A 144,179-nucleotide genomic window follows, 5' to 3' on the forward strand; every position below is an offset into this window, starting at 1 on the left:
ACATTCCTCATACAGAAAACAAAACAAAAAAACCCAAAAAAAAAAAAAACAAAAAAAAAAAAAAAAAAAAAAAAAAAAAAAAAAAAACAAGCCTGAAGGAGAGTATACAGGAAACAAAAAAACGCTCTACATTTAGTTCATTTCAGCATCACATAGAACTTGCCCTAAAGAGCAACACTCCTGTACCTGGTGAAGCTCCACCCCCAGCAGTTGATCCTCAGCCAAAGGCCCTGTGCAGCCCTTGGGTCCAGGGGATTATTTCCAGTTTAGAGCAGCACTGATGTGGGGCAGATTTGCAAGGGCAGCAAGGCTGCACGGCCAGGAGGACACTGGAGCAGACTGGGAGAGCCCCTGGCTTCCCCTGTGAGCCCTTGGCCTTGGGTGCTCTGCCAGGTCCAGACCCTTCACACGCTGAATGCTGAGTGCACTGAACATTGTGTGTGAAGGCTGGGAATTGTTGTGAAAGGGATGCCCCTTTCAGTATCAGTAACAGAAACTTCCTCATAAACTGTCCCACCTGACACCCACGAGCTGGAGATCTCTCCTTAGTTATTTTTCTAGGCAGCTCTCATGACTGGAGAGCCAAGTACATTGCCCATGAAAAAAGAAAAAAAAAGAGGTGGTTCATTAAGGCATTTCAAAGAGAAATATCCAAAGTTCCTGCATATAAAAATTTAATTAGCTGACCAAACATTTGAATGCTGAATAAATAACCTTTCCCTGGCAAAAATAAAGCTGAATGATCTGAAACAAAATAAGGGCACCCATCCAGCAAGGAGAAGGAAAAGATAAGCTGTTTTCCTCTCTCAACTTCCCCAGCTTTCATTAGAGGTCACACAGTTCAAAGAGGATCGAGTTCAAACAGGACTCTGGCATTTGAGCCCAACCTTGATCCCAGTGCAGTATTCCTGGGAAACACAAAGGAGGAAGTCATCAGCCCTATCCCCAGATAAGGTGACATGTTTAAAAGCACAGGCACATCCTGGTGCAGGAGCTTTGAATTCCCTCCCTGTGCAGGGAACTTGTCCTTCCCAGCTACCTCCATCATCTCCTGAATGGCCAGGAAAATACACAGCAATGGGAAATTTCACCCATTCCTTACAAAACAGGCTCTGCACCTCCCAGCAATTTCCCAGTTTCTTGCTCACTCTCGAATAAGTCCCACAAATCTCCAAGGGAAGCAGCTTCCTCCTCCTTCCATAAGGTCCCACTGATCTCTGCTTTAAATAAAGCAAACCAATGTTCTCTGCCCCAGGGATGTTTGCTATCAAGTGGTTTTCCACACAGAGAGGAAACACAATGCCCAGAGGAGATGGAAAGACACATCCTACGCAGAGATTCAGGCATCTGCAAGTCCTGCCTTCGTGCTTGATCAAGTTGCAGCTTTGGAGTTATTTATTCAAATTATTCTTTTAATTTGAATCACAACTGAATGCTTCAAGTAGCTCAACCTGTGCTTTTAAGTGTGAGCATCCACACTGAGTCAGGCCTGTCTATAAAAGCAGTGAATTGAACATTTTTAATAGGTTCCTGCCATGCTTTTTTCTCCTGAGTTCAAACACTGGCAATTTATTATGCAGCAGCTCCTTTCCAGAGCCAAGGGAAGAACCAGCCTTTTGTCAGTGCATGGAACCACCAGCACATTCATTTTCCCCACAAAACTCCCTCATTTCAAAACACCAGCCTGACTCAGAACGGCAGGGTCGGGAACCAGCTCATAGGGGAGCGTAATGAATATACAATGTATGCACAGGAACAAACAGCCCCTGAGTCATCCCAAATCTGTCCTACATTAACTTCACAGCCAGTCCCTGCTGGGGAACACAGAGGTGCTGCTTTAAAAGAGCTGGAGAAAAACTCAGGGGATATGCTGAACTCTCAGCTTGTTCACCAAAACGTGCAATTTGGCAACATCAACAAGGCTCAGAAAACATCAGGGCAATGCATTTACTTTCTCGAGGATTTCTCTGCTGCAGGCAGGAAATACACAGTTCAGCCCAGCCTTGCCAATCAAAGAGTAGCTCAGATACACTTATATAAATGCCTGCAAAATTACCACAAAAATAGAATAATCCTGCAGGAGATGCTTTCTCAGCTTTACTGCTGTGTCTGACAGCAAGAGCACACCGTGTTTTCTTATCCTTTCCTTTAAAAGCAACTCTTCAACATTTTGTTTGGGGATGTTTGTAATCATTGCTGCTTTCCAATAAAGTGATTTTTTTAAGCAGGTAACAGTATTTGGCCCATATTTCCAGAAAGAAAAGTCTTCCCTTGCCCCAACACAGAGAGTTGATAATGGCAATTAGTGCAAAGCAGAGTTAATGTTTTGGGGTTTTTTCTCATGGAAACTCACCCACTGCACCCGGGCCTGATGTTCACCTACAGGTGCACAGGCCACAAGAGTGTTCAAACCCACCAAGCCATCCCAGAGACACTCCTGGGCCTGAGCTCTGCAGGGTCTCTCAGACAAGGCCTGACAAAAACCCCACTCGTGCCTTCAGCCACGGGGTTTCACCTCGTGAGTTGGTGTCACAAAATGTGATACAGACCCTTCTTCTGTTCCCTGTCCTTCCCAGGCTTGGTTTAGTGCCCTGCAGTGAAATCTGCTTTCTAAAGGCTTTTCTTCTGGAATAATTCAAATTAAGATCTCTGTTGGAGCATGCAATTATCCTACGTGTGTCTGAAATCAAGGGGAGCCAGTCAGAGGCGGATCTGTAACTGGGGATTATTTTCACAACATGTAATTTTCAGATCACGCACATCACTGTTATAATTGGGCTGTGGGAGCAGAGGGTATCTTTATTTACACACAGTTCCTTTAACTCAGCAAAGTGCTGTAATTTCCCTTCTCCTTAGTAAATATTTTTCTCTCATCCTGCATCACAGGGATGGCCCGTGGCTGGGAAAGCCCTGCTTGCTCCAGAGGTCATTGCATTTGGTAAATTAATCCTAATTGCAGGCATAGTTCCTGTGAAGCTTGTTGAAGCTTGGTAGACTGAAATGGGTTTGTGATTCTAATCAGGAAACATTCCAAACCTACACATTTGCAATTCTCCAAAATATAATGGCATCACCCACTAAAAAATAAAAATTAAAAAAAAAAAAAAAACATGATGATTGCAAAACAGCAATAGACACCTTTTAGGACCAGGTTGTTTAATGACCCAATAAAATCTATAAAATCTTGTTCATACTGATTTGTATCTTTTGGTACATTGGCAGAGACATCAGTGAGTCTTTTCCCAGACTACATTGATCAAATTTACCAAAATAAAATTTTTCATGTCTAGTAAAAAAATCCTTACTGGAGTCTTGTATGTGGGTTGGACTTGGAGCAGGTTACTTACTTCCATCTGCTTCATTTCATGAAATTTTTAACAACCTGATCATTTGTGAGACTTCTGCTCTTCTTTCTTGCAAACTTTGGTTGGATTTGTGCAATGAGTTTAAAAATTTTAAACCCATGTAAGAGCAGAAAAGACAAAATAGTTTTGCTTAGGGAGCAGGTGAGAGAGATACATATATTATGATTTCTTTGTCCTCCATTTGAGTCATTAGGAAGCACCCAGGTCACTTTATCAATTTATTTTCAACAGGAAGTCTGGGGTTTTTTTCCCCATTTAAAAAAAATTTTAAAAAATATATTAAAAAAAAAAAGCCATTTTAGAGTCAAGAGCTTTTAGAGCACATTTCAAGGAAAACACTTTAAATGCTACAGACTGTTTGAGCTCCTTATTATCTCCAAAATCAGCATCACAGTGGCAGCAGCTGTACACACCTAATGCAGTGGCCACAGGCCTGCCCAGCTAAGAGGAAAGTTTTGTTTCTGATTTGGTTCATGTCCCATGCTGTGGAGCCAGAGCCTGCAGTGTCAGCTGAAATCATGTGCAGTTCTGGTGTCATGAATTGTCATTTATTGGCAACTGATTTAAAGACAAAACCTGCTCAAGAAAGCAAAAGTAACACAAAAAAGGGCAAAAAGGGAAGATGAGCAGAATGTGATTTATCTTTTCCTTGGCAAACCAGCTATACTGAGATTTCTCTGTCATTAACTTTAAATATAGAGGGGTTTATAGGCTTGTCTTCATGTTTTCATTCCAGCACCTATGAAAACCACATGTGCAAAAGAAAATATAATAAATCTGAAGTTGGGGTTTCTTTCACTGAGTCCCAGAATGATGCATTAGTCACAATTCCAGATGAATCTGTTATGGAAGATTTCATAACTGTGGGTTTTGTTTGTTTTCAGCTGTTCTGTGATATTTCATTGAAGTTTGCCCCTGACTTTTCTGCAATCTGTTCCTTGCCTACAGAGCTTTCAGTTCACAGAGTTCTCTGGGCTGACCTTCCTGCTGTCCTTGCCCCAACGTGTCTCCCTCACAGGATCCCACTAAGCAGGGCTCTGGGCTCAGGAAATCTCTCTTGCACTGGGGTAACTCTAGAAACTTTGTTTAAGCAAAGCCCTCAAAATTCAGCCTATGCAGAGCATCAATCCATTCAAAATGAAGTTCTTTCCTTTATAGAAATAATGACTAATAATCATAAAGTGAACCAAACCAGCATATTTTGGCAGGTTGTCTGATTTGTGAAGGATAAAGATACTTCAGGTCGTGCCACAGGACTGTGCCTATAGTTTCAAGTCCAATGTTGAAAATAAAAGCAAAAATCTCTTTTGAGTAGCCTCAAAATCTCCACCAGTGTTCTTAAAGAAAGGCTTTGATTTGTCTTTCAGTTACAAATATCACAGAACAGTTTGGGTGGGGTGGACCTCAAAGTTCATCTCATTCCACCCCCTGAAATGGGCAGGGACACCTCCCACTGTCCCAGGCTGCTCCAAGCCCCATCCAACCTGGCCGTGGACACTTCCAGGGATCCAGGGGCAGCTGCAGCTTCTCTGGACAACCTGTGCCAGGGCCTCTCCACCCTCACAGGGGACAATTCCTAATATTGAATCTAAACCCTAAATCTGTCAGTTTAAAGCCATTCCCCCTTGGCTCTTACAGATGTTTCAGGATTTTCTGCTGGGAGTGTGTGATCATCAGAACGAAATGATCAATTGCTCTAATTTAGCTTTTAAACTGAACTGAATTAAGATTCTCTATGGTGTCCCTGTTCAAGACTGTTCAAAACCAGCTTCTCAGAAGAGAAGGGGAAAGGTAATAAGAGGTGGCTGCAACGGACTAGGCCAATTTCCTGCCACTTAACATCACAATGGTGGAGTTGCTGCTAATAACAAATTCCATTTGTAAATCCATTAAAACAACAAAACAGCCCGATTTGCTGTATAAAAAGTAATGGCTTTGTCCTAGAAGAAAAGATGTTTGTTCCAACAAGACAGGAAAGAGAGCTGGTCTTGTGATTGCTGTCCTTTTTGCCCCCTCTGCTTATGCAACCCATAAGATCTGTAAATGTTCCTACTTCCAGCAGCTTCCTGGGGCCAGTCTCTCCCTTCAGCTGTTCTCATGAGAACCTGCTTAAAGCCAGAACTGACCCAACATCCAAATGAGGACAGAAGCTGACCCAGATGTGTTAAAGGAAAAAGACGCAGGGGCTCAGCAGGAATTCAAGCAAAAATGGGAATAAGGAGCAAAGGAAAGCTCCCACAGCTTCACTGCCCAAACCTGGAGGAGTTTTGCCCTGGGTGAGCTGCCAATGCCCCAGGCTTCATCCAGCTCCAGCAGGAAGTTCTTCTCTGGGTGTTATTGATGATGCCCACCACATGATTCCCCCCAGGCAGGCACACAAATGGCTCTGGAATGCTGGCAGTGCTCCAAGTGCTCGGTGTCCCTTATAGCCACAGCCATTGACTGCAGAGGTTCTGCACTCAGAACATCACCACAAACATTCTGAAGGCAAATATCAGAAACCTGGATCATTTTACACGTCTTTCAGCAGAAATCTTTGAGCCCTGCAAACCCAATTACAGGAATGAATGATGAGACATCTGATAGGATAATTACTCATAATTAGATTTTGACAGTCTTTGTAAGATGGGCATTTGAGTCGTGGGGAGAAATGTTCTCATCTCAACATTCACCAAAATGGTAGTTATTGTGCTGAAAAGTCAAATACAGCAGTTCAGTGCTAAAAGGAATCCACACAAGCAAGAGACACAGAGCCCTGGAGCCACCTCAGCTGTTTCCATGCCTAGGAGGCCTCTCCTGGCTCCAAGGGGTGTGTGCCCAGTGCAGCAGCAGTGCTGTCCTGCAGTCTCCTTCTCCCACTCCCTCTGCTAAACACCCTGTGGACGTGTCAGGCTCACATTCCCATTTTTGTCCCATTCCCATTTCCTGCCATATGCCCCTCCTCACCACAGTGAGGAGTCTGTGTATTTGTGACAGTGAGCAGTCTGCGAATTGCCCCACGTTAAACCCAGCACTTTCCAACACCTGCAGTAAACCAACCCAAGCACTCAATAATAAGGAGAGAAAGAGGGAATGAGCTCCCCAGTTATTCCAGATGGGTGCCTGTCCCACAGACTGTGGAGAGCTGCCTGCAGAGAGGGCCACCTCTGTCTTCATAAACAGTAGAAAAAACACCACTGGCACATCACAAAACTAGCATTGACCTGTCGTTGTTCTTTATGACAGCATTCTCATCTCCAGTTTCTTTCCTTTATGCCCTTTGCCTGACTAAATTGCACAGAGCCATTGGTTTAAATGTTTCCCCTTCTCCATGAGCATTCTTCTCAAGGGGGCACAGCCTCCTCATCTCTTGCTTTTTTGGCTTTGAATAGCTGAGAACCACATTAGCATCCCCTGCCTGGAGCAGGACCAGGGCCTTGCTCTGCCTTTCCTTCCTCAGCTTTCAGTATCCCTTCTATTTGAAACTTCCTTTTCAAGTGGCTGAATTTCCCTTTAGCCCATTTACCCTCTCTGAGGAATATTAGCACTAAGGAATCAGCCACATTCACTCTCCCTCTGGTCCTGTCTCCCTCCCTCACTCCTGAGCCTTAAATACAGAACATTGGTCTTTAACTTCCAAGCATCCCAATGGTGCCCATCATCCCCCTTCCACTTCCTGCACTGAGGAGCTGGCAGGTACATCATAAAACAGGTCCTGTGGTTTTTATTCCAGTAAAAGTACCTTGAGCAGGCCAGAAGCATCCCATTATAACCTGCACTGAGGGCAGCTCTAATTGAAAGGCTCCCTCACGCTGGAGAAAACCTGCAGGCAAAGCTAATGTCCAGAGCTGGGATTCCCCCAGGTCCAAAAGGAATACAGGATGTACATTTGGGAACCACTAAAGTCAGTAATGTGCAATTACTTAGTCCTTCTTCATTTAATGAGAATCTGTGTGTGTGTCCATGTCTGTGTGTTTGTTACCTAATAATTCTCTAGGGAGAGGCAGCAATCACAGAAAAATGGGGAAGAGAAAAGCATGTCCCTTTGCTCTGGCACTTGGCATGTGACAGAGCAAGGAAAGCTGAAATATTTGGAAATCTAGGCCTTCAGCAAGGCAGCCCCCAAGGCCTCCTCTGGCTCCACACTGGACATGGCCCTTTTCCTGAGCAGCAGGTCTAAGTGTTCTGCTTGCAGGAAGCATCTGGAAAATAAGATATGACCTATGCACATGCATTTAACCTGAAAAAAAGGAGCCAGTCATCTTCCCATGTCCTGTAGAGAAATAGGACATATTTTATCTCTGTGATTAAATTAGCGCTTGGCCTGCAAGAAAGTTGTAGCATATGATTTCCCTGGAACACTCCTGTGAGAAGCACTTTCGCTATTTTCTGATTCCTTGTTTGCAGCCAGACTCCCATTTTGGGAGAGGACCATTTACTCCAACACATTTTTCTTTGCAGATTACACCACCTCCAAGAGTTTTCCATTTCTTGCAGCCCTTACTTGTAATTCTGTTTTCTAATGCATTTTGCTGCTGGTGCCCTAACATATGAGGAGCCAAATATCTAAGGCAAGTAGCAGAGGGGAGAGATTCAGGGATGTACATTTACTCAGATTTCTTCATTTCACAGTAGGTCCAGGAGAAATGCACATACATTTTTCAAGAGATCAGCCAATAATCCTATTTTGTTTGCTTGCATCCTCAGTGCAGCATTTCCTTCTTATTCCCAGAGCATACAAAAGGCTCAATTCTTATTTACCTGCCACGGAGCAACAGGTGAATGTTTATGCACAGACTTCAAGGAGGTTTAAATAAGACAAAACAAATGCTTCTGTGACAGCAAACACAAAAATAATAAATTGCCATAAAACAGAACAGTGGTCATGGCCAGTGAAAAATAATGAGCACCCTGTCTGGTTTTGAGGGATTCCCTAGGGATGCAAACATTTTCTTGACTAACCAAGAAAAATCAAAGTGCAGCCCTGTCAGCCTTTTTTGTAAAAGTCCATTCCCTGGATGGCTTTGGAAGCACAAACTACCATAGCTGCTCCTGCACAGAGAACAAAGGATGGTAATCTCAACAGAAGCAGCCTAAACTGCACCTACCCTGCTGCAAATGCTACCTGTCCAGCCTAGGAGTTGGACCTCCATGATCCTTGTGGGTCCCTTCTGATTCTGTGTCCCCCACTCAAACGTGCAGCTGACAATCTGGCCCTTGGCAATAATGGAATTACACACAAGTCTCCCTGCTACTCCCCAGAGTTAGCCAGGAATAACAATGAGTTAAGTGGAGAACTAGAAAAATTCATGTCATTATTGTCTTGTATGTATTGTCAGTATGGTCTTGGAAATACTGAATTTTTCCACCTTTGTCCCCATGAAAAAAGGGCACCTAATTCCAAGTTAATAAATTGATAGAGGACTTCCAAAGGACATGGGATAAGCGACTGCAACTCCTCATATCTGTGTCCCAAACTTAGTGCAATGTCTTCCTGACTGCTGGCACAGCCTGGCCTGGCACTCGATGCCAGCGGCTGCTTTTTGCTGCAGAATTGGCAGTTCAAAGGTGTAAAGCTCTATTTCTGCACTAACCTGATTTGGGGCTGGGATGGATTATGTAAGGCTTGCAGAGAGGTATTCATCAGCACAGGCTGACAACATTTCATCTTGCACAACTGCACAGCAGAAACTAATGAGACATTTAAGAAAGAAGATGAAAAGGAAGAAAGAGGGGAAGATAAAAGAAATGCATTGTTTCTTTTAAAAAAATGAGCCCCAAAACAATAACAAATAATAAGCAGAACAACTAGAAAGGAAAAGAAAGAACATTTTTCTGAAACCTTTGTGGTTTTTGTTCCTGAGATGTGTTGGTGTTTGTCTCCCTTGAGTTTTCTTTTCCTTCTCACTTACTGGGCATGATCAATTCCTGTAACTGCAAAGAGCAAAAACCCAAAGAACAGTAAATGTGATTTCTCCTTTTAGTCCATTTTCCCAGCATAACTTTGCAGGCTGTATGATTTACCATTAAACAATTTTACATTCAACACTTCAGGAGACGACATTTTCTTCAACAGCAGTTCTGTTTGTCACTCTGAGATGAAGCTGCTGACTTTAGAGTGGAGAGGATTTTAACAGCAGCCAGCAGAAATGTCACTGGGTGTAAGTTACTCTTCCATAATAAATACAGAAAAGTCTCTTTAATTGGCACAGCTCTGGTAGAACGGGAGAGGTGGTAGCTAAGGGCTGTCCTTCCCATGCAGTACAGGGACAGGGGGACACGTGGCTGCCCGTGGGAAGAGAAGGGATGCTCTAAAGGAAATATTGAGTTGTTAATCTGTTAGCCCATTGCATCTGTGACAGAGATGGGACATAAAGGGCTGAAGTTATTTTTCTTACATGTTCTTACGCAATTTTTTACGAGGGAAGAGGAGGATGCCATCAAGTTTCTCAGGTACATTTCTTATGATTAAAAGCACAAGTTAATGGTGTCAAGTAATACTTCAGCATCTTCTGCAAACTCATCTCCCATATACTCTTGGACGAACTTGTTTTCCATTCAGAAACCTTATCTCAGGCTGACTCTGACGTGCAAAATGCTGCACAGTTTTGGGTGCCAGAGGATTGAAACAGGAACAGTATCACAGAAAAGAGTGGGAAATTATCTTCCCAGGTCAGTTACTCCTTTCTCTTCCTCAGGGCAGAATCAGCTCTGCTAAATCTCTCCTGACTTTGTCTAAAGTGATCTGAAGAACCCAACAACAGCCCTTAAATGTGCAATGCCAGAGCCTGCTCTGCACTACCCCTCCCAAGAGCTGTCCCACCTGCCCTGTGCAGCCCAGAGCCAGCTGAGCCACAGAGCAGGGAACCCTCACAGCAGGAATTTTCAGGTGTTTGACTCTCCCAAGCAGGACAATGGCAAGATTCCTCTAAATGCACGTTAGAAATGAGGCTGGACATTTAGGACTTAACATTTTCATTGTGTAATTATAATCCCATATACTCAGAATGATTTTATCATTTCTCTGCTAAACAAGGAAATGCATAATGCTCATGGTTATCCTTCTTTTGAAGGGTTTTTTTCTTTTATTCTCATTTATTTGGGTCCCACAGACAACTGTGAATGAAAGCTCTACAGAACAAACTTAATGAAAGAGTAATGAATTTAAAGCAGCCTCCATCCTACAAATGCAACAGAAACCACAGGATTCGTTGCCAACACCACCAGGCACATTCCTACAACAAATGTGCTTCTTACAACATTTTCCTATGACAACACAAGGTGTTCAAAGAGCTGAAGGCAGGGCTGACATGGGGCAGTTGGAGAGGAAGAAAAGCCCCTTTCCCCTCTCTTTCAGTTTTCCTATCACAGCCACTAAATGGGATTGGAGAGAACTGAAAAACTCATCTGTCCATCAGACCAGGGCAACCTGTGCTAGCACACACTGGCTCCTCCCAGGGACTGCACATAGGGAAGGTTTTCTCAGATCCTTAAATCCCAAGACACAGAGTGACAGTAAAAACAAACAGAGAAGGGTTCAAGGAGAGTCATATTTTTCCATTGCTGTGTTACACCAGTAATAGCAGTATGTCTGCAAGGCTGCTAAAGTAACAGCAGTGCTTTCTCTTGAAAAAGAGCAATGTTGAAATTTCATTTAAAAGCGCCCAAAACACACACAGCTAGAGGTGATGAGAAGGTTAAAAAGTTAAAACAGTAAGAAAAAAACTGAGGAAAAATGGAAAAATCAGCTAGCTGTTGATAAAACAAATAATTCATGGCATATCCACAGACCGGAGGGAAATCTTGGGCACTTTTGAGAGAAATCAGTGTTTGGACATTTGTGAACCATCCCAGTGCTTTCCATTGCCCCCTTTCAAAGTGCCTTTGAAGTGGTGCCTGCCACAGGACAGGGTCAAACACATTCCTTGTCTCCAGAGGCAGGAAGAGCCAGCACCAAACAGATTTGTTCTCCCAAGTGCTTACGCACTGAGCTCTTCAGTCACTTGGACATCCATGAATACGTTATCCCGCTCTGCTGCAACAGGATCTGCTAAATTATCCTGCCTGTCCCTGGATGGGGGAGAGCTTGGAGAGAGGCCAGCCACCAGCTGAGAGTTCTCCTTGCCAAGTCTGTCAAGCAAATTGATTTTCCTCCAAGACCTTTGGGCCCCTCTGAGCAAAAAGAAACCATATTTCATCTCCTTTCTGCTCAAAGAGCTCACAGCAAAAATCTCCAATCTGGACTAGAGGACGCAAAGTGCCACCCCGGTCACCTACAAAACTTTTGGATGTGGCCCAGGACAGCAGCGCTGTATCATCAGCAGCAGCAGCTGATGAAGGATCAGCTGTGATGGGTCTCACTTCTCTGCTAGAAATGCATTGGTCTGTCTGTCTGCTTCTTCACTGGAGATATTTTGGAGGTTCTGTGCTTGGGGCGGCGGGGGATTATATCCTTTTCCATCATCCAGCTGTTCCTCAGTTCCTAAACAGTTCTTTCTAGAAATCTGTGAAAATTAGCAGGCTTATAAAAAAGTAAGCTGAGGATATTTGTTGCACCAGGGTAAGCTTTAATGCATCACTCTGGTGCATCATTGCCTCAAGTGAAAATAACCAGGGAAGATTTATTGTGTATCCTCAACAGAAGTGGAGCAAATAAAATCTCAAGCCAAAGGTTTTCCATTCAAAATATCCCCTTTTCTGCCTTTGTCTGGGCAGCTCTTATGATTTCTCCTGAGCTCTGAGGAAGAGAAGCACAACAAAAGCAGTACTTTTCCTAACACTAGAGATAGCACATTTCTGGTTTAGGGACATATTCCATACCAGCATTCCCATACAGGGTGTGGGAGGTAATTAAGGTGTTCCTTTCATGCAATGGCCATCAGCTATTCCTTGCCCTGGCTAGGGAGCAGCTCCATTCCCAGCTCCAGCAAAATCCTCACTGCAGCACAACCCTTTGCTCAGCAGCACCAAGTGGGTAAAGAAGGGTGATGAAGGAGCCTTGCAGCAATCCCGTTTTTCCCATTTCCAAGGGGGGCTGTGTGCCTCGTGCTGACACTGCTTAAACATTGAAATAACCATTTTGTCCTGATATGTCACACACAGCTCTTCTTAGGGATTCACTGCTGTGACAAAACTCTTCCCACAGTCTTAGTGTCTTTTTAATGGAATCAATGCTAAACACATAATGATTTAGCAGAAACACATCTGCAGTGTCAGAAAGGAACAGAACCAACAATGCCAAGCTTTGGACAAATCTAAATGACTCTGTTTCAAACCTAAACAGTTTTGGTTTCGTTACAATTATTGTTGCCAGTTTCATTAGGACAATCCCTCTGTCTTTCCTGTCTTTCATCTAGATTTCCAGGACTTGAATAAATAAATACACATTCCAGTGAACAGCAGCATTTCCATGGAGCTTTCTTCACTGTACACAGATGTCTGCCTGAGAATTTCACTCCACCTCTGCCAGAAAGGAGAATAAACTATGATATAATTTACTTTGAACACTGACATGCTTTGGATCCAAGATTTTGGTTTAGTCTACACTAAGAACACCAGCCGTGAAATCTCAGTTTGCATCTGGGCTTAAATGTAAATCACCTGTAGGGAGAAAGGAGGAGAAGGTCATTTCATCTCGGCATCTTATCTTTGATTTCCTACGCCCTCAGCTGGGACAGCAATGTGCTGGGTGGGATCAAAACCTTGTTTGGAAGCACAGATAAGAACAATCCATCACTGTTTATGTTACAGGCTTAAAAAATGGCAAAGTATATCATACCTCAACTCTCTACTGCTTAATGTAAGCTGTAATATTTCTCTTACTGAGTGCAAATCCAATCTCTCAGATTTTGCCTTGCCAGGGACAGTTCTGAGCGCTCCAGAAGGAATCGACCTCAGTGATGTGGTTGCTCCTGAGCTCCAGCAAGTCCCTCAAAAGTGGCATTGGGCATGGCCAGGAGGGATTAGGGACCCTTGCACAAGTACTGGCCATGCTTTGTTCATGTGAATCTTAGTGCATCAGCTCCCCAGGATGCTCCCACTAAATCCAGTCTCATACAGACACAAGATTTTCAGCTTTTCTGTATATGAGCCAAGCTGATTCCCTATCCCATCAAATGTACATGTTTGCCCATGGCAGGTACTGAGGAGAAGAGTAATTAGGAATAGTGAGGAATGAAGATCTTTCAACCATAGAAGGGAAAGATTTAACTGTTCAGTTGTTAACAAGGTGGTTCCCAATGGTAACAGAGTTGGATACTCTCAATACAGCACATTTCCAATATTTCTCCAAGGAAAAAAGGTTTAAATAAAAGCAGCAGAGTGCCAGAGATTTTACCTGTCAGAGCAAGAGGCATTGAAAATGTAGTGCATTCAAGAGGGAAGAGGAGCTTAAAAAACAAGCACCATTTCCCCAAGCCCACAACACCAACTGGGATATAATCCAGATACAAAATGTACCTTTTTTTTTTTTTTCCTGTTATGTAGTGCCCCAAAGCAATGGCCAGTTCAGATTCTCGCCCAGACTGTGTGTGGAGGGAGTTGGCTCTGCCTTCCCATGGACTAGAAAATTACCCAAATCACCTCTAGTCTTACTTTTCCATTGTATTGGTTGCATTACCTGAGCACACACATTTATTTAAATGCAAGACTCATGGCGTTGGTTTGCTTTAAAAAAAGAAATGCTCTGTAACAAATCTTAAAAAAACAACTAACTGAACTGTGAGACAAAATTGGCAGAGATATGGAAGGCTTGGCAGAGCCTGTTTGCACTCCTCACAGCGGGAGACAGGAGTGCTGCTAACCCCAGCTCCACTGGGAGCGCAGGTCAGAGCTCTGCAGGGATTTCTTTGAGACATCCTCTTTTCACTTGCAAAGGGAGAACGTTTCTGCTGAGAAGTAGGAGTGATACAATCCAGCAGGTCAGGGATAAGCAGCATCCCTCTCCCACCGCCCTTCACAGACACAGATTCCAGCAGACAGCTGGGTTTTATTTTCAGAGATCACTTCCTTGGGAAGAAATTGTGCAAGCAGATAATAACACCCAGGTACAGACTTCCCCTTACACACACTGCCCTCGTACCTGCTGCCTGTTCAACAGGAAATCCATGTTTGATTAGATGCAGTTTATGGTTCATTATTAAATATGAATACAAATAAGTGTTCTTTATTTTCTGCTGGATAATGGCCTCTCTACAGATAATCCTACTAGCTCAGGGTGCAGTTTACCACACCTGACACCTCATCAGGGAATTCCGTGGCTGTCCCAGCTGATGGCTCTGGGTTTGCTGGCAGGAGCTAACCAAACCCAAGCCAACCCATTCCCATCAGCATCCCTGAAAAAGCTCATTATTCAAGATGTTATTCAAGAGACAACACAGAGAGGGGCTGTACCAGAAGGGCAGGGTACAGGTACAGTACAGGTTGGTGGAAATCAAGGCAATTCCTGTGCCTCACAAGTCACGACAAAACTCATACTAAAATTATCTTGCAAAAATAGGAGGGGAAAGAAAATTGCTGACAAAAGTATGTAGCCCAGGCACTGCAGATCTGAGGTTTGTGGGGGAAAAAAAAAATCACTCTACCGTGTTTTTCCATTTTGCCTCTCAAACGTCATGACCTTTCTTTCCCCAAAGTATTCTCCAAGAGTTTTTGTTTCCAAAAAAAGACAAAGATATTTCCGCAGACAATTCTGTAGAAAGCTCATCACTGTCTCACCAGCAGAACTGTTTGCATGTATAATTAGTAATTTTTCCTTTCTTTCTTTCTGACTGCAAACTGACTTGCTTAAAAAGCTCTTGCCCGACTAATTTCTGTCCTGCAGGAAAGGCTTTGCCAAAGCCCAATCAATTGTGAGGTATAAATCCATGAACAATCAAGCTCTGTTACTTCTGGCTCAGGTCATTCAGCTGCCTTTGCAAAGCTGATCCCAGTGTCAGGCTAAGGGGAGATGTCCCTTTGTGTGGTGGGGTGACCCTGGTTGGATGCCATGTCCCCAAGGGCTGCTCCATCACTCCCCCCAGCAAAACAGGGTAGGGAGAAAATCAGATGGGAAAAGCCTCATGGATCAAGAGAAAGGCAGTTTACAGAAGCAAAGGAAAACAAAGTATTTATTCTTTTCTTTACATCAGCAGGCAATGTCCAGCTACTTCCAGGCTGTAGGCCTTCAGGATGCATAGGGATTGCTCCAGAAGACAAACATAATAATGAATGCCTCCCCTTCTCCTACTTTTTCCCAGCTCTTGCTGCTGATGTCATATAGAATGGGAGATCCCTTTGATCAGCTTTGGTCCTGGCTGTGTCCCATGCTCTCTCCAGGCTGCTGGTGAAGGGAAATGCTGGGGAGGCAGCCCCGATGCTGTGCCAGCATTGCTCAGAGCACTGCGATCTGACCAGCCTCTTTTAGCTACCAAGACAAAGCTTAGCACTGTAGGGGAAATTAACTCCATCTCAGGCAGACCCAAAACAGCCAGAAAATCAAAAACTTTTTCAGAGGTATACATTTGGCCCAAAATTATTGTTTTCATAATGTATTTAATTTCACATATCCAAGTGCGTCTAGCACATGCAACCTTTCACTTTGAGCAGTAAGAAAATAAAGTATAATATCCCAAGCTTTGTGAATGCACTTGAAAAAGCTGTCAAAACTCTGCTCTTAGAGAAAGGTTTATTTTCATAGTCTGTCACCATAATCAGATCAGTGTCTTCAGCTCACTGCACTACATTTCTCCCTGACAGCAGCAGCAGTCACGATAGCAACCAGTGGGAGACATCAAAGACAACTCTTGGTGCAGCAGAGTCCATCCCCTGCACTGGGCTGTGCCAACTGCTCCAACTTCCAACAGACTTCCCCAGGAACTCTGCATGGAGGACAGATAGGGCTACTGAGGCACTGATGTGAGTTTTAGAAACCTGAGCTTCATCCCAAAGTCCAAAATCCCTGGCTCTTGTGGGTTGAGACCACTGATGTCATCTTAATGCACTTAATGGCCTGGAAGCCTGTGGGAAGCCTGCACAGAGTGGTGCAATCGGCTGAGTCTCCCTCAGGTGGGATGTGCCTGGTCCCCACCCTTTGGAATCTCCTGGCTTCCAATGGTCTATAATGTGCCAGGCCTAAAGCACCACAATGCAAGAAAATCAGCTCAGACAAAGCCAACATTCTGCTCAGTGATGCCATCCATGGCACCTCAGTGAGGATTGCAGGGAAGGCGATGCCAGGGAAAGGACACTGACACCCACTCAGGCACCAGTGTGTATTGAAACAGGTCCCAAAGTGATCGCTGCAGGCACATTGCAGGGGGTTCTACAACCTCAGAGAATGACAAAATTCAGACAAAGGTGAAAAAAATTCTTTCTTGTCCTAAAATGGTTGAGCTCCAACAAAGATGTTAGAAATAAATACATCAGCATTACTCCCTTCAAAGTTATGAGCTTCAGCTCCTCTTTCCCTCTAAAACCTTCATCAAGGCAATTGGCTCCCCAGGAGCAACACAAAATCATTTTGCTGGAAAAGGCCACACCAAAAGATTATTTTAGATTTCTCCTCAGGAAAACTTTAGGAAACAGGCTCAAGTATGGCAGTCAAGACATGGGCAAAGCTGCAGCAGACTTCCTCTAGTTGCAGATCTGCCAGTAAAGCCTTTGGTCAAAGACTCGAGTGTTCATCAGCTGCAGCAGTGCAAAACAGGCAAGGTCAAGGTCAGATCCCATTTAATAAACAGCAAATATCCTTGGAAAGGGGGAAGAGAAGAGGTCACCTCTTTGTTCAATGTTCAGTTTTACTTAGGGGAATGCTACACAGGGAGGAGCAGATTGGAAACAGAGACAACACACACTCCAAATCTTCATGTGACAGCAGCACGTTTCATTGTCTGGACTCTCCTTAAACAGCAGGTTTTGAATGTCCTGGGCCAGACAGCTCATTGGTGTGACTTTAACACCACCCAGCTCCCTGGCCAGCGAGATGTCTGCAGCTTAGGGTGGAACATGGTTGGGTGAAGTCCCTGTGTGTATTCAAATCCATCCTATCATCGCTCAGCCAGGGACTTGTTCATGGAACCCAGCTGGGTTTCTTATTTATTGCCAAATTAATTGCCTGATACAAGCCAGAGTCATTTCTGTGCCCTTCCCTCATACATGGATTTTCTGCTCCCTTCTGGGACAGCCAGGACACCCAGCTGGGGCAGCTGTAGCACGAGTTAAGAGCTGCCTGTACATCTACTTTCATGTTCCTGTGAGGACTTTCCAAGAGGACAAAACCCCAAAAATCCTCTTGGTTTTCTTATAAACCCTCCCACCACTGCAGTAGCCACTGGCATGCAGCCATGCCCACGGCATGCCTTCTACAGGTGAATTCCCTGTGGACAAGCTTGGAGCCACGATAGAGTCCAGCCCAAAGAAAGAGAGAATCCTCCTGTCCAGGGTTGCCCTTCCCACCAACTGTAGGAGCCTGTCTATTTCAGCAAGTTCTGTCCTTATTTTTCAAAGTGCAGTAGAAGAACCAGGACTATTGCTCACACTTTACCACTTCTCTTTAGCTCTCTGTAAGAGGCTTTCTAGAGGAAGGAGTATCTTCTTTTAAAAAGGCAATTCTTTTGACAGAACATTCATCATTTATCATTTTTATCCCTTGTGTGTTTACAAAAGTCATGCCACCCTTCAAACAATCCTTTTGCCACCAGATCCTGAGAGTCTCGATCAATATTCCACTCAGTCCCTACACAACTATTTTTTTAAAGTGTAAACCTCCAGAAGAGATTTTAGCTTAATGCCAGAATGGCTTGAACTTTACTCCAGCTGATTTCCAGTGGCAACTGGAGGAAGGTGAGAGTGAAATCAGCTATCCCTGCTCTGAAATGAAGCTCACAGAGGTGTAACTCTCACTTAATCCAGCCTCCTTTTCATCACAGGTATTAAGGATTCATCTTCAAGCACTTATGCTCTTCTGTTTAATCTTCCCTTATCTCCCAAGTGGCCACGGAGCAGCCTCTTGGAATTAAGAGAGCTCAGTGCTAATAAGCTCAGGAACAGCTCTGGAGCGCTCTGGTTTGGAAATGCCATGGAAAACTCCTCATCAGCCTCTCCCAAAGCACCTCCTGGAACTGCTTCCCTTTGCAGTGCAGTATCCACAGATCCCCTGCTCCACACCCAGCTCATCAGATGAAGGCAGAGAACAAGCAAACTTCCAGAGGGTGCAAGTCAGCGAATGCTGGTCCCACATTGGCTGCTGCCCTGGATGGCAGCCAGGGCTCACAGAGAGTGAAGGGGCTGAGTGCTCACCCAAAAGCTGCTGCCTTCAGTGGAACAGGGGTGGGAGACACTGACTGATGCTTTTACCCTGCTCCTGCAGGGGGGCTGGGGCTTTGCTGGGCTGCAAAGTTCCTCTGCACTCACATGGGCTCAGGAGATTTCCTGCACACAAATCCTAGTCAAACCAGAAAATCTCTTGTGCTGGTTTTGTGCCTCTGTTATTACAAGCTGCTGTCTGGCAGCTTGAGCAGCAGATCCTTTCAGTATTACTAAAGCAATAAAGAGTTGGAAAGGAAAGGTGAGAAAGGACAATGTGGATTTTTGCAAGGGAAGAGAGCAGGAAGGGCCAGGAGAGTGTCAGGAAAGCTAGACAGGGACGTTTTGGCTATATCCTCACTGTGCAGTTCTCCCAGGCTGAGAGCCAGGTTTTATCCCATTCCCCACATCCATCTGGACACTCTTTACTGGGATTCTGGAAGGGTCAGGTCTGAAACTCAGACCTTTTGCTCAGGGAGGGAGAACTTTTTGCAAATTAACGCAGCTGAGCCAGGAAGGGCCACAGATCCTTCCCCAAGGAGCCAACATCCATCCCTCCGTCAATGTAACTGACCAAAACCAATTGTAGGTCACAAACAAGCACAGTATTTACCCAGAAAAACCCTCAGACCCCAGAAAAAGTGAGGACATGTTAATTTAGGCTGGGTGTCAGTACCTCTGCACTCTCACACAGGCAGTATGAGTTAGATCAGAGCACAACACAGAAAATTGGAACAGAGCCCTACCCATAAGCAGTAAAATATATTTATTCTTGGCTCATGTTTCCACAAACCCTAGCACAAGAGTTGGGTTTCATGGTGACAGCCATTCTGCACTTATTGCAAAAGAAACACCCTAAAATAGATTTAAAACTCTCTGCCTACAAATCAAAGGTATGCCAAATGTGTGCAGAGCTGAGATTCCCAAGCAACACAGCCTTGTGCTCTTAGAACTGCCCTGTTACTCCCCTGGATATAAATGATAAAGACATCATATAACATGGAAAGGAATGAAAAAATCCCTTCACAATGCACAAAAAACCCTTCTAGTGACTTACTGGCAGGCCCAAGAGATAAGAAACAGAAGATAAGTGAAGGCATGCACCCCAAGAGCATTTCAAATACCAGTCCCAGTATAAAAAGAAAATCTATTACTCTTCTCAGAAGGAATCAGACTCTCTATTGTCACCAAGCATGGAAAAAAACCCAGTATCTCAGGACAGGGTTTGTACATCTTGGGAAACAGATGGGAAAGATGTTTTGTCATTTTTTGGTTGAACTTCTCTCAGAAAAAGAACCACTATTTTACCAATAAGTCACATTTTTTGTAGCACTTGTGCTCTTACCTGATATAGAAAAAGAACGTGTATAGAAGATGTGAGAACAGAGAGTTTTTCAGAAGTGATCCCACATCATTTGACTGGGTGTTACATCACTGCAAAGACTGCAGGAATAACAAAAATGAACACACCCAAGACTTTCTTCAGAGCCTTCCAAATGTGCTCCTATACTAATTCACACCACAAAAATTACCCATTTAAGGACAGGAGTTTCAGTTCAGTAGAGTTGGAGATAGTTGAGAAGGTGTCTGAAGCCACTGCTACCCTGAGCCACCCAGAGCAGAATGACAGGGAAAGGACAAATGCACCCACCCAAGTCCTGATTTCTAGACAAGAATAAACAAGTCCTGTGGCAGAAAACCACATGTTACGAGAGAGCAACCTGTGAACATGCACACACAAAAATACAGTTTTTTAATAAATAACCCAACTAAACCTCCAGAATCATGTTATACTCCATGTCAGGTAGGTTTGCTTAAGCAGCAATGGAAATAAACAGGTTTTGTACAGCTTTAGTGAGGCTTCTCAGCCAAATTCCAGGGACCCTGAATCAAATGCCAGAGAAAGCAATGGAAAAAATCCTATTACATTGAAAGGTATTTAGACATCTACAATAATGTCTTGGCAGAGCTATTCCTATGTACACCAGTAAAAACACTGACAATTTGGGAAACCTCCTTTTTTTTCCTGTTAGTTACTTTATCCCAGATACACTCTAGAAACACCCCATGCTGGTTAAAATGTCTATACATTCAATTTGAAGTAAGGAAGTAACCCACTATAAATCAGCCTCATGTTCAGTTAAGGCCATATATGCAGGATCAATTTATTTAGGAACAATGTGATTGTTCAATTTCTAACCCAATATCAGATCTTCTCAGAAGATGTTGTCCTTAATGTTCACCACTGGAATGTATAAAATAGATTTTTTTCCCCCCCTTTTTCCCTAAAGAGATTAAATGCATTTACTACTGGAACCTACCTCTCTACCAAACTGTTACAGGAGACAACATTTTTACTAGGCTTAATTAAAACTCATGTTAATAAGATAAAGTGTAGTAAGCTAAATAAAACTAATATTTTATTGTAAGAAAAAAATGCTATATATTTATTATATTGGATATATGATATGTTCACTGTATGTTTAAAGCATTTAACATAAACCAGAATATCTGATTAATAAATACAAATGTTAAATATACATATAATATGGAGATGCTTAAGTGTAAATTGAGCATCAGTATTTTCTATAGCACACTGCTTTCCCTTGTGCTTCTGACCTTGTGGCAGGTAAGAAATTACTGATTTATCACATGTAAGAGCCCTGAGCTTGTAACAGCTTATTTCTGAGGTCTCTTGTTTCTGATCTCCCAGTGCAACCTGTGCTGAGCTCCCCCCAACCACTGACTTCCTTGCAGCACTGTGAGGGCAATTCAGTCAGATTAGTTTGATTCCCCTGAAATGCAAGGCCATAGGTGCACAGCCAAACTACCAAAAGCACAGCGAGGTACACCTGGTCTGAGCAGGACATGCACAGAATCACCTTCTCATAATTTGGCCCACTTTTCACCACGTGTACAACAAACACACTGGCAGCTGCCAAGCCCTGCCTGGGCTGCAACCATCCCAGCTCTGAAACCTGTACCTCACGCAGAGCCCGTGTGCTCTGCAGCACACAACAAACAGCCCTGGGCTATCCAGGCAAGTCCTCCCCAGTGCCCATCAGCTGTGGCTTGAATTACTCCCAGGAGAAATATTGTCCCTGCCCTGAAACCCCACAGTCAGGAGTCAGGGGTGTCAGAGGAGCAGCCACTCCTCAGTCTGGTTTCTCAGCTCCCCCTCCTCTTCCCTCCCAGGCAGGGAACCACTCATGACCCTTCTTTATTTGCATTTGTCCTCCTTGTGTTCATAAGGCTCAGTCTCTACAACATCAAGATGCAGCTTCCCCCACGGTAAAGGATTAAAATTACAAGACCTTCATTTGCAGCACAGATCTGCTTTCCTGGTCAAGCCCAGCCCACAGGAGGCCAGGCCTGCTGTAGAGCCCACTCCATGCAGGAGAACATGGATTACATGAACTTTTTACCCTTTTGCTGGTTTGGCATCACTATCCTTCAGGTTTTTAAAGCTCATTCTAACTTCTGCTCCTCACAGGGACCAGTAACACAGGCTAAAGCAAGCACAGCCCTGTGGTCCTCTGGCTGGAGGGAATGAATACGTTTCAGGTATGTATGCTATGACAGAGGTGTATGGTCAAGAACATCTACAGTGTTTTATAGGACATAAAGGGGAAAATGGGCTGTAATAAATTGTAAAAGTTATGCCTTTTAGCATCTGGATGGCCACTTTAGAAATTTAAGACCTCACCTTTAAAAGTGAAACAACTGAGCTATAATTCATTTTTATTTCACTTCCCTATCAAAGATTTTCACTCCACATACACCACCTTTTTTTTTCAAAAGCTGTCAAGAACATAAGAAATTTTGCCTTGAAGAAAAACACAGCTATTTCTTCCCATCCTACAACATTATGTGTTTCAATCCAGACAGGGTTGCAGCAGTACCATTTATGCAGATTATATTTCAGGAGAATCCATCAAAGCAGGGAATTATTGTTTTACATGAGAAAGGATTCTGGAAGGTAAATATTCCAGAAAGGACTCAGGGAGCCATCCTACACTGTAGGCTCACCTCCTGCACAAGGCTGAAGCAGCTTCAGCACTGAGCTTATCAACTTCAGCCTTTCCAAAATGTGATTTCATGGTCACAGAGTGTCTCGTTCAACCAATTTCTGAGCACATGGCACTTTGGTTCAATGTTGGGGTTATTTTGCCATTTCTGCCCTTACATTTTCAGCTCTCCAGGCAGAGCAGCACCTGAACCATGGACACCTTGAAGAAGCAAAGGAGTGTCACATCTCTCCTGGACCATCCCCAGTGGTTGCCATTTCTTCAGAAGCCATTTTTACTGCTGCTTGGGTGAAAGATGCTTGTGCAAAACTCTGAAGTGCCTCAATTTCTACACAGAGCTTACACACAGACTTTTACTAAAGCAAAGCCAAAGTACAGGTCCTTCACTCTTCCTTTTTTTGGAGAAGTGGAAAACTTTTGCAGCTCATTCACCCCCCATGATTCAATGAAGGTTTCCCCTGCTTCACCCAGCTTAATGCCTGCAGAGTTTATTGTGGTGTGTATCACAGGTTCCTTCCTATGAGCCTGCAAACTCCCACAAAACACTTAGTGGGACCTATTTCTTCTGGCTTTGGATTAATCCAAGGTCACACACACATCTTTTATAAGGGAATTAATACTTTTTAGGACCCCAGCCCCTTGGGTCCCATTTTGCCTTGGGTAGTGGAAGCTTCCCAAGAGAATGTGAGTTTAGGTAGTATTTTATGCTTCCTTTCCCAATCAATACACCATAAAACACACACTGAGGTCCCGCTCACAGCTCCAAGGAGCCTCCCAGCATCGCAGCCGGGAGTACTTGATCTTCCCTTGTGCCTTTGCCTGCAGAGTGGCCTCCCGTGGTGCCCTCAGCTGGAGGACAAAGCTGTGTCATTGCAGAGGGTTGCAAACGAGCCGCTGATTACAGAGCACAATTAAGAGACATCGTGCCGGTCCCTGCAGGCTGGTGCATCACAACCTTCCATGCTCCAAAGGTCAGACGAAGTGAGCACAGTGGGAAATTGGATCCCTGTCACCGGGAAACTCATTGCAAGCGGGTTCTTGTCTTTTGGGAAAGGCCCGTAGGAACATTTCGATTTAATTGCAAGCAGCAAACCAGAATGCCAACGAGATGACAGCAAGCTGGTCCTCTGCAAGTATGTGAGATTCAGCCACCAGCTCAAGCCAGGAAAAAAAAAAAAAAAATCAACATTAAGAGCTTAGGAAGGTAATAAACTTCTGTCCAAGGATATAAGGATGTTCCTTAGCTGCAAGTGTGGCTTGCATGTATTGGTTGTCTTTCAGACACCTATCTCAAACAGGCTTTACACCACAAGTCTGACGTGGCTTTCACTTACACCACATTTATAGCACTTTTCTGCTAATTTTGACAACATTGGAGTTTGGAAAAGCAAAATTTCACATGAGTTTTCAGATCTCTGCAATTTCAGCATGCCCTTCCATATTTTGGATTCCTATCTGAAACAGAGGCTTACAAGATTACAGCCCCCTGTGAGCAAACCCAAAGGGAATAACAGCGAACACTGAGTGAACGCAGCTCTCCCTAACACCAGCCCAAGTCCTTTCCCATTCTGCCTGCACATCCCTGCTCCGAGCTGTTACCACAGGGATAAAGGCAGGCTGATGCTGCAGACCTCATGGGCTGAGGTTTGTCTCTGTAAATAAAACCGGTGCTATTTTTTCTTTGAACAACCTTTAGCAGCTTGATCCTGCCTCTGGGAATGATATTTCCTTTACAGAAGCACATTTGAAGGATAATTCACACAGCCCCACTAAGAGCTGAGGAAAACCTCCAGAGAGTGCAGACCCAGAACCTGCCCTGGAAGGTGAGTGCCACTCACTTTGATCTGCAAACCCTCACATTTTTGCTCCATTTCTGCCAACTTCAAAATTCAAAGTTTCTGCAAACTTCTTATGCGAGAATGCAACCTTGCTAAATTTGTTGCATGTGGACTATTCAAAGAATAAACTTGTAAATAAATTTCTCTTTTTGCCCCTGTGTCTTCAAGGGATTTGATGGAGTGTCTGTTGATATTTGGGCCGACTGTTGCCAGAGGCTTCCAACTGCAGAGTAACTCCCACACTGGACCAGAAGCGCTGGGTTTGCACAGTCTGATCAGAGAGAGACAGACTGACACTCTTAAAAATATTTCTGCTCAGACTTTCCCGTCTGTCTCAGAGGAATTAAATATTCTCCAATGAGGCTGAATTTCCCTTTTTGTGATGCCTTCACTAGAGAGGCACCATTCTCTCAGGCTCCAGAGATACAGATTTTTTTTAAAAATTCTTTCATGTCTAATTTCAGTTTAACTTCTGTTATGACTCCCTGTCTCTGGCCCTATACCAGGATTTCCTCTGCCTTCTGAAGCAAGAGTAAACTCAAGTATTAAACAAAACCTTCTATTTAAAAAGAAAACAATTGAACTTTTCATGTGTAAATCTACACATTTGTTCTAGAAATCTGAAATTTATCTATCATCTCAAAAAATCCCGTGCTGAATAAAACTGAGGGCTTTTCCCTTTTTGTTGACAATACAACAAAAAAATTTCAAACAAGAGACAACTGTGCACAGACAATATGAGAGTAAGAGCAGATGAAGAGTTAATATGGAAAAGCTGATTTCCTGTTCATTTTCAGTGTCTGAGCTGTCCTCTCCTGTTTCAATATGTATATTGTACTCTGATTTCACAGAGATCAGAAAGCCCTTGCAGACACTGGTCCCTGTGTCACAGGCAGGCGGGTCCTGCACAAGCAGGACCTGCTGAGACACCCCCTGCCCGCAGCAGCACGGAGAGAGTTACAAAGTCAACCCTCACATCTAACGGGGAGAAGAGAGGACACAGAACAAAAATTGAGACAATTCAGACAGAAAAGATGAGCTGAGGACACAGCACAGCCTTGATCTCTAGGTGATCTCATGCCCTCAGCACTGCTGGAAGCTCTGGCTGAAGCACAGCAGACTCACATAGACCAGTCCCAGTTTCATTTAGTCAGGAATGAAAGGCACTGCTGGCAGAGGCTGAACGCACAGCCAAGAGCTCAGCAGCAAGCTGAAGCCAGCTGAGGTACCTCTGGTGGCAGACGTGGCCCCTTACACACACGCAGATGTGGAGGCTGAGCTCCTTCCAGCCATGCTGAGAGCTCTCCATGCCTTGGCAGGGATTTGGGCACAAAAGCAGCAGACCAGGAAGGGACGGATCTGCTGGAGTGGCCAGTGACATCTGCAGCCACCATCAGACACTGTAGCTGCAGTGCTGCTAAATCATACCCAATTACCTCATTCTGAAAGTTGCAAATATCATTGTTTGTGCAAGAATCATCATAATAAACTCCTGCTACAATTTTTTTTTTAACATCTTTTATGTGCCTAGGATCAGAAGTATGCAGAAAGAAGTTTAAAATGCTGGAGCAGAAGACAGGAGAAACTTGTCCTCTTTGTTCTTGCCAGAACGATGCTCCAAATCCCCCAGGAAATACATTGCCTTATAAAGCACAAGCATTATTTCCAAATGAGCTTAAAATCCCACCAGGGCTCACCAGACACATGTATGCTCCCAGGCACAGAGCCCCAGAACACCAGGAGAAATTCCTCAAAGATTTTCAGCATAATCTTTCCTTACAGTGTTGTATGCAAAGCCCACAGGCCATTTCTGACAGCAGCTGTGCAGCCCCATTCTCACACCCTCATCCATAATATGGCAATGCTGGCTTTAACAGGATCCTGCAAATCCACAGAACCCACAGGACAACAGCCCAATGCGTTCTCCTGCAGGGCATAAGACTGGTGTTTTTCCATAGGTCACCTTTTTGGTTTAGGTAACAACAGTCCAGAGCCAAGGCCCCAGCACTGCACAGTCCCAGGAGCAAGGGCATTTCAGGTACTGAATATGGGGATATGGCATCTAAAAAGGAATAACTTCCAGCTGTATAATTACAAACTGAATCATTATGCATGTGCACAACCAAAGGAGAGGACAAACTGAGGTCACCCAGGAAACTTTGATGCTGGCATTTCTTCACCTCCGAGTGTCTGACTTTGCAGCTTTAATAATATTCTTGTCATGAAGAGGTTTTGTTTAATTTATATATAGATTATGGGTTGCTGTCCATTGGCAGACACCCACAGCATCGGCTGGATGCATTTTAAACAGCAAACCTTTCCTCTGTTGGAAACACCTGTTTTAGCCAGAGGAGCATTTCATTGCAGGTGTTACACTCTGAATGAAATAGGAACCTGTTTTGATTCTGTGATCTGCCCAGGGATGACAGCATCATTTAATGTACCCATCAAAAGTTACTAACTTGATCATTATGGAATGGGGAATGGTGCATATGACCTTTCTTTTAAATTACCATTGCAGACTTGTAATAGGTTTCTCAAAAGTTATTGTTATTAACATGAATATTACAGGAATAAAATCAGCCCCTTACAGTCAGTTATCACAGTGCTTAAACAAAGCTGAAATCTGCTGAGGTATCAAGACCTCTGCTGTTCCTAAAGGAAGACTTAGATGGAGACAAATCTATTGCCTGATAGAGGTAATGGTGAAGATATCACCAGAGTTAATCAATTCTTTTAAATGGGACAGAGTTCCACAGCGTGTCCTGTGGTTAAACGGGCACAAGCTGACCTTTGTATCTGCCTCGCCTGGTTGGTGCGTGCTGGATGTCGGCTGCGAGGCGCGGGGCACCGGCCGGTCCCACGCGCTGTGAACCTGCAGCCATCATCCTGTGAGATCCACAGGCACCCAGCAGAGTTAATGCCACATTTACAGCCGAGGCTAGCGAGCAACACAAGGGAACAAATTCCTAAGGCACAATGGACTGCATTTTTTTGAAGATGCCCCATTATAATCTTGATTTCTAAATGAGGAGTGAATAAACTGTTTAGCCATTCAGAATGAAGTACAAAAACTCAGTCACATCCCACTCTGTTAGTTTGCTATTTCTCTTTCTTTGGTGCTCCTCCCCCCCAGGATCAGTGCTCTAGTAGGTCTCAGATCTGCTGTGCATACTTAATTTTTTAGTCACTAGAAGAAAAACTGCAGTAGTGGGTCTGGAAAAGGTCTGGTCTGGAAGAGCTGCAATACACACAGCAGGGATCAGTGGTTCCCTAAGGATGTCCCCTTGCAGCATCTCCCAGTCCCTGGTCAAGGGCCCAGCCCCAGGTTCCAGACAAGTGTTTGTGCTTTGGCCTTTTCTGGGAAGAAAGGGGTGAGTTTTGATGGTGTGCAGAATCTTTATAACAGCCTTCCACTCCTCATGGTCCCAGTGAAGAGTTATCAGAGCCCTGAGTGCCCTCTGAGGGGCCGCTGCTCCTCTTTACTCCATTTAATGTGCTAAATGCCACCTTGTTTACATGTACCATTTACAGAAATCAACGTAGAACTCAGTTACTAAGCATGTGAAATTGGCTACAAATAGCAAAGGCATTCTTCCAGGGAAGAGTCACTTTTTTTCTATCATGCAATAGTTTTCAGCTACTATTGTCATTTCTTAAGTATAATTATATATAGTTGGTGCTAAACTGAGCTTACAACCTGTTGTAATTCCATGCTCTCATCTACTTTTCTGCCCCAGCAAGCCTAACTGCCAATAAGAGGAAAAATCCACCCCATTTACAAAGAGAAAATCATTAAACTTGATTCTACCTATATAGCAACATAAATACCATAAATTTTAATACTGGGCATTTCAAAGGGCACTTGGATATGCACTATACTGCCTCCATTGATTCAGGATATGCAATAACTGTGCAATACAAGTCACTAAAGACTCCAAAAGCTACTGGAAATGGAGCATGTCTGGACCTGTGGAGCGCCATGCCAGTACTGTGCTATCCAGCTTTTTACCTGGCAGCTGGCCAAGCCCAATAAAACTAATTACCGTGAGATGCTTTTTTACAAATGGAAAGCCTGCAGTTAGAGACAATCCAAGTGCTGAGCTCTGTGCAACCGGCAAACACCACGGCCAGCTGTTTTTTTCTTGTGGAGAAAGGGGCAATTTGCTCCTGCTCACTCCAACAGAGAAAGTCACAGCTCTGTTCTCTGGATCTGCTGCTCCTGGGAAACAGCAGCAGAGAGAACCTGACTATCACTGCTGTGATAAAGATGATTCCCTTGGTGCACTGAAACACTTGCAGATCCCTTTTCATTACGTGCAATTTTTAGTTGCTTTTTGCAGATCATGTTTTTTCACACATCCTTCAATCTGCCACTGCTACAGGGTTTCATGCAGTCAGGTCCAACATGCAGACACAATTTCCTGTTACAGAGAATCCCACAGACTCCTTCAACCCAGCACGGATGTAGAAGCTTTCTAAAAATCCTCAACTCCCTGCCAGAGCTTCCGGATTTCACAAGAGATCACATGGCTCAAGGTCTCACAGCCACTTGCTTTTGGCACGTGGCAGCCTTCACAAATGTGACCCAGAACTCCTGACATGGGAGCAGAGACACAAATAAAGCTGTTAAAGCAGTTCTGGTGCCCCCAGCCATCACAGCCAGAACTGGTTGTCACCAGTACCACAGCACATCCCAGTCTCATATCCAGGATTCTGCTGGCACCAAAAAGCACTGTTGATATTTAACCTGTTCCTCTGAAAAATTAGTGGGAAATGAAAAACCAACACAGAACAAGAGTCTTTGCTCAGGATGGCAAAAGGAGGAAGATTATTTGATCAGGAGAGTAAATCTGTCTCCTCCATAGTCATTGATATTTGGGATGGCACTGAGCAGCCATTTTCACAGTTCCAGAAATTATCTTTCTGGTGCATGTCTGCTGACAACACCATCACTGCTGGATACTCCCATCCCATCTCCCAGTTCACACCTAACTCACCTTCACACTGCTGTACAGCCCCAAGACTGCTGTACAGACAACAGCAACGTGGCTCCCTCAACTCCACTGGGCTGCCTTGCCCTGTGCCTGAATCCAGCCACATGCTCCAGAGCCTCCTGGCTTAGGGCTGGGGCTGCCCACTGCTCCCCACACATATCCACAAACTATGGCTCTAGGGGCAGAACACATCATTTGCTGCTGGAAAAGCAGCTGGAAGGCTTGGTGCACTGAGTCTATCAAGTTGTTTAAATTATTTGAGAATATTTAGTGGCAGGTGCCAGCACAACACAGTTTTTCACTCCTTTTCCTTCACTGCTGCTCCCATCCCAGAGCCCTCCTGGGAATCCATCAGAGAGCTTTCCTCTCCTGCCAAGACTAGCCCAAGAAACAGTGGCTGATATAAGGCAAGAGGCATCACACCAAGAAAATGGCTCATTAATGACAATGTTTAGCACAAAACAAACACCAAAGATCCCTCTTGAAACAGAGAATCTGTTTCTGACAACGCGTATCTGACTGCAGGGAGAGCAAAAAATAGCACAGTGTAAGGAAGGACACACAGCGAGGCTCCCAGGGACACTTCTGCCCAAGCAGGAATCTTTCCCTGGGAGTCTACAAAAGCCATTCTTTGTCTCACCTGCTGCCCATTTACTGTGCTCTGTACAGGTCACAAGGAGTCAGCTCAGAACGTTCAGGTACAATGGAACACCACTCTCAATCCCCAGCCTCCAAAGCAAGGCAGGCACCACACTGCCATGGACACCTTCAGAGCAGGGGACTCGGATCAGGCTCTGTCCCTTCTGTTAAGTTTCAAGGGCATTCCCTTCCTCCCAAAGAAGGTTGCCCAAGCAGATGACTGCACCATTTTGGAGCACATTTCCCACTGCTGCGGGCCTCTGCAGGCTGTGAGCACTTAGTCCAGAGCATCCACCAAAGTCATATGCATTTTGAAACACAGTGACTCTGCAGCCTTGGCCAAGGATTCCAGCTGCATTCCCCAAGCATTGTGCTCACTGTGCTAAAAAGCACCTGCAAAGCAGTTCTTTCTGGTATTTACTTTGTAAAATTAAAGTACAGGGAGGGAAAAAAATTAGAAATCAGTATCTTTCTGCTACCCCTTAGTTTGCATAAGCAGTCAATGGTAAATGTCAAATGGCAGCAGTGCATTAGAAAAGGATCACACTGAAAAACTCTGTCTTTAAGGCCAGATCCCAAACCCCTCACCAGCCCCAAAACTGCTCTAGTTTCACACACAACATCCTACATTAGGAGCGTGTACACTATTGCCTAACTTAGCCATCACAACTCCAGGAGTGTGGGAGTTAGAGACTCCAACAGCACATATGCAGAGGGTTCTCTCTATGCTGAATTTTAGGAAGTGCTCTCCTGCTTCAGACAGCTCTGCCCAGGTTCAAAGGAAGGAACATGGAATATTGTGAGATCCGAGCTCATTAGAGGAGCAGGTGGGGATGTCTGCAGCTGAATAAGCAGGTTGCTTTGGGAATAACTTGAAACAGATGTCCTGTCTTTGCACCCCCTGAACATTTGCTGCAAATAAATTGCAAGTTCAGGGTTTAAGGCTGAGTCTGTCATTTATCTCTTTAGCAACTCCTCTTCTGTTTTCTTTCAGAGCAGAAAATCTCTTCTGTAATAAGATGAGTTCAGAAGCTAGAGAGCAAAATCTGCTTTTTGATTGAGCAAGGGAAATTAAAGACTCCGTGCTAGATAAGTTTACTGATATTTCAGGTAGAGAATACTGGGAGATGCTCTGCACATGGTTCAGGACAGACACACATTCAACAACACATTCAAACAACATCAAAGCTCACTGAAGAAAACTATCAACTAAGCTTTATTAAGGGAATTTCCCTTCAAGATAGTTTTCTGAAAACATTCATTGTTCAGGCTGGGGAGGAAGTTGGCTTTTTACATATATTAAGTTTAGCCTGCAAGCTGTTATTTCAGCACAGCAATGCATTTACACATATCAAATGTCTGAAAGAGATGAGGGGCCCTGTTCTGACCCCATACCCAAGTCCTGGAAAATACTCACTCTGGACTAGAACCATATTTTCTAAGAGATGACTTAAAGCACATGTTAAGGAGGCTTGATTCCCCTTCATTCAGGAACGTTTTGCTTTGAAAGACCAAAGCACACAGCGTTTCACACACAGGCAGTGTTCTGGAAGGGCTCTGTTTGGAGACACCCCCAGCCTCTGCCAGAAAGCAGCTGCTGATCATCGCAAACTTCCCATCTAGAAGGTGTCATTGGCATCCTTTCACGTTTGGCAGCCAGACCCATTGGCCAGATAATGTACAAGGGACTAAAACAGGCAACAGCTTCTAACTCTTACTAGCACAGAAAATGGGACTTACGAGTCTACTGCCTTAACCCACAGCCATGTGTCTCTTCTGCCTGTGCTGCTGGGATAAGCTTTCCTGTGTGCAATTCTCTTAGTAACGTGCCTAACTCAAAACTGTGCAAAAGAAATTTTCAAAAATCTGCACAGAGGATTAGCTCAAGTCTCAAGACAAAGAGGCAATAATTCACCCACTCCATCGGCACTACCAGAAGCTAATGTAAAATAAATTCCATGGGAATTTCCAAAAATGTCAGATAACAATAATACCTTAGTGAGGCAAAGCATATTTTATGCATCCTGTTCATTAGCTGAAAAACCTGTCTGCATAACTGTTTTTTTCTCATTTGAATTAATCACACTGTATATTAAGAAGAGACCCGCTGAGCTCTTTAATACATAAAGTATTTAAAAGATGTTATTAAAAAAGTTATTTTGAAAAACTGCAATTATACCTGTATGTGTACACTTGCATTTATTGCTTCTCTTCCTGTCAGCCTGCACCAAGCAAAAGACACATGAGCATTTCCACAGCCAGAGGTTTGGAGCCATGCTAGGGATGTTTCCAGGGAAGTAACAGTATTACAGTATTATCCTGGTGAAAGGCTACACATATTCCAACAAGTATTTCATACTAAGTGTGTACAGTACCTCAGCTTTGATCTACACCTCAGTTCCAAACCCAGGAACCCAGAAAATCCAAGCTCAGCCCAGTCCATTAAGGAGTGCCAACAACCTGTTGTGCATGGAAGCTCCTCTATGTGCAGCATCTCAGTTAGTCTGGAGCCTTAAATATTTTAAAAAGTCCTTTGCAAGGCAACAAACCCATCTGTCCACCAATGTACATCCCCTTATGTGAATTAACTGCCTTACCCAAAAGGAACTTCAACTTTTTGCTTTGGCCTTTACAGGCAGACAATTTTTCTAGCCTGAGATTCTTTTCCAACTGGTACAATAAATGCAGCCACTGCCAGTTTATCTCCATTTACTCCAGGATCAGGCAGCTCTTCTCCCTTCCTGATGTTCACCCCTAAACTGTTTATAGGCAACAGCCTAAAACATCCAGCCAGTCCTTAAAGTGAGACTTGGGCACTGATTTTTGTGTACATGACAAGCATAATTTCTGCATACAGGGCTATCACACTGCTCCTATGATTAAAAGCAGGAGAATAGCAAAGCTTGAATTCCAGAGCCCTAAAAAATCTCCTTAAATTTGTGAATCACAACAGCAAACAGGTCTCACCCAGACCCCCACAGACAGCGTTGGTAAAGGCTGACACACGGGCAGCAGCTCCAAGCGCTAAATGGCTAAAGTGGCATCCTCAGCAGAATTTTTCTTCATTCATTATCAGTGCATTTTTAGAGTCACCACATAACCCTGCCCACCCTTCCCCACAGGGATATGGGTATCAAGTCATTCGTCAGCAGAATATTGTCACATTTTACAATATCACCCTTAAGTACACGAGCGCTCAACAGGACAGCACTGGAGGTTATTGATTCTGAGCCACTGACACAGCAGTCAGCATCCCCTCAGCAGGAGAGATGCCCAAGGTCAAATGCCTTCTTAAAATACACATTTGGCTACAGGAGTTTCATTAAGTCCAATAAACCATCAGGTATTGACTGGTGGCACTATTTATAAATAATCAGCCTGTGCAGTGCTGACCCCTTTTTTATTTAATGAAATTTGCTTCCTCTTGTCAGTGTCAGGTGCTTTGAGTCGGCAAAACGCTGTGACCTCTCCTACACTAAAAATGAAACTGTGTATGAAGACTGTCATAAAAGCCCAACACCAGCTCCCGGAAATGGCATGCATCTATTTAGGCAATATAAACAAGATGTCAAGTCTTTAGGAGCGTGAGCTGTTGAAGCAAGCACCAAACACTCCCTAGACATTTGCACACCACAGACAGGGAGCGAGGGAGCTCTTTCATTCAGCTTTCGTTAAATAAATAATATATTACGTACGAGCGAGATTTGTGTTATTGCAGCAGTGAAAACAACTCATTCTGAATTAAGACATCCAGGAATCCAGGAATTAAAGCGCTCACTCTTTGTGCATTTCCTAAAGGGAAATAATCTTCTAAAGGCAGGATTTCTTGTAGAGAAGCTGAGATGTCCCACAGCACTGTGGGCCCAGCCAGGTCAGGGCTGGGCCTCAGCAAAGCCTTCCTTCTCAGAGGTCCAGTGCAGAAACAACATCCTGCTCTGCTCAAGCTCTCTTAGTTCAGCATTGCTTCCTCCTCCTTAGCCCAGAACTGGCAGGAGCTTTATCTACCACAGGCTGGCAAAATCTCATTTTGAGTTAATGGTCCTTTATTTCCTGATGGAATTTCCTGACTCCTATTCTTCATACCACAGTGGCAGAAGTAGGGATCCCTTTTCCTCTTTCTGAGGTAGTTTGGTCACCTGACCTTTAAATTCTCCTGCAGCATCCATAAGGCAGGTAGGTAGCAGGGGGAATCACACCAAAAAAATCCAGGAAACATAAGCTCATCTCTTCAGGCCGTTCTATATTTAGCAGTTCCCTGGTGTGCTGGTACGTTTCTAATTGCTGTTGTCAGAATGTATGCAGGAGAGGGAGCTGCTGTTTTACAGAAGAACAGCCCTTCCTACCCAGGTGTGAAGTGCGGGATGTCAGCCGACCCGGGGCAGGAGCTGCCAGGGTCAAACACAGCGCCCAGACTGTTCTTTCCCTAAGGCCCAGCCTTGCTGTACTCACCCTGGGAGCTGCCTGGGTTTGTTTCCACGCACACCCCCATTCTCCAGCAAGGGGTGTGTTCCCGGTCTGTGTACACATTTATAGTCACTACACTGCATGGGGACAGTCTGATTTGCAAGTGAGCAGCGTTCAGTGGCACCACGCTGTAACGAATATGGGGCATGGAGGGATAAGGAGTTATTACAAGGCAGGATTAAAACTCTTCAGTTGATCTGTATTGATTTTATTTTTGCCGTACTGCCTGCCTGATCATACATCTTCCCATTCCCATCCCGCCGCTGGGCAGGAGGGGGCACGGCTCAGCCGAGCCTGCAGAGTCTGGCACATATCCATGGAGCAGAGGAAAAGCCGCCGGCATCCTTGAGTGGTTACAAATTACAGACCTCTCACCAGGGGACCGGGCTGGAGCCAGGATCCAGCTTTTAGCGTGCCAAAGCCAAGCACAGCTAAATTACACTCTCAGCTGCTCTGCCAAAGAGCCGCTGTGGCAGACACGGCTCCGTGCCCGGGGCCACCGCGCACATCCACCCGCAGCACCCCAGGCACGGAGGGGCCAAACTGATCCCTGGCTGTCACACCTGGCCCAGGTTTAGCCCTGTCCACTGGAACAGCCAAAATCTCCTCGGGGAAAGGCAGACAAGAGTTGCACAGAGGAGTGCTGAGGGAGAGCTCCCACACCTGCACGCTCAGCAGCCAGAGGGGCTGCAGTGCTGCCTTTGCTGCTGCACCAGCACAGAGCTCCCTTTCCTTCCAGCCCAGATTGACCCAGGAGCAACTGCTATGTGACCAAACAGCTCCCACCCCTCCCTGCTGACCGGAAAGCTGGAATTATTTTCAACCTTGTTAGCATTTGCCAAGCATCATTTCAACCCTAACATTATAGGTGTTTAATAGGGCGATACTGAAAGTCTTTGAACCTTGCAATCAATACAGCTGAGCTGCTGCACAAAATTTACAATTGATCTGTGTTTCACTTCATTAAATGTTAGTTTTACAAGCTTTTAAGATAGGTCTGCTTAAAATTGTTTAACAACCTGTGGCTGCACCATCAGCTTTAAATGGCCACGCAGCACTAGTGAAGGATAACCCCACTAGTCAGTGATCTCTTGCCCTACAACAGTATCAAACTCACTTTTAAAAACCTGTAACATGTTCAGCAACTAAGCTCAAAGCACACTGACACAAACCACTTAGCAAGCAAGAGAGCACAGACAATAAAACTGAAACCCTGGGCCCAGCTTCTTTGAACACCCATCTCAGAAGTGGCTGAGCTGCCCACCCTACAAGCCCCAAGGAGGGACTCTTGAAAATTCTTCAAATACTAATTTTTGGAACAGACCAACTCCCCTGGAGCAAGCAGGCACATGTCATTATCACTTGGAGACCACACGATCCTCAGGTGGACTAAGCCATACAGATTTGCAGCAATAATAATGTGCACACCCAGCAAATTAATCATCAAATCTGCTTTCTGGCTTCTCTTCCTTGATCCACTGAGTTAAGAATGAAACAAAATCTCGATTCCTGCTACACCAGGATGGCTGAGAGGATCTATCAAGCCCTTACTCCACAGGCAATGCTCTGCATGGCATAAATTATGAGGTCTGATAGCAAACCATCACTCTGCTACCACTGCTAACACACAGTGTTAGTTATCTTCTAGACAAGTGTAATATTTTAGTGCAAATGGGTTTATGTACTAGTATTTCCTCATTTCTACGGCCTTGCCTCACCAGCCTCTATATTTTCACTTCCACAGCCAACAGCTAGTAATGGAGAAAAACACTGTACATTCATTAGAGGTGAAAACAAAAAAAAAAATTTCCACATCCATTATTTCTTTATGCTCTCGCTAAAGGTTACGCTTTCCTCTTCTTTCCTGTCTCTGGCAATTTATTAGTCCCTTTGCCAGGGTAATTCTTGGAGTAGGTAAAAATCTATTTACACAAACAAGTGATATATTGTACAATCCACCAGGTAAGAACCAGCATTCTTGAAAATTAAAACATATACATACATATATACATATATGTACACACATACATCTTTAAAGCATGTCAGTAGCTGAGGAACTTTGTCACTTACCATGTGCAGACAGGCTGGGGCCTCCTTGCTTCTCCTGCCATCCGGAGCTGCTTCTGGAAATGCTGCTCGGGTCCTTTGGAAATGGCTGCTCGCGGTTGCTCGTGCCAGTCCTGCCCCACGCCTGGGCACCCTGCTCCCTTCAGAAGGAGCGCTCCTGTTCAGCAACGGGGGCTCAGAGATCAGCCCACATCTACAGCCCCAAAAAAGCAGCTCCCCCATTCACCAGGTAAATAACTGGACACGGCAAAAGCACAGCAAATGTTTTTGCGTTGGTCCTCCACTTGACAGACCAAGATCTCCCAGATGCCACTACTGAGGGGTTACATTTCAGCAATTACTCATTCCCCTGCCAGCAAACGGGAAACCTCTTTTGGTTGCCAGGAGCTCCATGGCCAGGAGGGAGACACACATACAAAGTGATCAAAACCACCCCAGCAACACATCCCAGAATGTTCACAGCACCCACTACAGCAAAGGAATTCAGAGAATTCTCCTTTGTGCATTATTTCTCTCCCTCATCCCGTCTTTGCTTTGGGCCATGCTGGCAGCACAGGCTGGGAAGTGGAATGTTGGACTTGGAGCTAAAGCAATGTTTATTGTCACTGTCTGCAGGAGAAAAGCTGTTTCTCTGACATTCCTACCCAAAACAAACGCACTCCTGCGGGATAAAAGGAGCGGGGAGCTGCTCCAGCCACAGCCCAACATGACTACACAAGGCCCAGCAGCCTCTGCCAACTTGCCTGGCACAGCCACAAAACCAAATCCAGACCCAAGGCAGGAAAGGAGAAGAACTGAAATCAGCTCTCAGCTGCAAAGTTTTATTCCTCTGAGCACTGACAAAACCCAGATGGTCTTTCTCTGAGTGGAGACCATTTTGCACCTGGAAAACTCCAGTTGGGAAGAGAAACCAGAAGGCAAAGGGGAGAAATGTGCTCATGCAAGCACTTTGCTTTGCAAACAGAGCTGTACCCCTCTAATCAGCAGCAAATGTTCCTGTGCACAGCAGGAATACAAGCAAAGCAAACCTGTCTCTCAAAGAGATGAAGGCATTTCTTCACATCAATAAATATCTCACACTGATATAAACAAAACAACCCAAACAGACACCTGTTGGAAGGTTTAAAATTGAGGGAAAATGTGTTAACAAAAATGGTGTTAATGAAGCTGTTTAGGATCTACCTTTCTTTTCTGAAATCATTTGAAGGATTGAAGGGCCGAAGTCAGCAGCAGACTGGGGGGACCTTCCCTCAGGAGCAGAGTTCAAACAGCAGGATTTTGCTGAGCAATGTTCCCAAGCAAAGGACACCAAGCATTCCCAGATGCCTTCCAGTAGTACCACAGCAAATACACCACATATTAACATAAACACTAAGCTAAGACCAAATAAAATAAGCCTGCTTTTCAGGCCCAGGCTCCACACACCCAGAGTAAACCCCATACAGCTTTATCCCTCTCTACCAACTTGCAAGGTGAAATTGATTTTTAATTCCTTTTAATCACTACCTGTGACAATTTCCATGTAATTTACCCACTGCTCAGGAAATTGCAACAGACACACCAAAACAAGAATACAAAATGCATCATTTTGAGGTAATTTTCCTGTGATTTATACCCATGAAATCCCAGTTAACAGGACTGCCTGTGTAAAGCAGCAATAGAAACGTGAAGGGATTTGGGCCTTTTTTTAAAGTGAATACTTGGTAAACCAGCATTAATTTTCTGGTATGTTGGAATATTGTAAGGATCACTCAAGTGATTGAAAATAGAATAAAAACTTGAGGGTGTGTGCAGTTATAGTTCAGCACTGCAGACATTTTTGCTGCCATTTGGACATCTTTATGTGTCTGAAAAGAATGAAAACTCACAGGACACATCTGAGCACTGAGCTACTTTGGTTACACAGCTCTCTTCTAATGCTGTCCCTTAATTGATATAATTTCAGCTCCTCTTGGTCAGGCCACTGGAATTCTGAGGTTAGTAATATGCAAAATAGGAACTAAAAATGTGGTTAACAGGCAGTTTAGCCCAAAAACCTTTTTGGGAGCATATTTAATTACTCCTTGGGAAGAAAAAGAAAAAAGCTCTGCCTAATATTTCCTCCCCAACCAAACAAATAGCATGGGATAATTAGACTCTTGCAATCACTCTGATTTTCATATATGTATTTTCTATGATGACAGAAAACTAAACTGCAGCAAATATTACTTAGAACCCATTTTTTATAACATGGATTCAGAAAGTTTTTCTCAGTCTGTGACATCAACAGCTCCTAAGTTATCCACAGGGATAGGCGGAAGCACAATTTATTTATGTAGATTCCATCCAGCCCGAGAAAAGTTCTCTCCCTCTATGACACAAAGGACTGGAAATCTCCAAATTCCACATATTTTTTTTTCCTTTTTCCCCTCCAGACTCTCCCAGATCAGTATTTTCTGTATTTACAACAAGTACCTGTGCTGGGAATGAAGGCCCGGTCCTGTGAGAGGAGAATGGCGTTGTGAGGGAAGATGGCGGAGACGGGGCTGTGAGGGGAGAGTGGGGCCACGGTGGAAAAGTTCAGCTGTGAGGAGAGAGGAGTTATGAGGGGAGACTGGGGCCATGAGGGGAGGTGGCAGAGATGGAGTTGTGAAGGGAGAATGGGGCTGTAAGGGAAAATGGCAGAGATGGGGCTGTGAGGGGAGAGAGTTGTGAGGGGAGAATGGGGCCATGAGGGGAAAATTGAGCTGTGAGAAGACAGAGAGGAGCTATGAGGGGAGAATGGTACCGTGAGGGAAGGTGTGAGGGAAAATGGCAGAGATGGGACTGTGAGGGGAGTTGTGAGGGGAGAATGGGGCTGTGAGGAGAGAGAGAGGTGAGAATGGGGTTCATGAGGGGAGATGGTGGAGATGGGGCTGTGAGGGGAGAGAGAGGAGTTGTGAGGAGAAAGAGGGGAGTTACAGGGAAAATGAGGCCCTTGAGGGGGAAATGGGGCTGTGAGGAGATGGGGCAGTTATGAGGGAAGAGAGGAGAGTTGTGAGGGGAGACTGCAGAAGATGGGCTCTAAGAGTAATTGTGAGGGAAGATGGTGCCTTGAGCGGGGAGAGGAGAGCTGTGAGGGAAGATGGGAGCTGTGAGGGAAGATGGTGCTGTGAGGAGGGAAAGAAGGGCTGTGAGGGAAGATGGTGCTGTGAGGAGGGAAAGAAGGGCTGTGAGGGAAGATGGTGCTGTGAGGAGGGAAAGAGGAGAGCTGTGAGGGGAGATGAGGCTCTGAGGGGGTGTTGCTCCCACTGTCCGGCTGCATCATGTGAAAAAGCCCACTGTAAACACCAGCTCCGGGGAGCTGAGGGGACAGAAACACCCCCAACACCCTGATCCCAGCAAGTGACTCCTGGGACACGGCAGGACCAAGCCCTCAGTATTTTCCTCAACCAGGCAAGCACATTTCTGACTGCAACCTCAGCATCAATTAATTAATCAAGATCCAAGATAAAACCTTACCAGTGCCAGTCTAGGCACTGATCACTGGCTGCCTCTTCCCTCCATTGCTCCTTTTTCCTGCTAAGGTAGGGATATTAGCAGGGGAAAAGTCAAGCCGGCTGTCACATGGAACTATCCTCTGAGAAAAGAGAAGGCAGCTTCAAAAGAGCCAAGGGAAGCAGCTGGGAAAGCTTCAAGTTGCCTATTTTTCATTTATTTGCATTTTTTTTTAACTAACTGCTCATTTTTACACGTGAAAAAGCCTCTGAAGTGCCTTTAGAGCAGAACATTTATTGCTCTCTGCGGCACATACCTGCCTTCCCATCCAGCTCAGTTTTCCATCAGCGCTTGCAGAAACATTTTCCTGGACACAGTAAAGTTATTACTTAACATAAAGCACATATGGATTATGGATGATCTGCATGGATATTCCTGCACTTTCCATTCTGTCAGGGTACCAACACAACCTCTTCCCTGCCTCTTTGGCTTTGTTTGTCCATGACTACAAATGCAGATAAGCTGCTCCAAGACAACCCAGAGGTGCTGAAACAGTGCAGGAAGAAACTGAAACCTCCAGTTCATGTTTAGCAGCATAAAGTGAGAGTACCCAAGCAATACATCCAACCCCCAAAATACTCAGTGCAAAACTCTGAAATCTCTAGAGAAGCCAAAGAGATGCTGAAAAACGGCCACAGCAGGCTTAAAAATAAAAACCAAAAGCAAGCATGAAAATCATGCCAGAAAGGGAAATAACCAAAAAACCCACAGTTTTAACATCAGAACATACAAGAATGCTCGTAAGGAAGGCTTTAAAATGAGTTTCACAATTTGTTGTGATTGAAGAAAAGGCCTTATTCATGACATCACTCAGCTTGCACCTAATTGTGTGCACATGTTGGGGCTCCAGCCTGAAGCAATGGGTTAATTCTCCAATTATTTCACAGGATTAGAACTACTTCTTTTTTTTTTTTTTTTTTTTTTTTTTTTCCCCTGGAAATGTAGTGTGATTGTGAAGCCCATCAAGACATGCTATTTCATAATTAATTCTAAATAAAAAGTGAATTCTCTCCTTTGTCTAAATAGTTTGCTTTGGCTCAGCTAGGAGCAGCAATTAGCAGGACAGCCTCCCTGAACACATTTGATCTGCTAGAGAGTTTCCTGCTGTGGATCAGAGAACAAACCTGATTTCACACAATCCATGGGGTTTATGTTGGCTGGATGTGCTGTAATTAAAATGATCTTTTTTCCCCAAGGGCTTTGTTTATCTGCTTGTGCTTTCTCACGGAGAGGCATTCACATACCTAATTTAGCACTTCTGTTGATTTACACTTCTGCTCTTTACCAGCTCCCTTTGTAGCATTCACTGCTTGTAGTTTGGTGCAGAAACTGGGACCTGTTGTCACTGGTGTTACAGGTCCGTTTTATTAGCAGGAGTAGAGGAACAGTTCCCATGGAAACATTCCCATGTTTCATGGTGTGTTTTCCTGGGATTCTCAAGGTTGGGTAGGGTGGGCTCTGGGCCTTCCTAAATGGGAGCATGCAGCAGTCTGTGGAGACTTCCCCCTCAGCAGGGGGAGGAAAAACCTGTATTTTTAGATTGTGTATTTCCTCTCTTGTGAAGTCGAATGCCTGTGAAAACAGAGCAGCTCGACAGCCCCACACCATAGATTGATGTTCAGGCCGATCCCTCCGCTCCGACAACAAACCGGATCCTATTTGGAAAGGCCACCTCCAAACCCAAGAGAACATTTTCCTTTTACTCTGACCTTTACACTTAAGCTGTGAGTGAAGCTGTGCTTTAACAGGGCTCAGCACACTGGCCTGAGCCAGGATGGCCCTCCCTGTGTCACACCAGGGACTTCCCAAACCCCTTGGAAAAAGACCCCAAACACACCATCAAACCCCTCCTGCTCTACAGTGGAGGTGTTCAGGCCTGGGAACACCACTGCTCACAAGGCAACCCGAGCCCCTGGCATTTACCAAGAGTGATGAGAAAAAGAAAATGAAGTCACCTGTGAGAGGATTAAACCACCTTCTCTCTCCCCCAGTGTTTGCCACACACAGGTGAGCTCATTGAAAATCAACTGTCCCACCCAAACAGCACGAGAGTCACCTGCAGCAGCCTGGACCCTGGCAGGGCAGGTCCCCATCCCCATCCCCCTTCCCTTTGTACTGTTTCTTTCCAGAAGCTGACAATGAGCTCCCAGAGTTATTTTTTCCTTTGTTTTTTTTATCTGCAGCCTCACAAATATTTTTTTAAATCTACTTCAACCTATACATAGTTGTGAGGGGCAAAAAAATCCAAAGAAACTTCAAACTTCAGGGACACAGCCAGTGCTTTGAAGAGATCATTATAACAAGTTCTTATTCAAGAGGAGAGCAATTATCATGTTCCAACAAACACATTAAATAATTCAGTATTGTTATTTTGGCAGGTCTTTGTGAACCAGGTGTTTAGGAAGAGGTTTCAGACAGAAGCATGTGATGCAGTCTCTGGGGACCTTCCCCAAAAGCCAGTGGCATGAGGAGAGCCTCTGGTGCTTGGACTAGGCTGGAGTTCCCCAGAGCCTGAGTGCAGAAAAGCCCTCATATCAGTATCACAGGACTCTGTGGTTTTACTTATTTCCATCATCCCCATCAAAATTTCACAATTTTAGAATTACTCACATGGAACTGTCTGAGCTTTCACAGTTAAGGAAGACTCAAGTAAGGTTTCTGTCTCTGGTCTATGTTATCTTAAGCTTTTAAAACACAGAGCCATATTTTTATTTATGTAAGAGTATTCAAAAGTTCATTTTCCTTCACACTACCATCTCTGTGTTGCTTGACCCCCACCAATCCCACATAGTCTTGCTAAGCCTTGCCTTCCCCCCCCAACCTTCCACACACTGAAAATCTCAGCCATGCTATGCTATTTCTGGGATTTAAAAAAAAAAAAACAAAAAAAAAAACAAACAAACACAAAAACAACCAAACAGGAGGAGTCTGGAGCCACCAAGCAGGTGGGAAAGGAGATTTTTCTTTAAGAAAAGAGTGATTCCAAGCAAGATGATTCGCTCATTCCTCCTTTGGCAGTTCCCCTTCCCCCTCACTCCCAGTATTGCACACATCAGACCCGAGTTGCCAGCTCTGGCAAACATCCTCTCCTGCACGTGCTAGAAAGTCCCATAACCACAAATCAGCCCAGCAAATCCCTGTTTGCTGCTTGATTAATTATTGCAGAGCCTCTATTTACTCATTCCAGGCCAAGTCTGCCATTCTTACCTTGGGGACCTTGGATGACCAGACTTGCAGTTTGGTGCTGGTTTGGGAACATTCATGGCTGGTTCACCTGAGCCTGGAAAACACAAGTATGGAGACAGACAGAGATTTTGGCATTCCATACCCAGCAGCTACATTTGCTGGCCCATTTGGCTCAAAATAAAAGACAGTCTCATCAAAACCTTTTTTCCACTTAAAAATGGGGAGAAAACATTTTCTTCTGTATCAAAGTTGTGAGATCAGTATAAAGAATTCACACCACCCAGGGACTTACCTCAAAAACTTCTGGGGAATTAAAACCAGTGCCCTGGCATGGCTGGCATTTGTTGGGGAGGCAACGCAGAGAGCCTGGGGGGCATTTGGTGTTTGAGAGGTTTGGGTAGCACAAAGGAGCGCTGGGCCAGGCGCTGTCCCCAGGCCACAGAGGCTGTTTGGGCTAGCTCTGCTCAAAACATTACAAAGGGCACTCTGGCTTCATGCCACGTTCGTAAACATGTCCATCAACTGCAGCCTTTGGGGAACAGGCTCTGCTGAAATCAGTCACTTGCTGAAAACAAAGTGCCATTCTTTACCTTCTAACCCCTCAGCAAAGCAGCTTTCCTGCAGCACAGAAGGTAAAATCAACTCCATACATCCACTACACAAGTGCTATTTAAAATTCACTCGCACAGTGAATTTATAGTTCATTCAGGCTCAGTTCAGATCCTGGGAAAGGCCCCGTAACAACACATGCAAATCTTCAACCAAAGCAGAATTCTGCTAAAAACAATAGCACAAGGAGTCCACGAGGCTTGGCACAGTTGCATTTCACTGAAAAAGGCTTAACCGCAGGGGCAGGGAGCAAGACAGAAGAGCTGAAGGTCCCAAGTACTACAGAAATTTTTATTCATTAGCACAGAGGCCTTTCAGCAGGCTACAGACTCTCCCAAGAGCACTGACCCCCTTCTCTACACACTGCCCACTTTCTCCTCTTAGGAAGGTGCATTTGAAGGAGTTCCCGTGGGATTTACGAACTTAAAGATATTGATTGTACTAAGCATCTCTTTTCTCCAGAAAATTTAGTGAAAGTTCTCCGCTCTGCACTAAGAGCCAGCCCTTTCCTCTGGCCCACACAAGCCCATCCTGGGACAGAGATGTGGTGACACAGCAGGCCACCAACACACTATAGGACACTGCCAGCCCCACCAGCACCCCCTTACCTGAACAAGAAGACTCCAGGAGCTCCACATTCTCCTGTCAGCACCCCAAGACTGCTCTGTGAGGAGGGCAGGAAGAAAGAACCAGCGCAGCTGTCCTGGGGCTGCAAACACAGCACAGCTGAGGACTGAACGAGTTGCACCTGGTCACACCCCTGCACAATTACCTACAGCTATTCCTTGTTTAGCAGAAAACAGAGAAGCTGGGATTTTTTAAAGCTACCTGGCCAGAAAATGAAGAAAAATGCAGTGTGCTGCTAATTTCTTAACCAAGCAGGAAACGTTTTCAATGGCTCCTGCCTGTAAGCCCAAGCAACTCAGAGCTTCAGTCAGTAAAGGAGAGCAAACAAGGGTGGGATTCTATAATTTATTACCGTTGCTAAGATGAACACAATACTTGATACCCCATCGTATGCAGAACTGTAAAAAAATAGTTTTAATACAGTATCAAAATTTACACAAGTGTAGTGTCAAAAGACCAGTGTCCCTCACTTGGCCCCTGCACGTCCAGAGTGCCGGCACAAGTACAGGTGTTACAGCTGTTCATACATACAGAGATAGGAATACAACAATTGAACTCTGCAAACAATATTGGGGAGAAAACAACCTGGGAAGAGAACAGATAGCTGGCTGGGCTGGGGTTGTATCAGAAACCACGCAGGAGGGCAATGGTTCAAAACAGAAGGCTGGATTCTGCACTTCCAACTCAAGGAGAAGCAGTGAACAGGAGTTTTCCCAAGAAAGCAACGCTGGATCAGAGGCCTTACATTGAATGGTACCAAGTGAAAATAACAACAGAAACCAACAGAATTACTGCTGCAAATTAACACACTTTTTCTGAAGACAGATAGCAGATTTACATCATACTCCTATATAACAAAAGATTGTACAGCAACAGAGCTACATTTCACTGCAAATAGCCCACAGATACAGTCCAAGCTCAGAAAAACAGAGGTTCTGACTTTGGCTCAAATCTTAGTAACCAAGAACAAACCAGAAACCCAGGAATTGTTGCATTCCTATTTTTTTAATTAATTTTTATTAGTCTTTTTGATACTCAGCTATGGTAAAAAGTTAAGCAACAGCATTCAGTCACAAGCCTGTTGCACATTCATACATGAAACTATCATTGCTTTAAGATATACACAAAATATCTATCGTTGTAATTCAATACACACAACTAGGATCATACACAGAGATAAAAATAAACTAAGCACATCTAGGGCGCCGTCTGGTCAAATCTCAGGCAATCTGAACAAGAGCTTTCTGCCTCATAATAATGAAAGGCATGCTCTGAGGATAATAAAACCTTTTTCTTTGAAAGAACGCTACAGTGGCAAGAAAAGCTTTTTTTATAATGCAGTGCAATCTTTTAGATCCTTGTAGGCTCTTGTTAAACAAACCAGCATGTCTCTAAATTAAACAGTAGAAATTAGCATCCTGACAATTGGAATATAATTTCCAAAATAAATTCTAATGGAAATCCTGACTTGAGACCTGTAATAATGATGCCTAAGTATTCTGTTCATTAAAGGGCCGTTCATTAAACACCTTACAACTCTTCAGAAGATGTGCATCAAAGTGAATCAAAAAGAAAGCTATCTTGACTTTCATTTAGAAAGAAATTGTGGATCACTACAAGTACTGTAGTTATGCTACACTACCGGCTGGTTAGGACTTTATGGTCTTTTAGCACCTCCAAAGGCAGGTATTCTACCAAAGCAAAAAAATCACCTGGAAATTGCCTAAGCACCATTAACGGATCCTTTACAGACTGAAGTGTGAGTTACTAAGAAGCGACTTTCTCAAGCCTGCCGAGACCAAAGGCACAGTTTTTCAGTGTCTCTCCAGTCTGCTGAAAAACCTCTCTTAAATCCAGTGGAAAACTCGTTCAGACCTATCAGAGATTCACTGTAACTAACCAAAATAAAACTTATTTTGCGTAACGCCTGCAGAATCCCAAACATCTTTTGGTTAGGATGGCAATACCTCAGTGCTTCTAAGGGTGGAGTGTTGCAGTGAGGGCGCAGAGCTTCATTAGCTGGGATATTGGAACAGCAGGATTGGGGGACACTGCCACACAGCTCCCTGCCAGACCCCTGTGCAGAATGTCCCCTGTTTCCAGCAGTCTCTTGCAGTGCAGACCCCCGCTGTCAGCTGGGAATTGCGGCGGACACAGGCGGTGCTTCCCCTCTCCTGGGCAGTTCAGACCGTGCTCTTCAGAGAGAGGATGTGCTCAGGGCTTCTTACATGGGTCCTTTGTACTGATTTCCTGACAAGTGTTGTCTAATTCCAGGGCACGACCCTGCAGCATCTCCAAGTTTCCTCCACACAACCTAGAGGGAGGGATGGAAAGAGAGTTCATTATTCCCAGCTAAGGAGCACTGGTGTTCCTACGGACATGCATCTGGAATGCCACAGCTTGGCACACACACCATGCAGCACAGCTAGGACACAGGGCAGGGACACACAACAGGAGCAGAGACTGTCCCTCAAGGGACACAACATTTCTGAACACAGAAAGCACATGCTGCCAGGTAAAAATGATTAAAAACAGGGACACATGAACTGGCACGTGCATCACTGGGATACTTTACGCTCCACACACGAGACTGAGGGTGTTTGCAGACCTCAACAGAAACTCTGTCCAACTATTTCCCCAACCACATCTCTTGCAGAATGTGATTCAGGAGCACAAAGATCCATCCAGAGGTGTCTAAACATCTCCAGTTTAAAAACCTGTTCTCTCTTTCAAAGGGTTTACTCATTCTCTTAAAATCAAGCAAGGCATTAGAAGTGTTTACTCCACTAGCTCTTCCCTGAAGTCAGAGGAATTGTGCCTGCACTCCCTGTGCTACACTTTGCTTAACACCCATGTTACAATACTGGAACTAAAAAAGCAGAGAAGTGAAACCCCCAACACTCAGGGAAGTATTTTACAATGATTTATAGAAAGGTTGATGGAATAGGAGCACAACAACAGTAGCTTGTGTCATATCCCCAGGCCTCTCAGGGACCACTAGAGACAAGAATGGTGATTCCTATCAATTGTATCAGAATTTCAGATTATTTTTTTGTAACTGCTACTAAATCACCCACTAATCTCCAGGCCAACAGCAATATGACTGTCAAGAAACGTAAAAGCTCTTTTCCACTGTCATCATTCATTATTTGTACTTTACCAGTGCCTAAAGTCCAGCAGTGAACAGACTCTGCATTAGCTGGCACTGAATAAAAACAAAGGAGCTGGATCCTGGGAAGCTGACATCCTGAAAAGGTAATTCCTGTAGCTGATGAGCAAAGGCAGAACATACCCAAGGTCCTACTGTGATTCTGTGCAAGAGAGGGGGAAATAACCCAGTTTCTCTGAGCCTTTGCTGAAGAAACCTGAGTGTAAGCATGAAAATCAGAAATAATTTAGACTGGAAGCAACATGGCTACAGAGCCAAAGCACAGGGCTAAACAAAGTCAGGTCTTTGAAGAGAACTGTCTTTAATTCCAATGGGTGGGCATGACCCAAACCCTGCAAACTTGCCATATGACCAGAATCTTGCAGCCAGGAATCCCAAGTCACCATCATAAAAAACCTGTGTGCTTTAGGCCCGTTTGCTGTGCAGTGAAACACTGAGTGGTGAGAGCACGAATAATGGGGGTTCAGTGACACCTCCCAAACTGGGTGTCTCTGGAACAGCCAGGCTGGATCTGACTATTCTTTCCAACCTCTGGTTCCTGATCTTCCTAACTTAATACTAGCAAAGAGGAAAATCTCCTGGACAGCTTTTGTGAGAAGGCACATTGCACCTACCCATGACATTCAACAATTTTTCTTCTCAATAAATATTAAGATGATATTTACCATGCAGCTAATGCTGACACAGTAATAAACCAGGGGGTGGCTCTTCCCAAAGTCCCTTATCCCACCTGAATGAGTGACCCCTGATTGCTAGGAAGGGACAAACCCATTCAAGAGAGCCCATGTCCTGAGCACAAGTGACAAATTGGGGTCAAAATATCACTCAAAATAATTCCAAATTTCAGCAGAAACGGCAGCTAAAGGACAGCTGTGAGGCTCATGATGCAGCCATGGAGATTCCTTTTTAGCTTACTTCCAACACAGCAGAGTGCCAGGATGCAGGAATGTCCCTGGAAGCCAGGAAGGAACCTGCATCCAACTGCAGGTGAGAGCCATGACTGGCTCGGTGCTGGCTGCAGCAGCATTCCAGCCCTGTGGGACTCCATGAGCAGCAGGAAATACCCCTGGAAATCTCAGCTCCCTGAGCCCTCCTGCCCAGCTACACCCCTAATCCCAGCTGGTGTATCCCACCTTCCCTTGGCCTCCCTTCCCAAGTGAATTGCAAACAAAACTTCCCAGTAACCTGAGAAAAATCATGAATAACACCCCTCCAGACATTCCTGTGCTTTGGAATTACCCCTATGCTCTCTAATATACCATGAACTACCTCTAACCTGCTGCCACATGTGGCTACATTCTCAAAAGGCACTACAAGCTTATAAATGCAAAGCAAAACCATTCCCAAATACATTGTTGATGAGGAGGCACCAATTCCATTTGCACATCCTGAGGAAAGAATTCCCATCTCTGTTATCTTAATAAAATAGCAGCACTATCATATACCACCACAAAGTTCCTACAGCATGAATTACACATGCATATTTGCATTTTGCAATGTTTTGGTACCAGATTGCATTTTGGTACCAGTCAACACCACGCTTCACAATTCTGGAGCTCAAAGTGAAACTTGTCATCATTCCACTGTTTTCACAGGAAAAACGATGCCATGGCAAATGTTTCCTGTGAAACACCCACAGTGCATCAGGCTGCAGCTAAACACTGAGTTACAGCCTGGCAGGAACTGCAAGGAGAATGCAAAAGAAAAGAAACATTATAATTAGTTCATCACAAATCCCCTGTGCTTTTAATGTGGACTGGGTGGGTGTAAGAGAAGACAAAACCAGAAAGGAAATAACCAATTATTTTAAAAGTATATTAATATATCAATAGTCAAATCAGGCACAGATTAGAGGAGTCAGAGGAAAAGGGAGCATTTCAATGCCAGCAGCAGAGCTTTGAATGGCTGGGGAACAAAGGGACAAGGTGGGATACAAGCATATATTTGAGATTTACACAAAGGAAGTGATAATGTCAAATTGAGCATTTTAGAAGTGCCATTACTTACATCACAAGAATTTTTATGGATTGCTATTAAATAACTTACAAACTGAGGTTTTATCAATAAATTGTGAAGGAATATCACAGGCAGAAAAATACAAAAGGGCCATTGTTCAGGTGGGGAAACTGAGGCTGTCAGGCTTCATCACAATTGCCAAGTTTTATTCTTATGAAGGATAAATTCAGGTCGGCTGAGTCACACAGTACTTTATCCCAGATATATTATACACATGGATTTTTCTGATCAATACTAACCCAGATGTTAACACTACAGTGATCCTAATGAAACAGTAATTGCATTACAGAAACAGTAATTGACTTAATTTCCATATAAAATCTTCAAGGGCGTACTGTCAGCATTTAAACAAAGATTACTCTGCATCTTCAGGTGTTTCCAGGCTCAATGTGGAATATAAAATTAAACACCTTAAACTTACCCAGCACATTTTCCCAGCTGTCCCAGTGCAAAGCAAATCTGTGTGGAGCACCACAAGCAGTTTGGTCAGATACAAGTGGCCCAGCATGGGGGCACACATGTGGCAACTTCTTCTTCCAGCCATCCTGGCAGAGCAGGTCAGGGAAGAGCCTTAGCCAACCAATTGCATGCCAAAGCTCTGCTCCTGTTCCCCACTGCCTCCACCAGAACGAGAGTCCAGGCAATTGTTTAAATTTTTTTTTTCATTTTTTTCAAAGCCAGGAAGACAACAGCAGTATTTTAACAACTCCTTCCTCTGTTTTCTAATGGAAATGTCCCTTTAAAACATATTCCTGCTCTTTAGGTTTCTTGCTGTGCACAAGTGGTTGCACTAACAATAAGGTTTTATAACAGAGACTATTTCTTTGTTGCAGGATTTCCAAGTTGCCAAATTAGTACAGAAAAGCAGGCTCCTGGTGCTGGCTGGTTCTTCCTCCTGCACCTGATCCTGCAGAGTGTGCACTCCCCAGAAAGGTGGGACCAAACCCTTGTGTCCACCCTGGGAAACAGCAGGGTCTGCTCCCTGACTGGGGATGGGGAAGTCAGGCAGTCTGTGAGCTGACAGCTCACTCTCCATTTGGATCCAACACTTCATTCATATCAATTGCTGCAGTACCTCCTAGTGAACTTAAAGCTCATCATATTGAACTAAACTCTGTGTATTTCTTATCAATCCATTTCAGCAAGCAAAGCATCAGCTGTTGTTCCAATATTTCACTTACAGAGACCAGCAGTTATTACAGGTTGTCAAAAGCACCTTGTTAAATGCTCTCTTCAGGGAAGAGCCTTTACCAAGGGGGATTTTAAGAGAACTACAAAAGGCTTTTTTCCATAATGACACATGATCTCTTGACAAAATTACCCAGCATAGCTTTATTTTCTCTGCAGCAGCATGTGAAATACATGGAAGATGCAGAGAGGACCTGAAGCACTGTGAAGCAGGCACTCCTCGGGAGCAGGGAATGTTGTAGGAGGTGAGAACGGTGCCCTGCTGGGCAGAGTGCTGCTGGCAGGGCCGTGGCTGGGGAGGCACTGCAGAGGGGACGTGCCAGTGTGGGCACCGGGAGAGGGGCTGGGGCACTCCCCGCTGCCTCTCCCCTCGGGATGCCAGCAAAACAGGAGAGGTGGCTGCGGGGAAGCGCTGCTGTGCCCGGGCTTGTGTTACAGGAAGGGATCTGATTGCTGTAATTTGTGCTCGGTTCACTTGCATGAACCCATTTCTTCAGGCTCCACCAAGGAGAAGCCAATGTCACCCAGCCTGAGGGGCACAATCACCCTGTGCAGGAACTCGGATGTCCAGGTAAGGCAACAGCACTGCTGAGCTCAAAACCAGAGCAAATATTTGCAGAAGTCCCTTCCAGAAAGAGGGCAAACCTCCCCCTCCAAGTATGTCCCTGCAACATCTGCATAGTGGGGAATAACACCCAATTAACCTAAAGCAGGTTAGAAATGAGTGAAGCACAGGAGAGAAGAGGTGCCCAAAGCCCCAGACAACCACAACTGAGCCAGCACTGGGAGAGAGGAATACACAATCCTCACTCTGCTCAGCTCTCCCTCAGTTTTATTCCCCTGCAGAGGAACACGGACACCACTGGTGCCTGTGCTGCAGTGGGACAGTGAAGTCAGCCACTTGTAGTCTCATGAAACTCCATAAACCTTGGACATCTTTAACACTTTCTAAGTTTCTTTAATTGAAACAGTTTTACTGCTGACAGAAGGGAGAACTTGAAACTTTACCCCTCCAATTACTTGTGTCAACTGCTGTGTATCAATGGCACACAGGCCCTTGCATTCCAGCCCTGACTTCAGGGTAAAACACATCTGTTCCCAAGGGAGTTTCAACACTGACCTTGGGATTGTGGTCTTTGCTATTTTTAACACAAATATACTGTGTGCCTTGGCTTTATCTCTGCATTAAAGTCTTTCTCTCTGCACAGGTTACAGGAATCCGTTGTATTCCACTGGAGCACAAACACGAAACAATGGAAGATTTCCTTATTCAGCAAAACACCACTTCCAGCCTCAAAGAAAAACTACAAATGTAACATGGAGAGCAGCTACAGCTGGAATCAACATGGCTGAGAGGGCTGGCCCAGGAAACACACAGTCCACAGATGCAATGAGTGACAAACAGAAACAACCCCACTCATGACAGTAACATCCCGGTGGTGCCCACGGGGATGTTGCCAGGACAATACACACGTGTTGAGGGACAGACAGGACGTTTTGCATGGACTGTACCAGAGGAGCAGCGTTACCTTCAGAGCATTTACCACTGAGTCAGACTGCTGAGAGGCTGAGCCATGTCCACTGACGTTGGCTGGCTCGTTTGCAGAGCAGTGACTCCCCTCCGCCCCTCCTGGCATCCTAATGGCATCCTTCGCAAAAAATTAAACACTATTTAATACACAAAAGGCTTGGTCACTGATTAAAACAGATGTCAGTCATTTATTGCTGAGAAGTGCTGAAGGTGTGTGTTACTCCAAAGCCCCCCTCTTTTCGTGCCACAGTAACCAAGGGCCATTGAGGCAGTGCGGGTGGCACTGCTCAGTGTCACCCAAATGTGGCCCTCAAGGGTGTCTCCCTGGAAAATCAGGACATAGTAACAAAACTTCTTATGTGTGTACATCGCCTCGCAGAAGTGCTAGAAAGTTTAGAGAGATAATTTCAACCTCAGTGCAAGGTTTTTAGAAGGTCTAATTTTATCTCTGTAATTCTGGAGGTTGTTCCTTCAACAGAACTCATATTTTTGAGCGTTGCTGTGAGGTTTGCAACACGAGCTGAGCGGCAGCCGACCCGGGAAGGAGTCAGGAGCTCCAGGCTGCCAGCTCCCTCCTTCCCTGCCTCCAGCTCCTCCAGGCAAGGCCCCCTTGGCCTGAGAGGTGTCAGCTTGTCCCCAGCAGTGACAACTTCAGGGGCTTTGTCCTCCCAGTGGACACCTGGAAGGGCTCTTCAGGACACTGCTAAAAAAATGCAAGCTGCCTAAACTCTTCCAGCCCAGTCACCTCCAACTTTGCAGGATGTAAAGCATCTCCTGGAGTGAGGTAACCTGAGCATGCAGGCAGCTCTGGAGGAGTGCTAAAAATACCCCTGCTGCATCCGTGGGCAGCAACGGGAGCGCTGCAGCCGCGGGGACCGCCCGAGCCCCGCTCCCGAGCTGCTCCCAACCCACCCTGCTCTTCCCTTTCACTCCTCACGCAGAACTTTGAGGGGGGGGGCGGGGGGGAAAGAGAGAAATACAAAGAGGCAAAACGTTTCAAAGACCGAGGGATGGAAATTTCCTCCCTTAAAGAGTAACAAACACCATAGGAAACAGTAAGAAATAATGTAGCAGTAATTCCTGCTGGAATGTGTGGGAAATGCTTTTCTGAAGGAAAAATAATGACAGTGGAAAGAGCCTCTGATGAGGATCGGTGCCCCCTGTGCAGTCATTTGCCCTGCTGAGCAAGCACATAGCACAGGGCAGAGCTTTTGGGGGGTCTCTAATCTAAACAATAGGAAAAGATGAAGGTGGGTGTGGGAGAAAAAGTGCACAGAGCAAAGACACGAGGCTGAACTTCACAGATCCAGTCTGCCTGAAAAGTCATTGGAAAGTAACCCAGTCCAAAGCAGGTTCCTAATGTTCTTGGGATACACTAAGCCCACTGTAAGCAATAGTGCAGGCTCAGAGCAGTGCCAAGGGGCAGAGAGAACCCTCCCAGCCACCCAACACATCAACTCGACCCCCACAGTCATCTGGACTGGACCTCACATAAAAACCCTAAAAAATTAAATATGTTAAGAAAACACCAAACCCCAGAATGCTGCATATGCCAAAGCCATAGAAAAGGTACATTAAGCCTCAATCTGAAACCTCATTTCATAGACAAAGCTGTCCTCCTGCCAAGCACAGGATGCAGGTAAGCCATGAGTGGGCACTAATGGATCTCATGAGCAGGCTGACAGCAGCAGCACACACTGGGGCTGTGCAGGGCAGCATCCTGCAATCCTCCCAGCAGGGACCAGGAGCAGTTTGATGTGAGGTGTGGAGGGGTTTTAGGACTTACTTTGCTGTGGGAAGGATTTATAGATCTGTTAGTGACTGGCCAGACTTAATGCTGTGCTTTGAGAAAGGAAATGAAAGTTGAAGGAAAAGGGGTAATAAAGCAGATTGTAACAAGTCTGGGTTAGGATAAATTCAGTTTGTCAGTTTTGGAGCTTTTACCAGTAAAGGTATTTTGTTTCTTTACTAACTCCAGAGGCAGCAAAGATTTTGGTTAGTTTGGAATAGAAAATAGAAATATTGCCATTAAAATGCAGGGAAAATGAGTACAGACTACACATGTAAAGCCTCCTGAACACAATAAAATCCAAACCTCCTGCAAGTGGTGCTGCTCTCAGAGTTCAAGCCTTCCTCCAGGCAGTTGTGTTCCACAGTCTCTTCCCTGCCATATGTAACACATTTTTGTCTCCTTTCATGAGAACGAGAAACTTGTGAACAATGCTTCAAGCAGCCAGCACACATTGGTAGGAGACTGAAAATTAGTATTTCCCCTGTGGACATCCTTCTCCTTCCTTCCCCTGTCCTTGATAGGAGACATAAGTTTTCTTTAAAAAGTAAGGCAGATTTTGCAGCCCTGAAGGCCTTTCCCCAGCTCAGGGATTTCTCATGTCAGGTGAGGAGACTCCACTGAGGCAGTAAAGCTTCTGCCTCCCTTGGAGGAGGCTTATTCCAGGGGTGATGGGGATGCCCAGCCTGTGAGCTGGAGCACTCCAGCACTGCTGTTAGGAGTTCCTGAGGCAGGGAAGCAAAGCGGGAGGAAAAGGCACTTTGCCAAAGCATGGGGCCTTGGGGGACAAGGAACTGAGTTCTGCAGAGCCTCTGGCACAGCTGCTGCTTCCCAGGGGGAGCATGGACATGCTTCCCCTTCCACCAAAACCTGCCCTTGGTGTGCTTGCACTGAGGCCACTGTCACTGCCCAGCCCTGAGTACAACTGGATCCTGAGCAGGACCTCGAGAATGGGAAGAGAAATCTGCTCCTTTCCTCCTCCTCCCTAGCTCCACACAGCACCTGCATCGAGCCACTGGAAGCATATTCCCTGTGACAGATCTTTCCATTTCTTATCCAGCAACAACTGTGAAAATGGATCCAAATCAGACAGGAGGGATGAAGTCATAGCTCTGTAGTGCTGAAAGCTCTATAAACTTTAAAAATCTGGAGTAATTGTGAACAAACAGTGCTGTATAATATCAGCACCTGAGAAATAATTGACTTTTTTGCTCATCCCACACTACCAGCCTTCCCTACTGGTCCTGGCCAGCCCTTGTGCCCAAGCACAGCAGTGTGCACATGGCCCCTTCTGAGCCTACAGGGATCTGTGTGCAGGTCACCCCACTGCAGAGAGCAGGCAAAGCCCACACTATATCCTGTGTATGGCTTCCCAAAAGCATCAGGATCCCTGAATGCACAGATCCATTTGCTGTTAGAAGTAAATCTATAAAATATCTAATTCCAAAACAGGACTCTAATGAATAGAAAGAACAGGAAATCTGAATCAGCCCTGTAATATTACCTAACAAAAAGCCCAGATGAATGGAAATTCAGCATTTCACTCACACTAACTGCAGAATGTTACTACTCAGGCCATTTTCCCACAAACCCTGCACTGTACCCTGGTCAGGGTCAGAATAAAGACCCCTGTGTAAAACAGGGTATTTTGTGATGGAGAGAATTAATCATGAGCTTTTCTACTTAAGTCAGTAGAAAGCTTCATTTTTTCAATCTATATTGTTGAGAAGGACAGTCATGAATGAAAGCCACTGTAGTGCCCAGCCCAGTGTCCAGCTCAGTCCATGTGCCAGCCCCTCCAGAGGTGCCTGGCATGCAGGGAGAGGCAGGAAGGGAAAAGGAGTCCATGGCTGCCCCAAGGACACTCACAGTCACCTCATCAAAGCTTCCAAAAGAGCAGAATTTTCCTGCCTGCTGGGCATTGCTCTGTTCACTCACCATCCAAGCCCTACCTCATTGTGCAGCAGCCTCTTATCCCAGAGGCAAGTGGTTTACTGGGAAGCAGATCCTTCCTGCTGGGTAGCTGCCACGCCAGTTCAATCACTACCTGACTTTCAAAGCTTTTTTCCCTGATTTCTCCAGCCCTCAATTTCCCTGTACAGCTCCAAGCAAACACAGACTGTGTTTGTCAGCTTGTTTCAAACAGGCAGGAGAAAGGAAATCCAGAAAGCAATAACTGCAGCATGTTGCTCTGCTGGATTAATAACACACTAAAGAAAACAGTGACATTTTTTTAGGGAACATTCCTGTCAATTAAAATACATAATCTTCAAACACTGCAGTTTTTCACCTGTCCTCAAAGACCTCAGCAGAAATTTGCTACCAAAATCCACACACTCTCACAGTGGGTTGGAGGCACACTGAGATTTTTGAGTGGCCAAAATCATTGCTAGCTTCATCCCCTCAGAAACATCCATTTCCAGCAGGCCCTTCAGAAACCTCTTTTGATAAAGAACAGGCAAGAGAAAAACATTCTGGGCTGTGGCAGTTCCAAACCTTGGAGACCACACATGTAAAATCTAGAAGATTCTGTAGAGTCTACTAGAAAATCCTGAGGACAAAGTAATTCCAGACTTTTTGAGTTATAACTGGAAAAAAGCAATATCTCTCTGCAATTCTCTGTACACCAAGTCTTTCTTCAACTCTGTTTTGGTAACTTGGAGCTCATGAGCTCTTGTCTTCCAGCCTTCCCTTGTCAAGCACAATGGACACCTGAGATAAAGGCTCTGCCCAGACCCTCAGCACTGGGAAATGGAGCCCTTTACTAATTAATTTAGGCCTATTAATTTACACTGGGGATGGGAGCAATGGAGGAACTGGGTGGGTGGGTGCTCCTGATTCACTTTCTTTCAGCAAATATTTGATGACATGATTAGGAAACATCAGTTTGTTCAATGGCTTTTAATTACATTTTGGTTGAAGGATTCCCTATTCTACATGCTAAGGGAGGCAGGAGACAAACACTATGGGACTGTGAGTGACACAGATTTTAGGAAAAAATCACTAACCAAACAGTTTTCATCTTCTAATTAGATTTATAATTACAAAATATCATGAAAAGGGAAAATAAAAAACCACAGACCTCAGTGAAAGTTTTTGAAAGATTTGGAAATGGGTTGAAATAAAATGTGATAATCTAATGGAAGGGGGAAGAAAGAAGGAAATGGAAATGTTGGAAGAGCTTAAAAATAAACTAATGTGTGCCTCAGAGTCACGCCTGCCATTTCCTAGTTTAACATGCCAGGACTGGAATGGACTAACAAGGATGCAAACCCCCCAAAAAAGGGCCTGAAGCAACAGTGCAAGCGAAAGAAATGCAGCAAAAAAAGATGGAAAAGGACCAGAAGCCTTGGAAAGGCAAGAATGAGGAAACAGAGGCAGCAGAGCCCAGGTGAGAGGGAGCAGAAGGGCTCCAGTTCAGCCAGGCACCAGAACTGCCTCCTGGTCCTGTGCTGTGGGAGCCAGGAGCTCACTCCCTGCATCCCAACTCCAGCCCCACTGGCACTTTGTCTGCAGCATCCTGGCAATGTTTTCCCTCCCCTTCACTGATAGGGAAAGCTGAATTACAAGGACAAAGAGCTGGAAGGGGAAAAGTCTCCTCCTCCTCCCGTGAAACAAATAAGAACTGAAGCAATTTAAATTGGGTGACTTGCCAAGTTTGTCTTTTGCAAATGCATTCACTGTCATTATATGACAGATGTCCACATTCCCAGAGCATTTCAGCTGAGCTGATCAGCCCTGAAATACCACCCCTATAAAAACTCAGGGATATCTTCAGCTAATTGATGTGTGGATGCCAGATCCTGCTCTGGCTTCCCCCAGCATAAGGCACAGGGAGCAGTCATGCACCACAGCAAGTCTGGGAGGACGCTCCTCTTTCAGGCCTCTGAAGTTACTCACTGACATAACAGGGCTGTCACAGCCCAGGGAGCTGCAGCTGGGATCCAAATCCAGTCTTTGATCCCTATATGTTTTATTAATTATCTCTGAGCAACCTTATTACAGCAGTATAGGTGTTATGTCCTGGTGTAGTGGACTGGTGTGACAAGATTTGAGTGGTAGAGGAAGATTTAGGGTTTTAGTAATGGTGAGGCTTTAGGGATGGCTTCCCAGTTCTCAGGCCTGCAGCTCAGTGCACATGAGAGACATATTTAAGGAGGAAACAATGCCCTGTCCACCCTGCACTGCTGATGGGGAGGAGATAGAGAAAATCAGGAGTAAAGCTGAGCCAGGGAAGAAGGGAGGGGTGAGGGGAAGGTGTTTTAAGATTTAGTTTCTATTTCTCATTATCCTGCTCTGATTAGAGTGGTAACAAATTAAACTAATTTCTCCAGGCCAAGTCTGTTCTGCCCATGACAATAACAGGGGAGTGATCTGTCCCTGTCCTTAACCCAACCCATGAGCCTTCTGCTGTGTTTTCTCCCCCTGACCAGCTGAGGAAGGGAGAGATGGAGCAGCTTTGGTGGGCATCTGGCCTCCAGCCAGGGTCAACACGCTGTAGGTGGTTAGAGCACTGCTGATGCTGCATTTCCCTTTTCAATGTCAGCTGCACAGCCCGATCCCCAGAGGTGCTGAAGCTCCATGTGTGCTTTGAGTCAGCAGAAGGCACTGCCAGAGCCATGTGCTGTCCTGCCTCAGCCCCACGGGGAACTGCTCTGGCCTGAACTGCATCCAGCAAACCAGAAACATTCTTGCTCAAGCCCTGCAGCCCCCAGGCCCTGCTGTCACACAGCCTTGCCCACAGGAGTGTTTGAGGAGCACCAGGGCAAGCTGCTCACCCCTCGGCCCGACCACAGCCAGCACAGTCTGGCATTCCCAACAGAAGACCCAGCTGCCATAAATCTTGGAAAGTATCTGCTTTCTTGCTCAAAAGTCCTGTTTGTGGCCAGAAACTGAAAGGGTCTGGATCATATCTTGTTATTGGAGAGAAAGAAAACAGAACAACAGCAAAAGAACAGCTCTCACCAAACCAGCAACCTACAAGTCTTTGTAACTCTGAAACCTCCTCCTATGCTCTGAACCACCTTCTCAACAACTGTGCAGCACAGCAAGTGACATTAACAGGTTTAAGTGAATATTCCCATTTTTATACCTTTTCTATTACCTGATCAAACTAAAATATTGACTCAGTGGTGGTACTGCAATTCCCCTGACAAAGCAGCCCTTTGGTACAGCAGAGTGAGCTGAAATTCAGATTCCATTTGAACAGCGATGGCAGCACTTAAAACCATTTGCTTTGGAAATGCCCTTGCCACTAAATATTAATAAAACCTTTACATTAGAGGTCTGTGGGGTTTTGAAAAGAAAACTAATACATATGGAGGGAGACAAGCAAAGCAAAAGAAATTGGAAAAAAACCACATCTAAGTGACAGAGGAACAGAATGATTTGTCTGGAGAGGTGTCGACAAATGTGTCAGTGCATTTCCGTGAGTGGCACATAAGCAGAAAAGGGGGAGAAGAAAGGATATTGAAGGCAGAGAGGAAAAAGAAGAAAAGTGTGGCAGGAGGAGAGAAAAAAGCCTGAGACAAGGCCAGGGCTCTTCAGCAGAGACAGCAGAGGTGTCACACTCACGGCTGTGAGTTCTCACCTCTCTCCTAAGTGCAATCTTGTAATTCCCAAACCCTCCCAGTGCTCCAGCACCTCATCAGAGAGGGACTATCCAAAAAGCAAAAGGCATCTCTCATGGAGGCAGTGCTGGAATTTTAAGGCAGGACACTGAAACTGTGTAAGGGCCGTGCCAAAAACCTTCATCAGTTGTGGAGCTTGTTGTAGATTTTCAGTTTATTTGTCAAAAGCACTTGGCTTGGCTTCATGCCCAACAAACTCCCATTCCTCCCATTAAAGGGAATCAAACTAGTGCCAGGAGTTTATGCATTTCCACCCTGCATCCTTGTCTTTGTGACAGGGCCTGATCACCACTCAGGTGAGCACGTTCTAGGTGGGACCCACAGGAATAACAAACCCCCAAAACAAACTCAGGCAAATGCAACACCAAGGTGATGAGAGCAAAGTTAGAATAAGCTCGGTGTCTACACTTCCTTCCTCTCCCCAAAGCCATGACTTCAACCAGGAGGAAGAGTAAAATATGCCAGGAAATGTGAACTCTTGCCACTAATTAAGTCTTAGAATGAAGTACCCAGAGATATGAGGTAATTTTTCAGAACTCTACCACAGATCCTTGTGCCAACAAAACCACACATAAGACAAACTGACCTGGCTATTTGAAAACAAAAAGCAGTTTCCAGGCTTGCTCTCCTCGCTCTTCCCCTTCAAAACCCTACCCTCAGCATATTTTGTTTCAATGGTTTTGCAACAGCTACAGCCTTAGATGCCAGGCTGTTTTTACAGGGACCATTGCCTGGTTTGGCACCCCAGCCAAGGTATTTTCACTGAACCCAATGCACACAGGGTGGGTGTTCCAGGTTTTGGTAAGATTTGGGAATGCTTTTTGTGGGTTCTGCCTCAGCGCCTCAAATCCAGACAAATCAAACATAAAACACACGGACACTTCTAAAGATTTGGCCCATGAAGAATGTTCTGCACAATTTATCTCTCAGTGTTGTTCCAGACCCAAGACAAACCACACAGTATTTTTGGGTGGGTTTGTTAACATTTGCCCTGAAAACCATTCTTGAAAAGAAAAAAATATTCGTTATAACTGAGGATCAACCTTTGTCTTTCCTACTAAAAACTGTTTACATGTTAATGAGCAGACATTTCTTGCTGTCCTTCTTTTCCAGATCCAAAAATAAGGGTAGAGAGAAGCAAAGTGCCCAAGGTCACCAAGCAAAGGGCTGTAGAGGCCCTTCCAACTGTCATATGAAAGGTGAGGGGAAAAGCCACCACACTTTACCTAAAATCTGCCTTAGGAAAAAGGCAATAAATCTGAGCCAGTGGATTTTACTTCTTACTACACCACTGTTACCTTGGATTTTATAGTCAAACAATGGTACTAAGTCCAACAAAAGGCACTTTTCTTCATCAGACCAGAGACCAGTGTTCAAGTTAAACAAAATCCAACTTCTTTTCTTTTCCAGTGGGCAACATCATTTGAAGACCTGATGGATTTTTCTAAGGATTACTTAATGAAATATAATAGAAATACATTCTAGTTAGTATGTGCATATATGAAGATTACAAGTGTCTTTGATTCGTTTGTACCAGACTTAAAAATTTTTCATTCTTAGAAACAAGTTAGGAAAACCTTTAACACCATATTTGCTTATTTATTCAATTGAATTTCAGCCTTGCATTAATGTAGCTAATATAGTCCTTCAAGTATTAAAAATAATATAACCCAATTATTACTTCTAATGTTTGTACTTTCAGAGCAAAATATTTGGTGAATAACTATAAAAAGTAGTTGATATTTTAACAAGAACCTCTTGGAATAAAACCAGAATGCAAAGGGTCAGTTCACTGTGATTCCCAAACCATAAATAAATTAATTAATTAGTTAGAAGTAGCGGTTTCCAGGAATTTTTTCTTAACAAGGTATCAAAGCCTGCAAAGGAAAAAATAATTAATGAAAGCATTGTCACAGCCTTAAATGAATCCCCTAGTCAAACACAGCACGATGAGCAAACAGATGTGAGAGCCTTGGGGTATCTGAGTGTTCCAAGGCAGCGAGGACAGGGGCCGCTGGTCCCTCTGCAGCCCGGGCACTCCCGCGGGGCTGGCACCCACCTGGGGCAGCATGCGATTTTCCTCCTCCAGCTGTCTTACTCTGGCCTCCAGCTGCCTAACATAGGACAAGGTTGATTCTAAAAAATCAAACAGAAAAAAACTCGTATTATCCACAGAGATCTGCTTGTGTTCACCAGTGCCAGAGCCTGTGCCACATTCTCACTTGTACTCACAGCAGACTGCCTCTCTCAAATATCCATGGAACATCCCACTCTGCTCCTCCCAGGGCAGAGCAAACAACACTGATCCTGGAACTGATCAATTCCTTGTTGCTTGTGATTCTGCACCTTAAGCGGTCTTTTCTCAGACCCGATGAATCTCACAGAAAGACAGCACAGGCTTGAGTTTTCCAACCCATCCCCACCTGGAAATGCTCCACATGGATCATGCACTATCCCACCGGCTCAGCACTGTGCAGCCCAGGGGGACAGATGGTGCTGTGCAGGCAGCTGGGGTCAGAGGGACCCCACAGTCACACAGTCCCGGGGCTCTGGGGCACACACAGCCTCCCCGGGCAGCACAGCAGCTCCTGGGCTCCACCCCAGCTCTGCCAGGCCGTGCTGCCACAGCTGGGGCTGGGCTGGGAAGCAGCTGAGTGTCCCCAGGGCCTGGGAGGTCCCCAGCTGGTTGACAGCAGGACCTGCCAGGGCACAGTGCAGCTCCCAGCGTGTCCTCCTGTCCCCCACACGCCAGGGACAGGCTCCCACTGCCCTCAGAAGTGCACAGAGAGCAAACCCTGCTTGCTCTGCCCACCAGTCTCTCACTGACCTCCGCAAGGGCAACCTTTGGTGCGTTGTGAAGGACATCAGTCACTCCCAGTCTGCTCCCAAGAACTTGACATAAGAAGAGGAGATCCCTGATCCGGCACTAAAAGCACCCACGAGCTTTACCATTAGACATTTCTTGGGTCACTTAGAATGCTGCTCTTAAAGTCCTGAATCTAAGAGACATGTCTAGGAATGTAGCACTCAAGTGTAAGAAAAAAGGTGCAGAAAAACTGCTGCACCTCTTTGTGTGTAGGTGGAATTCTGCATGTACACATTCCTTACTCAGTGATCCACTCAACTGCCTCTGAGATGTCAATTCCCATCACACATTTGTACTCACATTGCCAGGTAATTAGCAAAATTGGTGATTGATGGTATGGAATCCATGGGTATCGGGGCACTGCTGATGGCTGATACAGCCCTTCAAAGCTGCATTGACAGCACAGCTGTTCACTGGGTTAAACTGACAGATGAATTTGGGCACGAATTTCCTCTGATAACTCAACACTACTGCAGCCTGCCCGTAAAATAAGGGAAATCAGGTGTTACTTACTGCTCTTACAAGACTGCAATGGGCTAAAATATGCATGGGAATTTACACAACATGAAGACAACAAATAGTAATTTGTCAAAGATGATTAATGCCCAGCCAGGCACTGGATTAAAAATAGCCTTGTGCAATAAAAGAGGAAGAGGTAATCTGAGGTTCTGCAGGCTCTGCTGCGTGAGGATTTTCATAGTTAGTGATGGGTGCATCTCTGGAGAGCTGCAGAGCCTGGCTCAGATGAGCACTTAGGAGATGAACAGCTCATTCAATTAACTCCCAACGACAGGGACCCTCCCACCAAATCAGCTCCTTCCCAGCACAGGCACTCCTGGGAAGAGCTGCAGGAGCTCCCTCACGTCACAGCCAGCACAGGCAACAGCCCCCAGCACATCCCAACCCTTCCCTCTGCTGTTTTCTATGTGAGATGGCTCCTGAGCACTCATTATGTCAGAGGGGCTGGAGCAGGAGCTCCCTCTGGCACTGGCCAGCCCTAAATTCCTTGGTTACAAGTTCACTGCTGTGTCAGTGTGAGTTTGGACCTGATGCTCAAGTCCAACGTCCCAGCTGTGCCCACCAGTGCCCTCCATGTGAGCTCCCCTCTGGATTCTCTTCAGCTCCAGGCCTTCTGTGATTTCCTGGTTGAGCATTCCTTATCTCCTCAGATAACCCACACCTCCTGGCAACATCTGCCTCTTATTACTTTTATTCCTTCACTTGTCTTTTGGGAGTCCAGAGCAGAGATCCCTGCTGCTTCAAATCACCAAACTCTGCCTCAGTTCTCAACTTCCCAATGCCAGCTGAGGATTTGGTCTGCAATCTCTGTGCCTCTTAACCCTTCTAAAGTGTGAAACAGTTACTTAAATCTCTCTTGTAATCTGAGGGATTAAAAGGGAAAATTAGGTCATCTACCAAAGGCTTGAGCAAGCAAATCCTAGTGTATGTGAGTCTTCTTGACACATAGACTAGACACATATATATTTCAGGATCTGTTAATATATTTATGCTGGGATGTTATGAGCTTAGAGGAAAAATGAGCAGAAAAGTCAGTCAAGGACATAGCAGACAGAGAAACTGAAAACACATGAAGTGAAACACTGTCCACAAACTTTAACCAAATACCCAACCAAACAAAAGTTGCACTAAAAGTGTTTATGAGAAGTCCTGTATGATCCATCTCTTCTGCTCTGGGACAATCTGTGCAAACAGGACAGTCACTGGCTCATGTCATTACTGCCAGATTGAACCCCTGTGGGCCCCTTGGTTACAAGATTTCCACTCCTTCCCATCTCCCTTTGTGAGGCATTGTTAAGGGTGTAACAATTAGGAAAAAATCCCATTCCCAGGAATGGGTTACCACCAAATGAGCTTCCCTCCTTGAGCTTCCTGTGCTCTTAACATCACTGAGAACATGATCAATGTGAGGTGCTTCATTCCAGGGCTAAAATCAAACTATTTTCTGAACTATTAGAGACACAGAAATATCTTGCTCTTAGGGAAATTCAGTGACAATTCACCCTGTCTCCACATCTGTCACTCTAACATGTTGTAAGAGAACATCAATATTTACGTAGCTGATCTCTTTTTCTTTTGGCATCCACACTCTTGAAGCAAGGAGATATTTTGGGGTTATGTCAGACTTTATCAGACACATTGCTGCCAAAGGCATATTTGTGCATTGGATTTATCCATTTTTATATGCCTGGTCTCAGTCTAGCAAGGAATTCATAATATTCTTTAAGCCAGATTATCCTCTGCTGTTTTAGAATGGGTGAGGATGTCATGTTAAATTCTGATCTTTTCCTTTTTCTTTCTGGGTTTAGTTTGTTTTGTTGTTTTTTGGAGGCTTATAACTCACAGGCAGCTGTGGGACTGCTCTGGAGAACATCTTAAAGTCTGAGATCCTCTACACACTTGTTAGATCCCTGGAGAAGGGATGAGAACCCCACAGAAGGTAAGAACCTAGAGGTTCAACCTACTTTTCTGCTTGTTCATAGGAGCTGGAGTGACAAGCTCAGTATGGCAGGTGGAAGGGATTTTATCCAACAGAGGAGTATTTGAGGGAAAGACAGAATGGGAGACCCAAGAGCTGGACAGAAGGCTGCTCTGAGGCACTCCTCACATCCTCATGGCCAGAAAACAGAACAACACAATTTGGTGATAATGCAAAATTCACTGCTACCAGCAGCACTTCCTGCTTTGGTATTCATCTTCCTAAAGGAGGTCTCCAGAATCATTGGGAGCCACATCCCAAGGCACATTTTTAAATACTGAGGATATAAATGAGGGAAACTGCCAACAATTCACCTGGGCAAAGGATTCAGCGTGTTGGGAGCAGGAATACTTTGATGTGTGGCAGCAAGGGTTTGGTTGAGGCACATCCAACTTAACAAACTCCATTTGTTATGCTGCTCTTCCAGAATCACAGAGTTAACTAGGTTGGGAAATACCTTTGAGATTCCTGCACCTAGCAGGAATTTAATAATTGCACATCAAATCAGATTTTGGTCATTCAAATCCACACCCAGCACACCGCAGTGACAACTAAATAATCTTTCAATAAATGGGAAATGAAAACCAAGGTTGTGCAAGGGGTACTCTAAACCCTCCTGTGACTGCCTGGCAGCTCCACACATTCAGGAAAGGGTTTCTCTGCTAACTGGGGAGCAGATTCAATGACATGCAAACCATCTCCCTGTCCTAGAATTCCTAGTCATCTGATTTAATTGCCTCAATATTAATATTCATGACTGAGACATGCTATCACTGCAATCCATCCCCTTTCAGCTACCTTGTTTGGATATAAAAAAATAAAATGGCACTGTTGCATTTACACTCTCAGCAATTTACACGCCTTGCACTCAGTGCTGGCAGTGTCCATCTCCCCAGGGCAGGATCAGAACACCTCTCAAGGTCATTTTTAGCCCTGTCTCCTATGATTTTCTATTAGGGCTGCACATCTTACATAACATCCCTCACTGAAGAAGTGCTGGAGAACTCCTTGTTCAAGTGCAGCCGAATTCCCCCGCAACGCAACGCAGCGACGCTGGGATTAGCGCTATCATGTAGAAAGAAAGACATCTGCCCAAGGCAGGATTTTATTAAGCTCACCAGAATGTTTAGGAGCTTTTTACAACAAAGGCACATATTCTCAGGAAGTTTTGGGACAGTGAGCACCATGGCACTAAGACAGGGTTTGCATTTCTCCGTCTTGCTGTTGTCTGAAATTCTCCGACCCCAAGCTCAGATTCCTCGTGATTATGGATCCAGCAATCCTTGACTTCTCCCAGTAATTAAAAATATCATTAACTAAGCTGAGCTAGTTCACCAAGTGTGTCAAAACTGAATCTTAGCAAAGGGAAAAGCTGGCACATGCTGGTTCAAATATCCAGGATGCAGTGGCAGCCCTGACACTTCTCAGGCATCATGTGCCATGTTTCCCCTTTTCAGCACACATTACACACAGGCAGGTGCTAATTACCTTATCTCTGTAATCAGAGAATTTTATTCAGATTTCACACAAAAACAGTGTGTTTTCTCAGGTGCTGCAGCTTTTAATCACAGATTAACTATTTATTAGAATAAAGCATACTCTCCTTATCTTAAGGCAGCCCTTGCCATGCCTTTACCAATTCAGTGATGGGGTCTGACTCAGACTCCAAGGTGTTTGCATTTGCCTGGATTTTGGTGCACTGTGGATCAGGCAGTTTAGTGAGCAGGTCTGGGCTGACTGTGCACACACAACCCTGTGGTGAAAGCTCTCCCAAGGCTTTCCTTCTTCCCCAGGGCATCAAGGAATACCCCAGGTCACCCAAATGCTGCCTGTGACACAATTTGCTAGAAATGTAATGTTGGCTTCCACTTAAGAGTGTTACTGATTTGGGCTGGAGATTTTGTTGCACATATAGCTTTAGGTGCAACACACTTTCCCGTTGAATTTACCTGGAAAAAAAAATAAGCTTAAAAATGGGTTTAAAAACCTTGCATGGAAAATAAAGGTTTCAACTATAGGAGCACCTAAAAATTATCTCAGATGTCAGCTGAGGCAACGCTCTTGCTAACAGCTGGACAGCACTGTCACACTAATGGGCTGCTGAAACGCTAACCTTGCTTTGTTGGGGGTTTTTTGGTGCTAGAGGTGACAACAGCAAGGCTTTCCTTGCTGGTCTGTTTGATACTGTGTTAGCTCCCCTTCAGCCTGTGCTAAATGCATTTGGCACAGTATTGATGCAAACAGAGAAAATCAAACCCATTATGTTGTTGCTGAAGCCTTTCCCACTGGCTGTCAGCTTGTTTTGGTATTGACTGCCTGTGGTTTATGATGGGTAAAATCTTTATTGGTTCCATTTGCTCAAGCACTGGGGTTTGTCCTGTGCCACCACACTCTCCTGGGCTCATCAGGAGTGTCCCCAAGAGCAGGCACAGCCCCTGGCCTGGAAACACAGCAGAAGGAAAGGGGGATGGATGTTCAGCAGGCTCCTGCATGGAATCCAATGGAAGGCTGGAAAAGGCACTGGCTGAGAGCAGCTTTGCTTAGGGAAGGAAGGGAGATGAAGCACTCATTCATCTCTCCAACCCAGTGCCCTCATCTCCTTCCTTCCCCAAGCCAGGCTATTCTCAGACTTGCCTTTTCCAGCTTTCCAGCTGATTTCACACAGGAATCTCGAGCTCACACCGGTGCCTCCTGGTCAAATGGAATGCATCTTTTAAGTGTCCCTTGCTGAAAAGGCCCCGGGTCCCCTGCAAACCTGGGGAATTATTATCAAAATTCCTTTTTTATAATAATCAAACTACTGTATCCACAGAGCCACCTCCAGCTTTTCCCAGTTCTGCTGTGCCTCTGTAAAATGAACATTCACAGGACAAAATGAAAAAAATGCTATCAATGAAAATACAAAGCTTCCCAGCAACAGCAAGATTTGTGCAAAAAACAGAGGGTCAAACTGACTGAGACACCAAATACATGCACTAAAGGTCATTCACAATCCCCACAACTCCCTACAGACACTCAAAGCCACTTTTCTTAGCTCATAAAATTGTATTTCACAAGCTCCAATCATCAGATGTTGAAGAGACATAGTTTAGAAAAGTTAGGTGAGAATTTCACTATTGGTACAGCAATCTCAAGTTAATAATACTCTGGCTTTCCTGGCAAACTGCAGCTTAGGCCAAACCTGAAAACCACATCTCCAAGAATTCTGAATCAGACTAAACCTCTCAATCATTTTTATGTTCATCTAGTGCCTTGTTAGGAGGCAGTTATCCAACCTGTAAACTCCTCTTTTATGGGTAACTGTTTGTGTGACTCAATCCCAAATTCAAACAATGTTCCTGAGAGTACAGAAATAGAAGCTCTCTCATTACTGAAACCATTGAACCATTGGACATTTTCTTGTTACAACTACAAAAGAGATGCCAAAACTCACAACAAAGATCAATAGCCACATGAATATGTGGGGGAACAGCCAGCCCACAACTCTTCCTCCTCCCCATGAGAGTGAAACCAACAGTCCCTGTTCTGGGTGTACATGGGGTAAATTTGGATGGAGAGTCAGGGGCTCCAAGAGATGTTTGGGCAGCAGGCAGTGCCAGGAAAGCAAGAGGGGCAGCAGGGCCACTCTCTCAGGCTGTTTCCAGCTCCTTGCCTCACTTCTGATCCTGCTGATGCTTCATTCCCTGCAATAGGAGCATCCTGCATGAACTGTGGGGTGCACACAGCATCCAAAGCCTCCTGTAAACACAGCAGGAAAAGTTACAAAACCAGTAAGTATCCAAGGGAAAAAGCAGCAAGATGTGCACAATTATCCAGCTCTATGGGGAGCAATGGGGAGCATTCTCATGAGCAAGCATGGGCAGAAGCTGGGGAACTGCCAGGGGAAGACAGGCCAACCTGGGCAAACTCAGTGGAGATTTAAAATTATCAGGACAAAAGGAGGGTTTGGATTAATTTCTCTACACTGAGTGATGAAGATGTAGGACAGGCTATTAAATGCAGTAAAAGATGTTACAAGATTAAATATATCCTGGGGACTGAAACCATCCTCTTGCTTCCAGAGCCCATTAAGAGCCATGGTACAGTAACACCTACCTGTCCCTCCTGAGCTGGACACATTTAAAGCAGGAAAGATGAGCATTTTGTAAAATTACTGCACCAGCAATCTCAGCAGAGAACCTAATTCCAAGGAAAAATTAGCTCTATCCATTTCAGCTGGCAGCTACACAATAGCAGAGGGAAGGGCTGTTGGTGCAGTCTCCATCTCCTCTGTAAGCCTCTTTTGGAATGATTGGGGAAGGGATAATGACAAGAAATAATCAAATGACAATGTATTTAAAATCTATCAGTGCAAGCATGTCGCTCTCTAGGGACTCACATCTCTGGGCTCCTCACTCCACAGCTGGAGCATCCATGTCTCCAGACAAAATCCCTGGGAGGGGAAGCCCCAAGAGGGACCTCAGAGATCAGGAATCAGCCTAAGTGTCCAGCTCTGGCTGAAATCAGCACTCAGCTACTTCAGCACTTGGGAAAACTCTACAGATGTCTCCTGCATGTTCCTGACAGCCCAAACATCCTGACCTTAGGGGCAGAAAGATTCATGTGCCAGAGCAGACCAGACATCACACAACAGAGGATACTGCCCCAGTTTCAGCTCATTATTTCCCTAATTTATAAAGATCTACATCTCTGATCAGTATCTCTGTGCTCCTGATATGATACTGGGATTATGGGACTATTCCAGAGAGACTCCCAGCAACCAGGGCAGAGGGGACTCAGGTGCTGCAAGCCAAACCCTGCCACATTTAGGCTTCCAAGCTCTCCCAGGGATGGGGTTTAGGAACATTTTACATATTTCCCTATCCACATGGTGAGATTCTTTCTGTCCCAAACTCACATTTTTCCCTGCCTTGTTGCCTTTGCTGCCTTCCTGAGACTCCTGTGGCTGCATCCTCCATTGTTGCAGCTGGTCTGGGAACTAATCAGACTGTGCTTTATTTGGTGCACAGATACAAACCCACATCATGGACTGATGCAGAACAACACTTGAGAGAGGGGAACCCGTGTTTTGTCAGGGTTTCAAATGCTCCACAAAAACAACTTCCTGGTTTCTCAGTGCCTTTTCAGTGTTATCTCACTGCAATCAACATACACTGCTGTTATATTAATATGATGCTGATTAAAACCCTCATAATTTAAAAGTAATCTCAACACAGGTAATAAAGCACAGCACGTATTACTGAGAGCTGTACTAGGCACATTTACCTGCTATAAAGCTGTTGAATTAATGATTTACAATTATTTACCCCCTGACATGGCAAATGGAGCCCTTTGTCCTCTCCTTTGCTGCTCGTTGTGAATATGCAATGTCTTTGCAGGAAAGCCAGCTGAGATTTCCCAAGGCAGCACATCCAACAACCAGCTGCCCATTCCCTGGGCTGCTCCTGAGACTTCTCCCACAGATCCCAGCAGAACAGATGTGGCAGCTCCCCCACTGAGGGGACTTCTCCCTAGTGTTAGTGAAGCTGATCCTTGGGCTTTAGATGTTGTGAGCATCTTCCTGACCAAAGAGTAAAAGGAAGTACTTTCACTCTACTACTCTTCCAAGACTCAACTATCTCTCCATGCAGTCCTAACTAAAGGACTTCAATTGCCTTCCATGGAATGGTCTGTCCACCTCTGTGGAGGTGTGTCCATCCAAATCAACCACCCAGCACAGCCATTCCCTAATCCATGTCCCCTCTCAGCTGTCCCTCAAACACAGGAATTGATGCCACTGCTGTTGGCTGCCCTAGCACCTTCTCCTTTTATGTTCTGAGCACCATTTCATCCAACGGGGATGAAACCAGCCAAATGCAGAAAGTTCTCTAGAACCTGAAAATGGCAAATCAGCAGTTGCAATAATTCCTCAAGTTTCTAAATCATCTGCATCCATGTGCAGGGCTACAGTGCTGTGTTCAGCACGAGGGCCTTCGACATCCAGACAAAGCTGGGATGACTCAGGGAGAGCAGTCCAACTTGAGAGCTCTCCCAGCTGCTTATCTTCACCATCAGAACAAAACAAACATTTTAAACAAGGTCTCCCCTGTTTATTTCCTGGTTATTCACTAATGGGAAAGCAATTTACGCATTTCCTCTCCCCAAACACACAAATAATCGTGCAGGGCTTTTGGTTCCAAAGGCTGTTGGAAGCGGTTTGCTGAGGTTTACACGGAGCAGCCCGTGACTAATCTGTGCCCCTGGCACCAGGAGCTCCTCAGGGCCCTTTCCTGCCCCTCCTGGGCCACTCAACACACACTGAAAGATGAGTCAGACTCAAAAATCAAGTGCATGTGTTTGTGTGGATATGTGCATGTGAGAGAAGGGCTTTCCCATGAACTACCTGCCCTCAAATTACCAGGATTTCATTCTGGCCACTCTGAAAGTTTCTTTTATAGGGCTACAGGGAGGAAGAATTTGCCTCATCAGCAAGCAAAAAGCAACAAGAGACAGGTGAGCATTTCCCAAGCAGGTGGTACTGTCTCATTTATAATGTCTGATTAATACTACTAATTAAACTAAAATATAGTAATGTTGTGAAATAGAATAAATTCTACAAAACTACAATACTGACATTTTTCTCTACCAGCATTTGCAAAGTAGCACTGAATCTCCTGAGATTTTTTTAGAATGAAGACAATAAGAATTACTCCCAGGGTTCTGGGCACAAAATACAGATGTGACTGTAACTACAAACCGCAGGAAAACTCCAAGTAAAACAGTCAGGGGGGAGGGGATTCCAAATCCCATTATATTACATATGTATGACCACAAGCAAGTCATGTTAGAGACACAAGCAAAGCAGCCTGCCTACAGTTTATTACAGAGGGATCAGCTCAGATACTGTAGTGCTGTGGGCAAGGGAGGTAAAATCAGTGTATAAATGAGCTGTCAGGGCAGCTGCCGTAACAAAATGCAGACAGCATCCCAAAATTTCTGGAGAAAATTGAGACATATAGACAGTCTCAGAGGTTTAAGGCTAGAAAAATGCTATTAAAACAAAGCAGTCTGGCTTCCTGCCCTGTGGAGACAAAGGAATTTTGATAATAATTCCAGGAATGCCTGGTTTCCTTTTCACTGCTGGAAGTGGATATGGTTGAAAGAAATCTGTGGGCTTTTTCCTGTAAAGAAAATCTTGGCAGAAACAATTGGACCAAAATTAAATTTATGAATGAGGTTTTTTGTGTGACTTAGGACATGAACATAAGATCTGTAGCAATAAATTACTGCAGGAGGATTATATATTTCCTGGGTTTTGTGAGCCTGACAACCAGTTCCAATCCATGTGCACTATTTCTTGCCATTCCTTAAAACAACCCTGCTTTCATGCTCACCTATGGAAACCTGTATCAATTACCTGCAGGAGAAAACCTGTATCAATTCCCCTCTGACACTCCTTTTACAGCACACTGAGCACAAGATGGAAACCTATGCACCCCAGCTGGAAAACCACAGAACATCCCACAGTGTTTCCTACATCCACCTGCTCTACATGGGTACGGAATTGCCTCTGAGGCACCAAGATTTGGCATACTACAACATCCCTAAATTTTGGATGAAAGATGATCCCCAGCACCCCCCTGGTATTTCCCAAAAACCAACAAGCAATCCTGGTCTCACTAAGGGTACACAGAACTGCCCTCGGATTCAAAGCCCACAGAAGTTTCCAGTCCTAAGGAAGACTGATAGAAAAACCAGGGCTGGAGACTAAAAGGAATCTTCTTTCCTCCCATTCTTCCCAGAGCAGCAATTACGACACACCGACCCCAGAAAGAGCTGGCACACAAAACAATGCCTTCCTGGAAAGGTGCCAGCAGCTCAGGGAAATTATAAGCTCACTTTCCCGTAGAATAAACACATTTCAAGGAGGTTCCTTGAAAAACAACAGCAGCAGCTCCTCTGGTAGAGCAGCCACTAAGAGCTCCACACTTCCCCACCCAGCCTGCTCTTCCCAAGGGAAAGGGAACTTTCTGGGAGAGCTGAAATAACCCTTTCTTGGGCACTCAGGTCCCAGCTCTGGTGGGAACTGAACTCTTCCAGCAGTGGCAAGTCCCACCATTCCTCATCAGCCAAACTGTGACCAAAGCACTAGGGCAGCAAGCGGAATGAGAAACAATGGGAACTGCTCCATTTGCTTTGTTTGTCTGCTTTGGGTTGGTTTGGTTGTACCTTTTTTGTCCCTCTGTTACAAATAGGCAGAAGGCAAAAAAGGCATTGAACACATCTCTAGCCCATATCCCAGGAAGCACTAGTGAGTTTTCCCACCTCAGTCTCCCCCTGCTCCCACACCTGTTTGTTCAAAGACAATATTCCCAGGTTTCATTTTCACTTTTTGGTGAGGGAATGCTTGCAGAGGCAGCTGGCACAGCTGGCTGAGTTTTGCTGAGAGTTGTTCTGTGCTGACCAGGGCCTGGCTCCACAGTCAGCACACAGGGACAATTTACACTGGGCAGGACAGCAAGAAAAGTGCTCCCACTGCAGAACACACGAGGTGACAAGAGGGGGTTGTTAGAAGGCCACAGGCTTTTCCTGATTTTAGTCAAGTCCTTCCTTTAGTCAGTGATCCAGGGATGCTCTGAAGGGTTATACCCACATTCCCAGGAACTCTGACTCCAAGGGATGCTTCCCATCATCAGAGAAAAAGGAAAAGCAACATCAGGATCAAACCAGGCTCGCCCAGGTGTATGACTGTGGCAGCCCTTTTTGGTGAAGTTCCTAAGTAAAAAGGACTGAGAGCTGCCTGGCCAACATTTTAATGAGACATCATTTCCACCTAAACATCAGGAGCTTTACTGAAAAGCCAGCAAGCCTTGGACTTCCAGATCTGATTGCTGATTACTGTCCTTACTGAGGACATTTTATATTTTGATAAAAATCCTTCTCCTTGAGTTAAGCATGAACAAACAAGTTACTGTTCTGTCTTAGAATATGAGGGTCATATCTAAAGGACTGGAACTTTTAGTAAGAGAGATTGAAGGATAGACTTACACCTGGATTTGAAGCTTTTGGAAGGGAAAGACAGGGTGGCAGAGTCAAAGAAAGGAAACATGACCTCAGTTTAAACTAACAAGTGAGACAAATCTCTCCTTGTGGAAGTCAGAGGAATGCAGACCTGTTTGGGAAAGTAAAATCAGAGGAAGTGAGTAACAATCAGCAATCTTATTTTCAGAAAATAACCTTATCTTTACTGCCTCATTTTCAACATAAACACAGTGTTTCTTCTGTGGCAGTAAAGAATTCTCTGTAAAGAAGTTGTGTTTTTTCCTTGCCATCCATTACATCCAAAGTCTACAATCCCTTGAGCATCAAGCATTTACCACTGGACATGGAAAATGTTGGCAATTTTGTCTCAAGTTGTTCACTGTGTCATGTCAATTCCTACTCCGTTCTCCTCGTTCTTGCCAAAGCCCAAATGACATCCACTGCTGGGGCCACCAAACCAGTTTCTTTCACAGAGCCACAGAACAGTCTGAGCAACAGAGTACATTTCAGAACCACACAATAAATACATTAAAATAAATTGAAAATATTTTTTGTTGAAAGCTCTTCCATTGCAACAATAGCTGCCTCAGTTCATAATTCCCAGGTGTTCAGACCCTCCCTGTGTCACAGGGATTTCCTAGGAACAGGACATCCCATCACAGACACAAATTACTTCAAGATCCAAATCAGTTTTCCTAGTCTTCAATCAGAGACACTTCATTCTTTAATATTTAACACACTGACCCAGGACTAATGCAGGACACTTGTGATTTAAGTATCAATTTTTAAAGTGCTTCTGAAGTCTCAAGAGGCTTTTCCCACTAAAATTCAGCCCATGCTTAACCTATTTACATAGTCTTTCATCTTCCTGTTGTAAGAACATTCAATCAAATCTGCTGAGTCAGATAAACCTCTTCACAGGAAAAAGGATATTTGTCCTTTGGATTCAGGCTTGAAGAATATAATGGAAACCACAAGTTTTCACAAATTCTGTAGTAAGTGCTGATATTCTGGGGAAACATCTTTGTGAGTTATTATTTGCTGCTTAGGGAGCATATCTGAGGAAATTCTGCATCACAGAAAAGCTTTCCCATGCTGTAAAAAGATAATTTCCCATTCTGCACATTGCAACTTCCCAAATTAAATTCCTTTCCCTGTTGAAATACCAAATCCAACCCACCATTTATCCACAGTTCATTTAGGATACTGAGCAGATCACATGTCGAGCCAAAGTCACTTTGATCCTAAAAAAAAGTATACTGTTGAATCAGCAGAGTCATCCCCTAGATTAAATTTGCCACTAATCCAATCAGATCCAGCACTTACTTTGCCCTACATGTTAAGCACCCCCTCCCAGTCTGTTAAGGACAGAGGATTTCATTGAATGGTGCTGCTTCATAACTCCCAGCTCACATCTCAGCACAAATTAAAAGGCAGTTTCAATTCCACTTCCCCTTGCTGATGCATATCTCTGTGAGCCACTGCCTTGGCACCCTGGCAGGGTGCAGTGCCACGAGGCACTTCCCTTGGCACAGGGCAGGGAAATGGCTCAGGGAGCTTTGGAGATGAGGGATGTGGGAGCACCAGGAGCCGGACACGGCACGAGGAGGGAGCCAGGTGAGCACAGCACAGGGATGAGTGACCTGCTCTGAGACTCCTGGGCAGAGGGAGGTGGAAACAGGACATTTATATAGTGTGCATATCTGTATTTTGTATGTACATGGACACATTCACTTACGGGGCAGCTGGGCACACAGCCCTGCTCTCTGTGCCAGTGCTGCTGTAACCTGGGGCTCACCAAGCCCCAGGGGAGGCCAGGCTCCCTCCTCCCAGAGTTTCTGTATCAGCCAGTTGAGGTCCCCAAAGCAGGGACCAAAAGGAGACACAAATGTGGCCTCTCCCTCGTGCCCACCCAGCTGTAAACACTGCGAGGTTCAGAGCTGCAGCCCCAGAGCAGGGCTGGGCCAGCTCTCCCAGGACAATCCCCTTCCCTCTCCAGCAGCCTGGAATGGATATTATGGACTGGTGTATGTGTTCATCCTGCTGGAAGTCAGGTCCCAAACACCAGCCTTTACCTGCTCACTGGGGAGTTCCCAGTTTTCATCAGGAATTGCCTCTCACCTGCTGCTCCTGACTTTGAGGGACCTGAAACCCTTCTCACCCAGAGCTCAGGCTCCCAGAGCACAGGGAGTGAGTCTCTTCACACTGGAATTAATTCCTGCTGCTCCTGGGAAGCACAATACAAAAGTTAATCAAGTGAGAGAGAAATTAAGGATGTTGTTACTCAAAACATCTAAGTCATATTTCTGGACTGAGAGATTATTTCACATCTGCCATTCATTTGTTAAAGCTCCTCTGTGAAAGCACTGCAGAAAAAATATGTTTATTTGAAATGTCACCTTTAAGGAGCCTCATACCAAGTTTAAGCTCAGTTAGCTCACACCACACTAAATTGAAAATCTGTTGAACGAAAGAGGAATATGACTGAATTGCAGTTTTCATAATGCAATAGCACATAATCAAAGGTAGGATTGCTGTCCCCAGCAGAATTCTCTCTAGAAAAATTCTGTTTCATTGTAACAGGACAGGTTAATTACTTTTTGTCCCCCAATAAAATTACTTTTATATAGTTTTTGGTTATTACATTAGAACAAATGATGCATGGACAATTTTAAACATGATTTCTCTCTCCATGAAGACAATCAATTAGCAAACTCCCAAGTCCTTCTGCAGTTTTTACTCTGGGTTTATTGAAATTCTCTTCAGATTTTACCCCATTCTCATTACTCTCGTTGCCTGATAATTTCTGAGACTGGGAATTATTAACTAAGTAATTAACTTCCTTACATCTTCATATCAGTCATTAACATAAACTATTACCTTGAACACTTAGAGATGTGCCAACAAAAACACCTGAAAGCCCGCAGACAGCAGGAAGAGTGGACATCTGCCTCCATGTCCTCAAAATTTTGCTCCTCTCTCCTTGTCAAACACATCTCTTACATTTGACATGTTTATCAGCTGGATAAATATGCACATTGTTAAACTTCACACTCAGAAGCATCACTTTGACCCTGGGGCAGACATTCACATTGTTTATTTTTGCAGCTGGAGGACCCACAGAAGAGAAATGTGTTTGGAAAAAGGCAGCCAGGTCGAGGCCATATGAGTGAAGATTCAACATTAAGATTTATTAAAGCAAAATAATTATTTTTCTTAAATAATTACCTCCCCCACCAAAAAAATAACATTCCAATAAACTTAGATCATGTTGCAAAGAAAGGTGAGGGGACAAGTGTGGAAGGAGTGAAACAGTCCTTTTTCAAGGGTGCCATTTAGGGCCTTTTTCAAGGGGTTAGAATTCACACAGAACCATCCTGCATTAATTAATCCAGCACGAGAAGGGGCTGTCCTTGGCCATCAGTGGCTTGTCACTTCTATTATTTGTCTGACATGTCACTGGTACTTCTGGCATTTTGACTGTAGCTCTGCATCCCCTTTGCAGCCAGCCAGGGACTCCAGGGTTGTTTCTTTCCACGGGTATTTTCAGCTATTGTCCCCCACATGTTTTGCTCCTTACTGGTCTGTTTTGTTACAGGAACAAATTGTAACCCTTCCAAATGCTCCTTTCAAAATGGGAATTGCCCATATTTATTCCTGGAGTCTGTCCCATCTCCTGAGAGAAAATGTCTAATTACTCTGCTCATCTCAGAGATTATTCACTCACTCATTTAGCTCCAGGGGAAGTGAGTACTCGTGGCATTTTCTTCTAAAGGCTTCTAATTCTGATCGTGTCCCCAATGTAATGAGCATTATGATATGAATGACCATGACATATATTTTCTCTAATAAACCAGCACAAGCAAGGTCCCCATCCTAAAGAGCCACAACAGGAAGCTGTATAAAATGAGTAATATGCAGGGGATGAGTGAAAATTTGGTCTTGATTTATTTACTTGAATTAGTCAATGCAAGCAGGTGTGAAGAGAAGCAATTTTCCCTAAAAATGCAGGAAAAGCTTTGTATTCTTTATTCTCTCTCTGGCTCGTGTGTCAGAAAATCATAAAAGCTTTCTAGCTTCCCTTTTAGGAAAATGAAAAGCCAACACATAAAAGCTGCTTTATATTACAGGAGCTGTGAAGTCAGTGCCTGGAATGATGGATGCTGCCCCGATGCCGTCCTGGACACTGTGAGAATTTGGCCACAGCTGTCCCCAAGTTGGGAACAATCTGCAAACAGCCTTGCCCCCAGCCCCGGGGCGTGGCAGTCATATTTTCTTCCCTTTGCCCAGGATTCTTCTCCTGGGAGTCTGAGAAGCCTCAGAGGAAAAGGAAAACAATATTATCTCATTTGCTTCTCCTGTGTTTTGCTGCTTTGGAATGTGTTTGGAGATTGTTTAGCCACAGGTGATTGTTTCACTGGTTTCATGTGAATTGTTTTGACTTATTGGCCAATTGGGGCCAAGCTGTGTCAGACTCTGAAGAGAGAGTCACGAGTTTTTAATGAGTATCCTTTTAGCCTTCTGTCTGTATCCTTTCTGTATTCTTTAGTAGAGTTTAGTATAGTATTCTTTAATATAGTATAGATCATAAAATAATAAATTAGCTTTCTGAGAACATGGAGTCAGATTCATCATTCCTTCCTTCGTCTGGGAACCCTGCAAACACAATACCTGGCAAATGGGAACACAGCAGAGCCACAGCTCTTCCCAAAGGTCTGGACCTGCCACACGCACTCCTGGAGCAGCTAGTGATGGCTCTGAAGAGGGACATACAAGTGGCCATCACAGTGGCTCTGTCAACCACAGGCAACTCCGGGTTCAAGGTAGATTTGAAATGGATTTAGACACCTTTAGCAGGATTTGGGTGGAACTCAGGGTGCCAGATCCGAACTGTGCTCTTTAGATGCACTGACTTGGGCTCCCTGGGTAGAGAGAAGGCTGAGAAGGGAATTCACCAGCACAGGAGAATGTCACAGGGCAGCCCTGCTGCAGCACAGCCACTGCTCTTCTCTGTGGTTCCTCCCACTTCAGCCCAGGGAAAGCACAAATCTGATTTTTGCTCCAATATTTATCTAGATACCGTACAAAACAGGTACACTTATTTGCATTTTCACACAACTGCTGCATTAATAATTGCCCCAGGCACCATTAGAGGAACTCTAGCTTGAGTCAGGAAGCACAGCCTGGCAGAAGGGACAGGAGATGTTCCCAAGAGCAGAACACACATTGTCACTGCATCAGCAAACATGGGAGCTACTCTTGGGCTGAGACTGGTAAATCACAGGAGCTCTCCACTGCTCTTTCCCTCCTCCAGAGCCAACCCCATTCAGCAAGAGAATGCCTCACACTGCAATACACAGTGACCACACCACCAGGACAAATTCCCTAGGAAGGAGCCCTCTGCATCCAGCCAAACCTGGACAGCCCAGGCTTGGCTAACAGTAACCCTTCCACTTCTGTAAGGATTAACCTGATGGGGATGTTTATGGTGTAAATGCTCTTTACAGCCACTGCAAATGCTGGCAGTCATTTGTTGTTTATTAAGTTATGGGTCTGATTTTCAAAGGCAGCCAAGTGCCAGCTTTGTTCCTGTTGAAGCTATAAAGAAAAATCTCCCTTGATTTCACAAGAGTCAGATGAAGACTCAAGACTTTTCAAAGCTCTTAATTGCATAGAGATGCAAAACCTCACTGAAACAAAATAAGCCTAGAGAAACTGAAATCACTCAAAAATATTCCTCAAGGTTACATCAAGGGAAATTTTGCAATTTGCAGGTATTTCACATCAAAGCTACAACAGATGTGAAAACCAAAAGAAGCAAGAGAGAAAGAGTTGAGATCCACGACTTCTCTGCTTCTTGAATGCATGATTCTTGTGTTTCTTAAATCCAGATACAATGCAGAATGACTGAGTCTTGACCTTGCCCTGAAGTATAATACACAACAGTAAAGTGTTTCTCAAAGAAGAAGTATCTGTCTTGTGGCAGTAGCATGTAAAATTTAAATTATATGAATATTTAGGAAGATATTAATACATACCTTAAATGAACAATGTGTGATAAAATAGCATCACTTATATGTGTTAAATCCCTTAACTGAAAGTGTAGTAAAGCACTTGTAGGAAGTAATTTTTACTTTCATAAGAGTCTAGAACAGTAGCTGAGCACACATTCAGAGCTGGCACCAAAAGAGCAAAGGTTTAGCTGTGGATCATAGTTCTCAGGACAAACCCAACCCAATTTACTCTTCAATAAATCCCAGCTGATTTCAGAAGTATCTCCCATCCCATCCCATCCCCAGCACATCATCCTCAGCACCCAGAGGTTTTGGTACACCCAGGGAGACAGGGCCCAAAAATCCCTTTCAGCACTTCCAAGAGCTGAAATCAGCAGCTGCAATTCCCACAGAACTAACAGAACTTCAGTGTCCTCAAGGCAAAGACAGATCTCTAGTAAATAATTGTTACTAAAATAACTCCTACAAAGGTATCAGGTAAATCAGGGGCTCTTAAAATGCACAGAAGCTTTTCCTGATTCAGATATTTTTCAGGTATATATATTTGGGTGAAAATCCCATAAGCCAAATTGCAGGTAAGGGAACAGCCCAACTTGCCAGCCAGGACACCAGAGACCTCACACAGCAGCTCTCCCCTCAGAATAAATGGTTCAATGTTGAGTTAGAAACCTCCAGAAATAGAACTTTGAGATTATAGTTGTCACATTCCCTTGGCTAAGGTGTTGCTCTAAAAAGAAACTGCTGAAAAGAGAGATCTATCTCTGAATTAAAAATTCAGGGCAGGTAAGTTCCATGTGGAATGTCTATGTATTTAAGAAATCCATTTATCCCATGCATTTATCTTTCTCCCTGAGCTTCCTTTTCATAAAATTGTATTTAGAATTAATATGATTTAGAATTATATTTAGAATGACACAGTCAACACTGTACAGCTGTGCCCATCTTTTTAAGATGCTTTATAAATTTCCCAAATTTCCCAAAGATTTCTCTAGCAATTTGAGCTAGATATGGATTTCCCCCCATTTTGCAATTCTAGAGATATTTGGATTTTAAAAAATGCTTAAACAAAATGAAGCTTAAAAAAGTACCTGCTAATGACAACCATTTGCTTAATGGCATTTGCTCAGCCAGTGCAGCAGGAGGCTGCTTACATCTGCCAAGAGAAACCATTTGTAAAAATTAGTCTTGTAAACCACCACACATAAATCCATGGAAAATCAATGCCCATGGTTTCTATTAGGAAGTAGCAATGAATTATTCCTTATACAAGAAGGAAAATAAGCTGCCTTTTTTTTTTTTTTTTTTCCACCTGCAAAATTCAGGAAGCCAGATCCAAATCCTTTATCAGTGAACTTCTCAGTAACTCCTGTGGGCTTTGGGTGACACCATTGGCCTGTCCTTAATCTTGTCAACAAATTCCATCATATCCTTTGGAGAAAATCCTGCCATTGTTGTAAGTATGTCTAATCCATAAGGACAAAGCTTTAATGAGTTTCTAAATTTGTATCTTAAGAAGTAAAATAAAATAAAATTTAAAAAACCCCTGTGACCTAGAATCCATTCCAAAGAGCTGCTCATGGCTTCGCTCTGCGGTCAGGTCTCAAGATGGGATTTATCCCACATCCATGAGAAAGAGGCACAAAGTAGGAAAGTTTCCAGTGCTTCAGAGATGGTTTTCATATCCCTCAGAAGACACTAAACACCAAAGGGGGAATGGTCTGCACGTCCCCATCACTGGAAGTGCCACCTCACCTCCCTGCAGGTGTGTCTGGCAGCACGACACCATTCCTACACGAGAGCCAGCAGTTTTATTCAAAACAAGGAGTCCAATAACTGAGAGGTGGAGGAGGCCTCTGGCAACAGCAAGAGATTTCTCTATTCTCACTGTCCATCCCTTAGGTGCTTTAATAAAGGGCAGGATATTGAGCATGGCAAAATGAAAGAGATAAAATTCATAAGAACTCCTTGTGTTCCACGGAGTTTGTTTATAATTTGGCAGTTGTGTAATTTAAAAGAATTGAGCAGCACTTCCCATGCAGACTTTATCAACCTGAGTGCAATAACATCCTCGCCTGTTACCTGGGGTTTATTACACTTCCAGCAAAATGACAGACAAAGCACCAACCTTTCACCTGCTTCTAGTCAAGAATTAAAATTCCTTCAAATGACCCAAATTCATACCCTGCAGGAAGCTGCAAGGCAAAATTTTTGACTTTGTCCCTTTTAATTTAATTTTTCATTTCAATCTACTCACTTAGATGAAACAAATTAAGGCTGGTAAGCAGGTAGGGGAGTGGAAGACAAGTGAGTGTAAAAATAGATGGGGCTGTACATACTGCACCTCTTCCTTTATGGTCCTGTGTTAGAACCCTGGTGACTGAGAATTTTAGACTTTCTGTGCTGACAGGCACTGACCCCCAAGAAAACACTGCATTTGACCTGAGGCCGTAAAGAAGACTTCCAAAACTGAATGACCGAACTAAGATTATGAGTGTGTAGTTTGAATCGAACTAAAACATCTAAGTCCAAACAAGAAATACCATCTCACACATTTAATCCCAACCCTAACAAAAAAAAGACAAGACTCCATAGTCCTGTGGCCTCTTTCCTCTTGATCCTGGTGTATTTGTAAGAAGGAATGCCTTTGCTCTCATTCACAGACACTGCTGGAAGGCTCCTCCCTTGTTTCGCATTTTATTTTTGCCCAACCTCTTCCCTGACTGCTCAGCCACATTCTGACAGAGAGGTATGTGTGTATCTTTAGAAGGCAATCTGTGTGGTGTTACATCTGCACATCTAGCCCAAACAAATTTCCACTTGCAAATTCCCTTAATTATACCCAGCCAGTGCACTAAAATAAAGCTTAGTGTTTAAAATCACAGCGTCCTCAGGGTGAGCTCACAGGAGTGCAAGTCAAACCAGGCACGCAACCTGTAGCTACACTGCAAATGTAGGCAGGCTCTGCACGGAGGGATCCCCTCCAAACCAGCACAGCTCTGTGCCTGATCTATCAAAAAACTACAACAATTGATGGGGTAGGACTTGAGGATGAAACGAAGCTTCAGTATAAAAGGGCAAAGACAGCTTTTAAATGCTCCACTCAAGCTGATGTTGCAGCACACAGGAGTTGGCACGCTGAGCTGCAGCCAGATTGCTCTGTCACTCATGAGCTCTTAACAGACACATTTCAGTCTTTTTGCTACTATGAATTGCTTCTAAGTATCAAATTTTATTTATATGTTCAAACAACATCTTCATGTCTTTCATTGCTTTTGAATTTCCTGCTACTGCATTTCATAGAGCAGCTCCAACATCTTCTAGAAGTAAAATGAAGCTTCAATCTGTCTTTTGCATTTACTCATTGTTTATATATTTTCACTTTCCCCCCTGCCTCTCCTCAGAGATTAAAGTCTTTTCCAGTTATCCCTGACCAATTAATTCTTTTTTTGTCCCCAAGGAGGAGATGACCAGAGCTTCACTTATTATTAACAGTGAAGCTTATACAAAACACATACATTTGTATTTAGGTTAACTGATATCAAATTCTAGTAGAACTGGACTAATTTATGATATTCAAGTAAGTTGATCTCACATAAGTTTGTTTTGCTTTGGGATGCATCTTGAGTAAGTTTATTTTCCCAGGCATGACTCACTTCTAAAGCAAACAGCATCCAGAGTGTGGTTTTACTCCCAGAGACATTTGAATCTTTTGCTAAAATAGTGACAGAAGGACAAATATTTGTGACCTCCTCTGGGAAAAATCTCTGGTCGATCACTGCTTTACCTGGGGCTTTCGTCCTGATCTCACTCACACCCTGGTTGTGAATTCTGCAGATGCTCCCTTTGTTCACTTTTAAATGTCACTCTCTTTTCATGGCCCAACCATTTTTTAAGGCAGATTTTCTTAGCTGCTAAAAGGGCATTTGAGAAGGCATAGCAGCAGTCTAACACTTTCAGCTCCAGTCCTGCACTGTGTCAATTTAATTTCATCACTTGCCTGAAAGTTCTTTCATTCTCCTTGTTTTGGAACCTACAGACATATGGCAGTAGTTGTCTAGAGGCAAAAAGAAGTGACACATGGCGTGAGCTGTGAGCAAGCTAAGGAAAATTAACAGGCAGAATGTGAGGGTTTTCACTGGAGGTAACAGAGCTAAATATAGAACTAAAGTGTCCCAAATACAATAGCAGCACTTTCCACAGGGGTGCATTGCTATAAATACCTGGGTTTCTGATGGCAGGCTCTAGGTGAGGAGCAGGATTCCTCCCCAGCTGAAATGCCAGTGCTTCCCCAGTGAAGCCCACAGGAGACAACAGCAGGAGCACTCAGCAGCAAGGGACCAGCAGCTCCCACTCCTCTGCAAGGTCAATACTTCAATACTTTGTTGACAGCAAAAACCACTTTCTGGGGGAACCTGCAGGCATTTATTTCCCTGGTTCAGCCCTAGTGGGGGACCTGCTCCTGCACTTAGTGAAGAGCAAAATGCACAGTGAAGAAATGAAAGGAAAGGAGATTTAGTCTACACAGATATGAAGGTATTTGCTTCCTTTTCTTTAATGAAATTATTCCAAACTCAGAGTAAAGACCACCTCACAGTCAGGGTTTATACAAGTCCACGTACCTGTTAGACATATTTTCAGGTGCAAATCAAATGCAGAGCAATAGAGAGGCTCTTGTGAGTCAGAGGTGTTTAACCCCACGTGCATCACACCCTCACCTCTTTGAAGTTGTCACAAAACTGCTCTGCCCACCCAGACCCCTACAGAGCCCAAGCTGCAGCTGAGGGAGAGGCTCAAACAGAAGCAACATACCCAGCCCACCAGATGTAAAATGATGGATATCCTGTTCTAACTGATGCCTCTTCATGAGACTTTTCCTTTACCTTCCCAGGAAATATTGAAAAAACTGTTGGTTTTTGGTAAGCTTTAGTTTTAAGCCTTTAAGGAACAAAAGGGAAAATTAGGGGGGTTAATGTCTGAGCACAATAAAAATAACTGCTGGTAAAAATCCCTATAAAAGTGAAATACAGCTTATTCTGCTTGCAGCTTTAAATGCAGCTTGCATTTCTTCCTAGAGCTTCAGCAAAGGCCAGGAGACAGACTATTTATCAGAAAACCATCAAGCTGGAGTTTCGTACCAGCCTAAGAGATCCCAGCTGAGCTGTTTACTTCCAAATAAAAGAACCCATGAAGTATGGTATGGAGCTTGAATTCCTCCACTTAGAAACCCAAAGCTGAATGGTTAGACCCAGGAAACTCCTTCCACAGTTTAATTCATCTCATTTTTGAAGTTCTGCTGCACCTGGTAACCAGATCCACTGTGTAGAGCACAGCTTTAGTCAAATCCATATCATGAATTGCATAAAATACACTGGCTGAGCTTACCAGGTAAAATGGACTGTTTTATTAAGCAGAAAGTCAGGGTATGGAGAAAGATGTAAAAGAAAAACTTCTGCGCCGCTGGGGTGGCCACTATCCAAATCTTTGCGGCTTTCAGAAGAGCTGTCATTATTTGATGTCATGTATGAAATGCCCTGAAGATCTGAAAATGTACCCAAATTCTCCATCAGTCAGAAGCCCTTTGCATTATGTCACCTTAAATTAGTTAAGGATTTGGCATTTCATCTGTTCCATTTTTATTCTTTTATCTGGTGATTTGGAACACCCACACAAACCATTTCCCATCCCCTGTGGCTGCAGGGGGCTGGTTACATGGAGTCACATCCACAAGAGATGATGTGCAAGAGAGAAGGAAAAAGAAAGGAGAGATTTAATTTCCACAGCTCTGTGGTCAGGAGTAATTTTCTTCCGTCCTCATTACAGCGTCTTTGCATTTGTTAAAACTCTTTTGGGGTAGAAAAAATAAAGAAAGTGAAAGTAACAAGATGTATTAAGATGCATAAACAGCTAAACAAAAAGTCTCTGTATTCCAGCTGTTACTAAATCAGATTAAACCAGCTCCTGCAGTCAGATCCCACTCTTGCTGAGGACAGAAGTGAAGAAAGCCTGAGAAAAGAACTGGCCTCAAGAAAAGCATCATTATTACTTCCTTTCCACTTCAAAACTTTAAACATATTCAGTCCTCCTTTATTTCACCAAGATGCTGGCTAGGCAAGTGAAAATAGTGTCAGCAGCAAGACTACTTGCACTGCAACATCTTCCCAGGCACTTCCCTGCTGACACGACATGCAGAGCATCCCTGCAGCTCAGGATCAGGCTGTGCACTCGGCATGTGACGCTGCAGCAGCTGCCGGGATGTGGGATGGGCCATCTCTCCCGAGGGAGCCCCAGCCCGCCCCTCCAAGGAGGACGGGACTCCCCGATGCCTTGTGAAGGCTGGCCTGGAGCAGAGACTAGATGGAGCTAAAGAATAAAGTAGGGATTTATTAGGAGGCCTCAAACAGATCCACCTTGGGCAGCACAACCCCAAATGGCCACAAAATGGATGACAGGTCACAGGGTCTCACACTTTTATAAGTTTTGGTCCATTTCCATACTGGAGTTCATTGTCCAGTTCCAGCTTTAGCCCATGCAGTCCCATCCTGCTTGTCTCCTCTCTTCGATTCACATTGTTTATGCTCTTGGGCCTGAGATCTGGATCAGCTGTCTTTGGGTCCCCAGCTAGAGAAGGAATTGTTTTGTCTACCTTTTCTGTGGAGACAGCTTACCATCCCTTAATATGAAGTCTAGACTTACACACTAAAGCAGAATAGAACCTGAAAAATAGAAAAGCTAAAAGCTGAGGCATCACCCTGAGCAGAGCGCTCCTCTCCCGCTCTGACACAGAACGTGTTTCCAGGGCCTGCACGCTCAGCACAACACAAAGCAGCCCCGACAGCAATTCAGAGTTCTGCTGTTCTGCAACCTCTGCTTTCCCTTTGAAACACTTACTATTTATGTGTTCTAGCAGACAGAAACACCCTCAGCACATTCCAGTGTTTCCTGCCTTTCTCCCCGTATCTTGGCTCTGGTACAACACCTCCAAAACTTGACACCAAACCTGCTTATTGTTTTAACCACTCATGGCATTAGGTGTAAGGAATACTGCCTAGAAACCATAGAGTGCCCTTTTCTCCTGTCCTTCAGAGACTTCTTCCTGCTGACACTGCCCACCTGCAAAACCTCAGCTGGGGGAAGGATTTCAGTTTGCTTTCTCTAAGGAAAATAATAATTAAAAAAAAGAAACAAATCACACCATTAAACAAATTGCCTTGCTCATTAGTCAGGCAAACATTTGGAGGTTTTTGTTTCATTCATGTACAAGAGTTTCATTTCTGTTCCCTCTGGATTAAAACCAAACCTTTCACCACAGCAGGTACAGAGGGACTACAACTTCACACACTCACAGAGTTGGTTCAGATTTGTTCTGGATTTCCAATATAAGACATTCATTCCTTCTCTACTTTTTTTTTTTTTTTGTTTTTTTTTTCCTTTCAACCAGGAAAAGCTAAACTGAAGCATGCAGTGCAAAGCGGGCATGTAATACCAAGTGCAATAAATCCTCAGGGAGGTATCAAACCCAAATCTTCCCCTGGGACATAAGGATAAAGCTTCTGCAAGTGTATCAGAAAGAGAGAGAGAACTTTGTCAAGATTTAATCAAGATCACAAAGCTCAAGTCATCTGAATTTCCAGAACCAGAAGCTGGAATGATACCTGTGGCTTTAAGAAGTATAATCAATCTCCTTTCCTTGCTTTCAAAGGCATCTAAACTAGGTTATGAATCCTTCAGTGTTTTCTATCCTAAAGTTTTATCCTGTTTCAAGATCATCTCTCATTCCTTGCTGACAACACTCAGCTTTTTAGGAGTTCTAATTCTACTAATTAATTACATTCCAAAAACTAGTATTTTTGATGCATATGCTGTTCTTGGCCAAAGGTTGTTTTACCCTTTTTCCTACCTTTTGGAACCATTTTTGTTTGCTAAATATCCAGGGAAGGGACACTGTACCAGCAGTGAAACACACAGCATCTCTCTGACATAAAGATGAAGCCCAGCCTGCCAACTGTTCGATCAGTCACATCTCACACTCCCTGAACAAGAGAAGACTGATCATCACCCATCAAGGCTTTGATAGACATGGGCTCATGTCTCAAGGGGAGTAACAAACTGTGGTGTCTCTCTGACAGCACCCATAAGGGATTTTAAACTTACAATGAGATTGAGAACTAAGCTGATTTCCCCATTACTCACAATAATAATAATAGAAATTTTCATTTCTGTTGAAAGGAAAGTGAGGAGCACACCATGGAGACAGAAGAGAAACTGAAGTAGCATTTGCAAAAGAAATCAGTAAAATGTGTTTTACCACTGCAAGCAAAGCCAAGGCTGAGAAGTGCTGAAAGTTCATGCCTTGAGCACCTGGAATGATAAGGCAGAACACCTCCAGGAGATGTGGGAAGCCTCCTCCAGAGGAACAGCAAACAGGGCTCAGTTTGGGCAGGTTTGTTCTGTCCTGCACAGGGAGGTGCTCACAGCACCAGTCCAGCCACATGAGGATCATTCCAAAGAGCTACAAAGAACCCACAGAGGTTTGGCTGCTGAGGAAGACAAAAATACTTTTGACCTCAGATACATTTCTCCAATACAAAAAGATTTTTCCTTAGTAGAAGTTTGATGACTTCACATTCCAGACATCAGTAATTTGAAAGCACTCTTCTATGACTACCTTGAGCATAAAACTTAGTCCTTGAAAACAAACCCCTGTCTCCCACAACATCTTTCATTTTTTCACAATTTTTCCAGGGGTGAAGACTGAGTGCCAACAGCCCTTTAAGTAAACTGTCTCATGGCTAAAGTTGTTTGTCAGACAGTCTGGCCAGATTTAGGGATGAAAACCCAAACATGGATCATTCTGATGAATTCAAGGTGACAGATAACAAAACAGGGAGATGTAAAAAAAATATGATGATTGATTTTTACTGAACAGAATATTCCCTGGATTGTTGCACTGTAGGGCTTGGTGTCTGTAATGGAGAGAGGAGTTGTGAGCAGCTCCAAGTCTGAGCAGCACAGTCACCTGATATTTATTTGCTTAAAGATGAAGGCCAAAAAAATGACTTACAGATCATAAAGTTCTTTAGCACTGAAGTTTCTGAAGATGTGTAGGGAAGCATAACGGAAACAGAATTTCCACGAGAGCAAACAGGTCGGAGAAAAGAGGTTTTTCCCCAGCATGGAATGATTCTTCTTGACATAGTCCTGCACCATGCCCACCCTCAGCAGGCATTTCTGCTTATAATTAAATTATTTTATCTACCAAACCACCAGTAGAGTGGCAGGGACAAGGGGCCAAAGAGAAGATGTAAGGATGGTTGTGATAAAGAGAATAAATAGGTGCTGTGATGAGAGAAGAGAACACAAATCAGCTTCAGGACTCAAAGGAGAGTTGGATACAGGGCTGTGTTTGCTTGGAGCACAGGGCAGCACTGCACAGCAGCTCCTGACAAAAAGTGAATGATAATTCCACCACTAACATTTGCAGAGAGCCTTGGAAAAACTTTCAAGCTCTTGGTCTTTGGTATTTCAAAGAGCAAGTACAGAGAATTTCAGTTTAATATTTCAACCTTTACCCTTTCAGTATTTATAATGGTTTTTCCACCACAAGCTCACCTGTGTTCTTTCCAGAGGTTAAAAATCCAGGTAACGATCCAGACTGACCCTGCTCAGCTTTCAGATGCTGAGAAGAGCCTTGCTTGCAAAAGTACAGCTTCTTTCCTTTTAAATAAATAAAGGATTAAATGAAACACAGCCTTTGCTTTTGTCAGCTAAGACACTGCTGAGCCCTTGTGTCACCCCAGACCTGAACAGGAGCCGAGCCTAAAGGAGGATTATGAAACAACCTCTCCCAAAGCAAAGTCATCAGCTCACCTCAGCTCTGTAGGGCAAGGACCAAAACTGCTTAAGGACCTACAGATTCCACCTAAGTCCAACATTTAGTGGCTGTGGAGCCTGTCAGAGCACATATCCTCTGCTGTCTCACTCCCTGGATTTGGGAAGCACAGCTGATGTTGCAGCAGCAGACACGAACAGCCCTGGAGGCCGACGCTGCCGAGCTGAGCTGCTCTTGGCTCCAGCAGGACTCTGGCTGAGCTGCCCATCAGCAGCTCAGCTTATAGACCCAACGTGGCCAAAATGAGACCTCCAGGACAGGCTAGTACAGAAATGTGTATTTTTACAGAGCCCTAAATGTAAGGAACCCACTGAGGGAGCTGCACAGGTTTTTTCAAATCCCCACAGTGCAAGAGGCAGAGCAAAGTCTTGCTTGCATCAGAAGAAACCCCAAAACTCTGTGTCACAGGGAGACAACCACAGCACATTTAATCATTTTCCTTGCCTCTAACACACTTCTCCCCTCTCCATCTCCTGTTGGCTGGATTCTTCTCTCAGTTTTCTGAACCCTTTACCTGAGAAGGTTTTTCTCCCCAGAAGTTAAAGGGTTAAAGCAGCTACAAGACTGGGAGTTGAAAATTCCCCTGGCTGATCCAGCCCTGCTGTGGGCACCTTTCTGTGAGTGGAGTCCCAGTGCCTGGGGCTCCAAACTGAGGGCTGTCAGCTGGGATCAGCCCAGGGACTGCCTGGGCATGAAGGACCATGTACAGAGGGAACATCCATACACTGGATCTTCACTCAATCCCTTGAGAGCTTTACAGAGCACAATCAGTAATTTGATAAGGAATCAAATAAAGTGAGCTAAAAACATCTTCTGCAGCACAAAACTGGTGCTACATTAGGTTTGTAAAACATCTCAGGGGAAAAGGGGGATGTTGTAAAATGCACAACCTTAAAATCTCTCATAGTTAATTTTTGAGTTTGGGATTTTTTCTTTTAAATTATGTTTATCAATCATACAAGATTCCAGGGGATAAAAACAATGAATAATCCACTCAAAATTAATTCTGCACATTGGTTCAACAGTTTTGAAGGTAATAAATCATCAATCACCAGCACAGGACCACAACATCTATTTTGTGCACGAAGCAGCACTTTATCATGGTAAATTTAGCTGTGTCTCATTAAACTGACTGCAGTCTCTGGCCAGCCAGTAAAACCTGAATAGGTTTTCACATTATATTCCTCAGAGCTCAAAATAAATCACAAAGTTTCAGCCTCATGTATCTACGTGATCTTTAGAAAATGAATTAACTGTTGCCACTACTGAACAGTGTGGAGTTAGTCTGAGCAGCAAAATTTCAAGAGAATCTTTCCTCAGCCTCCATGGCTCCATAACAATCATATTAGAGATTTAAAAGCTAATTTAGTCTCCATGCAGTGAAGTAGATTTTGTTTATTTGTGGTGGTTTTTGTTTGGGTTGGGGCTTTTTGGAGTGTCAGTGAATTACTCTGTACCAAGAAAAAAGCACAGTCACAGGCAAACAAGGTGGCACATCCCATTCCTCCAGAAATCAATGGCAATATTTCTGCAAGAGGATCAAACTGTGTATGATCAATTTCTCATTCCAATTCATTTCTTCTTCCCACTAAAAATGAAATTAAAGCCAAATCCCTCTGTGTCTTCCCCCTGTGGTATACTGGCCACACTTTTTCACCCCTGTTAATGCTCTAAAAGATGTTCTATGTGTGGCCAACTGTGTCAAAGTCTTATCCCAATCCCACCTGTTTCCTTCACTGCATTCCCACTGATTTTTCATACTTTAGTTATGGTGGGAAGCAAAGACTTAAGGAAGGTGTTGACAATTAAACATGAAACATATGTTCCTGTGAAAATAAAATCAAGATAATCATTGTGTGAATGGTTCTTTGCAGAAAGATAAATGTCCCCTCTCCCTCTGACATCCCATTTTTCATCAAAATGGGGTTGAACAGGCTGGGAATCTGCTTCGGAACTACCCCTGTGATCTGCCAACTTAGAGCAGCCCAAGTGTTGAAAGGTCAGTTGTTGCTCCTGGCAATCCTAATTCTTATTCCTGCTTCAAGGACTCCACTGCTGGCAGGAAAACAGGCTCAGCAATCTGAGTTCAGTATTTCCTTGATTCTACTTCAAATCTCTCTCCTGCATGTGTAAGAAATAGCCTAGGCTGTAAGTGTATGTGGATTTTTCTTTTTTACAGCTTTAGTGAAGGGAGTGACTGAAAAAGCATAGGATGCTCTTTTCATTCAAGATATTTAAACACCAGAACATCTCATGTTAGGATACATTCAATAAATTATTTACCCTCAAGATTCTGGGCTTACCATGGCACCATGTTTGTTCCTGTGATGCCCACAGGAGTAATGGCAACACAGCAGAACTTCCTCCAAAGGTTGCACAATCCTGTGCTTCACCCTCTCCACAATTTAACCACCACCGTGTTTCTCCATCTAGTTCCATTTTCCAGTGAAATGCTTTAAGAAATTCCTTGGCTTAATAGGAAAAAAGCTCCAAACCACACCCAAGATCACACAGTAATTGTAATTTTTAATTATCAGTGACCAAAATCTGCATTTCCTCAAGGAGAAGAGCCGTCAGCCTACCATTATCTCTTTAGCAAACACTGCTGGCCCTCAGCTGTCACCAGAGTGATGTCAAAAGGAAGCTGGCAAAACCCAGTTCCAATCTCCAGAAATGCAATCATGGATTGTCACACACAATTCTTCTTTGAAGCACTAGGCAGAGCCTGGTGCCCAGCAAGGATGGCTCCCAGACTTCCATAATATCACTTTGTGGCAGAGAGCAGGGCTGATTTCCTGCCCTCAGTACAGTAATGGATTGGCAACACTTGTATTAATTCTATTTTCTCCCTTGTTGTGGCCTCTCAGAGAGACTGTGCATTTGAATATTGAGCTTTTTTGTACAGCTCCAGAACAAGCACTATGTCACCCCCAGTGCACCTTCCTGCACTGACTACCCCTTGGGTACAGACTTGAAATTTCCCACCAAGAGCTTCACATCCAACCTGGAGTCCTGCACAGGAGCATGGAGGGAATGGGGTGTGGTGGCTGTGAATGAATGCAGCCCACAGCCATGTACTTCCCTGAAAAGCACATTAGTTTACAGTGAAACTGGAAATACAAAAACCTTCCCTGATAAATATTTTGACTCTTCACAAACACCCTGGCAGTGGGAGGGATGGATGGATGGATGGATGGATGGATGGATGGATGGATGGATGGATGGATGGATAGATGGATGTTCCCAGGCAACTGCACATGATCACCTTCTGTTTGCAAACCAGAAAGGCAGTTTCACATTAACCTGTGCAATTAAAACCAAACCTATTTCTTTTCTGAGTAACCTTCCGGGAAAACTTTCCATCCCACAGTACCTTTGATTCATGTTAAATTTATCAGAATTACCATTTAGACAAACTGAGAGATTAAAGTACTTCAGGTTATAGGTAGAAATAGTTCTAAGGCTAAAACTAAGCATCAAAAATTATTCAATAAAGCTTCCAAACTTTCCACCTTTGTAAGGCTATTTAGTTAAGCTCCTTGACAATGTTGAAAACAAAATAAAAAAGCCTCAAAACTCATGTTGGATCAGAAATGTGTAGTTTAACATGTTAGTTAAAAGGTGCCTTCTACCTGTGCAACATAGGATTAAATTATTACTGAGCAATTCACGGCAGCCTTTGTAACTGAAGTTAATTCACTGCTTTTACTTTAATTAATCTGATCCCATAATAGGTGTACAGATGGATAGTCCTATTTCTGCAGCTGAGTGAGCATTTTCTAGTTGAATTAAAATTAGACAAGTGGTCCCCTAAATGAGCTGCTACCCTGTATGGCCACATATCAAATGAACCATCAGATTCTTACAGATTCACTTCACCTGGGATTTTTTTTTCCAAGCCCCAAAGTACCCTGTAGGAACTTCTTAGTGCCATAAGCTTCAAACAGCTGCTAGGCATGGACTTACAAGGAGGAATTCCTAGGTCCCTGTCTCACTCTCAATAATAAATCACCCACAATCAAAAATAAATAAAGCAAAAGATCTAGAACTGTAGGTTTTAATCTCACAATTGACTTTTAGTTGATTCTCCAATGTAATTGCTTTTCCACCAGAATAATAATCAAAGGACTCATAGTAACGACTTGCACAATTCGTTAAGATGAATTTAGTAAAAGTGGGTAGAAAAAAAATATTTTGCTTTCTCCTTTTTTAATAGGAAAGCTCAGATTCAGCAGCAGAGATCAACTAACACAGACTATAGACTGATACACTGGCAGCAGTCATTTGAAAAATTAAATACTCCATAATGAAAGATTTCTGCCTTCCAGCACACAGGGGAAGAATCCTGCTTCATAGAGAACTCCAGGAGAGGAGGAGAGGCCGCACACACAAAAAGGAATTCACTTTTGCAGACTATCAGCTGCCAGGACTGCCAAAACCCCATTCACAGTCATAAGGAAAGACTGGCAGGAGCTCCTCCAAGTGCTCGGGACACCAAAAGCCAAGGGGAGCTCAGAGGTGCTATGGAAATAGAAACCCTGAGCAGCGCCTGGGAGCTGGTGAGGACCAGCAGCACCACGATGGTCACTCCACCACGGCTGGCACTGTGATAAATGTCCTGTTTTCCACCTGCCAGCAGAATGAGGTGGGCAGGAGACCAAACTGATACCTGTGACTGGCTGAAAAACTACAGCCATTAACAAAACCCTTCAGTTGTTGCATTCAGCACCCATAAACTAGTGATATATTTAAGTTGTCATTACCTACAGCTTTTCCTACCACTTCAAACTTGGAAACATTGGAGCTTTGGTTATCATGTAACCTAATTCTGCTCTCCCACAGTTCCATTTTCAGGGAGCAGGAATACTGTTCAAAAACATGGCAAATTCAACATAATCCAACTTTAAGTAACTGGATTATGACATTTTCTCTTGCCCAGAGTCCTTCTAACATTTTTGTTTTTTCAGTCCTTCACTTTACAACCTATGCTCTCCTAGATATAACTCTGAATCTCTCTGACCTCATCCACTTTCTTCTTCTCAAAAAAACCCTCAGAAACTATTTTCTGAGCAACTCTATTGTCTGCACTCAGCAGGGTGCGCCTGCAAACCTCCAGCATCAAACACAGCCTGCTCTCATTACGGCTCCAGAAGCCACCTCCACATGTGAGTGATGTTTCCCCAGAGATGGCAATCAGCCCTGAGCCCAGTTGCAGGAGAAGGGAGATCCTGTTCAGTCCATCCTACTCCTGCCTTTCCGCTTCCAGCAATTGTGCCTTTGCTGCTCCATCTGGGATCTGTAGAGGGAGAGAGAGCTCTGCCCCCCAGGCAGGACTGGCCAGCTCCTCCTCTCCTGCACACTGGAGATGCTTCATCCCTGCAGCATTCCCGAAGCTGCCTGGCTTGTGAAGAGCTCCAGCCTCGGCTCAGCATGTCCAAGGCAGCAGAGAGGGAGCCTGGCACACTGCCCCTGGAATGCATTTCCCACTGCTGTGTGAGAAGGGTTTGAGATCTGCATCATTCCCGAGATATGTATCTTTATACATTTCTAAATATGTTTATTTAACAGGCCAATTAGCCTCTCACTAATCATCTCTCATGCTGGGTAAGAGTCTAGCAATGTAGACAAAAAACATACAGAATATTCCAGTTATTCCACTTCTCTGACTCTCCTGGCTGTGCCACACTCAGGAACATTTCCAGTCTCCCTTCATTGTATATAGATGAATGTGCTGCTGGTTTACATTTTTTAATACATGCTCCTGACTCAAGCTTCCCATGGCTCAGGCAGAAGGAACACCATGACTTGGGAAGCCTGTTCACCAGACTGAACACAAACAGAGATGTAACTGGCTTCCATGTGAGTATTCTGGACATTGTATTAGAGCATTCCATGTCTACTGAGAAGACATGGAACAGCCAGTGATAGCCCAAGAGCTCAGCTTAAAAATAAAATTACTGTTTTGACCCTTTCAAAATACCTGGGATGTGTTTTGATAAACTATTTTATTTGCTTTATACTATTACCACTATTTCTCACTACTCTCTTTGAATTTCTAACTGCTTACTGCTCATTTGTCTTAATTCAGGGTCCAGAGTTTAATTTCTTGACCCATATCCATGAAAAGTTTGCAATTATAAAAACATGATAATCTCATTAAGTAGCTGTAAAACAAGTTAAACACAGTAAGAATATTTTTACAGGAGAAAATTATATGGCTCTGCCAAAAATTTTACAAGGAAAGATATTTAAACAAGTGCTACCTCAGAAGTAGCACCATATGTTCCTGCACTTCAGCACGAAAGACAAAACGCCTGCAAAATGAAAAGCAATGACTTTTTTCCAAAAGTTACTGCCACGAGATTTTAAAAATACACATTTATTTCAAGTACCAAATAATCAGAGCAATTAAAAGACTAACAGGTTGCTAAATCATGCTCAGGACAAACAACCTGGTGTTTGCTCTGGTTTGTAATTAAGATGAAAATAGCAGCAGTACTAACTCTCTTTAATCTCTGCCCAGGTCTGAAACATCGGGCTGCACTCAGAGCACATTTTGGCTGAGAAGGGCCAGTCAGGACTGGCTGCCTGGCACGGCGGGAAGCTGCTGGAGCTGCAGGAACTTTGTGCTCCCGAGCAGGATTGCTGCTGCTGTCCTGTCAGCACATCTCCCTGGCCGGGAATGTCGGGGCTGTCATCCCGGGATGTCAAACCCCGGCAGTCACAGCACCGGGGAGCTCTGGAGCCGGCACCGACCCCTGAGCGGGGCCAAACCCTTCTCGAAGTGCCCCTGCTGCAGTGACCTGGCACGGGAAAGCTCCAGCTTTTGGCAGGCAGGGAGAACCTTTCCCCAGCGCTCCCTTGAACAAAGCCCCGGCTTCGCAGGACTTTAAGCAAACATTTCAGCCCGCAGTGTTTGACAGAGAGCAGCAGCCACCTACCTCCTAGAACAGAGTCTGCCGGCACCCAGCCAGAACAGCTCCAGATCCCGAGTTCCTCCCTTCCACATCTGCCAAGTCACAGATGTTCAGCCTGAGCCTCGCCGTGGAGATTTAGATCTGCTAAGCACCACTTCCCCCCTCCCTGGCACAGTCACATTATGCCACACTGTTGATGGATGCTGAGGGCCAGATGACCATCTTGCCAAAATAATGTGTTCTCTTTTTTTTAAGCTCAAGAATGTTCATTTTCAAATTTTGTTCTGATGGAAGATGAATGCTCCTCTGGATTTTACCAGTTAGCAGCCTGAAATCCACAGCAGAGAGCTGCTGTGCCTCTGGTTGGTAGTGGCATCTTCATTTCCCAAATCAAGAGAACTAGAGCTACACACTACTCTGTAACAGTAAAAACAGGCCATGAGGAACAGGTCAGAAAACAGAGCTCCCTCTAGTAAAGCTATCACAGCCCTTCAGGTGTGGATCCATTGTAAATCACTTTGTGTGCCAGGACACCTTTAAGCAGCTCTGTAAATGCAAAAGGTAGATTAATGGCTTCTAACAGGAATGCTGCACACACAAAAGAGAATTAAAAATAGCTTTGTTTCACACTGGCCCAGTCCAGGAAATTCAGGGAGGAAGGAAGCATTGCCTTAAAAGTTGATTTTGAAAGGAAACACATTGAAAATGTTTGTCTTGAGCTGATTGTTCATAAATGTGTTTTCTAGGCACGTGAGTAACTTCAGCCCCAGTTTTTACACCATGCTGAAAACAGACTAAGAAAAAAACTGTTAGAAAACTGACATGATGCAATGGAATAATCAGCAGCAAAACCTCAGGAAACCTGTACTAATTGGTGGCTGATTAATCCTGTCTTGTCTTTTGTTTAGCTCATGGTTCTTAATATACAGGTGATGATGACACTATTTCTGTGGTTGGTAAATTGCTTCCAGAAGTATTGATAAGAGCTGCAAGCAGGAACCAGGCACTACTGACAAGTGTAAGCATTTCCTCAGGGTAACAGCACACCCACAGCTCTTTATACACATCAAGGTCTCACCTTCATAAAGCCATTTTTTCTGACTGGGCTGCCACCAGGGGAGCGTTCACACACGTAAATCGATGTTCCACACATCGATGCTGTCCCAGCCCACACACAGGAGCTCTCCAGGGCCAGAACTCCGTGAGTTAATCCAGCCAAGCTCCCTGGGCAGAGCTGCTTTCTCTCCTCAGTCACAGAAGCCTGGTCCCAGACCCTCTGTAGGATCAAACTTCAGCATTACAAGCTGGAGCAAGGACAGGACTTGCCAATGGCTTTCCACGGCAAGCAAGGGAGCAAAGGAAAACAGCAATGTCCTCCTCTGCCCTGGGTACCCCAGTCCCACCTCTGGAGTCACAGACTTGTTCTGGAGCTTTCAGAAGCTCACAGGTCTCCATGGAACTCAGAAAGCTTCTGCAGCACGAACCAGGCAGAAGCTTTTGAGCCTGAAAAGGACAGACATATGGCAAGGGCCATTTCCAGAAGATGCATAAATGTTGTTAGTCTGATGATCAATATGTTACAGACTTTTAGTCCTTCCCTCTGATGAGGAATTCAGCACATAACACCAAGGCTGTGGGTCCAATCTCCACACAGGCCACTTCCTAAAGAGTTGGACTCGATGACCTTTACGGGTCCCTTCCAACTCAGAATAAGCTGTGAATCTGTGAAAATAGATGTCACTGAATATTTCTTTTGCAAGCTTTCATATCTGACATATACTTGGGTTTGGGCTTTTCAGCATTTGGCTTTGTGTTCAGAGGGAGAAGTTTTCTGCACAACACATACATAAAAACACATATTCACAAAACCAGAGCAAAAAGGAGTGAAAGGTCTGATTACCCCCATGTCTGATGAGCTCTCCCCAAAATCCCACAACTCCCCACAGTCAGCCTCTAGCCCAGCTGATTGGTTTGCCATCAGAGCACAGCTTCCATGGCATGGGGAATAAACACACATGGAGCTGGACATGGACAGATCCACAGGTGACAGGCCAGCATCATGCCAAGCCAAGGTCTACAATCTCATCCACCCATGGCTCTCCACAGATCTGAGCTGGCTCAAGCCCTCAGTTAGAAGCTGAACCTGAATTTAGATTGCTGAAGGGATGGTGCTCAGAAACAGAACTGTACCTGCAATCTGCAGGACAAAGAGCCACTTCTGATTTACACCATTAAAACAGAGAGATCTGTGCTTGCTGAAATTTATCTCTATGTTTGCAACAGATGTCTCTGGGTGTGGCTGAACTGAGACTGTGCTCTGCTGATGAGACTTCTGGAGCAGTGAAGAAACCCTCCCAAAGAACCCTTTCCACTGTGTTTGCACAGACATGATGGGACACAAATTTGGCACTTGGGCCCCACTTCAGTAGTTCCATGAGCTGAGATGCAAATCAAGCAGCTGGCTCAGGCAGCAGCCAACTCTCCTGCCACCTGATGAGCAAAGCCACAGACCAGCAAGCCTCAGTGTTTGGCATGAAAGTGTCCCTGCTTCCCTGGGGAACAGCATTTCCTAATAAACAAAATGCAAATACTATCTGGATTTTTCTCATTCCAGGGAGTAAAAACCTACTAACAACTTTTATCTTTCACTGCAGATTCTTCGCCAAGATTCTCCAGAGCCTCTTTGCTTCCTATGCATCATTGTGTTTCTGAGCAGCACTGCACAAACAGATAAATCAAAATCTAACAAAACTGGGGAGGTATTAAAAGCACTTAAAGTGTTAAATTTGAGAACAAGCATCACCTAACTGTGCCTTTGCAGTCAAGATCGTGCTTCCCCTGCAACAAGGACAAGGAATATTCAAAAATCTTATATTTGGTTTAAGTGACACGCAGGATTAATATCTAATGTCAACTGACTTAAAAATACATGTGCTAAGTGCAGCTCTACTAAGCACAAAGCAGACACAGCCAAGGTTTGCTACATTCAAACTATAGATCTTTTCAGTGATAAATTCAGCAGTATTTTGCTCTCAACACCAATAGAAATAGTTTCTCATTCAAATATTCTTCACCAATCCTTTAAATATCCATTTTCCAAAGTGATGCTGGAATCAACTGTCAGGTTTTCTTAGTTAAAAAAATGAATAAAATAAAAACACCACATAACAGGAAGGGTGGAATAGAATATGTTGCCCAGGGAACTGACTTCAGTGTCTGAAGGACAACTTCAGGTGGCAGCTGATAAGTAAATACACTTGAATTTGCATTGCTGTAGAAAGTGGGTCATGCAAGTCCTTTCGTGCTACATCTCCTCTGGGAGTTCCCCAGCCACCTTTTCAGGATTCCATGGATACAACTGGCTGTACTTGCAATATTGCAATCGATACAAGGTATCAACCCTGTTCAACTCATTCTTGACAAATCCAGGATGATGGAGTAGCTTGACAGCACAAAACTCTGGGATTCGTGCTTCCAAAACAGTCTGATCAGCCACTTCCAAGCTCTTGGCCAATCCAGCAATTCAGGCTGAATATAACAACTCAGTCCACTTAAAACTGAAAAAAACCTTAGCATTTGATTATGTTCATGAAGAAGCTAAAACACAAAATCCCAATGTCTTCACACTGAAGATTTGTTTTAATGAAAACTCAGGATCTTTTCTCCAAAATATGTGCACATGCTGTGGTTGTAAGTGATCACAACGTAGCCTTCAGCAGTATGGACTGGAGAATAGGCCAGGCATCAAATTCCAACAACAGGAATGAATCAAAGAGTTCTCAGCACCTGTACCTGGAGGAGATAGATTTGGTATCTTCTGCTGCTCAGTTACACTGAAGAGCCTTTGGTCCCAGTAGTTGGATAGCTGGTTAGGAAAAAAAATCATTGCTGGAATGCTTTCTTGTCATGTTTTCTTTTTGGACTTAGTGACACTGCAAAAACCTAAAATTCAAAATTTAACTTCAGGTTACATAAATTTCTAAAATGGACCCAAACAAACAAGGTGAATGACAGTGACAGACAAGTGACTTCATTCAGAGCACTGCATGAACAGGGATATTTAAGCATCATGTTCTGTCTGGCCATCCCATTTCAGTGCAAGTCAGGTGCCAGCAAGGAGTGAAGTGCTCAAGTCCTTGGAAGGATCTGAGTCAATTAGCAGGTTCTGCCTCACAGTAGTCATGTGGTTGTGCTTGACATAATTATCTGCCTCCAGTGGAATGTTCTTTTTGTTTCTCATAATCCAACACTATTTTTAGAGGCTCATCTTAATGTCCTCAGCAATGTTTGCTGACCACAAAAGTCATAAGATGGATTTTGAACATCATTAAAGTTTGTTCATTGTAAACCAAAAACAAACTCAGGAGCCAAAAGGGGATGTGGGTCAGGAATCAATGCTTTTCTCCAGGCTTAGCTGCACTTGGCCTAAATGGGAGCTTATCACAGAGTGATGAATCAGCCTTGTATCCTTGGTAGAAAGCACTGATATTTTTCTTTGAATCCAAGTCACAGGTACAGGCTCCACAGCTGATCAAGGCAAATTTTCACAGCTTGCAGGAGCTTAGAGAGATGCAGTGAAAGAAACCTGGTGAGTTTTGAGGTCAAACATTTGAAGGAGCTATCTCACTACTGATCACATTAGAGATGTTTAATATTGTAGGCATAAAGGCTCTGGAATAATTTGTGTAACCTTGAGGAAGTACTAAAATGGAGACCTTTAGGAGACATTCCATATTGTTGGTTGCCACATGGCTCACTGTGCTTTTTCAGCTGACACATCTTTACTCTTGACAGTGCTTGAACGCTGCTGTTTCACTGGTCCAAATAACCACTTCATTTATTATATGGACTTTTACAAACCAGTGAAGTCTACATGAATCATGCAAATAAAAAATAAAGGGTAGAAGCAGCGTGTCCTTGCTGAACTACACAGGTCCAGAGCTGCTGCCTTCTTCACTCCCCATGAATGTTACAAAAACAATGCAAATATGCCCAAAATTTTATAGCAGAAATGAGGAATAGAACTAAGACTATTTGTTATTCACAGGCTTCACAGAACTGTTCATCTTTTAAGACAGCCTAGCTCAAGATAGCAGCTTTCCCATTCACAATCAATAAATTTGCACACACTTCTATGCTGCATACCAAATGCTCATGGACACAGATTGCAATCCTGATCTTCCTCTGTGTGCCTTGCAGAATTAAAAACACTTAAAAAATAAACTTACAAGTCCACTAAATAAGCACAGAGTAATATCATTAATGCCTATTTTTCTAAAGGCAATTTTAGTTTATGCCCTTCACCCCCCATGTTATACTTGTATAACTCATTCCCTCTCAAACAGATTATTGTACTGCTTTCTGCAATAAGCAAAATTCAAAGCTATGTTTCAGTCCCAGCTGATTCTCTTCACAGAGACCACCCTTGAACCAGTGAAGAAGCCCAGGCAGACAAGATTTACATCAAGATCATGACTTGAAGATAATTCTCAGTGCTCCCTCAGTAACTATATATCTCTGCACATGACAATATGACCCAAGATAAGCTGTGCTTCAGTTTACTAATTAAGACGTAACTTACTAGCTCAGAAGCCAATGAATTTTCATTGCCAGTCATTTTCTCATGAACACAAGGCTTTAATATACCTCATTAAATACCCTGTAATTTGGAATGCCTTGCTGTCCCTTACTCCTGTCAACATCCCTGCACTTTGTGTGCATGGCAGTACAAAATCTGAACCCCACACTACACTGCCTGCCATGCTCTTCCCTAACTCTTAACCCATTCAGCTCCAACCCCTACACAGCTCTCCATTGTTAAGTTCATAATAAAATTTAAAAATAAATAAATAAACATTAATAGGTGAACAGAAGAGACAGGACATTCTGACTAGCAAGCATAATATACACTACAAGGTTGAATGTCTTAAACAAGCAGCACTTACCAAAAATTATTGTGATATACTGACTGTATTGTAAGTGCTATAGTTCAGAGGATTTTGCAATTTAATCACTAATATTTCTAAGCCCATATCTTACTGTTCTAAACTCACAACACCAACTCCAAAAGCTGTGTGAAGAACTGATGCACAAGGTCCTGAACTCAGGTTAAAGGCACTTTCTCTATACAAGGACTCAGACAAGGCTTTAATGTGAGGATTTGCCATTCTGGCACTAAAAAAATAACACACAAATGTGCCCACTTATTTCAGGCAGACAACACCAACAGCCTTGCAAACTCCTGATGAGCTTTCTGAGGTAAAGGCAAGTGGCTCACACCTTGACCCAATCTCCATGAAAAAGAAATAAGCTTCTTTACTGTTTTCTGTATGCACCAAAACAAACTCCCACTCACAAAATACATTGTTTCTCAGAAATACCCAATGAAATAAAGAAAACAGAAGAAAGATTAACATGTCGGCTCCATCGCAGGTGTACCACTCCCACAGTCAGGGGGTGGGAGCAGGCGCTGGGGCTTGCAGGGTGTTTGTGGGGACACGATGGGTCCCGGCGCTGTGACCGACCAGCCGCCCTTCCCTCCCGGAGCCCTGGGCTCAGGTGCCAGGGATGTTCCAGGGACACTCCAAACACGAGAGATGGCCACACGTCCCCAACCACGGAGCCAGCACGGCTCCTCCTCTCCGTCCCGCCCGGGAGAGACGGGCACTGCTCACGGGGCTGCAGGGAGTCACTGCACGGGGCTTCGCTGTGGGAACCACGGGACCGGTTCCCAAATCTCTGGCAGCACCGACCAACAGGCATCTTGCTCCTAGAGAGACGAGGTACACTGGAGATGGCTTAAAGGGAATGTCTCTATTCCCTACTCTGCCTCTCGCTTCCATCAAAGAACGGCTGAATTAGCATTAAGTCCTCACTGCAAAACAGAGCCGCCTGTGTAGCAGGATATGCAGCCCCAGGGAGAAAGGAAAAGCCAATAAAACTTGGAAGCAGTGACTCCCCAGAAGGTGCTGGGGCGTTCTCAGTCTTGCAGCAGGAGGGGCTGTGCTGCCGAGTCCCCTGCACATCCCACTGCAGGCAGCAGTGTCACAGCACCCAAGAGCAAGCCCTGCCCCCAGCACCTTGGATCAGCCTCTGAGCTGGGCAGGAATCAGTGCTGAACATCCAGACAACCTGTGAAACCAGGCCACTCTCCATCAGGAGGCATCACTCTGCCATTAACATACGCAGGGTTTTGCTGGAAGGATGATCTGCTGCGCACTAAAACATTCACAGCAAAAGGAGTTATGTCAGAGAAGTTAAGGATATGGAATTGCAAACCTCTCCCACAAGTCCTACAACATGGGTTTCTAGTAGGTTCATTGTTTTGATACTACAAAACACATTTTCAACACGATAAATCACTCCCCAAAAAACAAGTTGGGTAATAAATGCAGTATGCTGTAGTCACATCCATATTCACAACTCATGCCCCAGTTTTCTTACAGTGTGCAACAGCCAGAACCAATTTACAAGTCTGACATCAAACCTACAGAGTTTAAATGAAATACTCTGATTGACAAAGCTTCAAAAATTCTACTGATCCTTGTAGCCTCTGAAAAGTAAGAAATGCTGGCCCAGGCTCCCAGCTGTGCAGTCCTGGATGCCACCAGCACAGGTCAAATCACACACAGAGTGCTGTGCAGTGCCACTAATGACAGGCAGATTATTTGCATTTCAACTTTAAGAAACACGAAGTGTAAGAAAACATACATGGATACATGACATCATCCCACTCTTCAGCCAGCAAAGGGAAAATGTTTGTACAGAGAGGGTATCAGTTAACTCAGTAATATGGTTATGAGTTTTTTCCCTCTGGAGTCACGCTGTAGTTTCCCCTTTTTACTCAGTGCAGTGTTTTCTACATTAATTTTCCTTCTCATAAGTGCATTTATAAGAGAAAGTGTCCAAAATTTATGCTGAGTCTCTGTTTAGCCTACAAACACCTTTGCTCAAGGAGAGGTGATGCTGCATTTGTTCTGTAAGAGCCCTCACAGCTCCAGCAGTACAGGAGGTGTTAGTCAGCAGTTTGACTTCTCTTCATTAATAACCTCAGCAGGAAGCAAGCAGCACACATGAAAGCCTTTGGATACCTTCCTTTCACACAAAAGTCAAAGCTCAGTGTAAAACAAAGGACTTCTTAAAATAGAAAGTTGAAAATAAATCACTTAGATTAAAAAACCAACACTTAGACTGCAAATGCTGAAAGCAGATCAATTTATAGAGGCACTTACACCCCAGATATGTGTGTCAGAGCTAAACTGTCAAGTATTCTTCTAGGGTGTATTAATGCTCTCTTCTCAAAATGTTTTTACTGCTGGTATTTTCTCATCTAGTTTCAGCAATCTTTCTATCCCAAATACTTCTGTTCTCATTACCCAGAACATTTAGGTGTGATTACAGCAAAAGGTTGTTATCATGTTTTATTTGGTTAAAACCTCTAGAATTAAATACACGTGTTTTCAATTAACAAGCATCAGGCCAAATTTAGCTCTCCCATCCCATTTTCTGTCACTCCAAAGTCTAAGGACACTCATTTCAGAAAAATATGTAGGAGAACCATGAAGCAGAGGGTATTTTTAAAGCCTTATAAATCTTATAAATGAAAGCTGACATGTCATACAAGAAAAAATACCAAGATCAAACCTTTGAGCATAGAAGATGAGAAGAATTATGAAAGGAAATGTTATCACCTCATCCTTTATTCCTTCAGCTGTGCCTGTGAGCGAGAGGCTGAGGTAACTTCCCCCATAGCTTAAAACATGCATGAAGGCCAATGATTAATGCATAAATACATCCTGCAAAGCAGCTCCAGCTGCACAGCACATTTCTGATGGCATTGGAATGTTGTACTGCAACTGCTCTGACTGCAGCTCCACTCTGTCAGGAACCTGCAAACCCTCTGATCCATCCCACATGACTTTAGCTACAGCCCCAGCTCTGGGAGAGGTAACACCACCCTGTGGAATGCACTGCTTCCCTGTGGTCACCAGGTGCTGACAGGATTGCAAATCCAGATAAATGGGAACTGCTAGAAGCTCCCATTTCTGCAGGAATAGCCAGGCTGTTCCCAAACATGCTTCCAATTAGGAACAGCAGTACCAGGTAGAGTACAGCACTTTTGGAATGAGGTTTGACATGCAGAGGAATAGCTTCTCCTCTCAGACATGATTCAGAGCCTAGTTCAGACCAAGGAAGGTGGGACAGGCTCCCACCGACTCTGGTAAATTCTGACTACTAGTTAAAATATTTTATTTTACTCCTTTAAATATCAAAACATGTTTGTCTCCGTCATTCATCATTTAGGGGCACCAGCACTTCACTCTTGCTGCTCACATGACAGCCCACAAGAGCTGCAATAAGTTTAGAACTTATGCAAACTTACGACACAGATGTGCAAACATCTGCCAGCTAGAGATACTACAAAATTGAAAACAAACTGTGATATAATACTGTGTGTACTGCATGGCTTTGGGATCACAATCAAATATTGTCATTTTGTATTGATCATCAGAGTTTGGGGCCAGGTTTCCAGGCCATTTCCTAACTACCACTGTCACAATTTCAGCATTCCTCACAACAAGATCAGGATTTTTATTTCCTACACTCAGCTGGCAGGGTCAGGTACACACAGAACATCCAAATTCAGATTTGCACATTATTTTCACAACAATAACAATTTATAATGACCAGCACTTCTAGCACTTCCTTATTAACTGTTCCCCACAACTTTACAGTAGCTGACAAAATCAGAACACAAAGTACCCAGAAGGATTCAGCCTTGCTGTGAAGACCAAGTATTTCCCTGAAGTTTAAAGCCTCTTCTTCACAGCAGAGCTGTCAAGAGTCTTACCAAGTTTGATCAAGGTCAGACAGATGTCAGAATTAAACCTCAAGCTTGCATCAAATTATATAAATATGAAAGAAGAGAGGTTTGACAACTTTCTGGTGAGAGAAGTTGTCAAACCAAAGAGGACTTCTCTGAAAAAGTGATTCCATAAAGCACAGGGCAGGCAAAGCTCTGATTAAAGTCAATAAAGATCCTCCCAGAGCACCAGCTGCCCTCTCCAGCACCTTGTGGCCCGAGTCCAATCTTTTGACAGCTGAAATATGCTGCACAATGGATGCCAGTCAACTCAGGAATAAAGTAACAACTGCTTTCACTGCACTGTTAGGAATATGGTTCTTAACAAGGCTACTTGGGGAAAAAAAAACTAAAAACAAACAGAAAGCCTACAGTGCTGGTAGCAGAAAACCCATTTCTTCCTTCCCCTGTGAGGGAATTTTAAAAATACATACTTAAAACCTTGGATCACCTTCCTGCATAAACTGTGGTGGACTGATGAACATCATGGGTGCAAGAAACAAGTCATTTTTAGGAAGTCTGGTTCCATACGTGGTGCTACTTACAGAAGGTCAATAGTAAACACAAAAAACTGAATGGAGAAAAATACAGCATTTAATGGAAGTTGTGTAAGACCAACTTGAATAACTTCTGTATTGGCCATCTTCACATATTTGTCCCACACTCACATTTTAATCATTTCCAAGTCTTTAAAAAGAGAGGTCTCTACACTTACCATGTTGGGGTTGGTCAGCCCTGTCAAAAATACACATTTCACTGAAAACAATGTGGATTTGCCCCTGCAGAGAGGGGATAACTGAAGGCACTGTGCAAGTTAATCCCAACAGGTAACCAGGACCAGTGTGGCAAAGGTTGAGGACAGCACCCATCTCACAAGCAGATCCAACAAGTGGTCACTTCCACTGATGCCAACACAGCTTCTCACAGCTGCTTATGAAATGGAAACACATGAGCTCCATCCAAGACAATTTGCTAAGGCAAAATCATCACTTTCTGCAGAGCTCAATTTCAAATCTAAGTGTAAAGGTCTGAGAAAAGGGTTTTCAACCAGGACACTAATTGCCTTCATGAGAACACCCCAAAGCACATGAAAGAAAAGTAGCAGGCTATAGGGATTCTGCTAAGTCTAAAATGAGTTATTTCTACAGCAGAGTAGGATGTCTGAACTCTGTGGCTTTCAAAATAACAAGACTACATTGTGACTCTCCTAAGACAAATAATTTATTTTCATCGGTCAGGATACACTGAGCTTAAAAACTAGGCATGTTCATTGGAAACCCTTCTAAAAGGCAGCAATAACAACAGCAAAGAAACCCCTTCTTGATCTTCCTAAATTTTTAATGTGTTATGATTAAAAATATGCAAACTCAAGGCTTTGAAAGGATTCATTTCTATTGAGCCTACTCTTCATCTGGGGTCTCTTCCAAAGTTTACAGATAAGGATAAAAGAAGCCTTCAATCAATAAACAGGAAATTTTAAAATCTTTAAAGCTACAGACAAAGCAGATTAGGAAGGTGGAAATGAAATTGGAGACACTCACCTCCACTCTGCTGACTCAGATATAAGCAGGACAAGAAACATAATGCAATTCCTCTCTTATGCAAACACAAATCCACCTAGGGACAAACAGTTTACATCTACCAACCACAGAGCAGGGTCAGGGCTGAGAGCTTCTCCTTGATATCCTACACCAACACTCAAAATGCACTTTCCCTCTACTACTTTAATCTACCCCACACCTGCCGGATGGACAAACGTGTACTCCAATGAAATCACCTGCTAAAGGAATAATGGTAACACCAGACTCATTGCCTTTCATTTCACATCAAACATCATTCCTGCTGCAGAAACAGCTGGAATAACACCCAAACTACCTTAGCAATTTTCAAAGTGAGCTTTCGCTCCAAGTATTGACCCACCATTCATTCCGTTGTACAAACTCCTGTGGTGAGGGGACAGCTCATCTGTCACTTGTCTCCTGAGGGTCCCTTCTCTGCTGCCTCCGCTGAGGTGTTTGAGGTGCTCTGGGCTCCCTCCATAGTGTTGTTTGAGGTGCTCTGGGCTCGTACCCCTCACCTTGTGCAGGTGCTCTGTACTTCCACTGGGCGTGTGCTTTTGAAGGTGATCTGGGCTGCCACCGCTGTGCTTTTGATGCTCAGGGCTGCCACCAGGCCTCTGCTTTTGAAAGTGTTCAGGACTACTACTCAGAACGTGCTTTGGGATAGTTTCTGGACTGCTGCTGCTGTGCTTTTGCTGTTCAGGTACTTTGACAATGGTTTTGTGATGCTCAGGGCTCGGCCCTTTCAGGTGATGATCAGGACTGCCAGAACTCCTGGGCTTCTGCAGGTGCTCCGGGCTGATACTCCTGTGTTTCTGATGCTCGGGGCTTCCTTCCCCCCGAGGTTTTTGCAGGTGCTCTGGACTGGTGCTTGGGTGGTGTTTGTGATGGTCTGGGCTGTCTGTGCTGCCCGTGCTGGAGGTGCTGCTGCCATCCCCAACATCTCTGATGTAGGCGCTGGTGGCAGTCAGCTGGCACAGGCTGATCTGGCTGTCGATGGAGCTGCGGCTGCCCGCTCCTCCGCTCTTCTCCTCATCCAGCAACACACACAACTCCTTCAGCTCCAGGTTCTCCTTAACCACTTCTTCTTGCCTCACTTCCAGCTCTTTCAGCTTCTGCAGGTACAAGGCCACCTCCTTGTGCATGACACTGGCGCTGTACCTGCCCAGCCTCTGCCACTCGCGGGACACCCTCTTGCCCTTCTGCCGGTCGTCATCCAGGAAGCAGCAAAGGTCCCTCAGCTCCTGGTTATCTTCCTGCAGCTTCTGGTTGATGTCCTTTAAAAGAAAGATCATCATGACAGAGGGTGTCTACAGGAATTGAGGTTAAACTGTTACACAGGCCAGTGGAACAGCACTGCTGCAAACTCATGTTTAAGCACTCCAGTGAGGTATAAATAATTCCATGTGTAGATCTGGCACATTGTAACAGCTCCGTGCTTTGAGCAAACAAAGCTGCTGTCCAGCAAAAACTTTCCTTAGCTTGGAGCTAATTTCTAATTTCTGATGCAGCAGAAAAGTTTCAGGTGCTTAATTAATTTTCATGCTAAATATCAGAGTAATTTAGCTCCCAAATTGGGCAAAGATTGTAAGTGCTCTCATGATGATCTCGCTCCCCTGAGAAATATTCACCTGCGAGTTATTGCTAAATAAAAGTGCAAGGTACACCAGAAATTGTAATTTCTCTTAAATAATTAATTATTAACATTTATACTCCCTACTCCCTAAAGCATAGTCACATATAAAGATGACCATTTTAGAGATTTTTTTTAAAGATAGGGTTTTGCTGGATTTTATTTCTGATTGGCACAAAAAGCCTTGCCAGTTATCACTTGACCAGGACTGCTTCAACCACTCTGAAATAAAATAATTTGCTTAAATAGATTAATAGATCCTTTCACCCTTAACAAAATGAAATGCATGATTCTATGCCCTTCCCTAAGTGAGGAATAGTCTGAAGCAAATGCTCTGAAGTAAAAATGTTCAGGGTATTACTACAGCAGAATAAAGGGATTTTCAGTATTTTATCCTTCTAGTTTGGACTTGTGACCATATTTGGCTTTCTCCCGTCATTACATATCCATTCTTTATGTATGACATCACAACCAGAGATCAGCCAAAGATATTAAAAAGTCAGTCTTATGGAAACACCATTTCAGCTTTTGTAACTCCACTGGATTTAGGTGCCTGTGTTTGTCTGATTTTTGCCTCAAAGTAACTTGGAACTTTAACAATTTCAACCTGTACTTGACAATGGAAAAAAATCTCAATGAGGTTTTAAGGTGTCCTTAAAAACCTCTGCTAGTGAGAGATGTTTGAAATTATCACACAGTGGAATAAAAACAGTTGTGGAAGTCCACAATTCCTCAGTCAGGAAGCAGGAGACACCCATCCAGCTGGGCATTCTTACTCATGGAGCAGTTATTTCACACAGGACAAAGGAGGGAAGATTCCCAGACACCAAGACAGAGCTCAAAAAACCTCCTTATCCCAGATTCTTTCTGAAAGTTCCAGGTCAGGCATCTGAACAAAAGGTGGAAGTCAAACAAGACTCAAGGAGTTTGGAACTGAGAGAGGAATTTGTGACTCCGTCCAACCCATCTTAAGTGTGTTTGGTCTGTTATCTGGAAGATGCAGAAATCCAGATACTTTTGCATGTAACTGGGAGAAATATACTATTGTTGTAGCTGAACTTACATTTAAAATATAAGCTTCAGTTTTACTCAATATTACCACATGTGGGTCTTTTTTACCCTCAGACACCACCAAAGGGACACACATCCTTTGCAGAACACAAAAACTTGGGAAGCAGGAACAGTCTTCCCTCACGAGCTGTTTATTTTATGCCACGCTATTATCAAAGACATTTTCTCAATAATTCTGCCATTTAAAGCCATTCTACAAGAGAACAACTCTCTTCTAATGCACTTTCCTGTAATAATTCAAAAACCCACACTGCATCTCTGTCTCTTCTTTCCTTCCCTCCAACCTCACCTCACTGAAGGAATTTCCTGAAAATTCTCAAAGCAATAAGCCAGAAAATGCTCTGTAGTCCTGCCTACTCAAAGGTAACTTTCTAGGTCTATAATCCACAAGCAAGGTAATGCTCTGTAAATAGTCACACTTTCTTCCCAATTCTCAGAAGTGGGAAGGAAGCATTAGGGATTAAGCTTCCCATCCACCAAGAGAGTGAAATTAAGAACAGATAAGTCACTACAATCTTGATCTGCCTCTGACCGCAGCCTGCACGAGCACACGACTAAGAATGGTTTGATCAGAGATGTGTTACCAGATGGCTTTTTGAGACATTAGGGATTGGTTCTGATCATCCCAAACCCAAGCCCAAGGGTTTGCCATCACCTGCCACAGGCTGCACTGCATCCTGGAAACGACCAGCTCTCTCCTAGCAGCTTGCCTGACAGACTAAGTCTGTCTGAAAATAGTGACAGAAAGCAGCGTGAGCTACAGAAACCTTTATTTCTCTGCATTTCAGGCAGGCTCACTTAACCTCACTCACAACCAAGGAAGTCCAACACAAAGCTGACAAGACTTCAGCGTTTTTATCAGCCCAAAAGAATACCGGGACAGAGCATAAACCAGCTGTGCCCCACAGCCTGCCGAACAGCTGGTCATCCCTTATCCGGATACTTGATTATTAAACGGGATCAGGCGTTATTCACCCCGGTCCTCATCCACTTTTCATACGGTTCTAGGGAGCGGCTCCTCCTAGACCATCCACCTGACGAGATTGCTCCCGGCGGGAGACACCGCACAAACTTCAGGGGTCCCACCCTGCCCTCCCCGCTACCTTCAAGCCGCGGATCTCGCCGAGGTGGAGCTGGAGGCGGCGGTTCACCTCGCGGATGAGGTTGCTGTGGTCCAGCATCGCGCTCATCTTCTCGGCCTCGGCGCGGCGGAGGCTGCGGATCAGCTCCTCCTTGCTCCACTTAAGCAGCTCCTCGTCCGACACCTTGGACAAGTCTTCGGCCGGCGCTGCTCCGCAACTTTCCGCCGCCACTTTGGACATGGTGGCGGCCCGGCAGCCCGGGGCACTCGCGGAGCCTCCCCGCACTCCCGGGGCCGCCCCACCGCCGCCGCCGGGGGAAAGGGCGAGCCCGGAGCCCGCGGGGTGCCCCCAGCTCCAGCGCTGGGCCGGGGGTAACGAGGGAGACCTCTTCTGGCCCCAGGCAGCGGGTCCTGGAAAAAAGGAGGAAAAGGAGGAGGAAAGGGTGTGGAGGAAGCCGGGCCACAGGCTGGGGAGCAAACTTCCCCCGTCGAGAAGGGAAAAAAAAAAAAAAATAGGAAAAAGACCTAGACAAAAGATCCCCGAGACAAGCCCGGCTCTTGCAACAGGTCAGCGCCAGCTGCGTGCGCCCGGTGCTCGCCGCAGCGCCAGGGATGCGCGCTGGCTGTCACGGTACCCGCCGCCCCCGGGCTGCGGGATGCAGGGGAGGATGCCAAGTGCCGGTGCCGCGCACCATGGCGGCGGGCAGAGCGGGCCGGGCGGCGGCGGAGGACGGGGAATGAGCGGGAGCGGCGGAAGGACGGCGCGGCACAGCGCGGAGCGGAGCGGGCGCTGCCGGCGCCAGTGGCGGGCGCGAGGCCGCTCGCGGCTTTTCAGCGGGGCGCGCGCCACGTGCGGGCGGGGTGCCCGCCAGCGCGGCCGGGGCTATCCCGGGGCGGCGGGCGGGACGGACACACCCGAGGGACGGACACACACCCGCGGCCGGGACACACCTGCGGCGGCACCCCGGGCCCGCCGGTGACCCCCGCCGAATGGAGGCACAAACGCAGCCGCTCGCGCATCAACGCGATGCCTCCAGCACGCGGCTGGCGGGAGGTCACGCACATTACATCACCGCCCGGGCTCGGCGCTGCTCGCAGGCACGGACGGGCTCGCACCGAGCCTGGGCAGCTCCTTACTCCAGCATGCCATGAGCTAAACCTCTCACAGGAATTAGGCTTGGGATGATTATACACCTTCCCTAAGAATATTCAGCCGCAGCGTAGCAAGAGACTCATTCACATTCCCCAATTTGCTTAGAGATACAAAGACTCTGCATAAATCTGCCTTGCAGATGATTTGAGAATGAAACTTGATAATCCATTCATGCTGCTCACAAAGAAAGATGAGACGGCAGATCTCAGAGGCAGAGGTGGATGAGCTGAAACTATTAGGTGAGTAATTGGTTGAATCCCTGTTTTTCAATCACAAAGTTCCCCCTGAACAACCCCCCTGCGGGCAGAGGAGGCTGCCATGCTTAATGGGCCTCTCCTACCTCCAGTTCTGCAATTTTAGAATTATGTAGTATTAAAGAAGATTTCTAGTTCTTGAGGGGAAAACTGAAGTAGTTAATGCCAGCACTGGCAGATCACAAGGTTGTAGCTGGCTCTGCACAGGCAGCTGCAGAACCTGTCCCATATCGCTGTCCCAGCCGGCTCCCTTGGCATTTTCCTGCCAATGCCAGAGGACCAGACCAAGGATTATTTTCTGCTCTTAGTCCTGTCTAAAAGTTGCTGCTAGAAGGGTTAAATCAAACACTGTTCCTTTGTTCTCACTGCTATTGCTCTCCTCGAACTGCCAGCTGTACTTGACCACAATAAAAGTTCTCCTGCTCCCATCCATCATGGGCAACACTTGGACTTTTCCCCACTCAAGCCTTCCATGTTTTCCCTTCCCAATTGTGTAATGAAGAGATGTTCGTCCAGCTGATCCATTTTCCAGCCTCCCAGGCACATGCCAGACACTCTGATTCCATCCAGGATGGGTCCTGGCATGGGAATCCTGCTTGAGCTGCCCCCACAGGTTCAGCCTGCTGCTCAGGATCCTCTGTCCCTATTCCAAGGAATACCTGTGCCACAGGAGGGTGGTGTGTTGGCTCAGCTGCAGGACGAACCCCAAAGTCCATCACTGTCAACAAGAGCTCCAGCCAAGCCCAGAGTTTTGCCAGCATGAAATCCCATTTCCTGAGCAGCGCCAAGTATTGTGTGAAAATTTTATTTTCTCTGCAAACTCTATCACTCTCTTAAATCCTCTGATTTTTTTTTTCCACTGCAAACAACAAAGCTTGAGATAAAAGCATCTGACCAGCCACAGCAAAAATACAGTGAGAGGCCATGAAAAGGAGCTGTCATCTTTTATGCCCAAATATATTTCATTTTAATGCAACTGAAAAAAAAGAACAGCTTGGCAGCAATAAATAAAGGCTTTCTTCTTCTAATTCAGCAGTGTATGAGTTGAGAGGTCACATGATGTCAGATTTTTAAAAGTTCAAATTAATATCCGTCCATGAAATAAACAGTTAACTGAAAAATGTCCAAGAACTTTTTAATCCAAAAGCTTCAGGGAAGAGCATCCACTTGCCTCAACATTACCAGTGTTTCTCTGGAGCAGCATTTCACAGCTTTGATCACGAGAAGGCACGGAAAGCACGGAGCTGAGGTGAACAGCTCCAGGGGACACCGTGTTCGCCACTAACACGAAGCACCTCCACATTTGTGTCTTCAGGAGGCACAGTGTTATTTTACAGGAGCAGGAAGATACAGGAATTCACAGAGCATGGACACTGGAAGTAGTTCAAACTTCAAAGGTCTGGGACAAATGTAGCTCTAATAATGAAAGCAAAAGTGTATCAAGTGAAACTAATCTGGAACATTTCTATAAGGAGAGGATCTAATTTCACATTCACTCACGCTGGTGTAACAAGATCAAAACCAGAGTGGGAAGTGCAACATAATTACTCCCATCTCCTGGCAAGTTTAAAACTTTCCTTTCAGACAGCCCACCTCACTGTCCAAATGCCAAGTGCTTCCCTACTCCTGGGCTTTACTCTCAGTGGTGAGGACCACAACTGCCCCAAAACACACACTCTCATTTTCACATCAAAGCTGCATTTTTGCAATACTCCCCTGAATAATTCTCATCCACAGCCTGAAATGGAGAGTCTGGGCAAATGAGTTTGGAGACTGCAGTGCTGGGATTGCTGCAGCCTCTATCCAGTGGGGATGGCAGCTCCTGTCCATCCTTCCAGTTCCTTCACACCAGGTGCCAAATGCCAGCAGCAATGTGGATCCACAGCCAATCAAATCTCCATAGCTGACCACGCTTTGCCAGCTCAGTAACATTTTCACTGCTGTGTCCTGCTCATGCCTGGATATGCAGATACCAAGGAATTGTTGCTGGAAAATTTCTCTGGCATATGTTCAAGAACTTGCTTTTCATTGCTGTCTGCAGACCCTCCAGTGCTTTAAATCCCTGACTGCTGGGTGGAAACTCTAAGGATTATTATAACCAATAATAATTATCTGATTATTTTAAAAACTCTTGGACATTTCCAATGAGGCCCTAAAGCTGTTCAACAGCTCTCTGCCAAAAATATGTCATAGCCAAGTACTTGCCTAGCAGTCATTTTACACAAAGATGGCTAAACTGTTTTTGTTCAGACCTTCCAAAAATAGTTTTGAGAGGAGTTCAGACTTGAAAAATGTCATTCCCAAATTGGAAGGAAGTGGAGAGAGTTTTAAAAATGAAAAGTTCAAGTAATTTTAGTTACAGTTGCTTCTAGATGTTCTTCCCATCAGTCATGTGTCTGTAGCTGACACCCAACATCAGCTGCTCTCCAGCACAGCCTGTCCATCCTGTGCTCCCTGGGCAGAGCTCCACACCTTCCCATCCCTAAGCAAGGAGAGAGTTCCCCTTCCTCACCTTCCCATCCTGTCCCTACAGAGTCTCTCTCCACCATGGCACGCCCCAGCCATGCATCTCCTGCCTACCAGTCTGGCCATTATTCCCTCATTTGTGTCACTGTCATCAGCTCTCTCTGTCCATCCCTAGGTTAAAGATCTCCCCAGCAGCTTTGCCAGCACATTGGCAAAAATGCTTTTGCCTCATTTGGCCGGGTGGATCCCACCTCAACATTTCCTAACAGTCCTTGACACTCAAAGAAGGTCCCATGGTCACAAAAACCAGATCCCTGCTGTCAACGCCAGCTGTGCCAGCACTTAGTGGCCACAGGATCCATTCACTCCTCCTCCAGCTCTTTCACCATCACAGGATTCACTTTCCAGCCCTGACTGCCACTCCTGTAGGCACTGTACCAGCATAAATTAGATAATGCATTTTACAATACAATATAGATCAACTCTTCCTAATGCAGTCTCCAGCAGTGTTCAGAGTGTTGGTGCATATGAAAGTTAATAGCCTGACACCAGGCCATCCACACAGTATTTCCTACTTCACTGCATGCCCACTTCCACTGCACAAAGGATATTATGGATAATGCCAGCCAGCTAAAGCTGGCCACAAACAAAATCCTTCAGTACAGACACCTTTGTATTCAAAGCCTTTACAGATAGAATCCTTGTCTTTTGCTCCTGAGCCGACCCCAGGTGAAAGTAAATGGCCAACTCTGAGCAAACCAAACCAGGCAACATGCACTTTTCTCATCCCAGAAATACTTCTGAGAGAGAAAGAAGTTCATGTATTTCCAACTAGGAGAAAATATAAAAGAAATCTAGAACAAAGTGTTTTGAAATTAAGTCTGAAGAGAGGGAGGACACTCAGTTTGAATTAAACACTGAGCTTTTTAAAACCTTAGAAGTTGCAATTTAAACCCCTTTACTTAATTACTGGTAGTAAATAGTTTCTATTTATTCTGTGAGAAAAGTAGCAACATAAAAAGCTTTTTCTTCTTGAAATTGTTGAGAAGTTTGCTTCCATATTTCAAAATTCAGAAATTCTCACAAAGCAAAGTTTTCTGTGAACTTCTTCCTGCTGCCACCTACACCTTCCTTATAGTCCAGCGACCACGCAAGTGTGTGGTAAGAGGGATCAGCTTTGTGAGTCAATGAAAGAATAATGTTAAAATCCACCACTTATGAATAATAACTGGTTTTCCCATGGATGACTGCACTGATCTGGCTCACAGAAACTGTATGGGATGCAAAGGAGGTGGAAGGAACACACAAGGCCAAGGATGGAGATGGAGCAAGTCCATCCCTGCTGAGAGAAGTCTGCATTTGGAGCAGACTAAACACACCCTGACTCAGGCAGCCACCAAAGATGTCCTAGAGGAGAGGAGACCAAGGAGAATGTCCTGCTTAAGCCTAGGCAGAGCCTGTGGCCCAGCCAGACTTGCAGCTTGCACTTGGAATCTGTAACAGAATGAAAACTCCTGGAAGGTCTCACGTAGGCACTTTGCCTTTTATTTCAGTTGCAGACTTGTGTGTGCCTCCTCCAGGGCAAACCCAGGATCCCCAAATCAGGGATTACTCACAGGAGGTGAGTAAGGAAAAGACCTTTTCCTGAGCCAGGAAAAGATACTGCCACTCAAACTGACGGGAAATTGCTTCTGCAGGTGTTGGCCCATGCTCCTGAACCTGCCTGTTAATCTCAGTGAGGTTCATGTAAATGAACATGCTTCATAACTGCCCAAGGTTAAACAAGTGGGCTGATGGCTGATCCTTAGAGACAACATCAAATATGGAAACAGGCACCTTTCCAACTCAGCAGAAAACATTCCTGAGACAATAACTTAAAGGCATCCATAGATGTTAGAGGGAAATCATTAATTATAACATTTTTATGGGGTTGATTTTATCGTGGAGGGCTTGGCAACTTTTCTGCAGAGCTGACAGTTTGTTCTGGCTGGGGTCCAACAGAGACACATAACCAGAGCATCTGTGGGCTTGTTTTAATTGTGCTCCCATTCTTCATTTGGTAACACTGGACTTTGCTTCCTGCTCATACTTGATTAGTGAGTTAATAAGGGGCCAGATGCTTCTTTCCACTTTTGTTGATGGAAATAAAGTATCTGGCCATATGGTGGGGAGTGAGACAAGGTGCATGTCCTACAGAATCATCCTTTGCTTCCCCAGCCCCGGAAGAATGGCAAATACTGGCACAGTATCTACAGACATGACGATGGAGACCTTCTGTCCTCCTCTAAGACATCAATAGAGCTTTAAGCATTTATACCATACTTCGTAAGCACTGGAATGAGATTAAGGCTTTATTGATGCTTGTTAATAAAACCTTTTTACAAAAAGTGATTACTCACTGCATTGTTTATAAAGCTATGTGTGCTTAAGTAAAACTAATCTATAACAGGACAGACCTCCAATGGTTTGTAACACTGTTTTTCATTTAGAATCATCTTAATTTAGCAAAAAACATTTAGATCAGTCACCTGTCCCTTCACTCTGGCTGACTCATGGTTATGTGATAGCCTTTTATACCCAGCTCCTTCCTAGGTAGGGCAGGATTTTGTAATTTACGAAAAATCTCCCAAAATTTCATCTTTTGCCTGCAGTATGGTGGGCTCTGTTGTGAAATCATTGGTTATTTATTCACCACTCACTTTGTCACAGAGACATCAGTGCTGTGTTGCAGAAGCCAATTTCTCCCTGTCTCTTGCTGCTTTACTGACAACTTCCACAGTGCAGCTCAGTGGGAAACAATTCCAGGGACATCCAAATTATCCAAACTTCCCATCCTAAGGTTTTCACATCTTTACTAGGATTACCTATTTACAGAGAAGCAAAATTAGATTCTTTTGAAGATTTCTCTGGAGTCGCTTTAAATACTACACTGGTTTAAAAACACAAACAAAACCATTCATCCAGCTAAGCATAGGTCCTTGAGTACAAAATTGGAAACCAAGTAAGGAAAGCAAACCCTAAAACTAAGGAACACCCACAGGAGACATTTGAGCATCAGTCCATATCAGTCTCGTGTCCTCACTGCAAGCCCAAGTCCATCTCAGCACCTCCCAAAGCCAGTGGCCAGGCCACAGCATCTGGAGTGCTGCTTTCCACAATGCCTCTCCTTGTTGGGGCTCCAGAGCCAGGACAGCAGCTCAGGAGCAGCTCATTCCCTGACAAGTTAACCTGCAATGCTGCCCTGCCAGCCCTAACCCAGGCTTCATCTGAGGGGTGCCTAGCTCTGCACAGCCCCTGCTGCAAGGAAGAATTCCAAGAAAAAAGCTCTTTAACTTTTAGATAATAAAAGGCAGCAGGAGTAACACAATCTCTCCAGCAGATGTGGCTGTGATAACACTCATTTCCTTTACACCAGTTGCAGCTCTGATAATTCCCATTTCCTTATCCCTATTCTTTAAAACTCGGCTTTTTTTTTTTTCCCCATTCCTTTTTAATTAAAAAACAAACAAACAAAAGGAAAAGAACAGAACAAAAACCCAACAGCAACAACAACAACAAAACCCTCCAATGTTTGGGCTCCTGTGAAGCGAAGCATTCAGAGCTTACCTAATGGAACATGGCACTTCCTATTGAGTGCATTCCCTGTGCTGCTCCGGCAGTTTCAAAACGACTGTAATATTTCCTAGGGTTTGTATCCCACATCTGAGCAAGCCCTGGGTCTCCAGCTCACTGGCAATTCCTCACAGGAACCTGGCAATAACATGGGTGAAGGAGCTGGCTCAGAGCCCTTTGGGCTCATGCACAATGTCAGTGAGAGGGCCCAGTGAACACAGAGCCTGACCAGGGCAGCAGACACCTTTTGCCAATTTTTAATTGCTATCTACAGATTAGTTTTTTTATGAGAAGAACAAGAAAAGTTGCCCAGAAAGGGAGAGTTAAGGGTATGGCAGTAAAACTATCACAATGCCTAGTGGAGTTCTAAGTTTTAGCTGGAATTAAAGCCCAGCTGGATCTAAAGTTATTGCCTTCACATCAGCTGGAAACTACAGGACTGTAGAAGGAAGCTGCCTGCTAATAGATAAACTGTTCACTTGCTCCAACCCTGTGCAGACACCAGTGGATGCAGAAATTAATTAATTATCAGCTCTGACAGTGCCATTCAGGATGGAATAAAGACTGCAGTGTACTGTCCATGCTGAGCCTCACTTATTTATTGGCACTGCAATAGCACCTGAGACCCCCAGCCACGGAGTGGGATCCCCTGGAGCTGGGGCTGTAGGACCCCTAAAGGAGAGGACTGTCCTCAATATGGTCCATAAAAAGACAGTGCCCCCAGAATTTACAAGGTATACCTTTAGGCCTCTGGTTCCTGCAAAGGAAAGAGGCAGAATTAGTTAAATCTCAGTGTCCCATTTAACATATGGACATTTCTCACTGCAAAGCTGCATTCACATTAAACCAAAGAAAGAACAAATCACAGCTTTATTGTCAGTTCAGCAGTCAGTAGCCAACTGAACATTTACCATCATGTCATGCAGTAAGACTTTGAAGTTCTTCTTCTGGTTTCAGGCCACTGAGATGCATCTACATCTCAATGTATGCAGTGCCCCTCTCGGAAGGCAGGCACACAGTAATGGGAAAGGCAGCTCATGAGGTTACTGAATGAATAACAATCCCCACAGATCACCTTCCTCTGCAACTTTCATCTCCAGGAACACACTCCTTAGTTTTTCTGCTGATTTCTCTCAGCAGGAAAAATCCATTAAATATTTGATTAGGCTGTGTTCAATATATTAGGTAAGTGAACCACTCTATCTAGTGCTAACTTAACCTTACATGCTGTATCATTTGTATCACAACACTGTGATGCAATGATATGCACATTATTGGAGATTTTGGTCTATTTGCTTATGAACAGGAGCAGCAAAACAAAAAGGAACACCTAAATCAGGATTTCTATTCTAAGCATCCTCCTTTGAGCTATTATTACTTAATCAATTCCAGAGGAGATGCATGAACTCAGGAAACTGGGCACTGGAGTGAGGGGTTTTTTGGCTTGTTTGAGATTTTAAGTGGAGCAGGAATTAGAGAAAAGTAGAGAAAATCCTTGTGTAAGGCTTGCACAGCCACAGGCATGACAGACCAGAGTGGAAACTCTAAACTGAATGAAACACAGCTAAAACAGAGAGGGAAACTTAGCAATTCCAAGAAATAAGATTTAATCTAAGTAAAGCACAAACCATTCCTTGAGAATGGCCAGCAAAATCCTGCTGACCTCAGTCACTTCCCAGCAATTTGGGATGACACACACCATAATGTTTGAAATACACAGGGAGAGGAAAGAGAATCTCATTGCTGTACATTTTGTCACAGCTGAGGTATGAAAAATGCCAAAGGCAAGTGGATCTGAAAATAAACTGATACACTGCAGTTGAAACAATTGTTTCCAACAAGGAAATATTAGACACCAAAAACCCCAATCCCAAATCTTCAGAGGATGAGCATTTTCTCTGTTTGTAACACTAGATAAACAATGTGCACCAAGATCTTTGCATAGCAAGCTCCTGCAGCTTCAGCACCATGTGAAACCAAGGAGGATCCAACCCAGAAGTGAGATTCCCTGGGCTGACTCAGCCAATGCTCTTCAAGGCTACAGAACAGATTGCAGCTTTCTAATCTCTGTGGACAGGGACAATTGGGCTCAGTCCTGAAGCACTGGGGATATGATGCCACTACCCCCTTACTAAGACTTACTAACAGAAAGTTATGATTACAAAAGGAAACAAACTTCACTGATTTTTAATAGGAATTCAGTGCTACAGAGGCAGAGACCAGTTATATATTTTAGAATTTGTCCCAAACCTCACTGGCTCCAAAACATAACTTTCCATTATTTGCAAGGAGTCCTGGACTCATAACCTGCTCAATTACTTCTTACCAGCCTTGCTCCTCATCTCTTTTTAATAGCAGAATGACATTTAAACAAAGAAAATTATAGAAACAAATTAAAAGAGGAAATAACTAACAAAAAAAAAAAAAATTAGGGAAAAAAAAACTACATTGCCTGCTTTTTTCTCTTGTAAACTAAAATCCTCACACAGTTGCAGTAATCCAAGTGGTACTTCCTTATGTTGCCAAAAATGCAAAGATGTTAAAGAGAATTTTGCAAGTCAGCCATGTGTCAGAAAATTCCAGCTGATTGAGCTTTGATAAATGTCTTTTTAAAAAGAGCGAATGTGTTTGCATTCTTTTTACCACTATAACGCCTTTTTGTTTTGGTGGGAGATTTTTTAACAGTGGTTCTTATAATCATTAAAATCAAAACATTTGGAAAAAATGCAGAACACAGAGCCCTGTTGCAAACAGACACAGGAAGATGTGCAGCTGAGCAATTGCTTTTGGAAATAAAGCAGGTTCTGGAACTGGACCATCTTCAACTTTACACAAACCCAGAATATCCCTGATCTATCACAGGGGCGGGGGGAAGCAGTTTGGACCAAACTGAAAGGAAAACTTCCCAGAGGATCAGATGTTGATGCTTCCCTCAAAAGCAGCTATTTATAAATAAATAAATAAATAAGGCTGAATAGAAACAGTTATTTTCCATACAACCTTCCAAAGCTCAGAGAAGAAGGAAGGACAAACTCAGAGGGTTTCATCATGATTACAGGCATAAAAAGAAAAGAGAACAAACTACAACCAGATCCTGTTAAAGATACTATTGCTTTAAAGACAACTCCTCTTCTTCAAAGGGTGACAGAAATGTGCTGGTCTCACAGGGAAATTAAAAACCTTCTCATCTTTGTGCTATAATCTTGTTTCTTGTCTTCCAGGGACATAAATCACTGCTCAGCCCCGTGACACATCCCTCTGTAGCAATTCCATCACCAGGCTGGGCTGAACCTGTGCCAGCCTGGCCCTAAACAAGGAGCACTTTGGGGGAGAGGGAAGCCATCAGAGGCAATGCTCATGTAGGACAAACCTCAGAAGATTTCTGTATTAATCTGCATAAACAAGGCAGTACCCTGATTTGGATGGATGGGCACTGCAGCTGCTGGCTTCGCCAGGATTCTGAGGACAGCCCCTGGTATGAAATCGTCTTCGCCAAATTCACATCTCAATAATCCACTTAAAATGTACAAGAACTAATTAAACTTAGTGGATAATGACAGTAACAATAGTCCACAGTAATTTCTAGCATTTTCTATCTTCAATGCACTTTACAGGCATTAACTAATTAATGGATAACATGAATTAAAAAATCAATGCATGAGCATAGCACGTGATTAGAATTAACATTTCAATTACTCTGCTTATCTGACCACTACATTTACAAAACACTCCTCGCTTCTTTGCACGTGTGTGTAATAATTAGAAAGGGTCCTGTACAACTTATTACAAAGCAATTTTAGAGTTTCAGAGCTGTCCTATACACTGAGAACTCACACCTGCTCTCCTACTGTCCCTGAAACTCTGCCTTTTTAGCTATTTTCACTGATCTGTGTTGCTATAATCTCTTTTTTCTTAAGCTTTGCTCATGCACAGGGAGTACTGTGAAGTTCCTGCAGCTACTGGAGTGCTCACACCCAGACAGAAAAGCTGCTTTTGGGAAGCTCCAGGGACCAAATCCCATTGCTTCTTCCCATATGGCAAACACCCCCAGCAGATACCTGGTGAGTGCAGCCCTCACTGATGCACCTCAAAAATCACCTCTAGTGCTACAAGCAGAGCAGTGCAGAGCTCTCCATGGGCCAACTGCTCTGGATCTGCTTCACAGGATATTTCTTTTAGCCAGAGCCTTCAGACTGCACCACAGCAGATTAAATTAAATGCAAGTGTATCTGTGCAGGGGCCAAACGTGGAAGTCTCCCACTAGGAGGAATTGAGGCTTTCAGAAACACAAAACAAAGACACATTTTGGCAACTTGTCTTCCCCTGCTGCCAATTTAAACCTTACAGTTTAAAATTACTTCCTTTCAACATCTGTTGTTTTTGTGGCAAACGGATTGACCTTTGTGAGAAGGGAAAAGTTCCTTCTGGGTTTCTTTGCAGACCACTGGCCTGCAGGGATGTCAGTGTCTGGATAACTCACAGTTGTTAGATTTTTCCAACAGTTTTTGAGGGTTTTCAGGTACTAAACCCAACCCCAACTAACAATCCCCAAAGCCATGAGGACCCACACACATTGGCTACCACACACAGCCTGCAATAAACAGAAACCTCCCACAGCTGACAGGGTGAATGCATTTGTCTTTTCTCCAAAACACCAATTTGCAGCATTTTCCCTGCTGGTGCCTTCCTCCCACTGCCCTTTCCATCTGCAGAGACTTGCAGTTTGTCCTCCTGCTGCTCCATGCACCTTTTTAATGAAAATTAATTCATGTTGCAGCATTTTCCCTGCTAGCTGTGTAGGCTGAGCCTGCCTTTGCTCTGCTGTTGTCTGCCTTCCTTTATGGACCAGTGCAAACTGCCCAGCCAGAGTTTCCTGCAGGAATCCCTTTTTCTCACACATCCCCATATAACTGTTGAGTGTTACAGTGTGGAGGGCCAAAAGCATTTCTCCAGCCTGACACCTCTTTAAAAAGTTACTTCTTTCAAATGACTTCTCTGCTCCTGTCTAACTCTTCAGGTGGCTGTAGCAGCTGGTTCCTGTTCCAATCCCCTTCTCCTGGTGCTGGTTACATGTTCCCAATCAATGCAATCAATAGCACACTTCTCATGTTTGCCTGATTACATAAAGAAATATAGATCCAGTGCTTCCAGAGCACAGGTTGAGGTGACAAAGGGGAGCACAGCAGTGAAAGCCAACAGCAATCACTCAAACCCTGCTGAATAAAGTTCTTACAAATAATTCAATTACCAGCTTCCTTTTCCCATTTAAATTCATTAAATGCCCATAAACTTCTAAGAGGAAAGGCCAGCACTGATTTTAATCTTGCTCATTACCTCTCCTGCTTCTGACTAATAGGGCTGCAAATATTCATTCTCGTGTTAATTATTTTTTTATAATGTTATTATTCTTTAAAATTGAGCCTTTCTTTAATTTATATAGAAGCTGGCTGGTGAGGTCTATATACTGAATTTTCCAGCCCATTGGATTTTACTTTCAGCCATGAAAAAACTGTGCAACTGTGAAGACAAGTTTCAATCTGATCACTCCATAAAAGAGTTTCTGGACACTGTGGATGGAAGAACTGTGCTAATAAAGTTTTCTGAAACCTGAATGGAAATTCTCATGAACAGATCAGTCCTAAACCCTTACTAGTAACTGTGGGGAATATTTCACAATTTTACAATAACGTTAGTGAGGCAACAGGTTGAAACTGGAAAAAACCCCCAGCACCATTACTGCCACATGAGCCAGAGCTGTGCAGCTGAAACATTTGGTAGCCACAATGCAGGAATCAGATTCAATGACAGAATTTTCCAAGCAAACAGAAGATTGAAGAGTTGCAGGTACCCTGACATGGAGCCCACCCAAGGAATCCCCCTGAATCTATCCCTGTGTGCCACTATCGCCCTGTGACCTCTGAAGAGGATGATGAGGGAAAACTCAATTTCTACAGCACAGGAAAATGTTTTTGGAAGAACAGCAATGAGTCCCATCTCGGGAGGCTGGGGAGAGCTGGAGAGGGATATTGCTCAGAGCCTAGGAGATTATTTTAGACAAGATTCAGGCACTGGCCCAGAGCACAAGGAAATTTCCACTGCTGTTGGTACTGTACATCATTGGGATAAATAAAGGCTTTCCTAAGCTATCCCCTCCCCACTGCCTTTCAGAAGTACTGCAGTCACAAAATCCAGCAAAAACTTGAAGACTGCAGGAAATGCAAAGTATTTCTCTTCTATAAAAATATTCTAAAGCAAAGAGGTATCATATGGAGCAATATTTCATAAGAAATTACAGCCTCATAACTCTGCCTTTTGCTTTTCCATTTAGCACTCCTACCCACCTGCTCTCCCACCCACACACCCCCAGCATTATTAATGCTTATGAAAGGGCATAAAGTTTTCATAATAAAGAAGGTTTTTGTCCATTATCTAGAGAATAATGTGGTTCATTCAACATGCTCCCTTGGGGAAAAATAACGTTTGGGTCTGCTCTAACTAGATGCTCTTTCTTGGGCTAATACAACCAGATTTTCTTTTGGATTTATAAGAGTACCAAACAGTTGTGCCTGCAGACACTGCTTTTCATTGAGGGGGTGTCAGGTGTGCTGCTTGCTATACATCATCATCCCATACTATGTGTTGTTATGTGTAGAAGAAGATGTATCTTTGATCCTAAAAGCTGAATCTGTGGGTTTTATCTCATTACTGAAAATGAGATTCTTAATGCTCAGTTTTTGTACATAAGATCTACTTCAAGGATATGCTTTGTTGCCATTTATTGTTTGCTTCTGGAAAGTTCCTGATTAGCCAGAAATTTGGTAATGTCATTAAATCATACACTTGCAAAACAACCTAAATAAGCATTTGCTTGTGCTAAGGTTAAGGCCAGGCTACAAATTTGAATGTCAGTGGTGGAGCCAGGGATTTCAGCTGACAGTGCTTTAATATCTACAGTTTAATGTTATGGTAAAAAACAGCAGGAGCAGTCCAGGCAGGAATGTTTGGCAGAAGGGAGAAGCAGCTCTCAAGGCAGCCCAGTGCCCTCTAAATGCAAACCAAAGTTTGGATGTGTCCGTGGCAGGGAGGTGACACCGGCACAGAACAGGGAAGCACTGGTACAGGTGTCACACTGTGAAATTCATGGTCACATTCAGCACCACCTAAAGCCTCCAAGCAACTGACAAGGGTAGCCAGCCCTCTGTTATTCCATTGATAGTGACCTAGACTAGATGAAGCCAGGCAGGATTAACTACTTGTGCCGAGGCTTGTCAGAGCCCTCAGCAAGTATCTAGCAGGGACGGGACAGTCCCCTAAATATCACTCCCCCAGCTGAAAAAACCAATTCCATAGCAGCCTCATCTGTCCATGAGAAGTACTGCATGGGAAATAGGGAAACAGCACTGGAGTGACTTCAGTCAGCTCACTGAACTGCATGGACTTGTTATTTAGTGAACATTACTTGGGGACAGACAAACAAACCAACCCCAGAACCTACTCATAGAAATTTTCAAAAATAATTAATATGAGCACTAGAATTGCAGAAATTAGACATAAAGCATCAAATAAAACATAACAGTACTGAGGAGCCAAGAGCTATATTCCTCTCTGGCTTTTATATAGGTAAATCCAATACAGCTTAAATAAACTTGCTCTGTACCTGTCTTTGGTAAGAAATGCTGAGCCAGACTTTTCTTCCTCAGCCTTTGCCACCTATCCCGATGTGCCCACATGGAGCCGGTCCCTGCATGTGCTCCGTGGGACGAGTGTGGATCTGAGAGGCTGGCTCAGCTCTCCAGGACCCTCTGCATGCATCCCCGGACTGAGGGCTACCTGCTTCAGGCCAGCCGTGCCACAGGGCACGCAGGGCAAATCCAGGCCTTTTGTGGCTGTATGTTCCCATCGGAGAGGGCTGGAACAAGGTGTGACTTCAGCACCACAAAGCAGACGCCAAGGCTGGGAGCACTGGGAGGGCAACCCTGTGTGGGAGTCACTGCTAATGGAGCACAGGGTGCCCTCAAAGAAATCCCTGCTGCATAACTCAGTCGGAGACAGTGAGAGATGACCGGACATCTCCACTGAGGGGGAATCTCCCCAGAGCACAGAGGACGTTTCCTCTGGGGCTGAGAGCTTGGATCTCCCTTGGAGAAACTTAAAAATAAGGAGGGATAAATGTGGGTGACATGTAACACGGCACGTGGACATCGCCCACAGTTCAAACTACCTGCAGCCTGCCCGGGCGGCTCCCTCCTCAACCAAATCCCCCCACGACTCATCCCTGTGTCCCACAGAGCGCGGCGGGAAAAACGGCGGCGGGAAAGAGGCGGGAAGGGCACTGCGGCCGGCAGGTGGCGCCCGCACACAGGCGGTGCCTGAGCGCGCCGGCCCCAGCGGACACGGGCACGTATAAAACACACACAAATTATACACTACATAAATGTGTACATCAGCACTCCCCCGGCCGCCTGAGACTCCTTCCTGCTTGACCTGCACAGAAAAAAGGGGTTTCACTTCAGGAAGTGCTCCTTAACGGCCTTTGGAGCATCCCACGCCTCTGGGCCTGCACCCACCTCCAGCCTCCTCTCCCGGCACTGGCAAAGAGGCAATGGCACCGCAGAAAGAGACTGCAGAGAAATTGCCTTTTGCCTCTCCTGAGAAAGGCCCACGCCTTTTGTGACTCACACAAAGAGCCACTTCCACGGGTGATTCCCAATAATCTCCCACCATTTTACAGGGTTTCCCTTCACAGACCCTGTTCTTGTATGGACGTGGCACCTGACATTTTGTGCCGCTGGCCACTTTGAGGTTACCCACTGAAGGGATTCCTTAGTGTGCAAATCCAGGATTACAGTATTGTTTGCTAGAGGAAGGAAGTTCAGGCATGGTTAGAGGCAGATGGAAATCAGAGCTGAACAGTCCTGGTGCGAGTCTGTGCTTTAGCATCATTCCCTCAGCACCACCACCACGAGTCAATGCTATCACGCTGTGTCAGACAGAAATCCCTGTGAACGTGAGCTCAGCAAGAGGAGGTGAAATGTCTCAGTGACAGTGAGCCATGGCTGAGGCAAGGAAAGGACAGAAATCCTGATCCTCGACTGCTGCTCTAACCATTGGGACCATCCCTGTGAAAACTGCCGCCTGATCTTCCTGCATCACTCCCTTCTCTTGCACACAAGTCAGGAAATTCTGTGCAAGTCAAATCAAATCTAATCAAAATAAATAAAAACCAAAACCAGAGCAATTTGCTTTTACCGCGGTGCAGTGCACGTAAAGGTGACTGTGCAGTAACTCATGGTTACAGCTCTCAAACTGTGAGGAAATAAAACCAAGGGACATTTCCCAAAAGGACCACAGTCCATCCAGCTGCAGCTCATAAGCTTGAGAGCAGCTGATAAAATAAGCACTAAGAAAGCCAGAATTTGAGTGATGCAGCCACCTCCAAAAGCATTAGTTCCTAGGAATGTGTCTGGGAAACATCTTTCTTCTCCCCCAGTGCATTGCCTTCCTCACAGAAAGGCAGGAGGAAACTATGCCTCACCTTAGAGTACTGTATTTTACTAAGAACAGTAGCTGCATTTCTGTGGGATAGGACAATTCCCTCTCTTGAGTGATGCCATCTCACACTCTCTGCTCAATGATCTGTGCCAGTTTTCTGGCAAAGGGACCTGACAGGCTTGTTCCTGCTTGTGGGGCTGAAAAAGTTCATTGGGCTTACAAGGGAGAACAAGCTCAAGTAAAGTGCGCACATCACTGTGCCCTTCCTTTATTAAAATGTATGATCACCAAACAGCTGACACCCAAAACACTGCCCACACAAAGCAGGCACACGTCCCTCAGTTAACAATGCTTTATTTTCTGTCAAAACTTCTCAGGCAAGGTATTTAATTTTCATTGGGTTTGAGGTTTATTTTTTGGGAAGGACATAAGAGGCTGCACCATATGGAACTGGGTCACATAAGTTTCTGGATGTGTTTCAGAAAGCACTTGAAATACCAAGGTTTTCAAGATAATAACTGGAAAATATGTATATCTTTTAGTGACTTGACATTTTTGCAATCAAGATTTTGCAAAATACCATACAAGCACTGACCATCTTTTCTGCTGTAGCTGATGGAAGCATTCATACAAATCTAAAAGGTTTACACCTCAGAAAGAAATATAAGCATCTAATTATACAGGTTTATTTGTAGAATGGGGAAAAAATGTCAGTCCTGTGCTGCACTTTTTAATTTTGCCAGACCTCAAGCAAGGAACATTTGCCACGGGTGTTTCAACACTGCTGTGCCCACTAAGTGTTCCAGAATATATGATCCAGACTTTCTTCTATCAGCAAACTAATTGATTCTTAGAGAGAATCAGCTTTCCAAAGGTGAGGAAAAATTATTTATGCAATCATTTTTTGTCACAGCAAGCACAGCTTTAAAGGAAATAAAAATTTTACTTGGAATATGATAAGAAAAAAGCATTTCAGCAAGCAGGATTGAGCTGGCTCATGTTGCTTCTGAGAAGAAAAATATATGGGTTTTTTTAAAACTTTGTTCTATTACTTGTGATATAGAGGGTTTAGATTTAAGATTATCTTTTTTATGTCCACTTTTATCACCAACCTTTCCAATGATCTTGTTCATTCTGGCTGCAGAAACTGGGGCACATAATATTATGCCATTTGCAGCCCATTACGGAATGTTGTTCCAATGACTCGCAATCGAGTGCAATATAAAGCTGTTTATAAGGCAGTTACTTGAGTACAGAGTTTAACATAACCAAAAGATATTGAAAAGAAAGGCTCTCAGAGCCATCGTATTTTTATTTGCTCATAAAACTATTTTGGAACTTTAATATTCAAGCGTAAATTTAAGCCAAATTAAAGCGCTGAAATGTTTACTGAGAGTCATATTTTAGGAACAAGTAACTTCAAAAGTATTAAGAAAACAAAAACTGGGATCTGAAGGCATACCTCTGCACAGGACAGCAAAACTCAAACAGGATGGTTTAGCTGGAAAACAGTGAGTTCACTCAAAGTGAGAGGTAATGAATAACCCTCTTATGAAGGTGCTTCACATGCTCAAATCCCATCAAACACAAGAAGCTGAGAGACGCGTCCAAGTCCCCTTTGAACACCAGGAAAAACTCTAAATCAAATGTACATTTCCTTAAAAGGGGCAGGTCTTTGGGTGGTAAAAATAGTTGAGCTTTGCTAATTTAAGTCCAGGATTTGAAAGTGTTTTGCAAATGGTCTGGGCTCAGCACTGCTCCTGGGAAGTGAAGGTGTTATTGTGTCCTTTTTATAGAGACACTGCAGGAAGTAGATTTTTGCTCTCATATTTTGAAACATAACCACGAGGTAGAAACAATTTTGAAGCACATCTGTCCTTAAGGGAGTCTTAGGTCAGCTGCTGCTGCTGGAACGCTGAAGCATTAGTCTGATTCAGCACAGGAAATTCTGTATTCCCAAAATTGAGGGGAGAGGGGCTAAAGGCCATCACAAAGGCTGGGGAGCAAATTTGCTCTTTCACACTCTAAGTGCTATGTGATTACTGACACTCCTGATCCAAAGGGAAAATCCTCTTGTCATGGACCCAGGAGCAGATATGGAGGGACCAGCACAGCACCTGATCCCAGATTATTCCTGGCAGAGGCTGCCAGGGCCAGGAGAACCATTGCCCTACTGGAGCAGCCCTTTGGGGCAGGATCAGAGGCTGAGCTGTCTGCGAGGGGAAGCAATTCCCCCAAGGAGCTCTGCGGTGGCATTTGGCAGATTCATTGCTTTCCACATCTTCTGCTGGTTTGCATTACTGCAAAAAGGCAGCATAAAGTGGAAAAAGCACATGTTTTCAGAGTTCTGACAGTTTTTACAGTGTGCCATGCAAGACAGCCCAACTATTTTCCTTTTCTTAAAAAAAGATTCCCCTGAGCGAGCCTTAATTCCCAGTTCCAAACTGACTGGCAATTAGGAGTAGATGAGCACTCCACGCTCCATCACAATACAGTTACAACTATTTAAAACCCAATTAATTTCTTTCTAACTTTCCCATCAAGCTGTAAAGTTCTAGTTGGCAAGGATTTTTACTTTGATTTTGAATTCCTGCTTGGAAGATTAACTGGAAATGGATTTGGCTCGAACAGCTGCACCGAACATATTTTGTTTTATTTTGTTGCCATCTCAAATAACAATACTTAGCACTCTTCATCTTCAAAGCATTATACAAACATTGAGTCACATCCCCTCCCAACAATCTCGTGACATCACCTTCTGTGAATAAAATCATTCTCATTGCAAAGAGGTGGAGAAGCAGCAAGAGCTCCACAATTTGTGCGGGGTCACAGGAAAAGCCCTTGGCTGAGGCAGATGGAGGAGCCAGGGGCTCACAGGCCCCTTCTGGTCCTCACTTTATTAACTTCCACTTCTGCAGAGGTGGGGGCTGCTTTGAGGTGGAGTTTTCTTCCCTTTTTTATTTTTTCAGCCCTGTTCATCCCAGGATAAGAGCCATGGTAGCCAGCTGTGCACGTAGCAGCTTGCAGGGGCTCGTGCCTCTACCTGCCCTGCCACCTGAAGCCGAGCATGCACGGCTGGGTCCAGGGTAGGGAGTTCCCTTTTCCCTCACTGAATAAATGGTATTTTGGGCATGGTCCTATGCAAGTGTGTCTCTGCCCTCGAGTCACTGAGGCCTGTAGATCTGGCTACATCCAGCAGGGAAGGAAGATGATCTTTCTCTTCAGCCACACACAAGTCTGACCAGTGATCTCCGAAGAGTTCACTGCCTGTGGGGGGAAGCAGTGCCAGGGCCAGCACTTAATCCCTGTGTGCTGTTTACTCAAGGCTCACACACTGCACACGTGGCTTATGGCCCTAAATTAGGAACCTCAGGTCACTCTGAACTCCTTTCAGGGGGTAACTCATCATTTAGGCTCTGCTGATGACAGAGAGTGCCTGTGCTCCTAAATTAGACATGTAAATCAGTAGTCTGTGTGAATCAAAGTCGTGTGAATACATCCTATAAATACCTATTCTCTGCAGTGCCAGCTCCCATGAAGTGAGTAAATGTCAGACATGTTGAGCACAAAGCTGTCAGAGCTTCTTTTCCTGAAGAAAACTGACAAAACCCCCCCTGCTATTTTTGGTCCTTTGCATATCTTGGTTTGTCCCCCTCCTTATTTGGCTTCTTCCTAAATATCTAAAGAGATTGGATTATTCCCTACAAAACTACAACATTACCTAGAGAACCCCTTTCCAAAGCATTCTGAGGCACAAGCGAGGAAACTGCTCCTCCTGAGCCATGACAGGTATGTGGTGACAAAATCTAGGTTTTGCTGAATTTATGCCTTTGTGAGGTCAAACCACCCTTGTTTGTAGACTGGGAGACACTGGGAAGAACTGGCATCAGGAGGCTGAATCATTCCCAGGCCACTACTCCTGCACAGCAGCTTTTAACAAATGATTTCACCTTCATCCTGCTGTGAGGTACCCTCCATCCCAGCAAGCACTGCCAGGTGCATCCTCTATTAAGTCCTAGTGCCAGTTTTTGAGTGCAAACTGCTCACAAAATTCTCAAAAGAGCCGAATTATTATTGCCTTGAGTACAGGAAATTCCAGACTGGAAGAGGGTCCTTGAACTAAGAAAGCTGGAGCCAGTGAACCTGAGTGCAGAAGGACTAATGAAATTGTCCAGAATCTCACTAGAGCTGAGGACACCCTTGCCACTCTTCTCAGCATAGATAATCTTTTTCTGGTATCTCAAACTAAAAGAAAACAACCACAAATAAACTCATCAGTGATATGCAGCTTTCCAAGGAGCAAGTCTGACTCCAGAGGTGAACACTGTGGCAGCACTGTCCTAGCTCGTGTCTTCTGCAGCACTTTCTGGCATTTTAAGTTCCCCACAGGGAGTTGTTATGGCCTTTCTATCACTGGGGTAGTAGGAGCACATAAAGACACCAAGAGCACATAAAAACCACACAAGGATAGAAAGAGAATACAGCTGAAAGAATTTTTGAGCATTTCTTTCTTTCCATAACAACCCCCAATTCATGGCTTTTGTTTCATTCTGGATCTCCTTTGTTCCTTCTGAGACTGTATTAGCAACTGCACACCCAGGGACTGAAATGAACCCATTGTAGTCACTACAATGTATCAAGTGTGTAAAATAATCATTTCCCCCTGTTTATCATCCATCTCTACACATCCTGGTTGCAGAATGGCAAAACACTGCACAATAATCTCTGCGATGGAAGAAGCAAAAACAAAATCTCGTGTTGTTCCTCCTGGACATACTTATGTGCAGTGAGTTAAATGGCACAGAAGGATGAGTTTAAAATTGATATTTCTCATTCTGCCATAACACCACTAAAGTTTACAGGGTAACAACACTGGCAGCTGAATCAGGTTCCCACTGGGATTTGAACAAGAGACATGTAAGACCTTACATGAACGACCACGGAAGTTTCAGGCACTGTTTCACACCAGAACAGTGTTTTATACAAGCTTCACTCCACAGGAGCATCACTTTTTTCAGGTATGATGAAGTGATGAGCTGTGGAATGAAAAGGAAGAAAGGTAAGCAGATACCAAAGGCCTGTATGTATTTATTACTTCAAAGTGAAAACAGAGTGCTGACTGGAAGGGGGAAAGGTTCAGTACAAGCAGTGTCAGCAGAGGAATTTAAAATTGTTCACATATTCCTTGGAAAGAATCCATGGCACTTTCATCTGGTAAGAGTGGTGCTCTGTTAGAAGTTGTGTCATCTGCAAGAGCAAGAAAATAATGATCTAGCTAACACTTGATTCTGAACGAGTTGACTTGTCCAAGAGCAAATAAAGCAGCATGAGAACAGGAGTAAAAATACACCCTGACCAGTCCAGGGTTGAGAGGAAGTTTTGTGGACCGTAACAGCACAGATCCCCTCTCCTACAAAACAGTTGTTATTCCAAATAGCTCCTGGAAAGCACTTTTATAAAAATTCCATTGCTAAAAAAATAAACAAGGAGGCAGAATGACTACCATAAATATAAAAATAAAGAGTAAAAATACACACGTGTACGTAACATATATATATATGTGTATATATATATATAAATATAAATATAAATATAGTCCGAGAATGAAATGTTCTCAGTTAAGTCTGAGACACCATACAAAGAAAATGTGATGTTCTTGCCAGCTGTGAACAGAAAAAGCCCAGCAATTGTGGCCATTAAAGATTTATAGGAGATTCCTGTAAAAAGCAAGAGGCAAAACCCCAGAAGTCACCAAAACCATTTCATTAAACAGGCCAACTTAATTAATTTGTTCAATTTGCTTCTCTTCCATGCAAGGGTGTAAATGCAGGGTGGGAAGCAGGAGGCTAGAGGTGATGGGAACGAAGCTCATTAGGAAGCAATAAAGAAGGAAGAGACACCAGAAAATGAATGTTAGCTCATTGGGAGAATTTTAAAAAATGCCATTTGTCTTCATGACACAGAGGCAGAGAGCTCAGCGGGCCCGTGCATGGGGTGGGTTTGCAGGGACCTCTGGCTCCTGCTGGCCTCTGACCTCAGTGTTCAATCAAGGCAACACTGAGCTGGGCACGGGGCCACCTTGGAGTATCCAGTGAGTAGAGTCCTTAAAGGTTACAAGCCAAACCCAGAGTCAAAAGAGACACCTAATAGACCTGACACAGGATTTCAGCAGACTGCAGATTACCAGTGCCAGGGCTGACAATTGAAAATCCAAGCTCATACACACCTTGGCCTCTGCCCAGCCTCACCTGACACGTCACACAGAGCTCCTTCCTACTCCATGCCTGTGTGACATGCGTGGATATTACTCTCTGAAGGAGCATTCCATACCTCCATGCTGGACTGGAGTTAAATGCTCTTGAACTGGGACCATTTAGCCAGGCAAAAATTTTACTTCTGCATAGAAACTCATATTCTATGAGCAGGAATTCAGGGGAAGGCCAGCTCACCCTTAGGAAGAGGGATCCAGACATCGAGCCAGCAGTCTTCTGGAGGAATCTTCATGAGCCACATCCCATAAATAAGTCAGGCTCAATTATTTTATATCAAAACACTATCTTGGCTTTAATGAGTGCAAATGCCAATACAGAGAGCCTCGCGTTATGAGTCGCTGTTTTCTCCTTCCCAGCACTTTCTAATTTCCTGCTAAGGAGGCAGCGGAATGGGGTCATTAATCTGAATTAGGAATACCCTGACCTGCTCTGCACTTTATCTGTTAACATTTTCTAGCACAGCAGATCGGGATTCTGTGTGTGAGACAACAGGGGGAGGTGAGAAATGTAGGTCCTGATTTTAAATAACCTCAGGAGAGGTGTATTTTTACTACTCTTAAATGTAAAGGCAGCACAGGGTTCTCTGTCTGAAGCATCACAGGAAATGTGTTGAGCAGACAGCAGATAATATGCTCTTTAAATGAACTAGCATTTTCCACTTTACCTTCAAATTAAATATTGGAATATTATTGCAAATACACCGATGAACGAGATCACAAAACAAATATAAATAGAAATATAAGGTATTAAAATAGAAAAAGAGTACAATTAATATCAATGCTCACAAAATTAATGAAAACACTGCTCCATTTATAATGCACCTTCTCTCACCTGGGAGCCCAAAGGTCCTGACAAAAGACACGTCATGCTGGGTTTGTCCTTCTCAAGAAGAATTGCACAAAGACACAATCGTGATATAGCCCAAGGGCTCTAATATCTGAAAACACCTACGCACTCAAGCCTTGCTTTCTTTTTTATTATTGTTTTTATGGGACTAAAATAGAAAGTGCAAGCTGTAGTCACGGAGTGCATTCCCACTGCGTGTGGCACAGGACAGACTCAGACCAACAAAAATCCACGGCCAGGACTGAGACCTCAGCGCTGCCCAGAGCCACTGCCAGCTGTCCTACCAAGGAATGCACCTTCCTCTAAATAACTTTCCACAAATGGATAATCCCTGCAAAGTCAGTGGGAGTTTTCCACAGGATTTCAACTGCTCATGGAAAGCAGAATTTCCAGCAGTCAGCCCAAGGCCCTGATGAGATCGCAAGCAAGGTCTCCTGAGTTTCCAGGGCTCCTCTAGCAGGACTGGGCCTAATTCAGAGAGCAGCTTCACAAAGGCCACGCCTGGAATGGTGAATATTCATCACCTGGGACTCAGCATCCTCAACAGCAGCAGCACCACAGAAAGCTTTGGCTGAAGACACGGAAGAAATGCTGCACACACATCTAACGCAGCAGAACACGGCCAATTCTCACTACAAATTACTCAGTAATTATTCTCCAGTCCCTCTATATATTTGAGAAGCCAAGAAAAAAGCCAGTCATAAAACTTCCACCCCACCCCCCCATATTTCTTTGGTAAAATCCTAATTTTTTCCTGCCTATGGCAGTTTTACTAAGCCAAAATCCCTTCAGCATTTAGTTCTACTTAGAGCTAAGTAATCTTTCCTCTGCCCAAAGCTCTGGCTCCCAGGGTGGCACCTCTGTTATCAGGGTTAGATAACATGATAAGCAGTTATATCTCATAGTGCAAACATTTTTCAGCTCTGTGAACCTTGTTGCTAAATGTGTGCCTAGGCAGACTAGAACTTAGAGCCAAGGAAGTTTATTAAGGCAGAAGACAAAGCTTGTCAGTTGTTCATATTTCTGTGCTCGTTATTTGTTGGCTGTGCCTTGATTTTTCTCAAGAGCGAGGCAATCAGCTCATTTCAGCCTCTTCTCAGCCTGCTGGCATGACAGACAAGAGGCAGAAAAGCTAATGCTGTGCTCCTGAAGCTGACAGGTATCAAGAAACAGATTTGAAAGTTTGAAGCTAAGACCCCTCCAATTCTTGTACAACAGATTCTTCTCCAAACGAGCAGTGCTGTGGTGTCCCCCTCCCTCATCCTTGCACAGCACACAGCAGAGAGCATGAGATGAAATGTTTGTGCTGGAAACAAGATGAGCATTGACAGGTGAGCTGATTTCTTCCCTTATTTGATGTAAAGAAATTTTACAGGAACATCAGAGTTTTCTCTTCCATGCAAAGAGATTACAAAAAATGTAACACACAGGCTACAGGACCAATTTTTTTCTACTTCTGTTAACATGTGACACTCACAAGAAACAGGACAGAGCCAGAGAAAATTAAAACTGGCTATATAGCTTCCTACCATTCAAAGCCCTGCTAACTTTCTCCCATGTCCCTTTCTTGTTACCAGAACACAGGAATTCCCATATATAACTCTCTGACCTAAAAAGACATTTTGTACTGGAAAAAAAAAAAAAAAAAGATTGCAGAAGGGAAAGGGCTAAGAGCTCCTGTCTTGATTTATTTCATTTAACTTTTAAATATACATGCTGGTATACAAGCTAAAAAGAGCAAGGTAGCTTTTTAAAGTGTAGGTGTACCTAGAAGGAACCTCTCTGCTGCTTGTTTAGCTCTGACTTCCTTTTATTCCAGAGTAAGAACTGCAAACTGTGGAGCTGATGACCTGTGGTTTGACAACTGCTTTAGGACCAGGAAACCACTTGCTCTGCACTGGACAGGCACTGATTCGCTTTACTTTCTTTTTTCCTATTTTCAGCCTTTGACTATAAAAAAAATTTATTACATTTTGGCAAACAGTTGAGAGTGCAGGAATTGCTGGTCAGCAGTCCTGCTGCCTCAGCATCCTGCCTTTGCCAGCAGCTTTCAGGAAACCCATCACTTTTTCAGGCAAACATTGCCCTGTCCCCAGGGCCCACCCAGACACTCCCTGGTGGCTGTGCCCCATGGTTCAGCACATCCAACAGCCCTTCCTTAACTCTGAAGCTCCATTAGCTTCCTTTATTGCACACTACCAACCTTTGAGAAATGGCATTGTTTCTCAAGGAAAACCTCATGATTTTTCACTGACATTCCACCCCTGAGCAGTCCTATAGGTGGAATACAATAAAAATTAATTGATTTTTTTAATTTAATTCTATCCCCAAATTAATTTCTTGTCTCATTTGAGTTGTGACACAAACAGGTACATCCTAAACTCTATTTCCAAATCCCAGTAAAGCTGAAACATTCTAACACTTTTTTTTTCCTCTCCTTCCACTGCCATCCAGTTTTTCCAAAGGAAACAGAGCAGCTCTTTTCATGAGCTTTTTGAGAATTTTAGAGGCTGACACTCAGCCATGCAGCAATTCCTGGAAAAAGGAAAGCAGAACAACTGAACATTTGAACTCCCACAAATAACCTCCACGATGATTTTCCACATGACCCAGAAGAATTATATTTAGAACCAGAAAAGTAGCTTTATTCTCTATTTCCATTTAGTCCTTGCGATGTTGGAAAGGACATTCAGTAAGGATGAGTATTATTATTTCTCCATGATGTGGATTCCCTTGGAAAAGCAGCAATTCCTAGAAGTACCAGCCATGATGAAGACAGGCTGTTCTAAGCACGGTGTAATTCATGGTGAGAGCTTCTCCCTCCCAAGGATTTTCAACCAAAGCAGGCAAAACAGAGCAAACCAAAGACACGGAGTTTGTTTCAGAGACCAGGGATCTTTCCTAGCTCCTGTTTTGCTGCAGCTTTGTGTGAGATGGGACAAGCTAACAACCCCTCCACACTTTAGACTCTATTTCTAGGCAGAAATGCCTCCACTACCTTGCCACGAATTGAGAGGTTTTGGCAAAAGCTCTCAACTGCTCTTTTCCACCTCAGACCCAACAGGTAACTTCCCTCCATCTCTGACTTCTGCTTTCCACTCTCCAGGGCCTGGGGGCACTAGGTGCTACTGGGTGGTCACAGAAGAGGCTCAGTGGTGCAGACCAGACCATCCCATTTCCAGTTTTGACACCCCCATGGCTTCACAGCCCACAAAGAGTTCAGGTTATTTCTACAGCATCCCTGCTCTCCTCATTTCTCAGTGAATACAGTTTGCTCAGAAGCCCAGCCAATGCAAAACGTTTGTGTCCACCTGGCAGGACCCCACAGGGTCCTGGCTCCCACTGACCCCTCAGGGAGTGCAGGGCTGAGGGGAGGTGCAGAATGTGCTACCTAGCACCATGGAGTGGCATTTCCCACACAAATGTGCCTGTCTAATCTGCCAATCTCTCACTTATTTCTACAGCCTGAGGGCAAGCAGCAGCCAGTGCCAAATGCTGCATAGGCAGGTTTTTCTGAATTACACAGAACTTCCATTTGCATGGCACAGGAAATGAAGCCATAAATTCTATTTCCTGTAAAATCCCATTACATACATCATATTACAGACTAACACAAACTCTGATGAACTCAACCAAAATGCATCTCAGTAAATGGTTGTGAAGGAGCTGAGCTCTTGTTTGAAATCCATGAAAATTAAGGAGATGCATCAGTTGGTTAAAACAGATTTGGGATTCAGCACAGGGTTCCCAGTACAGGTGAGAACCAGGACCTGATTCATGTCTGGTTTCTTCCTTAATATTAAAAGTCCATCAAAACCTCCCATAGCATTTATATCCCTATTTGTCAAATTAAACTGGTCTATGCAGAACTTTTTGTGCTGTGCAATGCTGCAGATGAAAAACCTTGGCTTAGGAAATGCTTCTCTTCAAAGCTTTCCCAATGCAGTGTCTCTCTCCTGCAATATCCAGCTGAGACATCAATGACAACATGGATACGAGTCCAGACTGAAAACTGGGGTGATTTTTAAGGTAAAAAAATATTCCATAAGAATAATCCCTTTTAAGGAACCACTGAAAAGCTGCTGTGAGAACCATGCAATTTATAATGAATCAAAAGAAGAAATTTCAATTACACAATTTATAATCTAAGAAATTTGTACAGTGATTTTTATTTTGTGGTCTCATAGAAATTATTGAAATTTTGTATGTGTCATCTGTTGGTTATTTATCAACCTGTGACATACTAAGCTACCTATTTTAAGGAAGTTGTATTAATTTGCATGTTTTTGAGAGGCTATCTTGGTTTTATCCACATTTTATGCTAGGAAGAGTTAAATGACAGACTGTAGGAATGTCACAGGAGGTATCTTCCTCCCTCCCTGTGTGCAGGGCACAGCCCATTCTCCAGGCCAACGCAAAAATTCATTTACTGTGAAAACACACCCAGGAATATTGCCAGAACAGACAAGGCAAAACTGCCTTATTGGCCCTTCTTCTTTTGCCCTTTTCTAGGAGCCCTGCTCTGGAGAAAAGGAGATGAATTCTCCCAGAATGTGTAAAGGTTGCTGTGCTTTATCCCAGCAGGCACTCAGCATTATCCCAGCAGGTGTGGCTCTGCTGCCCACCAAAAACTCACCTGACCTCTGTCCCTCTGCCCACGGCACCTGGAGAGGAGCTGGAAATGCAAGAGGAGGGGAAGGTGCACTGCATTTCCCAGGTGAGCTGTGCACCTGGGCCAGGCCATGAATCTCCTCCTTCCACATAAGGATGAATTTGTATTTTGCTGCTCTTTCAGTGTGCAAATCTAACAAAACAATTTGATCTGCTATTTTTTTTTAATAGCAAAGATCATCAACATCATCAAGAAGTCAGAATTTAGAGAGGCTTTTTTTTTTCTTCCCCCCAGGTTTTGTTCCTTTTTGTCCCTCAATGAATGAAAACTCTGATGCTGCAGAGGCCAGGAGAAATTTAGGCATAATTCAAGCAATCACATCCACATCTCCACGAGTGTGCAGGGTCAGTGTGGCAGGTTTTGTTTGCTCAGGTGGCTTCCATCATTATCTGATTTCTTTCCCTCCATGGGTCATGGCTGTGCTGAGAAGCACGTTCCATTTATACAAATAGCATTTCAGTCCTTTAATTAAAATGCAGCATAATCACAAACAATTGAACAGCCATCACCGAGCACAAGGCAGAACAGCTTGTCACACACAAGCCACAGAATTAAGGCTGGAGACAATTTTCATTTGTTTCCTTATTAAGGAACATGAATGAAGCCTTATATTATTTGAAGATGCTTAGAGAATATAGGTATGAGCACTTGGTGGGTTAATCACTTCCAGACAGAAGACTATTGGTAATTTCTTTAATTACAGTACAACTAATCAAACACAGAAAACTCAAAAGAATTGGCCAGTTCCTATGGATTAGACTGCAGGGGTCCCATCTAATTTCAGCGACTTAACCCACGATTTCCAGTGATGTATTTCTACTCCAACTCCAGAACAAAAACCAAAGCTGCATAGCAGATGGTGAGGTTACCATACCAGTTTCTGTATTTTTATTTAATACAGCCACAGCTGAGGTTTGATGGGAAGAGAACATTAGCAATCAAGTGAACTGATCGAATGCAGCTCTTGCTATGGAGTCAGGATAATCAGATTAAACTTGCTGCAAAAAGCTAAGTTCATAAACCCATAAAAGTCACCTAATTGCAACCTTTGTTCAAAAGAGCAAATACAGCAGTCAAAGCAAATGTAAGTGTATAAACTGCTGCCTTTGTCTGCTTTAGTGTTTAAGATTGGAATTTTTCTTTATATTGCAACTTCATTACATTTATTTAAGGGGTTTCAATGTATTAAAGAATTTGCTGCCATTACCTTAATATTTTCCTGAATTACCTAATTTTCTATTTATTTTTAACATGCATTTTTCATATTTTTTAAAGCCTTTTATAGAATTAAGATGTTTATATTTGGCTGATTCTGACATAAAAATAGAGCCCAGTGAGTCAGAAATCAGCTCTTGCTAGAGAAGACCTAAATAATCCTAAATGTATTCACAGTGACACATGGAATAATAATTATTTTTACATGGGCTGTGATGGAGAAGGTAATAGAGTATATTACAATGCATGAAAATAATAACCTGTCTTTAATCCAACATATGGTTTTCATGAAAGATGAACTTCAACTACAGACTAAGCAGAGGGGGGAAAAAAGGAAGGCCAGTGAGTTAACACAGGGACAGACAATTTACTACCTTAATATTAATAGAGAAGGGAAAATATCTTTCTGGCAGAGTCTATTCACACAAGAATGAGAAGATAAATTTCAGGGAAATTCCCTTCATCAAATACAACAGTTGGAAAGAATGTAAGTGCAATCCCTTGCTTCCCCATCATAAAACAGAAAGGGATTGCCCAAAGAGTTTGAGACACCTCTGGATTTTCACAGCTGATTTGTAATATGCACTTCTGCATCTTGACTCTCCGGAGAACTTGGTATCCTCCTGCTAAATCTCATTTATAGTCCAGCCAATTCTCACCTTGAATTTTCTAGAAGCCTTCTGACCTCAGGTGCACACAGTTAATTCTTCCTTGTAATTTATCTTATCCTTCTTTCCAGCTAATTCAATTACTGCTTGATTAGTGACACAAGATAAAGGAGAAAATAAACCTGGGCTATCATTAACAAACAGAGCCAGGGAATTCATCTGCAGGTTTCCATGAGAGGCCTCTTCAGCAGGGCACAGTGACATGAGGAATGACCAGGGGTCCCTGTGCCACCCTCCAGAGTGGCTCTGAGCCCACGGGATGGGTCACACACCACTGTGTTCACTGAGCTGGTCCTGCTCAGCACTGAGTCAGGGCATGGATCCAGGCTCCTTCCTCTCTGGAGACTTGGGCAATTTCCCTGAATTCAGTTCCCAAATTAATAAATAGCATGAATGACACTTGATTATATCGATAGGAAAATAAAAACACCAGTGCCTCAGTGAAGGGTAGGAGTGGTGTAAGGCACAGAGCTGAACACAGAGCTGACAGCTAACTGGGAAATTTGCTTATCCCAGAAATGCTGGTTTCAAATTATCCAGGGCAAGATGCAGCCCTGCATCCCAATGTAGGCTGCACTCTGGGCAGCAAAGCCCAGAAGTAATGAATGATTTGCTGCACGTGCCTCACCGGGAGCTTTGCTGACTACAGGAAGTTTTAATCAAATATTCCGAGGGTTCCCCAAATGCTTGAGCAGATACTCCAGCACACTGTTCCTCCTCCTACCTACTCACTGAGCAGCATTTGCTCCCTGTGCTCTGAAAACACCTCCCTCTGCTCTGGCTCCAGCCAGAGAGGATATGAGAGGGAAGTGGAAGGCAAATTCTGCTGGTCCCAGATCTCCAGAGAGTCCTCCTGCTGTAGCTGGTTAAATGACACTGTTAACAGCCCTGCTTTCACAGCCCTGCTTTCACAGCCCTGCTTTCACAGCCCTGCTCACCCGCCGCTCCAGAGCTGCTCTCAAATCTGTGCAGATGGGAAAATATTTTCCTCCTTGCCATCTCCTCCAGCTGGAAGAGGATTGCTCCTCTAGTAAATCCCACCAAGTGACAGACCTGTGCACTGCTGCAGCACAAGGGACGTGACACTGCACCTTGTGAGGGAAAACTGCACGTGCTGCGCAAGGTTAACGGGCTGCTATGGAGCTCTACTGAGATAAATGGAGTTTTGCCACACAAAACAGAAGGTATGGAGAATATTA

At 44.2% G+C, this 144,179-nt stretch overlaps 1 protein-coding gene across 4 annotated transcripts; it reads right to left on the reverse strand.

Annotated features, from left to right (window-relative positions):
• Positions 1 to 44,928: 44,928 nt before the first annotated feature.
• Positions 44,929 to 112,869, reverse strand: CCDC85A (coiled-coil domain containing 85A). 4 transcript variants are annotated; one of them, XM_041474045.1, is made up of 5 exons: positions 112,353 to 112,869; positions 108,907 to 109,822; positions 61,980 to 62,056; positions 52,500 to 52,619; positions 44,929 to 46,911 (listed from the first exon to the last, which is right to left on the reverse strand). In XM_041474045.1, exons 1-5 carry the CDS (start codon positions 112,569 to 112,571, stop codon positions 46,822 to 46,824), a joined length of 1,422 nt encoding a protein of 473 aa, XP_041329979.1. In that variant the 5' UTR covers positions 112,572 to 112,869; the 3' UTR covers positions 44,929 to 46,821. The 4 variants fall into 4 exon arrangements, with proteins under 4 accessions (XP_041329979.1, XP_041329978.1, XP_041329976.1 ...); XM_041474044.1 differs by lacking the exon at positions 52,500 to 52,619; XM_041474042.1 differs by lacking the exons at positions 52,500 to 52,619; positions 61,980 to 62,056 and having other exon boundaries at positions 112,353 to 112,713.
• Positions 112,870 to 144,179: the final 31,310 nt, after the last annotated feature.

This window comes from Pyrgilauda ruficollis, unplaced genomic scaffold (genome assembly GCF_017590135.1).
Source record: "Pyrgilauda ruficollis isolate IOZ18807 unplaced genomic scaffold, ASM1759013v1 scaffold31, whole genome shotgun sequence".
Lineage (NCBI taxonomy): Eukaryota > Metazoa > Chordata > Aves > Passeriformes > Passeridae > Pyrgilauda > Pyrgilauda ruficollis.

Coding starts and splice junctions, on each gene's coding strand:
- CCDC85A (XM_041474045.1), bottom strand. CDS start 112,571: ATGTCCAAAGTGGCGGCGGAAAGTTGCGGAGCAGCGCCGGCCGAAGAC. Junction 62,057..108,906: donor TTTGTACAACGGAATGAATG/GTGGGTCAATAC, acceptor TTGATTTTTTAG/AATCAACCTTGTCCTATGTT. Junction 52,620..61,979: donor AAAATCGCATGCTGCCCCAG/GTGGGTGCCAGC, acceptor TTTTTTGCGAAG/GATGCCATTAGGATGCCAGG.